Source organism: Mesoplodon mirus (assembly GCF_964341445.2).
Source record: "Mesoplodon mirus genome assembly, chromosome: 3".
Classification (NCBI taxonomy): domain Eukaryota; kingdom Metazoa; phylum Chordata; class Mammalia; order Artiodactyla; family Ziphiidae; genus Mesoplodon; species Mesoplodon mirus.
Window position 1 is genome coordinate 102840006 of NC_138978.1, and position 144179 is coordinate 102984184.

At 42.7% G+C, this 144179-nt stretch overlaps 3 protein-coding genes and 1 long non-coding RNA gene across 8 annotated transcripts; 2 read left to right on the forward strand and 2 right to left on the reverse strand.

Moving 5' to 3' along the window:
• Window positions 1-782: 782 nt before the first annotated feature.
• SORT1 (sortilin 1) lies at window positions 783-71620 on the reverse strand. Of its 4 annotated transcripts, none has more exons than XM_082614091.1 (21): window positions 71245-71620; window positions 41720-41779; window positions 40224-40297; window positions 33992-34094; window positions 33298-33462; window positions 30181-30254; window positions 27012-27061; window positions 25988-26118; window positions 22269-22413; window positions 21252-21407; window positions 19522-19628; window positions 16770-16872; window positions 16270-16438; window positions 15262-15452; window positions 11961-12150; window positions 8459-8575; window positions 7735-7843; window positions 6827-6925; window positions 6175-6281; window positions 5786-5909; window positions 783-5329 (listed from the first exon to the last, which is right to left on the reverse strand). In XM_082614091.1, exons 1-21 carry the CDS (start codon window positions 71548-71550, stop codon window positions 5315-5317), a joined length of 2595 nt encoding a protein of 864 aa, XP_082470217.1. In that variant the 5' UTR covers window positions 71551-71620; the 3' UTR covers window positions 783-5314. The 4 variants fall into 4 exon arrangements, with proteins under 4 accessions (XP_082470217.1, XP_082470218.1, XP_082470220.1 ...); XM_082614092.1 differs by having other exon boundaries at window positions 25988-26115; window positions 71245-71599; XM_082614094.1 differs by lacking the exon at window positions 6827-6925 and having other exon boundaries at window positions 25988-26115; window positions 71245-71599.
• A 4350-nt stretch (window positions 71621-75970) lies between these two features.
• On the reverse strand, window positions 75971-99760 carry PSMA5 (proteasome 20S subunit alpha 5). 2 transcript variants are annotated; one of them, XM_082614931.1, is made up of 9 exons: window positions 99631-99760; window positions 95107-95173; window positions 88169-88295; window positions 85862-85929; window positions 84817-84924; window positions 84617-84675; window positions 83923-84025; window positions 82619-82705; window positions 75971-76214 (listed from the first exon to the last, which is right to left on the reverse strand). In XM_082614931.1, exons 1-9 carry the CDS (start codon window positions 99657-99659, stop codon window positions 76137-76139), a joined length of 726 nt encoding a protein of 241 aa, XP_082471057.1. In that variant the 5' UTR covers window positions 99660-99760; the 3' UTR covers window positions 75971-76136. The 2 variants fall into 2 exon arrangements, with proteins under 2 accessions (XP_082471057.1, XP_082471058.1); XM_082614932.1 differs by having other exon boundaries at window positions 99737-99755.
• Window positions 99761-99941: 181 nt separating this feature from the next.
• LOC309800455 lies at window positions 99942-118560 on the forward strand. The gene is made up of 3 exons (XR_014293461.1): window positions 99942-100372; window positions 106398-106584; window positions 118200-118560. It is a non-coding gene; the product is annotated as an uncharacterized lncRNA (long non-coding RNA).
• Window positions 118561-129421: 10861 nt separating this feature from the next.
• Window positions 129422-140904, forward strand: SYPL2 (synaptophysin like 2; the record flags this gene model as incomplete). Its single annotated transcript, XM_082614363.1, has 6 exons — window positions 129422-129475; window positions 129636-129710; window positions 136880-137004; window positions 138066-138267; window positions 139200-139391; window positions 140758-140904. 6 exons carry the CDS (start codon window positions 129422-129424, stop codon window positions 140902-140904), a joined length of 795 nt encoding a protein of 264 aa, XP_082470489.1.
• Between the last annotated feature and the right edge of the window lie 3275 nt (window positions 140905-144179).

Sequence of the window (144179 nt, forward strand, 5' to 3'; positions counted from 1 at the left end):
ATAGGTCTAGGTGGGATATGCATTTAAAAAAAACCTACTGATTCTGTTGCAGGAAGTCTTAGAACACTATGTTAGATAGAATTCCCAAAAATAAACCACCTTGGATAACCTCCTGGGGGAGGACTCTTCCAGCAGACATGGGCTCCTCAAGAGCAAGGTCTCTGCCTGGTCATCTTTAGACCATGACGCCAGAGTAAGCACTAAATGGAAATACCCACCAGGACGGAAGGCTGAGCAGTCGTCAGGCTTGGCTAAAGGCTCAGTGGGGGTGGGCAGGAGCCTCCCCTAAAAGAAATATTTTGGAGGAGAGGAAAGTTGCAATTCTTTGAAGGTCCTTAAATGAAATGGGTCAGGAAGGACTACGAGTAAGAGCAGCAGGAGAAACGTTAAGAGGGGCAGATGGAAAGGTGTGGAAGGTAAACTCCTTGGTGTTACTCATCAACCTGCTAGAAGATCATGGAATTCAAGAGAGTAATGACATGCTGCTGTGTGCAGAAGGAAGAGTGTAGCGGTTGAAACTGAGAAGCTGTACGGGGTGGCTCAGCTACTTTCGCGGAGTAAGAACAAGAAAGCTGCTTTTACAAATACCCATGGGAGGTAGATCTTTGTGAGCATAAAGCAGAAAAAGGTGAGTAGCTTTTCCCATAAATTATCTAATACCTTACATGCTATAAATGAATAGTTCTGGCTCTTTAACTGACTTATTCTCTGGTTGCTGGAGTTTGATTTTTGAAGCTAGAAAACTGGAAAAGCTTTCATATTAACAAACTGTAGCTTAGTCATTTTAGTAGGTCAGGTAACAAAGTCCAGTCTGTTTTATTTCTAACCCAAATATTGCAAATATACAGAAAATTACCAGTACAAAGTTAAACACACCCAGATTTATTTACACAATGCTAAAGAAATTTGAGTTTTATTTCCATTTTGTGGAATTTTATTCTAGGGTCTGGCTTGTGTAACCGACATTGGTCATTGAAACTTGATTATCCCACCTCACATGCAATTTTCTGTCCCAAGGGAACAGAAAACTTGGGTTTTTAGCATACATGCAGTAATGATCTTAATACTGCTTTACACTTTTGTACCGACAGCTTGGGGTGTAGGCAGAGAAGTTACAGAGCAAGGAGGGACCACATGCTGATAGGGAACAGAGACAAGAGAGGGTTGGACAACAGGCACACGGGGACCCTGAGCATTTCTGTGCACGAGGATAAGGAGGGTGCCATCAAACCCCTCCTCCCTAGACGTCCAAACACAGGAGGTGGGCAGAATCATCAGGAACATTTAAGTCACCCGACCACAACCTGAGGGCATGCGGAGGATGAGAACTGCATTAAAGACTTGGGACATATCAATAAATCATTAACATGTACACTATACAGTTTATACATGTATATATGTACACACACACACATATATATAGAAAGGTACAGATTAGTTTAAGTTATCCTATATAAACAAGGACGCTTAAAAATGTACCAGTGTGAAAAAATGCTAAGTTGTTGAAGACAATTTCTAATTAATGTTCTGATTCTTATTGTTATAATGCAAAGCAGCCAAGAAATCAACATGTTCCTATTTTAATCATCCTCCATGAGGGTGAGGCCTGGGCTCTGCTAGGGCAGGACAGCACTCCCAGAGCTGCCTGAGCTGGGCGAATCAGTGGCAGATGGAACAGTCTGGCACCTGCTGAGTGCCAGTGTTGAAAGTCTGGCCCTCCCTATCACTCCATCATGTGGCAAATCTTAAACTTTGGTTTTTGTTCAAAGGACATTAAGTCCATGTTAATCTTCCTGCTTGAGGGAAGGTAGTAGCAAAGTTGAAAAGCTGAATCTCTTCCTATTTTAGCAGTTCCAAGTATCTGGGCTTCATGTGAGGCAAGGGGGCGGTACCAAAAATGAGCAGGGCAAGCTCTAAGCCATTGTATACAGGAGCGGGGCTCTTTAAAGCTCTCTGAGAAGGAAAGAGAGAATCTCTCTACCTGAATCATTTGCGTAGAAAATAAAGAAATGGCTCAAGTCAAGCCAGTCCTGCCACCTGGGGTGGATGTGAACTGCCCTGCACTCCTCTATCCTTGTACCGTGATGCAGGCCATGGGAGAACCAGCAATGGTTTACAGAGCCAGCGGTGGCCAGCTCATTACTTATCTTGTCAGGGTTGAAAGGCCAGCTTGGGCATGTAGAGGCCCAGAGGCAAACCTAAGAATTAGAGAGACACACACTGGAAGGCCTATTCAGAGGCAGACGGCAAATTCTAAGTTTTACTTACAGCTAATCTGTTGAATCTCTTAAGCCCAGCCTAGAACTGCCACAATCCTCCAAACACTTTCATTCTTCTAAAGGGGCATTCCCATTCGATGAACAGCCTAGGTGTATGCATCCCTGTCTCTGGTCTCACTAAAACCCAAGAGCCCCCTTACGTCCAAGACACCTGTCCACAGAGCACAAAGGATGATGAGTTCTCCGCCTGGATTTTAGAGCTCAGATCACTTTGGATGGTCTAATATGTCTAACCTACCTTACAGTGCTAACTTCTATTGCTGAAATAATCTTTTGCTATCAAGCCTGAGACTTTACACAACTTTACTTTCAAAGATAATTCTCCTAACCTAACATCGATAGGACAAATTGGAAATCTTCTTTTCTTAGAAGCTGTCACGGATTTAGGCCGTTTTCCTCTCTGGCTGAGGGCATACACTTGTGTGAGAGCAGGCTGACACAGGCGGCTAACTAGCCAGGCTTGTTAGCAGTCCTCAAACCAACTGAGCTCGCTAGCCAGCCAGGGGTGGGAGGACAAGAAGAATGAAGAGGGTGACTTGTCAATGGAGATTCCATTCCTGCACTCTTGAACAGTGACCCTCAACAAGGTGAGGGGCGGTTTCTAAACACATATTCAAAATTACCATTACTTTTGTTTTCAGCCATGAAAAACAGGAGAATAAACTCTTCTGTTTACGAAGGTGGCAAAAAAGAGCTAAATATTGCTTTGAAAGAAATGTCACTGATCCGCGTCCTAAAGAATAGCAAGTCATCTATAAGAAAGCAGCCCTGCTCCAGGTGCTCAGCACTGGCGCGCATCAAAATGTACACAAGATCTGAAGACAACCACTGGCGGTGCTCGTAACACACAGGGACCCTGGCGACTTGCTCCATTTTTGTACCTCAGCTCCATCTCTAATGGGGAATACAACCCCTGCCTTTTTTTTTTTTTTTTTAATCTCACGAGAATGTTGTAAGGTTCAAATTACATAATGCAAGAGAAAAAGTGCTGTGAAAACTGCCAGGTCCTACAGAAATATCATTATAGGCAAAGAGCCCTAATCTTATACGGTTAGAGAAGAAGATTAACTTTCCTACATCTTAAAACTAATCAGAGAATTACCATATATCGGCACACCTACCCCAGCGGGTATATGTGGGGAGAAGAGGTGTATGATGTAAGTAGGTCTTTTCTGGACATCAAATTCATTTTGGGCAGGTGGTGAAGGCGACCGGGACAAAAGCCGATACTTAATCATTTGTGAGCTGGTATATCTTTGGAATTACTTTTAATTTAAAAACCTTGTAAAAGGAATGAGCTTTTCCTAAAAGACTAGTGTTCTCTGGCTCTAACAAGTATTAACTCTCTTTACAAAAACTGCCCTAACTTTATAGCTCCCTGACTCATTTAAGTTTACTGCAGTTTCAAAGTCTCTAGAATTCTCCATCCAGTCCCTCCCCCACTTTCCCTGCGGCTGTGAATCCATTCTGGTGAGGAGAGAACTCAGCCATCTGCTCACGCATTCTGACAACAGTTAATTTGGCACATTTACTTCTTCCTGACTTTCTAGCCATAAAGTGAACTAGCAGCAAAACGGCAGTTTACCAAAGAATGTCCCAATCATAATTATTGGGAGAAACTGTGACCAGCACAGTAGGTATGCTAAGACTGAAAACATACTACCATATTCCTGTATTGCAAATAGTCAAGCTGTACTAAAACTAACGATTGCAGCTTTCCATCACTATATGGCCACCCCAAAATCCATCTTGCTACATTTTCTAATTTATTTCATTTTTTAAAATGTCAAAAGGAAATTTTTTAAATATTTAAAATACGAACTTAATGTATCACACGAAACATCTACACTAGAAGTGTGTTTTTCAGTTGGTTCAGCCAAAAGTTTCATGCCAACAAATTACTTGGCAGAGCTGGGGAAAAGGGCAGAGGAGGAGAGTCTGGTAATAAAATTCTGTTTTAAAAAAGCCTAAATCTGAAAACATGTCTAGTCATGGCTCCATGCAGAGCAGCAACCTAAGAGGAAGCAAATAAGCAGCCATTCTAGTGATTCACCAAGGAGCCAGCACAGCAGGCAAGAGGGGACACAGAAGACTGTGACGTGCCATCCTCAGGGGCTGCACGGCCCATGCCACCAGCCACTCCAGCGAAGAGCTCGCTCAGCCTGGGCACACAGCTCAGGCAAGCCTGAACCCAGACCTTGAGCAAGTCCACTGGCACACACACAAAGCATGGCTTGAAAGATCTCGGAAGAAGCAAGAGTTTCTCCTTTAATAGGTGCTAAATCTAGTCAATTCTCTGCTGCTCCCTTTTTCCTGCCCCAAGTTAAAAATATTGCCCTTTAAGTTTTCCTGATTTAGTGTCTTGGAAGCACATGTAAGTTAGTTGCCAAAGGGCAATTAATGAGGGTATTGCCTAATTAAACAGGGGAAAAGAAAAATCACTGTGGCCTATGGTCCCTGAAACAACAACAACAAAAAGCAGGGATCTGTGTGAGGAGCTGGTGTGCAATGTTCTTGGAGCGGGGCCGTCCCCAGATGGAGAAAGGCTGCCCAGGCTGTGCCAGTCATCGCAGCCTCTGTGCTCATCTCTGCGGCTGCTTCGTGTTGCCAGCACAGCCCAGGGACGGCACCAAGTGCTTTGTGAGAGTTGATGCTGAAGCTAGCAGGTGCCCTGGGGCAGGCGCCATGCAAAACATGCAACAGTGGGGTTAGTGAAAAGTTCCCTTCAATTCCATTTCATTTCCCTTAAAAAAACCAAAACAAAACCGAAAAGGGCCCGTACCTTGCAAAAAGACAGAACTTGAAATGAAAAGTTAAAGAATTAAAAAATTTCCCTCTCTTTTCAGGGCCAATTGTGAGAGTGTTTAGGGTCCCCACCCCCCATTTCTTTAGTGTAGGTCCTTTTGGCTTTGATGGAAGCAGCAGAAATAGGGTCCCTCGCAACGGGAAATTTATTTCCCCAAGTCGGAGCCACAGGGAGTGTAAGAGGTACTGCGGTTCCATCATCTGTGCTCAGTCCCAGCTCCTTTGAGGGGCTATTCCAGGAGGTCCTGAAAAGAAAGACATAGGTCATATTATTTACAGACCAAAAAAATCCCTATTTTGAAAGCCATTACCTAGTTTCTGGGCTGGCCAAGTCTTACAGTCATTAAATTGCTGCTTCTAGCTTATACCCTCCTTTGCTTCAATCATTATCTTGATCATGAGTAAGAAAAGATCACCCTTTTTCTTTTTGTTTCTCTCTTTTTTTTTTTTTTTGCGGTACGCGGGCCTCTCACTGTTGTGGCCTCTCCCGTTGTGGAGCACAGGCTCCGGACGCGCAGGCTCAGCGGCCACGGCTCACGGGCTCAGCCGCTCCGCGGCATGGGAGATCTTCCCGGACCGGGGCACAAACTCGTGTCCCCTGCATCGGCAGGCGGACTCCCAACCACTGCGCCACCAGGGAAGCCCAAAGATCACCCTTTTAAAAAATTTCTGGACCACCCCTCAAGAAGAAATAGTCTCACCTCATCTGAGTCATCATGATAACCACTTTTATGAGCGTGGGAGGTTGTGTCCAAAGCATCCACACCATCCACACCATTGGCCTCCGCATGTTGCTGGAGCACAGAGTATCGATGCACCAGGAACCTGTGGGTGGAAACCACCGTCAACTCTCACTTGGTGAGGAGGGGTGCATTTCTTATAGGACGGTGGATTTTCCAAGTTTTACACACTTGCAGAATGAGTCACACATATAGGAAGCACAGCCCATAGCTGGCATATGGAAAATGTAAGGAAAGATTTGGGCCTGATGTTTCAGGAACATCACTTCAACTAGTTAGTTTTTGCCAGGGGCACACTCAACCGTCTGCCCTCGGTGGACTTTCTGATTTGATTGATTTCCGTTCCTTACCTTCCCCCACAGACGTATTTCTTCACGATGAGCACTCCTGCTACGACTGTGACCAGCATCAATCCCACAGTAGCCAGGATAATCGGAACAGAATTTGACTTGGAATTCTTGATAAATTAAAACACAAACAAACAATTTTGGGTGTGCATATTCTAGGACTGAATTCAAAGAGGCTGCTCATTCCCCTATTTCTCTGTTGAATGATCTGCAGTCTCTAGGCACCTAATGATGATACTTTCCCAACCCCCGCCCCCAAGAAGAACCATCTCAGTGCTCCCAGGAGAATATCACAGCTGGCAGAGGGTAACCAGAACTTCAACTGCCTTAAAGCTGTCAGAATGGTGCAAACTCAGTGGCTTCCATGTCAAAGTTACACTGGAAGTCGTAGCAACTACCTAGATCAAATGGTAATTGTGACTGTTCCCCACTACCACTGTTTATAAGTCTTGGAGCTTTTAAGGGTGAAGCAGGAAAGGGAGACTATGATAATAAGTGGGCTGAATGAATCTAAAACAGGGCCATTACCTGGGAAGGAGCTGTGCCAATGTTACATTAGCCAAGCCATCCTATGACACCAAGATTTATTTTTTACTTAAGTTGTGGTATGTTTTTACAAATAAGCTTTCCGTATCATTGTTTGAGTGTGACCTACCTGCTTTTGGGTGGGAGATAGGGAGTGTGTGTTTTCAATGTATCCAAGAGGAGGCGGAGCTGGATTCTGGGACAAGTTGTGTCCCTGTGGGCGGGAGTCCTGTGCAATCACACACACAAACACTCTGAGGACAGCCACCAGGAGTGCAGGGCGGGGATGCAGAGAAGGAGGAACTTGCCCCCGACAAGTACACACACCCACACATTTTTCTCCCACTGCCTTCTTAATCCCACCCCTTGTCAGGCCCTCATCCCTTAGAAGGTTAAATAGGAAGGAACTGCAGATTGTCCACCTCTCAATTTCCAGATTAGGAACCTGGGGCCCACAGTTTACTGCCCCAAGTCTCACTGCTGGGCCAGTGCTTCTTTATCAAGAGGTTTCCTCTTTACCATATCCCCATATTACAGCCAGATAGTTCACTGCTACAGAATTGTAATCAGCCCTAAAACTTGCTTCTAAATCAAAACCAGCCCCTTATTACCATAGTTCAGTTTTTCATTCTGAACACACTTGACATGACTCGGCACAGAGATCCACCCTACCTATGGTCCAGTACCCTTCCCTTCCACATGCGTAAAACTCCAGCCCTTTACAGCCGAACTTCTTGAGTCGTTTTCCTAAATGACTCTGAGCCTCAGAAATTTCCTCAACCGTATGCATCTAAGACTTGGAAAAACTTTACTGAATACCGTATTTTTTTCCCCAACAAAAATGTTTTCAGTAGATGAGCTTAGCATTGGGTTATGTGACCATCCCTCATCCTGACAGTTTCCTGTATGAAGGGAAGCCTGACAGAAGTAGTCTGGCCACTTGTACTCAGTAATAGAGTTCTTGACGCTGTAACTTTGACTATTCCTGGCAGAACTTGAAACCCCACTTGTATCTAAACCAGATCTACTTTAACATACCTGCTTTTCTGGACTCAGAAAGTTGCTTGTGCACTTCTTTTTCAAGTCTTTCACTTCTCGAACAGGATTCACTCCGCCCTGGCATCTGTCTCCTGGAATTTTCCGGTACCTGAGAGGCAGAGAAAATTTGTTAACAGAATACAAGGATGTACTTCTGGATTCTTGCTTACTTCCTGAAAACAAGATTTTAAAAGTTGCAGAAAAACTTCTGGTCATTACACCATCTTTCAGGCCTTGGGGGAGATCTGCAGGGATGTTTTGGGGATATTCTGTGTAGTTTCAGTCCTTGGACAGACCACACATCCCTTGCCTTGCTGCAGGGACATGCCACCTTTCTGCCTTAAGAGACTGTGTCAAAGAACTGTGACCAGGGAAAGCACGTCAACACGCGGTACATAAACCACAGGGGAGGGGAGTGTTTATCAGGGAACGAGGCAGTGAGCCTCCTCTAGAGCAGCACTCTCTACTGTGGTGGCTATTTACACTTAAATTAATTAAAATTACTTCAGTTCCTCACTCACACTAGTGTCAACAGCCACACAGGGCTAGTGGCGACCGCATCAGACACAGCAGATTATAGAACATTTCCCCCTCACAGACAGTTTTAGTAGACAGTATTTTTCTAGAGTGCTCTCAAATACTGCTCAGAACTGTGCGGAGGGACGCAGCTTTCACTCTGCACAGTGGAGGCTCAGTCCCGATACGGGAGAAGCAGCCATCTCACCCATTGGTCGTCAGGTGCTCTTCTCTCCCGTACAAACAAAACTCTAGGTCGTGGCCCTTCAGTTCTGGCTGTTCCACACACTTGGAGTCATTTTCTGGACGGAAGTAGCCAAAATCACTGTAAGAATCAGCAAATAAGGTATCTTTCAAAGTTGCTGAAAGACAGGAAGCGACTAGCAATGAAGGCTTTATATGGGGCAGTGGATGGTCAATATTCCTGTCTTGGGTTGCCAGAAAGAAGCTAAGGAAGCCTGTGACATATAAAGAGGTCTGTTTAGGGAAAAAAAGCACATGTGGAGGGCTGAACTGAGGGAAAACAGCTTATGGATTGGGCCTGGTGGACTTCAAACTCAGTAGCTAGAGTCCCACACAGACAGCTCAGGCTCCGGGAAGGGAAGGAGGGCAGCCTGCAGGGGGTGGGGACTCACGTGACTAAGACACAGGGAAACAGTACATCAGCAACAGATCTAAACTCTGGGACACTTGGCAACTCTTTTTTTTCTCTCCAAATTACTCATTTACCCATGTTCTACCCATGGCGGGTATGTTAAACCTTTCCTGCCTTCCCCACTTCCATGTCCCTCTTAGTTTCTTAGATGGTCCCTGCCGCCAATGTGAATGCCTGTTCCTGCCCTCCATTCCATCCCATCTCTCCATAGCGCCACCCATCTGCTCTTTCTCTGCTCTCCCCAAAGAAATGACATGAGCGGCCTCGGCCCCATCCTTCCTACTGCCCCTGGGCGGGGGCTCGCTTCATGGACAGTGTAGCAGTGACCACTAGTCCCACTTACCTGCAGGCTTCTCCTTAGCCTGAACCTGTCCTCTTCCTTCACCATCCTCTCCTTTACTGGCCAGATTTCTTAAAAAATATTTTTTCCTTGTTCTGTTTTACTCATTTACTTTTTATTCTATGCATTTGGGCTTCGACCCCCCTCTGCAACCTTGAAAATGAGTGTCTGTGGCCCCCCAGGGCTCACCAGTCATCCAACCTAGGGGGCTCTCTCTGTCTCGCTCACTCTGACCACCTATTCTGGGGCAGCTGCCACACTGCTGGGCCCCATCCGCCAAGGCCCCGAGAGCTGCACTCGTCTGTTTCTTTGGTCACTGCTTGCTCTGCTCTCTTCCTAACCCATAAGTGCGGATGTTTCCCAAGATGCTATAATTCATTCTCTTACTCCCCCTTCATGAGCTTAACTATGTGTTGCAACTAAAACTTCTAGGTTTTACCTCTCTTGAGCTCTAATCCTACATTTCCAAATACCTGCTGGACACTGCCACCTAAATCTGCTGACAGAACCTCAAATAAACAAAACATGCAAAATACATCACGTTTCCTCCTTCGTGCCAGTCCCTCTGGTCCTTTCCTCCGTTTGTCCAGGACACTACCTTCCTTCCCACCATCTAAGTTGGAAACAGCCTGAGCACCCCCATCTGGACCCACTCACTACTTTATCGTGACTATTGTAACTTCCCCTCATGGCCTATCTTCCAGCACACCCTTCCTGATCACGCTGTTGGGGTGGTCTAAGCCCACATCAGTCCACGGGCTTTAATGACCTGCTTCTTCCCAGACGTGCATGGTCAAATCCTACGGCTCGTCAGGGCTCAGCCCAAATGCCACCTCCTCTACAAAGCCTTCTTTGACCCACCTACCTCCTTTCAGCTCTGGATGGAATAGTCTCTCCCTTTTCTAAATCCTCAAGGATCCCACCTTCTGTTTCAAACATAATTATGTGCATCTTACCAGGAGGGTCTATAATAAACTTCCTGTTATCACTTTGCACTGCCCTGTGCATAGAAAACATTCAATGAATATTTGGTGAATATATAGATGTTGCTTGTACTTCAAGGCTTTCTGACAAATATTTAAGGGAGAGGATAGAGAAAACAAAAGATACAGAGACACCACACCTCCAATAGCAAGGAGAAATTTCTGGCAAAAATTTTATGTGTTCAATCGAAAATTTCAGGGACCATACCCTTCCCACTCACAAAGTACACATTCCTCAAGCACGTGGGGTACAGTGTGCAGGCTCTGGAGCTGAACAGCCAGGTTCACATCGCAGCTCTGTCCCATGATGGCAAATTAGCTATAACCTCTCTGTACCTTCATTTCTCCCTTTGTGAAATGGAAATAACCAGAGTACCTCTCTCACAGGGCTGCTGAGGGGAAGTGTAAACAGACGTACTGCTAAAAAACGCCAGCTGCTATCATTATGACTGCGACTATCAAATACAATATGCGCTCAAAGAGTCTGGAGTTTAATGGTGGAAGCAAATCTACACACAATAATTAAAATACGGTAAGTGCTGTATTAGGAGCCTCGATGAGGAAAATCTGGGGAAGCCTTTAAGAAGGCGGTATCTGAGCCAAGTATTAAAGGCCAAGTAGGAATTCACCAGGCTTGGGGGACAAGCAGGGAAAGACTTCCAGGAAGCAGCAGCAGCATGCACAGTGGCATGAAGCTCTACAGAAGCACAACATGTTTGGAAAACAGCAGAAGCTCAGGTGACCGAGAGACACCCTGTGTGCACTTAAGGATGGGAGACAGCCCTTCATAGTTTGACAGTATGAATAAGCTCTAGCCCTATTACAACATCAAAGTGATCTGAGTGATATTTTCCCCTGCGGAAATAGAGAAGGGAGGACCCCTGGCCATTCCACAGATATGAGCCACGCAGGAGGAAACACACTGGGTCAGACTGCAGTTTGCTCAGTCCTGCATTCTCTGTCACCTGAGGAGAATACATTGTGGGAGGACAGGACTGCTATCTGCCTGCCTTCTTTTCCAAATCCACTTCTACCTCCTGTCAGTATCTTTTGCAGGTAACAAGTTCCATAAGATTAGTACCTGTGATGTGAAGCAGTTCCTCTTATTTGCCCTAAGTTACCTTGCTTAGGCTACCCAGGGACTCCCTCGCCCTTGTATAATCAACTAACCCTGTGCCAGCCAAGTAACTAATCCTTAAGCCTGGATGGTCCTGAACTCTAGGGAGTCCACCTTGATGGCTTCTAAGCCTTGATGGGACATACAGACCATACATACTGATGTCACCTCCTCTCTCAGGACAGATCCACACTCTTTCCGCCTTCAGTCCTGCAGACCACCCCAAACCTACTACCCTACCTGCTACACCCAGGCTGTCAGTCCGGTTTCCTCTTAGCTCCTGTACCACTTTTCTTGGTGTTTCTGTCCTATCATCTCTCTCTCTCCTTTTTAATTCTCATCCTCCTTATGTATCTCTCTCCTTCCCACCACTGCCAAGTCAGGATGTCCAGGGGTTGTTGCTGGTTCCGGCCAATAAGTAACTGATACGATGTTATCTGTCCAATTATTAACAACTCTGGTTCCCTTTCTCTGTGCCTCAATTTCCTTAATAAGAAGCAACAGTTCTCCACTCTTGAGGAAGAAGGGAAAGAAAAGGATTTAAATATTTTTGAACTGTCTTTTGCCTCCTCCAGCATGGGAAATGGCTGATAGGGATCTGAGGGATGCTGATACCAGAGGAAGTCCTCCAGGGAGCAGGGACAGACGGACGGCTGCTTGGTCACAACATAGTCCCGACCATTCTGACAGACGGATGACTTGCGTAGTCGTAGGTACTGTTCTTTATAGCCTAAAATGCAGCCATCTCCATAATCTCCAGGGTCTGTGGAGTGAGCCAGCCATACGGTATAGTCCTTCTCTTCACCTAAAAGAAAGACAGGCTGTTCAGGAAACTGCATGGGACAGAACCCACCCATGTGAGGCAGCTGCCAGGCAACAGGAAGAACGAGGAGAGGAAAAGTAGGGATGTCTGACTCAACCTATTGCTTCACTTTGGAGTTGCAAATGAAAGCTAACATTAGTGGGAGCCTATCAGCAACTGGCTTTTCTTCATGCCAAGGGAGGAGTCTTTGCATCTCATGACCCATTTGAGTTCTAGGAAGAACCTTATTTTTGAAGTGGGGAGCTGGATGGAGAACCTCTAAGATTCCTTCCAGACTGAGAAGCTTCTGTCTTTAAGTCTTGCACACCTGAGCCCTTGGTCAGCAGGAGCTGTCAGGTAAGCAACCAGATGCTTGCCTTTAGGACAAGATACCAATTAGCCAAAAGCATGGGTTTAATTTCACTATGGGTTAGTTTGCGTCAAACAGAAGGGGAAACATACTTTCTAGACTTTTAACTCTTGTTGACTGGCTTTCAAATGAAGACTGATGACAGTCAACCTGGCTTAGTGTGTCATATCATCCACTCCTGGAAAAATGACTCAAAGGCTGTGGCCTAAAGACTGTGGATTAGGTTTTTATCTTTTGGGATGTGAAGACCAGAACAGGGCCTGTTAAAGAGCAGGGGCTGGGGCTTCCCTGGTGGCGCAGTGGTTAAGAATCAGCCTGCCAATGCAGGGGACACGGGTTCGTGCCCCGGTCCGGGAAGATCCCACATGCTGCGGAGTGGCTAGGCCCGTGAGCCACAACTACTGAGCCTGCGCGTCTGGAGCCTGTGCTCCGCAACGGGAGAGGCCGTGACAGTGAGAGGCCCGCGCACCGCAATGAAGGGTGGCCCCCGCTCACCGCAACTGGAGAAAGCCCTTGCACAGAAACGAAGACCCAACACAGCCAAAAATGAATATAAAATAAATAAATTAATTAATTAAAAAAAAGAGCAGGGGCTTAACAAATCTTTTAATGATGTTAAACTTCAGGGATAACTGTAGAGCTGCCTGCTGAGGGGAAAACTCATAAGCCAGCTCCTTTACAGCCTATTTAGTGAATTTAGATTATAATGACTCTCCGATTTTAAATCACTGAAACATCTTGTAGAAAAGTAAGGTCCAAACTGAGTGCTTCTGCTTCCTGCAGGACTCACTAAATTAACATGCTGAGGAAACGGGCCCCCAACACAGCCTAATAACAGTCAGGACCAAATTTAACCAGAGCTTCTCGAAACTTAAGTCTTCTATCATATTATGCCAGAAAGCAACTACGGGTCACAGGGAGTCACTTTTTCTCCAGTTTTTTTTTTTTTATCCTCCATGTTTTCAGTACAATGTCAGCATCTTTGGTACTGGGGGCATGGGTTTGCTTGTGATTCTTTAGGAACACCTTGCAATGAATATTTTAACTTCTCCGAAGCCATTTTCTGGGCCTTTAATATGCCTTCCAGTTTGAAGTCACAGCATTCTGAAATGGTCAAGCCAAACTCTTTGCATGAAAACTTCCTCACTTCAACATTTTGATAAGTGACACAGTCAGTTAGATGCTCTTTGTAACACACTTTCCTCTAGAGTTTCCTCTACAGTTCTGCTGTAATCAAGTGTGAAAAACCCTGAAGTGTTATGAAATAACTTTAGACAAACATAAACATGCATTATCCTTACAAGCAGAAAAAACTCAGAAAATGCTACGGAGATCTAAAGTACAAAACTATACTCTCCTAGATGTCCACATGTGACTAGTCTGAATTGAGATTTACCGTAAAATAAGGGTGAGTGTAGAATATGCACTGGATTTTGAGGCCCTAGTTAGAAGAAAAAGAATGTAACAGATGGCCAAAAAGCACATGAAAAGATGCTCAACATCACAAATTATCAGAGAAATGCAAATCAAAACTACAATGAGGTATCGCCTCACACCAGTCAGACTGGCCATCGCCAAAAAGTCTACAAATAATAAATGCTGGAGAGGGTGTGGAGAAAAGGGAACCCTCCTACACTGTTGGTGGGAATGTAAATTGGTATAGCCACTATGGAGAACAGTATGGAGGTTCCTTAAAAAACTAAAAATAGAACTACCATATGACCCAGCAATCCCACTCCTGGGCATATATCCAGAGAAAACCATAATCCAAAAGGATACATGCACCCCAATGTTCACTGCAGCACTGTTTACAATAGCCAAGACATGGAAGCAACCTAAATGTCCATCGACAGAGGAATGGGTAAAGAAGATGTGGTACATATATACAATGGAGTATTATTCAGCCATAAAAAGAATGAAATAATGCCATTTGAAGCAACATGGATGGACCTAGAGATTATCGTACTAAGTGAAGTCAGACAGAGAAAAACAAATATCATATGATACTGCTTGTATGTGGAATCTAAAAAAAAGGTACAAATGAACTTATTTACAAAACAGAAATAGAGTCACAGATGTAGAAAACAAACTTATGGTTACAAGGGCAGAAAGGGGGGAGAGGGATAAACTGGGAGATTGGGAATGACATATACACACTACTATATATACAATAGATAAATTAGTTAAAGGACCTACGGTATAGCACAGGGAACTCTACTCAATACTCTGTATTGACCTATATGGGAAAAGAATCTAAAAAAGAGTGGACATATGTATATGTATAACTGATTCACTTTGCTGTACAGCAGAAACTAACACAACATTGTAAATCAACTATACTCCAATAAAAAATTTAAAATATCTTAAAAAAAGAATGTAAAATATTTCATTAATAATTTAAAAACATTGCTTACATGTTAAAATGATAACATTTTGGACATACTGAAATAACTATATTATTAAAATAAATTTTGCCTCTTTTACTTTTATAATGTAGCTAGCTGACAGAATAATTTAAATTATGTATGTGGCTCTCATTTTATTTCTCTTGGACAGTGCTAATCCAAAGAGGGAAGTGCTTTTCTGGTACCATCCCTTTGCCTGCTAACCCACATGGAACATCCTTCAGTCCTCTTTCACACACATGATTTTCTTATTCCAGCTAGAAGAAATTAAACTGAATCGGTTATTTAGGAAAATGGGCTTACAAGTTTCTGGTAGAAAAGTTCAAAGGAGACACTCACAGTTCCTTTCAAGGATATCTTTAAAATCGATGGTGTAGGAGACCCACTGGCGAGTCAGGAAAGATTCTGTGAAACCCCAGATGCTTATGTTCATGGACCTAGCTCCGGGTTCTGAAGCCAGGCCAGTAAAGTAGATAGGCTCCCTGGTAAATATGTAGGTTTGCCAGCACTGACCCTCGTCTGTGGAGAACCTGAAACCACAATTAGAGAAAGATCATGAGAGAGGATCAACATTTATGGGAATATCAGGAAACCACCGGCTGTTTGATAACAAATCAGAGAAAAACTCATATTTAGGTGATGGCTTACTGACTATTATATTAATTTTTAATGCCTATAGTTAACGGGGAAAAGGGATTCACCCAAATATTATGGAAGAAAATGCCTTTATAAAAATTCTTCCAGGGCTTCCCTGGTGGCACAGTGGTTGAGAGTCCGCCTGCTGATGCGGGGGACATGGGTTCGTGCCCTGGTCCGGGAAGATCCCACATGCCGCAGAGCGGCTGGGACCGTGAGCCATGGCCGCTGAGCCTGAGCATCCAGAGCCTGTGCTCCGCAACGGGAGAGGCCACAACAGTGAGAGGCCCGTGTACCACAAAAAAAAAAAAAAAAAAAAAAAAAAAAAAAAATTCTTCCAAAGGAAAGAAAGGATAGTGACCCATGTAAGAATGGGCTTCCAAATCAACAAACAGAAATTATATAATAAGAACTTGTACTTAAGGAGTCATTTCCCCCCCAGAGTGCTTAAATGCTCCCATAATATTCTTGTTGGGAGGGAGAAGAGTATTTTTTAAAAGTGACGAAAAGTGTTAGCTAGAGAGTCAGAGGAAAAAACAAAGCCATTTAATTTGAGTTGCTCTAAATGCAATCCTTTCAAGCACCTTCCCTACAGCTCTGTAGAATGCACAAATCTGAATCAGGGACTGTAACTTCCCCCCAGCAAACTGACAAACATCCCACAGTTGCTCTCTATGCAGATAGTGTGGGTGGAGCTGAGCTCATGCATACTTAATCACATTGATAGGACGGCTGCTGTGCTCGATGGCTACAATGATGCCTCCGGAATCCAGGATGGTGTAATAGTGAGGTCCTTCCAGCATCTTCAGCCAGGAGTAACCCCCATCATCTGAGATGTACACATCTGGGATCATCACTGAGATGGCATCCCCCACGCTACCTACAACACAATCCACCATCTCATCAGCACATATCAGCAATGAAACAGGATTTACTGTCAAGAGAATAATTCTGAATGAGTTTATTCTGATTATTTCCCATCATGCCTCTTGTAATTGAAAAAAAGGCCACTGACAATTTGGTAAAGGGAGAAGTCATGTTGCTCTCTGATGAGAGTCTATGAAAAACCCACAGTATCATTATCTTGCAAGAAATTCTGCAAAGGATGGTAAAAGCCACGTATGGTGGTTTTCTCACAGGGTTCCACGCTGTGACTGTGTTTCAGTGTGCTCAGCCACTTCTTCCTGCGGAAGTGAGGGTGGGCTGCTTACCGTGGGCGATGACTATGCCAACAGCATTAGGCTCTGAGAGTGGGGCCATTGGAACGTTTAGTTTCTGGGAGATGCTGTAGGAAGCGTGAATATGAAGGCTGCACTGTGGAAAGAAAGCAAAGCGTAGATTAAAACCAAAGGTGCAATTTTTTTTCTCATCTCACAGAGTCTTCTAATAAGGCTTTGAATGTATTAACCCAGACTTCCGTGGGATACTCTTTTTAAAAAAAATTATGGTAAAAATCACATACCATAAAATTTATCATCTTAACCATTTTTAAGTGTGCAGTTCAGCAGTGTTAAGTACATTCACACTGTTGTGCAGCCATCACCACCATCCATCTCTGGAACTTCTGTGTCCTGCAAAACTGAAACTCTGTGCCTGTTAAACATAACTCCCCACTCCCCCTTCCCCCGACACTGGCAACTATTATTCTACTTTCTGTCTCTATAAATTTGACTAGTCTAGGTACTTCATATATGTGAAACCATACGGTATTTGTCCTTCTGTGACTGGCTTATCTCACTTGGCATAATGTCCTTACAGTCCACCCATGTTGCAGCATGTGCCAGAATACCCTGCCTTTATAAGACTGAATATTATTCCATTGTATTTATACACCACATTTTGCTTATTCATTCATCTGTCAATGGACACTTAGATTGCTTCCATCTTTCAGCTACTGTGAATAATGCTGCTTATAAACATGCATGTTCAAATATCTCTTGAGACACTGCTTTCAATTCTTTGGGATATATACCCAGAAGTGGAGTTGCTGGATCATATGGTAGTTCTACATTTAAGTTTTTGAGGAACCCTCGTATTGTTTTCCATAGCAGCTACACAATTTTCATTCCCACCAGCAGTGCACAAGGGTTCCAATTTCTCCACATCCAAGTCAACACTTATTATTTTTTATTTTTTGGATAGTAGCCATCCTAATGGATCTGAGGTGCTCTCTCGCAAATCAAAAATTTTGATTTGCATTTCCCTAATAATTTCCCTAATAACTGGTGATATTGAGCATCTTTTCATGTGCTTACTGGCCATTTGTATATTTTCTTTAGAGAAATGTTTATTCAAGTCCTTTGCCCATTTTTAATGTGGGTTATTTGTTTTTTTGTTATTGAGTTATAGGCTCAGTGGGATATTCTTGATTCTGAAATGCATTAGTATATTTGGGAAAAAACTATGCAATTATTTTTGCATGTATAATCTTAGTTTACTTTATTCCTGCACTACACCAAAGCCTCTGATCAATATTTAAAGTATGATTCCACACAAATAAACTTGATGAACGCCTGACATACTTCAGATGCTGTACAAGATGTGGCGGTGATTTGAATAAGACCCAGTCCTGTCTTTAAGAAATATTTCTCAGAAACTAGTTGAGGTATAAAGCAGGATGAAAATTAGTGCTCTACAAGAGGTTCAAATTGGTTAAAATGTTAGTATTATGCCATGTATATTTTACTGCAATAAAAAAAAAAGCTTCAAGCAAACTGCTAATGAAATGAAGAGCAATGATTAGTTCTAACTGAAGACGGGCACTAAGGATGGCTAGGATTTCCACTAACCCTAATGAACTGGGGGTAGGGGAGGCAGGTACAACTTCCCCAGGAATAATGTGGGCAAGAGGCAGCTACGTGCAGGGTGCTCCGGGAGCAGCAGAAGTTACAAGGGGCGTGCCAGTGATAAAATGGGCAATGACAATGAAAAGGCAGAAGATAGCCTGACAGGGGAGGAGGGGACCTTCATTCGCCAGATCACAGGCAAAGGGGAACCACAAAGAGTGTTGGGGAGGAGAGACACAGCAGCGTGAGGGTGTCAAGGTAAGTAAAGAGGCCACTGTACCTGCCCAGGCTTAAGGTGAGAAGGGCAGGTGCAGGGCAAGGCCAGGGCGGAGGGATGGAAAAAGGGGAGCAGGATAGGGAGAGACACTCCACAGCACTCATGAATACAGAGAAGAGAGAGGGTGTGACGGGGGTGGTGTACCAGAAAGCCCAGGTGGGACAGCAGAGTGCATAGCAGCCACAGGTACTCTGAGGAGGGCCTGGAATTACCAACACTGTCACTTTTGAAGAAAACTCCCAGGGTTCCACTAAGCTCCTCTCAAAATTCTGTAAAAGTCAGACATAAAGCTTGTTTTTTTTTTGTTTTTTTCTTGGCTATCAAGACCTGTCAATCATGAAACCTGGGATCTCCTGGAGCAATGCGTTTGTATTTCTAGTTCTTGGTCTCTCCTCAGAGGGCTCATCTCCTCCTTCCACATGCCACACCGAGTCACCACCCATACACACCGGCCACGTGGAGCTTTGGCAGAGGGGGAGAGAGGCCAAGTTCTCCTTCATTTGTCTCTGGCCAGTACGGCTTTGCACTGCTCACGAATAGACTGGTCTATGGCTTTCTGTAGAATTCCTGAAGTTTCATAGCTTCCATCATGACTCCTAACTAATCACCAGCCCATCTGTCCACTCTGTTTTCATTCAGCAGTTTAGTACAACACAAATTGTTAGCCTTCAATTTTGTTTTTCTTTAAAGACAAATAAGCCATAATATTTTGGTCTTTCTTCACCCTTCCTATTTCCTACATCCTAGTTAATTTCAACCCCTCACTTCCAAATTTTCCACCTTTATCTGTAGACCCTCATCAAGTACAAAACTTCATTATTCAAAAGCCTGGCACTAATAAGAGCAGAACAGAATGGCTGCTTTGCTCCAAATACATATGACAGTTGGAGTAAAACAAACCTCATTCTTATTTTTTGCAGTAGCATCGCATTCACTGTTCTCAGGCTTCCTCAGGTGCTTCCACCTTCCTCCTTGGTCAAAAGTGATCATAGTCTGGATAGAATTATCTGAATAGGAAAAGAATGATATTAAGCCTGATACACTGGAAGCACCCTATTAAATTCAGTTTATCATTGCATAACTCTCTCCTAACAGAGACTATATAACACTGTTAGAACCCTGGAGTCCCACAAGCTTGTTACATCCAGTGAAATGGCTCAGTGCTGGTGAGTATGATATTTGAAAGAGGCTTCCCACCTGAACAGGATCCAACTGATCCCAGAAATCATCTACACTGATACTCTTGTAAAAAGATACCTTTATCTCCTTACCAGCACTAACAGGCTGATGATGTCTATTCTTCCACCTTGTTTGCTTGCCTTGGAAGTAAAATCTACAGTGGGAAGGCATTCTAATCGTGACTCAGACAAGACCATGATACGGGGCTTGTTTTAGTGAATCTCAAGATTTGAATGTATCTGTGTAAGTCTCAGTTAATAATTCCTAATTTCTGTCTCTCTGCCACTCCATATCCTATCCCTCTTTTACCTTTTCCTTTTTTTTCTTCATGTGTCTTCCCCATTCTCTATTCTTAACGATATAAACTGTTGCAGGTTTAAATTCAAAGATATTATGCTTTGAGTTTCTCAAGGAAAACCAAAAAAGAAAGCAAATAAGGTAAATTTCATTTATTCAATAGATGTTTTATTGCCTGTTCACTATGTGAAAATTGCTGTAAGGCTTTGGGAATATATCAGTGAACAAATCAGGAAAAAAAACTTTGTGAAATATATATTCTAGTAGGGTGAGGCAGATAAACACTAGACATTGTACATAGGTAAATTAGATAGTATGTTAGAAAATAAGTGCTATGGAAAAGACTTGCACAGCTAGAGGGGGACTGAGAGTGTACGTGTGTAGGGGCAGGCAGACTAACATTTAAAATAGGATAGTCAGGGCAGGTCTCATCAGAAAGTAACACGACCAAAGGCTGGGAGGAGGAAAGTGTCAGCCTTCCAGATATCTGGGGAAAGACAGAGAACAGTCAGTGCAAATCTCTCAGCCACGAGTGTGCGATTCTGGTGTGTTTAAGGACTGGCAGAGGGCTGGAGTGACTACAGGAGAGTGAGTAAAGCAGAAGGGAGCCAGAAGTGAGGTCAGGGAGGAACTAGGGTGTCAATATCACTTGGACTTTGCAAGGTCTTTACAAAGTGAAAACAAACATCCCCCACCTCCTTCCAAAAAGTGAATACATAAATAAACAAAACCTAAACAAATCTTTGTACTTTAAAATAATGTGTTTACTTGTACAACTGGGCCATAGTAAAGGTAAGGTCTGAGAACCACTGAAGAGAACGCAAGACGAATCTCGGCTGGCTATCACTCCGCCCTCCACAAGGCGAAAAGCAGTAAGTGGTCTAAACTCCTTCCTGTAGGCCTGAACCTCCCAACACAGAAGACTTATTTTATAAACAACGTAGAACCCGCCAAATATTTCTTTCTGCCTGCTGCCGTTTTGTTCTTTCTTAGTTCTATTTACCATAACTTATTTGAAATAGAGAGCCAGAATTTACATGGATAGCCTTGTTGACTAGGTAAGCAACATTACAGGGGAGGATAGGATCCTCACTTTCCCCAAAAGCCTCCACTCCCAACATGTTCAGCTGAAGGAGAGCTGTGCCGAGACCCACCTTCTGAGAGCACACTTGTCATGTAGACCCCACGGAGGGAGGTCACGTTGGTAAAGTCTGTCTCGCCACCTGTGGTTGTGTAGAGATGTCGGTCCAAGGACTTGGAATAGACAATGCCTCGATCGTCCGAGGTAAATATAGTGCCAAATCCGGTATCTGGAATAGGCAAACAAACAAAAACACTAAGTCTTGGGAGGGAACAGAGAGAAAACAATAGTCTAGTCATACACATGACACATGACTGACTGACTGCACACATCAGCCAACTGTCTCTCTTCATGATGTACACGCAGACCTGAGAGTCAATCAAGGTTTGATACTCAAGATCTTCATGGCCATCTTTAATTCTAGTACCCAGCTTAGTGCCTGAAATATAGCAGATGCTGAATTTGTTGAATAAATTAATCAGATGTTACAGAAAAGCTCTTCTCAGTTATACTCTGGTGGCAGAGGCACTGTATTTAGCTTCATATCTTACACATCTTTAAATCTTTACACTCTAAAATAATGCTTCTCAAACTGTGGTGAAGGATCAATTTTAAAATTTCAATTATGTCACAAACTGATGCTTTTGTAAATATAACAAAAATTTATCACTAGAAAAATGAAATACAAAGAAAAAATATAATCCTTAAAATTTTTTTTACTATTAGAGTCAACAGATACAAAATTTCTTTGTCAAAGGGCTGTAAGAGTTTCTAAATGCTCACTCACTCTTGCTTTCCATACATATTTGGTAATAAAGAATTTGCAAATCAGTACCAGTCCTCTGACCATTCTTCGAGCAGCACTGCTCTAGAACACCTGGACATACTATACAAACCGCCTTAGAGGGTCAAAGCAAGTGGCCTTTTTAACAGAGGCTACATATCATCTCTAAGACAGAGTATTCAGTAGGCCACTAATAAATTCCTAGGAGTAAAAGCAAAAATTGACACATAAGAAGGAAAGCTACTAAAATAGGGTTCGGAGCTTAAATCTCTGTGCTTCAAGGGTGAGCCGCTGCACAGCTCTTACCTCCAGGCTCGTCTACATGCATGAACACCATGTCATCATTAGCTGCTAGAATAGAATAGAATTGTTCCTGCCCCACAGAGGGGAGCTGGGCCATGCTCCATGTGTCCCCTTGATCTGTTGACACATGAATCCTTCTTGTTGTATCCTGGAACAAATGCCAATATTTATCTGTTAAATTTTCTACCAAGATGCCATGTGCAGTGACACGAATAGGTACATTATTATTAATAATTATATGTATCATTATCCATTTCCTCACTGGGTACAACTGTTAAAAATGAAGGGTCCTAGTACCAATTACCAAAGCTATTTCTAACCTCTTGCAAGATCCAGGCACTGGAACAATCCATCTTATTGTAAGTAAGGTTATCCTGGTTTCCTCTTTGGCTTCTTCATTCTGGTGTGGCCCCCTAAGATATTAACCTCCCAACTTCTGACATGCCAATTTCCTCCAATAGAGATTAGGGTTTGTCGGGACCATCATTAGTTTGGCTCTATAGCCATTTGCATATGCTTGCTCAGATAATTCTTTTTATTTTTTAATTGATTAATTAATTTATTTATTTATTTATTTTTGGCTGCATTGGGTCCTCGTTGCTGTGCGCGGGCTTTCTTTAGTTGCGGCGAGCGGGGGCTACTCTTCGTTGTGGTGCGCAGGCTTCTCATTGCAGTGGCTTCTCTTGTTGTGGAGCACGGGCTCTAGGCGCGTGGACTTCAGTAGTTGTGGCACGCAGGCTCAGTAATTGTGGCTCGCGGGCTCTAGAGCGCAGGCTCAGTAGTTGTGGCGCGTGGGCTTAGTTGCTCCGCGGCATGTGGGATCTTCCTGGACAAGGGCTTGAACCGGTGTCCCCTGCATTGGCAGGCGGATTCTTAACCACTGCACCGGCAGGGAAGCCCTCAGATAATTCTTAAAATGATGACTGCTGCATAGAAGTTTGGTCCCTTTGAGACAGTCCTGGCATAATCCAAAGAATTAGATAATTAAGGGTCTAGAAAATGGAGATGAAACACAGGCTTGGGAGATCATGAGGGAAGTCAAAATGTGACATGTCTCCTCTTTTTTTTTTTTTTAACATCTTTATTGGAGTATAATTGCTTTACAATGGTGTGTTCGTTTCTGCTGTATAACAAAGTGAATAATCAGCTATACATGACATGTCTCCTCTTTAAGGAAGGCTCTCAGAACAGCCATGATGGAGGGAACATGCCAGGCCAGGAAGAGGCCAAGGAGAGTCGGAAATTAATATAATGAAGCTGATCAGGGAGTATTTAGCTGTTAAAAGGAGTCTGTTGAGGAGGCAATTAACACGTACTGTCTGATAAATAGTTTAAAATAGCTTCTAGACACAGTTTAGCCAGGGCACAAGAATTAGTCCCAGAGCCTCCTTATGTTAAATACTCTTCAGTGACAAGTACATTTAACTTATTTTTCTAACTTACATCTTAGATGTTTACTGTGAATCTTACTGTCACTGTTATAGGTAGAAACTAGAGTTCTAAAGCACACAGCAGAATTTTAATTTTGTAGCAGTATAGTGTATAGGCGACTACCTCTGGAATTAGACAGTCTGGTTTCCACCAGGGTTCCACCTCTGGGTGACCCTAGACAAGTTACTCAATTTCCTCAAATAAAAACCGAGATAACAGTATGAACTTATAGGGTTGTTGGGAGAGTTATTACAAAACTGCTCCAGGGCGTGATCTGTAGTTACTATGTCTACTTCCCCATCTCCAATTCCCTCTGAACCCACTCCAATCAGCCTTTTAACTTCAGTACTCCAAGGAAACTGCTTTCATCGAGGTCACCAACAACCTATACTTTTCCAACTCCAGTGGATAATTCTCAGAACTCATCTAACTACACATTTCAGCTGAGTGTAACACAGCTGACCACTTCTTCCTCCTTGAAACATTTATTTCACTTGGCTTTCATGACATCACATGTCTTACTTCCCCCACCTCACTGGTCCCTCCCTCGAAGTCCTCTTTGCTGACTTGAACAGTCTCTTTCCAACCTTTCCCTGCTGGGGTGATTCAGGGCACCAGGTGCTCAGCCCTCCCATCTCTTCTCGACTGACTCATTCCTCCACAAGATACCATCTAGTCACATGGCCAGATGAGATTATACCATATGATTACACCATATAATTTTGGGAGATTCATATACCCAAGTGTTTACCTGACATTTCCACCTAGATATCTAATAGGCATCTCGCATCCAAAGCTGATTTCTTGATTTTCTTCCCACAAACTTGCTTCTCGTGCAGTCTTTGCCGTCTCAGTAAATGGCACCACCATTCACCCAGTTGCTCAAGCCAAAGACTCTAAAGTTATCCTTGGTTCATCTTATTCTGTCACAATCCGCATCTAATCCATCAGCAAACACTATTGGCGATACACTTAAAAATATATCCACAATCTTACCATGTCTCCCCTCATCCACTGTTAACAGCCTGGTCCAACGTACCATCTCTCTCACTACTGCTCCTGCTGCTTCCATTCCTGCCCCATGAGGCTACTCTACGTACACCTATTCTGTCAGAAGAGAAGGCCAGTTACACCACTCCCCTGCTTGCAACCTTTACAAAGCTTCGCAACACGTGAAGAATGGAAGCCAAGGTCTTAATCACAACCTACAAAGGCCCTGTGTGATCTGGCCACTGGCTGCCCATCTCTGGACCACCCTTCCCTATGCTCCAGCCATGCTGCTCTTCTCACTTTTCTTCAGTATTCAAGCATACTCCAGCCTGAGGGTCTTTGCACTCACTGCTTCCTCAGCCTAGATGTCCACGCGGCTGTGCTCTCACTTCAGTCAGGTCTCAGAGAGCCCATCCAAACCACCCTATCTAAAACAGTGCTGCTCCAGGACTTCCCTGGTGGTCCAGTGGTTAAGAATCCACCTTCTAATGCAGGGGATGCGGGTTCGACCCCTGGTCAGGGAACTAAGATCCCACAGGCCGCGGGTCAACTAAGCCTGTGTGCTGCAACTACTGAGCCCGTGTGCTGCAAACTACAGAGCCCACATGCACTAGAGCCCGCGTGCCACAACTAGAGAGAAGCCTGTGCACCACAGTGTAGATCCCACGTAGCTAAATAAGTAAATAAGTAAGTAAATAAAACAGCGCTGCTCCAATTCCTGCCTCTTTCTATGTATTCACTCTGCTTTAGGTTTCTTCACAGCTTTAATTATTACCTGATTTTATATCATATTTATCAGTTTAGTATCTATCTCCCTACTTGAATAGAAACTCTGAGAGCAGGACATATATCTGTTTTGTTCACTGCTATATTCCCAGAACCTATATACCTAGTATATAGCAGGTACTCAATTAATGTTACATATTTCCATTATCTTTATTGAATAATAAGCAAGTAGATTGCTTTTTTCAGAATCCGTGTCTGAGTAAAGCCCAAACACTGGATCTACATATCCCAAAACAGACACCAGAATTGTTGGTGACATAGGCCAAAGTACAGAGGAGCCCAGAAGAGTCAATCAGCCTCTATAAAAAGAATCACCCCCAAATCTTACAGTGATATTAAATATGCAAAGGGCAAGTAACTCCATCAGTACATGTAGCAAAAGCTACCTATTTGAGGCATAATTTATTAAATATTGCAAGAGGCAAGAAACTCCATCAGTACATATAGTAAAAGCTATCGATTTGAGTCATATTTACAGAAATATCAGGACCCATAGAGAAGAGGCAAACACCCACCTTATCAGCCATCACAGAGGCAAAAAGGAAACGTCCCCCAAGACCAAATGAGTAGATTTTCACACCAATGGTTTTGAAGCTTCTTCCCAAGTCTGAAGTTCTCCGTAATTCCAGTGCCCCAAGGTCAGCTTCTTAAACAAGACAAAATATTAATTAAAAATTTCACTTACTTGTGAGCCTCTAGTTCAAAACAATTGTTTTAGAATTGTTCTTAGTTTTATAGCAAAAGAATTTTTAATCCTATGCATGTTAATCAGGTAACAGTATAAAAGGATATAGAATTAGACATAGGAAATTCACAGTTGGGTTTTATCTTTATACACGTGAGGTTTTATATTGGACAGAAAGACAGAGTTTACTTAATTCCAATACAGTGTTGCATAAAAACACCACAGCATCCTGCTTTACTTTCTTCATGAGACAGTTTGCAATTATCTTATTGTATTTTAAGTTGTCTTGTTTGAGTTTCGGTTTTCCTGTTGATCATCCAACATCCCTACTTGAACTGAGGCTCCATAAGAGCAGGCCTTGGGTGTCTCACTCTCGCCGTCCTGAGAATGGTGTTTAGCATACTATTGCAGGTGCTCAAATGAATGGATAAATGAAATGAGTCTGCTGAATGAATAAATGAAAGATTATGCTTTCAGCTTCGAAACTGTGCCACCGATTGGAAAGCCAGCGGCTTCCACCAACACAAACACAATCCATGTTCTTTGGCAGAAATCACTATGCATTTCAATTTGTTATTGTTTGTAGCCTCATATTTACTTTATGTAAATACACTGCTAAAATTAAGTATACTGTCTCTGTGTATAGGCTGCATTTTTTATTTGATCGAGGTAGAGTACAGTACTTGGTTGTTTGTACTTTCAAGATTTTAAAAATCACTAACAGCTACCTATCTTTAGCTATTAAAATAACAAGAGAATGGAAACATCTTTGATGCTTCTACCTCTTACAACCCAGAATATTCTACCATGAATGGACACCAGGACACTCTTTTCTGGGACTAAAATATACTTACTGCAGGAGCCATTCACATAGGTGGTAAAGAAGATGGTGTTTTCTGATCCCCTACAATGAGGCAAAGACAGAGAAAAGACACAGTTCAAGACTGCTAACAGACTGCATCAACCTTAGTCACTTAGTTCCAAGCAGGTCTAATAAGGGTCACCTATGGGTACTAGCCAAAACAGCCTTCTTGGATGCTGTACACCGATTCTTTCACAGCCTCACATCAAGGTTCCCACAGTCTGGCCCCAGGCATTTTCCACACGCCACTACTTCTTTATGTGAACTCTTCCAGCCGGTCAAACTGGTCTCCTTACACTCTCCAAACCTGCCTCTTGCATTTGCTCATATTATTTCCTTCTTAAAACACTTTTCTCTTGTGTGACCAAATCTTACCCTCACAATCTTCAGGCTCCAGGTTAAAATCTAACTCTTCCATGAAGCGTCCCCTGTCACTCTAACTGGAAGCCTTCTCTGGTGCAAACTTCTAGAGCAGTGGTTCTCAACCACGGGCGATTTTGCTCCCAAGGGACATTCTTGGTTGTCACAACTGGGGGAGGGGGATTGTTACAACTGTTTAGTGGGGAAAGGCCAGGGATGCTGCTAAACATCCTGCAATGCTCAGGCTTTTCCCCCCGCAACAAAGAACTGTCCAGTCCAAACATCATTAGTGCTGAGGTTGAGAAACCCTGTGCGAGAGCCCTGTGCTACTCTGTGTCAGCCACTTGGCACTCCTTTGTCTCCTGTTTGGTTATTTTAATTGCATAGTGTTTGCCTTATCTCTCCTACTACACTACTGAGTTCTTCAGGGCAGGTACTAAGTTTTATGCTTTGTTGTCTCCCCTTAGAACCTAGTTTAATGCTTTGCATGAACTAAATAATTTAGTTCTTTCACCTCAAATAGACAACTAGGTCAGAGGTTGAATTATTTAAATTCTAACTTAGAAAGGGAGTTTCCAAGGAACTAGATTCAGACCTTGATAGTACTTATACATTAGCACCAGCAAAAGGTGCTGGGTCTCAGACACAGAGGACAAACTAGTGGTTACCAACGGGGAGAGAGAGGAGGGGAGGGGCAAGATAGGGGTGGGAGATTAAGAGGCACAAACTACTATGTATGAAATAAATAAGCTACAAGGATATGTTGTACAGCACAGAGAATACAGCCAATGTTTTTTAACTATAAATGGAATATAATCTATAAAAATTTTGAATCACTATGGTATACACCTGAAACTAATATAATATTGTAAATCAACTGTAACTCAATTAAAAAAGGGTGCTGGGTCTGAGCATGTTCTTTCAGAACTTTAGATTGTAACTTCCTAGAAACCAAAGATCTAAAAGGTGAGTAAATAGTTACCAGCAGCCCAGATCTTATATTTAGACACCATGCAGAGAAACAAGTTACAAAAGTAAAAAATCTTGTATAGGATACAAAATAAAATACCACTTTAAAATAACTTTTTAGTTTTAAAGATGAGTTTTCTATTTATTTCTTTTAGCTTTACTGAGGTATAATTGACAAATAAAATTGTAAGATATTTAAAGTGTACACTGTGCTGATTTGATATACAGATGTAAAGGTGAGTTTTAATGATCAAAATTATTATAGTCTTATTTGAACACACCTTACATATTTTAGGTCTATCAGGAGCGAAATAATTTGTTAACTTAGTTTAAAAATTCCTTCCTGATAAGACCATATAAGATATAAACACAATTAATTAAAATACATAAAATGAAAGCAGATGTGGCATGTGTACCATAGTGGTGTTGTAAAAACCTAATTTAACCAGCATTTTCTTAAAAAGGATGCTTTACTTAAGCACCATTTTTTTTTTTTTTTTTTTTTTTTTTTTTTGTGGTACGTGGGCCTCTCACTGTTGTGGCCCCTCCCGTTGCGGAGCGCAGGCTCCGGACGCACAGGCTCAGCGGCCATGGCTCACGGGCCCAGCCGCTCCGCGGCATGTGGGATCTTCCCAGACCGGGGCACGAACCCGCGTCCCCTGCATCGGCAGGCGGATTCTCAACCACTGCGCCACCAGGGAAGCCCTTAAGCACCATTTTTAATAGTTTATTTTGGTAGACATACTTGGCAATGTCTATATTACACATTTCCCTATCTCCCTAAGTAGAGGACATTAAATAGTGAACTCTTCCTTGGGATTATGGACCATATTCATCAACATCAACCATATGAAACGGTAACACAGTGTTCCTATTGGAAGTTACTGAGACCTGTGTGCTCTCTTGACACAGCACTAAATCCTTTCATCCCGTTGTGTTCTCTGTCTCTGCCTACTCTGAGAGTTCTCCTGCCTCCATGTGGCTCCCAGGCAGTGGACTCTCAGGCTGGCCTGTGCCTGCTGTTCACACTCACATGCCCCACCTCTGGCAGCAACCTGCTATCAACTGGGAAACCAGATCAACAAACTTGCTGAAATTAGTCAAAGAGAAAGAAGAAAGAGGCTCTAAACAAGGGTCTGAGCCTAATCAGAGTTTTGGAGGTATGAAGGCTCATAATTCTTGCTCAACCGTCCCCCAAATTCCCCAAACAATTCTCCTTTCACAGAAGGAACAAACTAAAGCCCAGAGAGGTTAAATCTCGACTAGCAGCCAATCCAGGTGAGAACAAAGGTGACATGACTCCCAAGTAGGAGCCTCCTCCGCTCCATCGTCTGTAAGCCGGGGTTGGGGAGGGGCACCGAGAGAAGTGAATGGATTTTGGTGCACGGACAGTGTGACTCTGGCAGTCGGGAAGCTCTTTGAGCTTTCTTCCTGATGCCTCACTACATTCCACATAACTGAAATGGATCTCTAGAGGAGATCTCTGTGTGCAGAGAAGTCTGTAAGTCCCCAAATCAACGCTGTACTTTATGCTCTTGCAACTGATGTCACCATTTACATAAAATCAACTGTTTGCAGGCAGCAGCTACTCAGTAATGTGCCTTGTTTTACACTTTACATTCTAAAACTTAGTGAGACTAAGTCTTCTTTTCCAGAAGAATCAGAAGCTCCTCCAGGTCAAGGTCTGTGGCATACCCCTCTCTCATATCCCTCATGGCACCCTGAAGAGTACTCGGCACATAGTAAGTGCTCAATATTTATTCCTGTGACTTCTGGCAGCACCATAAGGAAAGGTTTAGGGCCCTGCACAGATGGAATGTTCTGTTACTCACCATTTGGCCAAACATACTGCTTTGTGGATTTCTTCCCATTTTCCCCCAAAATTCTTGGACACCCACAGGCCATTCTGAAAGATTATAAATGACTTATCAAAATTCCAGCTTTATCCTGTGCAGCTGCTTGTATGACCTTTAATAACTCATATCCAATCATTCAGGACAGTAAAAACACACACTGAAATTCCATCCAAGCTTCCTGAGCTCCACAGACACATACACGGTTTATGGGGGACCCTTTGGGGTCTTGCAAGTTCAGAATAACAAATGCTTATGAAGTGCCTACTGTGTGCCAGGCACCATACCAGACGTTGCACTGGGGATACAAAGATGAATACGACACACTCCCTGTTCTCAAGGAGCTCACAGTTTAACAAGGGGTGCACATAAGAAAGTTCAATACATGTGGTAAGTGTTACGGAAATATGGTCTCTGGGGTAAGAGCAGGGAAAGGAGGGACACTGCATCAGAGATGGTTTGTGAAGAAGATAGCTGAGTCTTAAATGATGAGCAGTGTAGCCAAAAGAAGGCAAATGGGAGATGAGATATCACTGCACAAAGACAGACTAGCACAAGCAAAGGCAGAGAGGTGATGAAACATCTCAGTGTATGCAGGGAGCTAAAGCCTTCAGACACAGGTGGAGCACACATTCCAAGGTGAAGACAGGAGAAGCCAGTGCTGGGTTGGGGGTGCACTCCTTCTATGCCATGCTGAGGAATCTGGTCTTTCTTTTAAATGAGGTACTTGAAGTAGGTGAATGACACAACTAGTTTTACTTTTTTAAGAGGAATACTTGGACGACAGTGGGAAAGATGGATTTCAGAGGGTTCATACTAGAAGCAGGAAAAGCAGTGACTAACTGCCACATTAATTCATTAAGAGTTAGTGAGTCCTGACACCACGGCTGGGAGGAGGAGGCTCAGGAAGAATTTAGATGCTGGAGTCCGTAGAACTGGATGGCTTTTCCTGTAGGGCAGGGCGGAGTGTGTGTGTGTGTGTGTGTATGTGAGAGAGAGAGAGCGAGAGATAGAGAAAGGGAGAGAGAGAGAGGGAGAAAGCTGAACACTCTGGGATTCTGTGTGAGGGGAAAGCAGCACCGTGGAATCTTTAGCCAGCATAAGGATGAAGGGAAGAACAACATGTCTGAGACACAGCAAGGAAGACGTCAGCTTTAGATTGAGTTTGAGGGACCTGGGGGACATCTAGCTAGAGATACCCAGGGGACAGCAAGATAGGCATCTGCAGCCCTAGGAAGAAGCCAGGACCAGAGACAGGGATTTGAGACTCTTACGCATTACAGTGGTAGTAAAATGGTTAAGAGTGGAAGAGACTGTTCAGAGTAAAATGAGCAGGGATTTAAGGGGAGGTTGAAAGGAGTTTAAAAAAGAGACTAAGAAGCAACCATTAGAAGGTAGGAAAAAACCAAAGGGAATGATGTCACAGAAGCCAAGCAAGTGGAAGGATTGGTCAATACTTTCAAGTGCAGCAGAGACTGACAATTTGTTACACTGGCAACACGAGCCTAGTGGGCCCAGATTCAGTGGAGGTGGGACGGAGGTGTCCCGGTACAGCTGAAATTAAATGGTGCTGATCTAGGCAGAATTACCTTCAGTGCTCCTCCACTCTCACCCACCATTCTTCTTTAACTTTTCCTCTTCTAGTAATGTTCACCTCCCAGCATTTCTAATCTACCTAATTCTGCTCAGAAACAGGAAAGGGTCTGGTATCACCTATTTGCACTTTAGTACAAATTGGCCCATCTTCTCCACCCTGATTATGTGTACTTCAAACTTACCCTTAATGGGAAGCAATTTCAGGTATAAAGGCAGATTGTGCCTGCCTCTTCCTGAGGACAGCCTGGTTTTTAATAAGCTTAAGATACTTGATAATTGCAATGGGGTGGGCAAAGGCAGATCAATGGTTCTGTCCATTCCTATGGGAGTCTCTTTGTTCCCTTGAAGGGCCTTCAGCTCAAGCTGCTGAAAGCCAATTCCCAGGAATTGTTGCTTTAAGATCTAAAGCCTACCCAGAAGGTGAGTTTCCTTCCTCTGGCCTCCTTTGACTAAGCTTAACTCTGACTTTCCTTGAGTCCTCCAGCCTCACCTCAACTCAAAGATCTGCCCACAAAAGGCCCAGAACCCAGACCTCTCTTCCAAGTGCCCTTCTCCTCCTCTTCATGCCATCTGTTTGTTCAGCCCAACTTGTCTATATTCGATAATCCTATTTCTGTCCCCACAACGGTCATTACGGCAACAGCTCTCAAATTTTAGTGTGCAGGCTCAGCTGGGGAGCTTGTTAAAAACACTAGCAACCTCGCAACCAGAAGTCACCAACATACTATATCTGGATTGGGGCCGAGGAATCTGTATCTTAAACCAGCCTCCCAAGGGTTTCTATCTGATGTTGCTGGTCATTAGACCACACTCTAAGCGGTAAGATGAGAGACAGCCACATAAATATAGAATGCAATTATGACTATCATAGTCTAGCAACTCAGCCACTCTGGGCCCTTAACATTCATGACACAGGAGACTGATCCTCCAGGAAAGGAAAAGCTGAGCTGCTCCTCAGGGAACTTTCAGAAGAGACGTAGGAGGGACAGGGAGGGACACTGGTTTCTGGGGAGAGTATAGGAACGTGGTAGGGGGTGCAGGGATTTAAGACTCTGGATATTTAATACATGGGTGTCAAAGACAGAAATCAATAGGCTTTTATACCAAGGACCTAAACAAAAAAATTATAAAGATGTGGTTTGGCCACAGGAAAGGAACAATAACAACATTAGGAGTTTGACAATTTATGCTTGTCCCCTGTAGAACAAGAAGGATTACATTAAACTGTTTTCTAGTTCATTACTCCAACAGCACATATCTGTTCAATTTTTAAAAACTGTAATGACAACTAGACATCATACTTATCTGGAATAGATAGCACATGAAAATTGTGCCCTTTACGATATAGGAAAAAATGCAAAAAATACATACTTCATACCATAAGAAGTCACTAGAAAACAGTCCAACATAAAAAGCATTACCTACAGGGTCGTTTTAAGACAGTATATTTTGAGACTATAAAAATGCAAAAGGCAAGACAAGCTCTTCAACTAAACTTACTTCAGTGCTGAGAGCTAAAAGATAATCAGAATTCTGAGGACTATACATCATCTGAGTCAGAGGATGAAAAGGGAGATTGGTCTGAACAAAGTTCTTTGCAAAATCTGATGATCTGAAGATTCTTCCTCCATGACTTCCTCCCGAAACCTCCGCTGTTAAAATCACCTGATTAGGGAGAAGAAAGTTCAGCATCAGGGTATAATACTATGAAAGTACAGGAAGTTCTTGCACCATTTTCACCAGACATTTGTTAAGAAAATTTTAGTTCCAAAAGTAAGAAGAGTTATAAAAACAGATTAATTGGTACACTCTGCTCCTCAAGTATTAGTCTTATCAAAAAATACTGTCCTGAATTGAGCCAGTACATTATATCTATGAAGTTGAGCCTGGTCAGTTTGAGATTAGCCCGTTTCCCCAGAGACTAAAATGTTGTCTTAAGATGTATACCTTATAATGCTAAATAACCATCACATAATTATGAAGAGTTTTGGTGCCTCTTGGACACGGTCCAAAATAAGCTGTGTGCTAAATTCCATTCTTTTGTGATCAGTATTAAATCATGTTTAATTTTTAAAACACGGTAATAGTAAACTAAATATATTGCTGTGTATCACTGGATCATTCAAATATCAACATATGACAGCCCTGCATATGGTTTCATGCACAGCTTTGTATATGTATGAATGAGTCTCACCTTCCCAGAGTTCTCAGGACCAATAGCCATGCCAAATTCAGTCCGAATGAAGGTGTTATTGATGAGATTTGTAATATCCTTAAAGTTCTTTCCATAGTCCTCACTGAGAGGAAGAAAAAAAAGACAAATTTAGAATGCAGAGGTCACGGGCACTGTTGGGTTCCCACCCAGCTTCCATCACTCACGCCGACTTTACTGAAGCACTCACCCTCCTCAAGAGGTCACAGCTTCAGGGAAGTTGATTCTAACCGTACCTCCAGTGGTGGGCCTGATTAGTGGAAAGAAGTTCCAACCCCTCATGGGTGATGGGGTCAGGAATGAGGGGGTGATCCAGGCTGAGCCAGTAAGGCAAAAGCGGGGAATTGGGGTCTATTAGGAAACACATTTAAGACAACCACCTAATGAAATGATCTGTCTTCCTTTAGATCAGTGGTTCTTAACCAGGGTATTTTTGCCCCATCCCCCAACCCCACCAAGTAAACATTTGGTAACGTCTGGAGACATTTTTCATGATCATAACTCAGGGTTGAGGTGCTACTGGCATCTAGGAGGTAGAGGCCTGGGGTGTGGCTAAACATCCTACAATGCACAGGACAGTCCCATAAACAAAGAATTATCTGGCCCCAAATGTCAACAGCACAAGGTTGAGAAACCCCCATGTTGTAATATGTGAATGCAAAACAAAAAAGTGCTGTAAGCATTCTGATACAATGAGAACACAACTTGAAGATGAAGCCAACATAAGTGGATAGTACTGCTGAGGTAATTCTGGAATTCCAGAGAAGCAGAACCTATGACCCTGGATTGAATCGACCCTGAAACCCATCCTTCCTCTGTATTTAGTTATGAGCCATGAATTCCCTTATTATTTAAGCTAGTTTGAGTTGGGATCTCTGGTAAATGTAGCCAAAGGCTTTCTAACTAATCTACCAATGCATAGTACTCACAATAAAGCTGTAAGTTAAGTCCCCCACCAAAGTTACCATCCCTAAGCACAAGTCTCTTAATGCATGCAGCACTCAGCTAGGGAAGACAAAGATAATCTCAACTCCTGGGTTGGTAAAGCTTTTCCCAAAAGTTCATTCCAACAATATCTTTGAGAGGTATTAAATTCCATGTTTAGATTTCAAAAAATAAAAGAAAAAAAAGTCAGTAGCTGTTTAATTCTGACAGGTTTAATACTATACACAGTTCTGTTACGATATATAATGCTACATCTTAATATTCATTAAGTTTCAATGTCCACGAGTGATGACCACTATGTACTGCAAGTTAGCTGCCCAGTGATAAATGCAGTATACAGTGGTCTTCACTGATAGTATATATGACTTAAAAGATGGTACAATTTTGGCAGCAGCCTCAACAAAGAAAGAATCACAGAACCACAGAACATGAGAGATACAAGGGACTGAAGAGAACACCTTGTCCAACTCCCTCATTTCACACATGAGGAGGTTCAAGGGGAAGCAATTCATCAAAAGTCAGCCAGTTAATGAAGGGCAAAATTGAAACTACAGTCCAGTTCTCTTAACTCTCAGCCCCAAACCTGAGACAATTTTTTTTTTTTTTTTTTTTTTTTTTTTGCGGTATGCGGGCCTCTCACTGTGTGGCCTCTACTGTTGTGGAGCACAGGCTCTGGACGCGCAGGCTCAGCGGCCATGGCTCACGGGCCCAGCCGCTCCGCGGCATGTGGGATCTTCCCAGACCAGGGCACGAACCCGTGTCCCCTGCATCGGCAGGCGGACTCTCAACCACTGCGCCACCAGGGAAGCCCAAGTTATCCTTCTTTTTAAAACCTCAAGTAACATCCTGAAAAACTTACATTGACTATGGAATAAACTTTAATGTGCAATCTCTCAGAGATTCCCTTATTAATTTCCAAAATTTGAACAACTCTCAACAGGAAATAGAAATCACAATAGCCCAGCCGTTTTCTGGTAATTTGGTACAGAATTTTGCGTACATAATGCTTACATGTGCTTTACTAAGTAGCTAATCTTACAATGAAAGGTTAGACTCAAGGCGCCATAAAAAAAGGTGCAAAACATCTTTTAGTTGCCAAAAATCAAATTATCATCTTAACTGTAGTTATTTCCTTTTTAACTTCATATTTGCAAGTGAGAGGCAAATGTACTTTATAATCTATTATATGAATTAATATTCCCTAACAGAGAATCAAAATTTATACTATTCAAATGATTCCTTTTAATTGAAGATATTAATATATTATTCAATTCTACCCAAACACTAATGCCTAGGGACTTTACTTCCCAAATCTTTCAACAATCCTCTTTCACAACCTGACGAATGAAGTATGCTCCAACTCGGCACAGGTAACAGAGACAACTTCCTTCTCCTTGTGTGTGCCTCCATGCAGTACTACTCACGGCAGGTGGCATGTGATTAGCTGCCTTCTACTTGAATCCCAAATGAACCTTTGACTACATAAGATGTAGCAGAGAAGGATAATCCAATAAATAATACAATCATTAAAGCTGTGAAAAACAGAAGAATCTTCAGAGTAGTTTCAACAGGCTTTTATTTTATTCCTCAGTTAGGCAAGCTCAGCATATTCAGGACTCATTTCGATCAAACTGCTCCCTCCCTTTCCCATTTCTGAAGCAACATGTGCCTCTTGGCTGGTGTGTCCAACAACATGAGTCACTTCAGACCAGGCCAGGACAGGCCAGCCCAACTGGAGAGGCAACAAGGCATATTTACAGTTTCCACCTAAACTCTGGAAGAGTTTTCACTTCACAGCAGGGAGGAAGTAATTAATATTCAAAATGACCTTTGTAAAACCAACCAACCAAGCAAACAACCCGCTGTGCAAAATGAAGAAAAAGAACCTTAGTAACATGATAGTATACCAGAAACAAATAGGATTACTCTCTGGTAAACTGTATGTTAGTGGTTTCTCACAAGACTAGACAAATATAGGATGGAAAAGGGCTGAGTCAGATGGTGGTAGGTATTTAAACAGTAACATAGTGATACCATTTTGTTTTGCTTGGGTTTGTCTCAAAGTAAGCAGGACACTGAAAAGCAAAAGAATAGGAAAAGAAGTCGTGAAAACACATTTCACTCCCCACGGGTATGACGCAGGTCTGCCAGGTCCAGTTCTAGCCACATGATTAAAGAGCACTATAGAGACTAAAAAGTGAATTCAGAAGGCAAGCAAAAAAATGGCTTAAGCAACAGATTTAGGAGATAATTCAACCAAGAGAAGGAGTTTAGTAAAGGCTTCAAAACATGTAGAGATCAATCAGAGAGGAGGTTTTCATTTGCTACCAAAAAATAAACTGGAAATAGGCATCTTCTGTGACATATATGTGATATTGATTACAGCGGTATTAACAATAGTTGAAAAAATTAGCTACGACCTAATTGTCCAAGAGAATAATGATTAAATGAATTCTTTCAATCTAACAAAAATGATGGGTTACTAGCAGAGGAAATATGACAAGTATCATGGTACGAGCACTGACCAATCAGAATGGTTATAGTTTGCAATGCCAAGTGTTACTAACACCTGCATGTTGGCAGGGGTGGGGGGCGGTGTGTATCTGTAGAAGCCATGGAGGCACCTGGTGTCAGGCACTTTTTATCAACTGGTTTGGAAGGCTTTCAATTCATTTAAAAAACTGTACCACAGTGCCAGTACATGCTGGCTACATGCCATATCTGGCCGTTGGCACAGTAGCAGCTAAGAGCACCAAGTTCTTACTCCGTGCCAGGCACTGCAAAGTGTAACTCGCAGCAGCTCTAAGGTGGCCGCTATTATCATCTTTCTTTTACAGACGTCCAAAAAGACTCAGGGAGGTTAAATGACTGGCCCAAGTTCATTCTGCTCACAAATGACAATGCTGAGATCCAATCCCAGGCCTATATGCCAATAAAATTTGGCAACTTTACACTATACCATGTTGCTTCCTAAGACTATCTAGCCATATGGTATAACATTATAGGGGAAAAATCAAGATAATAAACTGTAAATAAGATTACTTAACTTTAGGGTGAATTTTTTCTTTCTTTTAAAATTTCCAAATGTTTTATAATATGGTTATATTGCTTTTAAAAAAATTTATTTATTTTCTTTATTTTATTTTTGGCTGTGTTGGGTCTTCATTGCGGTGTGCAGGCTTCTCGTTGCGGTGGCTTCTCTTGTTGCAGAGCACGGGCTCTAGGAGCACGGGCTTCAGTAGTTGTGGCACGTGGGCTCAGTAGTTGTGGCACAGGGGCTTAGTTGCTCTGCGGCATGTGGGATCTTCCCCGACCAGGGCTGGAACCCGTGTCCCCTGCATTAGCAGGTGGATTCTCAACCACTGCGCCACCAGGGAAGCCCTGCTTTTTTTTAATGAAAGGTGCATTGGTAAGAAAAACTGTATCATAAAGAAAGGTTTTACAACAGCAAATTTTTTTAAAAAATGGAAAGTTATTAATGTTACAAAAATTTTAATGCATTTTTTCCCTTCTAAAACAGGGTACTTTTCATATGTCTGAAATGGTTCAACTACTGTTCTAACTTAATAAACAAAGTCACCTATAAATTATAGCCCTTCTAGAACTAGGATTCTATAATACATTGTCAATCTTTATCAAACAAATCAAAAATATTATTAGTCTAAGAATTATTAGAGAAGGCAAGCCATTCATTCATTCAATTAATATGTACTGCCTGCTTGCTATGTGTCAGACATTTGGCTAGTTGCTAGAGAACCCCAAGTTAGTCAAGAACCTGCCTTCATGGAGCGTACAACAATTCCAAGATGGCAATTCCTTCTTGGCCTATTTTTAAGCTAAAGTCACTGTGTTAAAGGGCAGAGAGCACCATCTCCAGGCTCAGGAGCAGCAGTCATGGGTCACCTATTGGGGAAGGGAGGTTGGGCTGATCTATCTCAGAGTTTCACTCCCACCTTGGCCAAGACCAACAATCAAAAAAGAACCCTGAGAAAGTATGATGGCTCCTGGGAGATCCTTCGGCCCTGAGGGTAATTTCTATGTCATCTGCTGAAATGTCAAATTTCTTTAGGTTTCTAGGGGAAAAATGGGATAGAAACAAATGATTGGGAAGACAATCAACAACTTCTGGATATTAGCTGGTTTTGAATCTTTTGGGTAAGGAAAAGAACCCTACTCTTTAACCAAACTATACTTTTTAAAAACTAATTAATTAATTATCTTTGGCTGTGTTGGGTCTTCATTGCTGCGTGTGGCCTTTCTCTAGTTGCGGCAAGCAGGGGCTACTCTTCATTGCAGTGCGTGGGCTTCTCATTGCGGTGGCTTCTCTTGTTGCGGAGCACAGACTCCAGGAGCACGGGCTTCAGTAGTTGCAGCGTGCAGGCTCAGTAGTTGTGGCTCATGGGCTCTAGAGCGCAGGCTCAGTAGTTGTGGCGCACAGGCTTAGCTGCTCCGCTGCATGTGAGATCTTCCCAGACCAGGGCTTGAACCCGTGTCCCCGGCACTGGCAGGTAGATCCTTAACCACTGCACCACCAGGGAAGCCCCCAAGCTGTACCTTTGAGAAGATAACTCTAAAGCTTTGTGAATGTCACAGTACAGACTATGGTTCCAGAACATACATTACCACAATCATTACCAGGCACTTTGGTAGTTCTGACCTGAGAACCTCCTCCTCATCTAAAAACAATCTGTTTGGGGCTTAAAATGTTAGATAAAAAAAAATATTCACTTGGGGGAATTCCCTGGAAGTCCAATGGTTAGGATTCCACGCTCTCACTGTGGCGGCCTGGGCTTGATCCCTGGTCGGGGAACTAAGATTCTGCAAGCTGCGCGGCATGGCCAAAAAAAAAAAAAAAAAAAAATTCACTTGGAAGATACAGTAAGTATTGTAACTTCAGGAGTATAAAAACCAATTTTGCTCATAATAAATAGAAAGATGGTTAAATGATATGCTACCTCCCCACAAATATCCGTTTAAATTAATATGCATACACCCCTATAGATACTTCCTTCATCTTCCTTTACTGTTCTGCCACTCAGTCAGGTCAACCTAATTTCCTTGGAACTATATCCCTTTTCATACTTCTTCAGGTTGCTAAGTAGTTAGACATTAAAAAGTGTGCTGACTGTGACAGTCTGGTGAAAATTTAAGATGGCCAGAAGATCTTTTAAATCAACTGTTGGATCCCATCATGTCTAGAAAAGCAGAGAACTTACATTCACAATGCATTACTCAGTCAAATGCCCCAATCATATGCTAGGCATCTCACCTTCGATATAGCTTGGACTGTCCGAAAGTCATAATTACCAGTGGTACATGGAATGTAGTCAAGACGAGAATGATCTGGAGAGACAAAGCATGTGGTCAGTAAGAAACACAGTCCAATTACATGCTTGCAACAACTGACCATCTGAACGATTGCCAGTAGCCGTGCTTCGTAGTAGCCTACATTGTAATACTATATCTGAAAACCAAGAAGGACCAAGTGATTAGGGCTTACAATGATTCAAAATCTCAACTCATTTTGTTGAGATGGTCTCATCGCCTACACTTGAAGCAGTGAGACAGAGCTAATCAACTCCACATTACAGTAAAGGAAGGATTTAACTATTCTGTATTCACATTATTGTAAGATATTCTCAAGCAAGAATCATCTCTCTGCTTACAGAGGCTAGAATAGGGTGGATGCTCTAATAGAAGTCACTATGTCACATCTGTCCTTTTCTTCTTCTCCCGGCTGTTAGTTCTCCATGAAATCAACTTTTTAAATAAGCATTTTTCTAGAGAAAAATATGCACGAAGGTAAGATGGTGACAGATTAGAACAATAGGCTAGGGAGTCTCAGATAGCCATATAACAAATCCTGGAGACAGCAACTGTCTTAGATAAATGGATAAATCATGGAAAATAGGGAACAACTCAAATTTTAGAAGAAAATGAGACATGCTTAAAGAAATTCTACCAGGAATTAATTAAAAATTAATTAATTTATAACTTACTCTTCAGTGCCAAAATTATATTTCTTTCAGCTCTTGATACAGCCATCACGTGCCTCAGTGCTCTGATACACACATTACTGGAATACTAGCGGGGCATGAGCTATGGTCCCTGATGTTGTCAGGCAGGGTAATAACCGACACAGGTAATGCCAAGCCCTGATTCAAGACTTGAGGCCAATGAATCCTCAGCATCCCTCCTACTAGGAGATGGGCTACATACTAGGATGGATAAGGGGGAGCTTATTGACTCTCCCATTCCCCCAATCCTGGCAGTACCTCCTCTGTGGTAGGGGAAGGGACATAAGATGGAGCTAACAGCGATAAGCCCATGGGCGCTACAATCCTTCAACATTAACTGTGGGAAAGGACACCGGAACAATACAGTTTGGAGGACAAATGCCAAGATGTATAATGTGCAGTTTTCCACTTCCACACAGAAGTTTCCTCAAGTACTGTAAGTCTCCCTTTTCACACATAGCACTCTCTTTCCTCTTTCTTCTTCTTGCTCATCTTGATGCCAAGCAGCCACCAAGGACTAAAAAGGTGTTTATCTTCCTATTATGGAAGAAGGTGGTCACAAGATGTTCCTAGTTCTAAAGCAAAACAAAATCGACCACAGCTTTCTGAAAGTCTGTCCAGCAAACATGCATTTTCCACAATTGAGGTTGGAGACAATTTCAGAAGGTAAAACATTTAGCACTTAAACTCCCCAAATCTACACCATCTTCTTGTTAGGTTGAATCAACAGACTCAAAACATTACTTACCCCAGTGGTATCTCCAACCCAGGACAAGGATACTGAGCCACTGAGATCATCAAACACGTGCTATAAGGGAAAAAAAACCTCAATTTAGAAATGACATCTCCTCTTCAATCTTTGACTTCTTTAAATAATACAGAACACTATTACTTTCAAAGTAATTATGTTTATAATTATAAGGGGATATGAATTCCTGGAACAAAATTTGGACAAGATAGTATTTAACCACTTAACCTGAATTACAAATAAGTTGGAAATTTTAATTCTCTCTCATACAAAGTAAGCCAAGCAGATGAGTTTTCTTCACTGCACCAGATGGGAAGATGGGATAATCTACTTGCTTTCTCCAACAGAACTAAATATAAAGATATAGAAAGTATTCTTAGGATATTTTAAAACAAGAGATCACAGCCCACAATGACAGATATAACTGTAACCCAATCAGCACAGTTAAAATTTTTCTAAGCAGCCTTCACAGTACAGCTGAATAGCTAATAGCTGGATTCCTTCTGTTTCTAGGCTAACTCACACAAAATGACAAGGGACAGAAGCAAGAGTAAATGCTCTTGTTTCGCCTTTTTAGTTAATAATAACAACAATAATAATAGTATTAATAATAATAGAACAACCTTAATAGAGATGTGGTGAGTGAGGAGACAAAAATGGGAAAGCTGGTATATTATATCCAAAATATGGTAATCATATTGAAATGCAGCTATAATAATTATTGTAGGTGCTTTTGAGTTTTGGCTTTCAACTTTCTTCTCTATTTTTAAAATAATATACATCCATTATAGAAAATGTGTACAATAATAGATACAATAAAGAAAATATAAATCATTCATAATTCTATCACACAGAGATATTCAAGGCTAACATTATGTGTATAATCTACTAGTCTCTATCACTTTTTTAACCGATAAAGAAATAACACCAAAAAGGCAGCATTAGCGCTTGGTAAAAATTTCTTACTATATATATAGAAATGTATATAGTAAGAAGTGAAGATCCTTCCTCTTTCCCGCCACAGCCCCACCACCCAGAGGGGTTAGTAGTTTAGTATATATTTCTACTAAATGTTGATGACTATACTTTTCTTTTATGAAGACTTATATATTATTAAGATTTTAAAAATCTTAAATATGTCCTGCCTTTCCAAATATGAGCAGTTCCTTAGGAGGTGAGGATATAATTTTATAGTCACGGTATGCCCTGTGCCTACCATGATACTCTGCATGCTCAATGAGCATTTGTTGAAAATGATTATACATCCTTCCCAAACCACACAGCTGATCTCAAAATAGAACATGTCCATAAGCAGCTGGTGGGATTCCAGCTGCTTGGTCACTCAAGCCACCATTCCCAACAGACAAGTCTGAAGAAACAGAACTCAAAACACTAACTGTTTTGCTTATCCTTTAATTTTCTTTTGTGGTCCTCCTAAATGGGCCACTGACTTCACCTATACTATTTCCCCCTGTACTGTAAGTACCTTTGAGGTCGACAGAATCTCTTGTATAATCTCTGTAAATAATCAGTGCCACACAGACGGCTTGCTCAGTAAGTGCTGGTTAACTCTCAAACGCTCAGAGCTTCTCACAGCCACTGCAGGACAGAAAGGCTATTCATACATGTAAGCCGGCCAAGCATCTGAGAAAAAGTAGGTCTGCTAGAGACATCTGGAACCAGAAGCTTAAAAACTGACACAGCAGCACGTCTTGTAAGATGCCACACAGAGCAAGACAGCATGTTCTCTTGAGTGAGGATACAGTGCCTGAAATTACATCAATGAGCTCCTTGAGGAGAGCAGGAATATCCAGAGCTTCCACAAACACCAGATAGATCACATGGGCTAACAGTTATCTAAACAGAGGCTATCTTTCCAAGAAAGGTTCTGGGCACAACAGCTGACTAGGATAAAAGAAAAATCCCATCCCTGGAGCTCTGGCTAGCTTGATCAAGCTTTCACTTTTCAGGCAATGCTCTACACACCTGAACCAATCAGCAGACACTGGAATTACTCATATCTTCCTACTGCTCAGTCACAGAAGGAGGAGGATTATTAGATGACACTAGCAACCCTCAACTTAACCCAAACAAATCAAAGGATAGCTGACCTCATTCATCATCCAGAGTTCCTGTGGGAAAACGCAGGTGAAATTCATGAATTACAATTGTGGTCTTCTGCTACCCTTAACCTTCCCTTCCCAACAACCAACTAAATTTTACTTTTGAAAACACACAAACTCACTGAAAAACTCATCCACCTAGAGAAAAAAGCCATTAATTTTTTATATTTCAGTTTTTACCACTCTTATACTAGAGAACTTACTAAAAGAGAAAAATGAAATCAGATCTAACAACAGACCAGAGCTCAGGTAGAAAGAAAAGGTCATATGGAAAGGAGACAAATCCAGGAGAATGGGGAACCAAGACCCCAGATACAATCCTACCCCTTTAACGGGAGAATTACAGATGTCCAGGAAAAGGGTGGACAACCTGGTCATAGTTAGGAGACAGAATTTACAAATGTCAGCAAATGGCCATTAATTCTAATGCTTGATTATTTATCATGTTTACCACAATGTACGTCACTCTACATTATGGTAGTATCTTAGATATTTCAAAACGTGTGTTACTTTTAATTATAGCAACAAGAATCTTGTCTGCCTCCCTCACTAGACATGAAGCCTATCTGGTGCAGCGACCAAGCCTATTCATTCTGGCAACTAATATATAGCAAGAGCACATGGAAGACAATAAATATTGAATTCATTTCCTAGAAGAACTACTTGCAAAGCTCTGAAAAGGAGGATAATGAAGTGAAAAAATAAGGCCAGATCCACTTAATTTCCCCAAGGCAGAAATGAGTATGAAATGTAGAAGTTTTATTCTGAGAGGACTTCTGCTTCTGGCCAAGATGGAGTAACATGGATCATATTTACCTTCCCACCTGAAACAACTAAAACAGCACAGAATATATAAAACAACAGTCTTCAAGACATTGGACTTCTGGCAATGAAGGACAATGATCCCTGAGAGAGAAGAAGCAAACGAGGGCCTACATCTGCCCTAGTTTACTGTCCGGAGATAATTTTCAGGCCACGGTACAAAGAAGAGGAGCTCAGGCAGAGCCCAGAGTTCTTCCTCACTTGAAGAGATGAGCTGATAGTCTGAGGAGGCCAAAGAGGCTGGAGTTCATAGTTTAGTGTATGAAAGAGGAAGGAGCTACAAAGAAAGAGAACAGTGGAGATCTATATATGGGGGCTCCCTAACCACCCTGCCAAGGGTTCATCTGAGTACTAATCATCACATGAATGTGAGGAAACTACCTGAGGCCAGGGAAAAACATACCTGAAAAAATTGAAGGAAACAATATCTGTGTATCACACAGGACCAGAAACAATTCCTGTTCCCAAAAATCATAGGAGAAAACCACATATTTCACAAGGATTTGGACAGAATATTCAGAAAAGTTTTACCTTGGTAATGAAGAAAAATTAATCCTAGACTAAATGCTATACCAGCCTTGCCTAGAAAGCTTAAAAGCAAGACCAAAAAGGATCAAACTATTGTCAAGTAACCTAACTACGTCCCAAAACAAAGTTCAAGAATATTTACAGGCATATTAAAATATGCAGTACCCAAGAGGATAAAATTCACCACATCCAACAGTCAATAAAAAATAACCAGGCACGCAAAGAAGAAAACAGGACCCATAATGAAGAGAAAAATCAATCAAACTGACCCGGAAATAATACAGATAACAAGATTAAGGACATTAAATGTTATAATTATACTCCATATGTTCATTCAAGAAGTTAGAGAATAAACTAACACAACAGTGTAAAGCAATTATACTCCAATATAAAAGAAAAGAAGTTAGAGAACAGACTGAGCAAAGATAAGCATTAAATAAGGATACAGAAGATATTTTTAAAAGACTCAAATTGGACTTCTAGAGATGAGAAATACAACAACTGAGATGAAAATTACACTGGATAGGATTAACAGGAAATTAGACATTGTAGAAGAGAAGATTAACAAACTGGAAGACACTCCCAGTGGAAACTATCCAAACAGAAACACACAAAAAAAGACACACACAAAAAATTAAGAGAGCATCACTGAACTACAGAACTTCAAGCAACTATACATATATACATATATATATATGTATATGTACACACACAAACACACACATATAACTGGAGTCTCTGGAAGATGTGGAGGGTGGAAATAGAAAAAAAAAATTTGAAGAAACAATAGCCACAGTTTTCCCAAATTTCATGAAAAATACAAACCCAGAGATCCAAGAAGCTCACAAACCCCAAGCTCAAGAAACACAATGAAAACTACACCAGGGCACATCATATTCAAATTGTTTAAAATCAGTGATAGATAAAAATCTTAAAAGAATCCAGAAGAAAAAATGATTATTACATACAGAGGAACAAAAAATCATAGTAGACTTCTCTACAGAAACAATGCAAGCCAGTGTATCAACATCTTTAAAGAATAGGGAAAAAAACTGTAAAGGCAGAATTCTATACCCAGTGAAAATACCTTTTAAAAATGCAGGTTCTGGAGGAGCTTCAAGAGGGTGGAAGAGTAAGACACGGAGATCACCTTCCTCCCAACAAATACATCAGAAATACATCTACATGTGGAACAACTCCTACAGAACACCTACTGAACGCTGGCAGAAGACCTCAGACCTCCCAAAAGGTAAGAAACTCCCCATGTACCTCGGTAGGGTAAAAGAAAAAAGAAAAAACAGAGACAAAGGATTGGGACGGGACCTGCACCAGTGGGAGGGAGCTGTGAAGGAGGAAAGGTTTCCACACACCAGGAAGACCCTTCGTGGGCGGAGACTGCCGGTGGCGGATGGGGGAAGCTCTGTAGCCATGGAGGAGAGCTCAGCAACAGGGGTGCAGAGGGCAAAGCGGAGAGATTCCCGTACAGAGGATCGGTGCCGACCAGCACTCACCAGCCCCAGAGGCTTCTCTGCTCACCCGCCTGGATGGGTAGGGGTTGGGAGCTGAGGCTCGGGCTTCGGTCAGACCCCAGGGAGAGGACTGGGGTTGGCTGCGTGAACACAGCCTGAAGGGGCCTAGTGCGCCACAGCTAGCCGGGAGGGAGTCCAGGAAAAAGTCTGCAGCTGCCAAAGAGAGAAGAGACCTTTTCTTGCCTCTTTGTTTCCTGGTGCGAGAGGAGAGGGGATTAAGAGCGCCGCTTAAAGGAGCTCCAGAGACAGGCGCGAGTCGCGGGTATCAGCGCGGACCCCACAGACGGGCATGAGACGCTAAGGCTGCTGCTGCTGCTGCCACCAAGAGGCTTGTGTGCGAGCACAGGTCACTACCCATACCTCCCCTCCCGGGAGGCCGTGCAGCCTGCCAATGCTAGGGTCCCGTGATCCAGGGACAACTTCCCCAGGAGAACGCACGGCGTGCCTCAGGCTGGTGCAACGTCATGCTGGCCTCTGCCGCCGCAGGCTCGCCCTGCATCCGTACCCCTCCCTACCCCTGGCCTGAGTGAGCCAGAGCCTCCGAATCAGCTGCTCCTTTAACCCCATCCTGTCTGACCAAAGAACAGATGCCCTCAGGCAACCTACACGCAGAGGCGGGTCCAAATCCAAAGCTGAACTCCGGGAGCTGTGCGAATAAAGAAGAGAAAGGAAAATTTCTCCCAGCAGCCTCAGGAGCAGTGGATTAAAGCTCCACAATCAACTTGATGTACCCTGCATCTGTGCAATGCCTGAATAGACAACGAATCATCGCAAATTGAGGAGGTGGACTTTGGAAGCAAAGATATATATGTATTTTTCCCTTTTTCTCTCTTTGTGAGTGTGTATGTGTATGCTTCTGTGTATGATTTTTGTCTGTATAGCTTTGCATTTACCATTTGTCCTAGGGTTCTGTCAGTCCGGGGTTTTTTTTGTTTTTTTTTTTAATTACTTAAAAAAATTTTTTTCTTAATAATGATAATAATAATTATTATTCTTTTTGTGTGTGTGGTACACGGGCCCCTCACTGTTGTGGCCTCTCCCGTTGCGGAGCACAGGCTCCAGACACGCAGGCTCAGCGGCCATGGCTCACGGGCCCAGCCACTCCGTGGCATGTGGGATCTTCCCTGACCGGGGCACGAACCCGTGTCCCCTGCATCAGCAGGCGGACTCTCAACCACTGCGCCACCAGGAAAGCCCAATAATTATCTTTATTTTAATAACTTTATTTTATTTTATCTTCTTCTTTCTTTCTTTTGTTTCTCCATTTTATTCTGAGCCGTGTGGAAGACAGGCTTTTGGTGCTCCAGCCAGGCGTCAGGGCTATGCCACTGAGGTGGGAGAGCCAAGTTCAGGACAGTGGTCCACAAGAGACCTCCCAGCTCCACATAATATCAAACGGTGAAAATCTCTCAGAGATCTCCATCTCAACGCCAAGACCCAGCTCCACTCAACGAGCAGCAAGCTCCAGTGCTGGACAACCTATGCCAAACAACTAGCAAGATGGGAACACAACCCCATCCATTAGCACAGAGGCTGCATAAAATCACAATAAGGCCACAGACACCCCAGAACACACCACCAGACGTGGATCTGCCCACCAGAAAGACAAGATCCAGCCTCATCCACCAGAACATAGGCACTAGTCCCTTCCACCAGGAAGCCTACACAAGCCACTGAACCAACCTTAGCCACTGGGGACAGACACCAAAAACAATGGAAACTATGAACCTGCAGCCTGCGAAAAGGAGACCCCAAATACAGTAAGTTAAGCAAATGAGAAGACAGAGAAACACAGAGCAGATGAAGGAGCAAGATAAAAACCCACCAGACCTAACAAATGAAGAGGAAATAGGCAGTTTACCTGAAAAAGAATTCAGAATAATGATAGTAAAGATGATCTAAAATCTTGGAAATAAAATGGAGAAAATACAAGAAACGTTTAACAAGGAACCATAAGAATTAAAGAGCAAAAAAACAGAGATGAACAATACAATAAATGAAATTAAAAATTATCTAGAAGGGATCAATAGCAGAATAACTGAGGCAGAAGAACGGATAAGTGACCTGCATGATAAAATAGTGGAAATAACTACTGCAGAGCAGAATAAAGAAAAAAGAATGAAAAGAATTGAGGACAGTCTCAGAGACCTCTGGGACAACATTAAATGCACCAACATTAGAATTACAGGGGTCCCAGAAGAAGAAGAGAAAAAGAATGGGACTGAGAAAATATTTGAAGAGATTATAGTTGAAAACTTCCCTAATATGGGAAATGAAATAGTTAATCAAGTCCAGGAAGCACAGAGAGTCCCATACAGGATAAATCCAAGGAGAAACACGCCAAGACACATATTAATCAAACTATCAAAAATTACATACAAACAACAAATATTAAAAGCAGCAAAGGAAAAACAACAAGTAACTCATAAGGGAATCCACATAAGGTTAACAGCTGATCTTTCAGCAGAAACTCTGCAAGCCAGAAGAGAGTGGCAGGACATATTTAAAGTGTTGAAAGAGAAAAACCTACAACCAAGATTACTCTACCCAGCAAGGATCTCATTCACATTTGACAGAGAAATTAAAAGCTTTACAGACAAGCAAAAGCTAAGAGAATTCAGCACCACCAAACCAGCTTTACAACAAATGCTAAAGGAACTTCTCTAGGCAGGAAACACAAGAGAAGGAAAAGACCTACAATAATAAACCCAAAACAATTAAGAAAATGGTAATAGGAACATACATATTGATATTTACCTTAAATGTAAATGGTTTAAATGCTCCAATGAAAAGATATAGACTGGCTGAATGGATACAAAAACAAGACCCGAATATATGCTGTCTACAAGAGACCCACTTCAGACCCAGGGACACATACAGACTGAAAGTGAGGGGACAGAAAAAGATATTCCATGCAAATGGAAATCAAAAGAAAGCTGGAGTAGCAATTCTCATATCAGACAAAATAAGACTTTAAAACAAAGACTATTACAAGAGACAAAGAAGGACACTACATAATGATCAAGGGATCAATCCAAGAAGAAGATATAACAATTGTAAATATTTATGCACCCAACATAGGAGCACCTCAATACATAAGGCAAATACTAACAGCCATAAAAGGAGAAATGGACAGTAACACAATCATAGTAGGGGACTTTAACACCCCACTTTTACCAATGGAGAGATCATCCAAAATGAAAATAAATAAGGAAACACAGCTTTCAATGATACATTAAAGAAGATGGACTTAATTGATATTTATAGGACATTCCATCCAAAAACAACAGAATACACATTCTTCTCAAGTGCTCATGGAACATTCTCCAGGACAGATCATATCTTGGGGGTCAAGCCTTGGTTAAATTTAAGAAAACTGAAATCTATCAAGTATCTTTTCCAACCACAACACTATAAGACTAGATATCAATTACAGGAAAAACTCTGTAAGAAATACAAACACGTGGAGGCTAAACAACACACTACTTAATAACCAAGAGATCACTGAAGAAATCGAAGAGGAAATCAAAAAATACCTAGAAACAAATGACAATGAAAACACGACGACCCAAAACCTATGGGATGCAGCAAAAGCAGTTCTAAGAGGGAAGTTTACAGCTATACAAGCCTACCTTAAGAAACAAGAAACATCTGAAATAAACAACCTAACCTTACACCTAAAGCAATTAGAAAAAGAACAAAAAAACCCCAAAGTTAGCAGAAAGAAAGAAATCATAAAGATCAGATCACAAATAAATGAAAAAGAAATGAAGGAAATGATAGCAAAGATCAATAAAACTAAAACCTGGTTCTTTGAGAAGATAAACAAAATTGATAAACCATTAGCCAGACTCACAAGAAAAAGAGGAAGAAGACTCAAATCAACAGAATCAGAAATGAAAAAGGAAAAGTAACAACTGACACTGCAGAAATACAAAGGATCATGAGAGATTACTACAAGAAACTCTATGCCAATAAAATGGACAACCTGGAAGAAATGGACAAATTCTTAGAAATGCACAACCTGCGAAGACTCAATCAGGAAGAAATAGAAAATATGAACAGACCAATCACAAGCACTGAAATTGAAAATGTGATTAAAAATCTTCCAAGAAACAAAAGCCCAGGACCAGATGGTTTCACAGGCAAATTCTATCAAACATGTAGAGAAGAGCTAACACCTATCCTTCTCAAACTCTTCCAAAATATAGCAGAGGAAGGAACACTCCCAAACTCATTCTACGAGGCCACCATCGCTCTGATACCAAAACCAGACAAAGATGTCACAAAGAAAGAAAACTACAGGCCAACATCACTGATGAACACAGATGCAAAGATCCTCAACAAAATACTAGCAAACAGAATCCAACAGTACATTAAAAGGATCATACACTATGATAAAGTGGGGTTTATCCCAGGAATGCAAGGATTCTTCAATATACGCAAATCAATCAACGTGATACACCATATTAACAACTTGAAGGAGAAAAACCATATGATCATCTCTCAATAGATGCAAAGAAAGCTTTCGACAAAATTCAACACCGATTTATGATAAAAACCCTCCATAAAGTAGGCATAGAAGGAACTTTCCTCAACATAATAAAGGCCATATATGACAAATCCACAGCCAACATCGTCCTCAAGGGTGAAAAACTGAAACCATTTCCACTAAGATCAGGAACAAGACAAGGTTGCCCACTCTCACCACTCTTATTCAACATAGTTTTGGAAGTCCTAGCCATGGCAATCGGAGAAGAAAAAGAAATAAAAGGAATCCAAACTGGAAAAGAAGAAGTAAAGCTGTCACTGTTTGCAGATGACATGATACTATACATAGAGAATCCTAAAGATGCTACCAGAAAACTACTAGAGCTAATCAATGAATTTGGTAAACTAGCAGGATACAAAATTAATGCACAGAAATCTCTCGCATTCCTATACACTAATGATGCAAAATCTGAAAGTGAAATTAAGAAAACACTCCCATTTACCATTGCAACAAAAAGAATAAAATATCTAGGAATAAACCTACCTAAGGAGACAAAAGACATGTATGCAGAAACTTATAAGACACTGATGAAAGAAATTAAAGATGATACAAACAGATGGAGAGATATACCATGTTCTTGGATTGGAAGAATCAACATTGTGAAAATGACTCTACTACCTAAAGCAATTTACAGATTCAATGCAATCCCTATCAAACTACCAATGGCATTTTTCACAGAACTAGAACAAAAAATTTCACAATTTGTATGGAAACACAAAAGACCCCAAATAGCCAAAGCAATCTTGAGAAAGAAAAACGGAGCTGGAGGAATCAGGCTCCCTGACTTCAGACTATACTACAAAGCTACTGTAATCAAGACAGTATGGTACTGGCATAATAACAGAAATATAGATCAATGGAAGAGGATAGAAAGCCCGGAGATAAACCCGCGCACATATGGTCACGTTATCTTTGATAAAGGAGGCAAGAATATACAGTGGAGAAAAGACAGCCTCTTCAATAAGTGGTGCTGGGAAAACTGGACAGCTACATGTAAAAGAATGAAATTAGAACACTCCCTAACACCACACACAAAAATAAACTCAAAATATATTAAAGACCTAAATGTAAGTCCAGACACCATCAAACTCTTAGAGGAAAACATAGGCAGAACACTCTATGACATAAATCACAGCAAGATCCTTTTTGATCCCCCTCTTAGAGAAATGGAAATAAAAACAAAAATAAACAAATGGCACCTAATGAAACTTAAAAGCTTTTGCACAGCAAAGGAAACCATAAACAAGATGAAAAGACAAACCTCAGAATAGGAGAAAATATTTGCAAATGAAGCAACTGACAAAGGATTAATCTCCAAAACATACAAGCAACTCATGCAACTCAATATCAAAAAAACAAACAACCCAATCCAAAAATGGGCAGAAGACCTAAACAGACATTTCTCCAAAGAAGATATAAAGATTGCCAACAAACACATGAACGAATGCTCAACATCATTAATCATTAGAGAAATGCAAATCAAAACTACAATGAGATATCATCTCACACCAGTCAGAATGGCCATCATCAAAAAATCTACAAACAATAAATGCTGGAGAGGGTGTGGAGAAAAGGGAACCCTCTTGCACTGTTGGTGGGAATGTAAATTGATACAGCCACTATGGAGAACAGTACGGAGGTTCCTTAAAAAACTAAAAATTGAACTACCATATGACCCAGCAATCCCACTACTGGGCATATACCCTGAGAAAACCATAATTTAAAAAGAGTCATGTACCAAAATGTTAATTGCAGCTCTATTTACAATAGCCAGGACATGGAAGCAACCTAAGTGTCCATCAACAGATGAATGGATAAAGAAGATGTGGCATATATATACAATGGAATATTACTCAGCCATAAAAAGGAATGAAACTGAGTTATTTGTAGTGAGGTGGATAGACCTAGAGACTGTTATTCAGAGTGAAGTAAGTCAGGAAGAGAAAAACAAATACCGTATGCTAACACATATATATGGAATCTAAAAAAAAAAAAAATGGTCAGAAGAACCTAGGGGCAAGACGGGAATAAAGATGCAGACCTACTAGAGAATGGACTTGAGGATACAGGGAGGGGGAAGGGTAAGCTGGGACAAAGTGAGAGAGTGGCATGGACATATATACACTACCACACGTAAAATAGATACCTAGTGGGAAGCAGCTGCATAGCACAGGGAGATCAGCTCAGTGCTTTGTGATCACCTAGAGGGGTGGGATAGGGAGGGTGGGAGGGAGGGAGATGCTAGAGGGGAGAGATATGGGGACATATGTATATGTATAACTGATTCACTTTGTTATAAAGCAGAAACTGACACACCATTGTAAAGCAATTATACTCTAATAAAGATGTTAAAAAAATAAAAATAAAAAATGATTGTAGTTGACAATTGCATAACTCTCTGAATGTATGAAAAATCACTAAATTTTACACATTAAGAAAAATGCAGGTTTTAAGAAGAAAGGTTCTGTTCTCAACTTGTCCATCACTCCTCAGCATTATATGGTGGGTTTTTCTTTTCTTTTTAAAATTTTATTGAAGTATAGTAGATTTACAATGTTGTGTTTAATTTCTGTTGTACAGCAAAGTGACTCAGTTATACATATTGGGTTGGTCAAAAAGTTAGTTTGGGTTTTTCCTTAACATCTGTTTTTTTTTTTTTTTTTTCGGTACGTGGGCCTCTCACTGTTGTGGCCTCTCCCATTGCGAAGCACAGGCTCCGGACGCGCAGGCTCAGTGGCCATGGCTCAGGGGCCCAGCCGCTCCGCGGCATGTGGGATCTTCCCGGACTGGGGCATGAACCTGTGTCCCCTGCATCGGCAAGCGGACCCTCAACCACTGCACCACCAGGGAAGCCCTTTCCTTAACATCATATGGAAAAAACCCAAATGAACTTTTTGGCTAACCCAATATACATATTCTTTTCCATTATGGTTTATCACAGGATGTTGAACATAATTCCCTGTGCTATACAGGAAAACCTTGTTGTTTATCCATTCTATATACAATAGTTTGCATCTGCTAATCCCAAAATCCCAATCCTTCTCTCACACACATACACCCCACCACTGGGAATCACAAGTCTGTTCTCTGTACCTGAGTCTGTTTTTGTTTTGTACTTATGTTCATTTGTGTCCTATTTTAGATTCCACATATAAGTAATATCGTATGATATTTCTTTCTCTTTCTGACTTACTTCTCTCAGTATGATAATCTCTAGGTCCATCCATGTCATTGCAAATGGCATTACAGTATTTCATTATTTTTTATGGCTGAGTAATATTCCATTGTGTACATACATCTTCTTTATCTATTCACCTGTCGATGGACATTTAGGTTGTTTCTATGTCTTGGCTATTGTAAATAGTGCTGCCATGAACATAGGAGTGCATGTATCTTTTAGAATTATAGTTTTGTCTGTGTATATGTCCAGGAGTGGGATTGCTGGACCATATGGCAAAGTCTATTTTTAGTTTTCTGGGGAATCTCCATACTGTTTTCCATAGTGGCTGCACCAATTTACATTTCCACATTGTGGGTGTTTCTTTTTGATAGCCACAACAGAGGGACTACACCAATGCAAAAGATCTGAAAGATAGCTGAAATCCCATTTTTCCATGTAAAACCAACCACTCTAGTTCCTAATTATCGGAGCTTGAATAACCTCTTCTTATGTATTATTCTCACAGCACTTATTGATGTTGCTTGTAGTATAACTATTTACATATTTGGCTACCTCGCAAATCATGTTAGGAATTCTTAGATGGCAAACAGTATGATCTGGTATTTCCTGTCAGGCCTAGCACAAGGTCTTATAGATAGTAAGTTCTCCACTAACATCTCCGTAAAAGTGTATTCCCAAACCCCTGCTACCAAAATTGATCTGTGTGTAATCTCCCCTCTACCATGATTACCACCATTTCAGTAAATACTAGCTAAGTAGGGTTTCTTCCTATGCCCTTACTGCCAGCCACATTATTAAACACTAGTATGTGTTCTTGGGTATTCACACATACAATAGTGACCTTACTCCTCTCCTTCACTGTAGTTACCATCAATTCCATATAGTCAAAAATTGATAAACAAATCAAAGTGTTTAGAGGCAATGGCCAGGAGTAGATATACAGAAGAGAAATTCAAATATTTGAGTATGAAGAAATAAAAGTCTGTCCACTAAGATTTAAGTGGGGCTGACAGAGCTGGGAGCAGCTGGGAGCAATAGCAAGGTATGGTAGAAGGGGGCTGTGCAGGCAGAACAAACGCGAAGATATAGGCAAGTATTTTGAAAAATTTCAAAGGGTAACACAAATAAAATATATTAATTTCACCAACTAGTAAAGTGCTGCGTATACGGTATATGCTATTAAGTACTTGTTAAATAAGAATTTCAAGATCAGGATAAACACAGTTACAGTGGGAATAAAAGGAAAATAAAAATAGAGAAAAGGAAATGTGTGTGAAAAGAAAAAGTACTTCTTGAAATACCCAAAGAAAGCTGAGACGAGGCCACAGGATCACTCACTCAAACAAGGAAGGTTTCCCAGGGCAGCCTGGTTCTTACTTTCTTTTACCCCACAAGAGTAGATCTATTCTTGGAAGAAACTAAACCCAAAAGACTCCACAGTATGTTGTGTTCATTCTGGATTGAAAATATATGGTGCTTCTCTGCTGCCTTTCTGAGCATCACAATGTACACATTCCTGGTCCTAAGCAAAAGCAAATGATACGCCTTGGCGATGGGATAAATGGAAGGGGGGTTATGTTCTACCTATGTAATGGTCAACTGTCTAGTTGGCTGCCTCCATATTCTTTTCTAGGATTTCATTTGTTTTGGTCCTTTGGAAGTAAAACTTGGAACTCTTTCTGCCTATCATACCATTATTAGATAAAGAATCCAAAACCGCATTTTCCTGCATTAACCTATTTTATTCTCCCCATTATCACTTTGGTCCTTCTATTTAAGGTAGCCTTTTCTTTTCCAGAATGACATAAAGTTTTTTGAACAGTTGTACTGTGTGATACAAATAAAAACAAATCGTAAAAAGAAAAAAAAATGAGGTAGGTTTCCAACGGTACATACAGCTGAATATAATCAACTAATAAGTTATGGTTCAACTGCTCTAATCAAGGCAAAGTTAGATGAATAAAAAAAATAAGAGCAGAGGACAAAGCTCTGTGGATAGAAAGAACTGAAAGGCAGAATAAGCCCTTTAGGAAGAGAAAACCCCAAACCTCCAACACAATATTTCCAATGAATATCCTAGAATATTAAAATACTAAACATATAAAAACATTTAGGAGTTGAGGAGTCCAGCCAATAGAAGGTAAAGTGTCTACTTCAAGCATTGTTACAAAAAAGATGTTATGTATTAGCTGTATGCATGACAAATGAAATGGAGAAGGTGGCAGAGAGCTGAAGCCTGTTTTATTTCTGGTAAACAATAGTTGTGCTGCTCCAATGTAGTATGCTTAAGAGGTAGATTATTTAGCACTAAGAGAACACGATCTGGCCACTACATATTGCTAAGCAGTCAGTCAAATGCAGGATCTAGAAGCAGGTCAAAATTAAGGGAGACCACGTAAATATACTGTTTGTGTGATTAGCAATCCAAAACCAGCATCTAGAGGGGCCACAGAGTAAATACAGTAATTCAGATTACATAATCATACCCTATTGCAGAAAGCTCAGAAACCAAGAACTTTCAGATGAGCTATGTCAAATGTCAGCCTGATTCTGTCAGGAGCAGATGAGCGTAAACCTTGCCCCATCTAGGGAGAGGTTTACGAATCCCCCAGCACAGTCACTGGCACAGGAATAGGTAAGACAGATCAATGGAACAAAACAAAGTCCAAGACTGGACAAAGTTTCTTTTAGGGTACGATAAAGCAAGCACTTCAAATCAGTGGTAAAAGAGTTTTGGAAAAACCAGCTATTTGGGAAAAATAAAAAGCTGGATTCCTAATTCCCTTCTTACACACCCCCCCCACCTCGACTCCACATTAAATTCCACATATGACAAAGATTTAAATACAGAAAGTTAAACCATAAAAATCCCAGAAGTATGAGTGAATATTTTTATAATCTTAGAAATGAGAAAAACATTACAAAAAATGATACAAAACCCAGAACAATTACTTTGACTATTAAAAAAAATTAATGGCAAAATACTGAACATAAAGTTTAAAAAAACTGGAAAAAATTATTTGTAACACAATAAAGGGTTAATACAGAGTTTTCAGATCAATAAGAAAAAGATAAAGATCTCAAAAGAAAATAGGCAGGGACTTTCCTGGTGGCGCAGTGGTTAAGAATCCACCTGCCAATGCAGGGGACATGGGTCCGAGCCCTGGTCCGGGAAGATCCCACATTCTGCAGAGCAACTAAGCCCGTGCGCCACAACTACTGAGCCTGCGCTCTAGAGCCCACGAGCCACAACTACTGAGCCCATGTGTCACAACTACGTGCTCTAGGGCCCGCGTGCTGCAACTACTGAGCCTGTGTGCTGCAACTACTGAAGCCAGCACCTAGAGCCCATGCTCGCAACATGAGAAGCCACCGCGATGAGAAGACTGCGCACTGCAACGAAGCGTAGGCTCCCGTGTGCAGCAACTAAGACCCAATGCAACCAAAAATAAATAAAATTTAAAAGAAAAGAAAATAGGCAAAGGACACAAACAAGTAATTCACAAAAGGACACAGAAATGACCAATAATGTTTGAAAAGCTATTCAATCTCACTAGTAATCAAAAGAAAATCAAAGAAAAATAATGTGTTAACATTTTCCACCTGTTGGAAGCGCTTGACAAAATGTATCCAGTGAGGGGTGGAGACCAGAGCACCTGTGTGCACTGTGGGTGGGAGTATATAAACTGCTGTAACTTTTCTGGAGAGCTATTTGGTGATGTGAATCAGAACTGAAAATGTCCACACCACATGACCCAAGCAATCCCACTCAGGAATTTATTATCAGGGGATAATTACACAACTTTACAAAATATGTTATACACCTGAAGGTTTATTGCATCCTGCAGGCCATCTACTGTGTTAAACATCTTACACACATTATCATTTAATCCACATAACAACCCCATATTACTATATCTGTATATTCTAGACAAGAACTGAAGCTTTGTTAAATGCATTATGTTATGCAATGAAACAATATACCAGGTGCTAATGAAAATGTTTCAGGTATTTACTGACATTGAAAGATATTCATAACATGTTGAGTAAAAAGCAGGTTTACAGAATAGCATGTAAAATCGTGTGTGTGTGCATTTATGGTTAAAAACATAGTCTTCCAAATACTAAGAGCGACGATCTCTAAGTGGCAGAATTTATGGTGGTGTTTCTTCTTTATAGTTTTTCCATGGTGACCGAATTACTCCCCACCCCATCATCTGTTGAATAGGGATTTCTAGTGTCCCAGGTGGCACTGATAGCCATATACTTACCTCTGGTAGGGGAGCTCTGGGCAGCAGGGAGTCACTGACTGGCATTTATAACCAAATTGGTTTTCAGGGACCCATTACGTTAGAAAGTAGGTGACAGCTTGTACTACCTTCTCTGAAATACAACCATCTTGACAGAGGATAATGCAAGACTCATCCACACATTTAATGCCCACCATTTAAAGCCTGAGGTCCACGCATTTTAGAGATCATGAATTAACAAAAATGTCCATTTCTGTGGTCATTTGGCTAATCCCTAGTTCCATCTGGAAAAGAGAAAGGCCATAAAACACAACATTCTTTACGGAAATAACTTTGTCTTCACATCTAATCAAACAAGAAGTCTAATTAAGTTACTGTTACTATAGCTGGGAGAACTTAAAGTTGGATCCGAGAGTCACCGTAGCTTGGAAAAAAAATTTTGGTAATGAGAAACCTCTGCCTATCTTTAGTTACACACCTGATCAAAAGTAAAACACTGAAAGAATTAACACCAGCACAACTGAGCCTGGATCAGTTTCACATGGCGCGCCCCAGTTTAAAAGCCACTTGCAGATGACCCGACAGTCTGGCCATCAGGAGCAACCTCTCTGGCAAGTAAACGGAGAGTGAATTCAATGATGCCATCCTTCACACATGTTCCTTCTTTCAACAAATACATCTGCTTGCCTACCATGTGCCGGACCCTCTTTGGGGCACTGCGGACACAGCAGTGATAACACATACACTGTGCTCAGGGAGCTTATACTCTATGAACACACGTCTTAACAGAAGCCTAAGAATGAAGACTAAACATGCTAGATACGCAACCTACAGAAGACAACCTGTCATTGTGAAAATAAAACTGCAGAAGGGTGTTAAAGCCTGGTCTAGTAACTAACCGGTTGGGAAAGTGGGCACAAATCATTTTCTCTCTTGGGAATCTACTTCCTCAGGAGTAAAACTGAATTATGCTCCTTCACTCACGGAATAATAAGAATCAAATGAAATAACAAGGCACTGGTGATCCCATAGAGGCTGGGAATTTAAGATTTAGGCTTCCAAACCCCAAACAGGGAACACAGGGACAGACAGGACATAGTGATGGTGTAAGAGAGGTTTGGGGGCTTCCCTGGTGGTGCAGTGGTTGAGAATCTACCTGCCAATGCAGGGGACATGGGTTCGAGCCCTGGTCTGGGAAGATCCCACATGCCGCGGAGCAGCTAGCCCCGTGAGCCACAATTACTGAGCCTGCGCGTCTGGAGCCTGTGCTCCGCAACAAGAGAGGCCACGATAGTGAGAGGCCCGAGCACCGCGATGAGGAGTGGCCCCCCACTTGCCGCAACTAGAGAAAGCCCTCGCACAGAAACGAAGACCCAACACAGCCATAAATAAATAAATAAAAATTAAAAAAAAAAAAAAAAAAAAGAGAGGTTTGGGACAAAACCTGGGCGAAGCTCTTGTGGGCAGGAATAAAATCTTAACAGAATACAGTTCTGTTAAATAAGGCACTGCTAGGATCATAAAACATGAGCCAAAAATAAAATCACAAATGTTCCAGTCCTCCCAGAGACTACCCTTAGAAATAAAAAGGCTAAACATAAAACAGTATGCAAGTTTGCAAACCTATTCAATTATTCAGAGTTTTCTGTGAGGCAGGATGATACAGAGGAGAGCACTGGGCTAATACCTGGTCAATGTGAATTTCATTTCCGGCTCTGCCAACAGCTCTGTGAACTTGGGCAGTAAAACTTAACTTCACCACCAAGGCGAGGAAGCTGGAATGACATTTCCAGTCCCTATAAGCTTTAAAATTCTATGACTCATCAATAATTTCACAACTCAGTTTGCTTTTCCACTGCTCTGCCTTCATTTGGGAAAAAAACAACAACAAAAATCAGCCCGTTGCTCCACAATACTCTAGTGTCAACAGAAAAGGGCAACAGCAACTCCATTATCTAGAAACCTCAACAACCTGGACACTCACTGAAAGGAAGCAAGGGAGAGAGACCTCTGATGACACTGTCCATGCAATAAAACCCTACGCACCTGACCACAAGAGAAACCTGCAGACCGTCACTCTAAATCAATCTGCTAAACCTGTCAGACTGCCTAAAATTAGAAATCTTTTTCTTACAGAAGCATCTTACAGAAGTAAAATTAAGCTAAGTAAAATTTCTTAGCTTACAGAAGTTAAATTTGGGGGACACTGTATCTAGAGACGGGGACAGCAGCAAGAAGGAACAGGATATTGCAAGGGGACTATCATTTCTGCAGGAAAAAAAGAGTAAACTTCAACAGGCAGACAATGGCACTAAGCTTATAAATCTGGGCCATTCAAAATGGGAGAAAATAGCCCCACAAATCTCAACAGACCTTGAGGGCATTAATGCCATACCACTTTAAAATAATGTGAGTCGTGATACAGCATAATTTAAACTCCTTAATGATCTAAGGTCATACTGCTGACAAAGAAGGCAGAGACATATTTTAGAAAGATGTCCATTAAAAACAACAAAAACAACAAACTTTGGCATTCAAAAGGGTAGGCTTAAATGCCTACCCTAGGCTTAGTTTTCGAAAAACTCATCTTCATGGGATAACTCATTTCTAATCATGCCTAATAAATGAGTTAAATTTCAAACTGTTAGCATTTAATTTTTACATCTTTATCTTATTTCAAAGAAAAGAAAGTGATGAAAGGATATGCACCAGTGGCCAGCTGACTGGACCATAAAAGCTCACCGGTCCCCACTGGGTGTGGGGACCAGCCCGGCCTCCCTCTGCTGCAGCCACACTGGCCTTCTCCCAGACCTCTGGGTGCACCACGCTCTTTCTAGCCCCAGGCCTGTGAACATGCTTTTCTCTCTGTCTGGCACACTCCTACAGGGAAAATTCTATTCATCTTCCAGTACCAGTTTAAGTAATTTCTCAGCAAGTGCTTCCTAGTGCCCCAGGCTAAAAGGACCTCTGTCAATTATTCTCCTGTAGTTGCTTTTTTCCTTCTTGGTACTTATTGTATTTGTAATTACATATGTGTTTAATGTCCATTTTCTCTACTGGTCCATAAAGGCAGGGATCTTGTCTGTTGTGTTCCAAATCAGTTCCCAGTACCCAGTACAAGGCCCAACACATAGTAGGTGCTCAATAAAAGGTTGCTGAATAATAATAATATTGACCTTTACTGAGCACTCATGATATATAAAGCACCACTGCTACTTTACAGATGAAGAAGGAGGGTCAGAGAGGCTAAGTAATTCTCCCAAAGTTACACAGCTGGTAAGTGGTAGAGCAAGGATTCAAGCTTCTGTCTGTCTGACTCCAGACTACACATTTAACGACTACGCTTTCTCCAGCACTATGTGAGGCAAAAGGGTGAAGTTAAGGGGCCATGCTTGTACTACCTTTAAGGTGTTTATAATCTGGAGAATACCAATTGAATAAATGAAAGTGAATACAAAATAGAATACTATAGTAAAGTGCTGGATTACATGGCATTGTTAAATGTTGTAGGCTAGAACAGAAAAAAAAAACAAGCAGAGCAAGAAAGGCATTCAGACAGGAGGAATGCCATGAAAACAAAAATGGAGAAGCAACAGAGCACATGGCAAGCTAAAGGGACTGGTGAGAAGGGAACTTCAACTAGAGCAGAGTTAACGTAGGCCAGGAAGTGGTGAGATACTACCTTAAAGATATACGTGCATTATAAAAAATAATTCCATTAACATTCTGGTCTGCCACGCTCTCAAGCTAAGTTCTTGAGGAGTACCTATCACATCTCACTAATATTTCTTAAAACGTTACAGAGGTCAATAGAGTACAAAGCTAATAGTGATTGCTCAGTTAATGAATCAAGGTGAAACAAGCAAAGTGCCATTTTAGAGCTGTCAACTTAAAACCACATATTTAAAGCTTAATGAATGAGAAGAGAAATAGTTATTGAATTATAAGTAGCCTTATTTTTTTTAATTGTAAGCTCTTTAACACTATAAGTAAATAACTATATATACTTGAAAATATTATAACCAGATGACCAGGTATCTGATGATGGTGGGGTTATTTTCTCCTCCATCTCCCATAGCTTCAAGAAAGACACTTTGAATAGATGGTCTCTCCTTCACCATACCCAATTTTTTTTTAGCTCCAAGTCCAAGGACATAACTAGTACATAATTCTTAACACAGATTTGGTTCCTGTGAGTACCCATACTAATTTTCCTGGAATATTTCAGCTGTGGAAAAAAAATTTAAGTGCATACACAAATATCTGAGCATCTAACTGGTAATGCATTAGAAGCTTTGTGTAGATAATCATTATAAAAAACATCCAATAAAGGATGAATACACACCAAATTCTACACTGTCTCATTTAATCTTCACAAGGACCCTAAAAGGTACGTATTAGTATATCCATTTTATAGATGAAAAAACTAAGGTTCACTAAGAGTCATCTGTCCCTGGTTACCACTGAAGTTTGAATCCAGGTCTAACCTGTGATCACATTCCTTCCTAACCACGGCCTCAAAGAACTCCAATTAATACCACTTGTTAGTATCACTCATATTAACCAGTTAAAATTTTGATGTAATCATGAAGGTTAAAAAAAAAGAAAAGAACACATATGCTTCTTACATTTCTGCCAATCTTGACTCACTCTCATTCTTGCCACCTCCGCCCAAGCCTGTCACCCAACCCTGCCAAGTGATAAAACCAAATACATTTATGCCTCATCTGTCTCCTTTTATGCACATGTTCCTCTGGAGTTGGTATTTATCAGGATCATTTGGCTGACAACTGGACTCTATGGACACAGTAATATATCAACAGGCTTATTAAGAAATGACATAGGGCTTCCTTGGTGGCGCAGTGGTTACGAATCCGCCTGCCAATGCAGAGGACACGGGTTTGAGCCCTGTTCCGGGAAGATCCCACATGCCGCGGAGCAACTAAGCTGTGCGCCACAACTACTGAGCCTGTGCTCTAGAGCCTGAGAGCCACAACTACTGAGCCCATGTGCCACAACTACTGAAGCCCGCACACCTAGAGCCCGTGCTCTGCAACAAGAGATGCCACTGCAATGAGAAGCCCACGCACCACAGCGAAGAGTAGCCCTGCTCGCCGCAACTAGAGAAAGCCCACGCACAGCAACGAAGTCCCAGTGCAGCCAAAAATAAATTAAATAAATTTAAAAAAAAAAGAAATGACATAAACCCTACATATGTGGTAGGATTCAAGGTTTTCAAAACATTCTCTCTTTGAAGCCTTATGATAACACTTCATTTTACATGATGGGGAGCTGAGGCTTAGAAGGGCTAATTGAGCTCTGTTGAGGGAACTATGACCTCAAGGAGCAGAGAGGAATTCACAACTACATGACTTACAACTGGGGTCTATAACCTTGCCTTATCCCTAAAGCAAATGCATTGACTTAAAATATCTCTATGAAACACTTCCAAATGCAGCACCATGTTGGGACATAAGTGTTCTATGCCCAGCTCTTGGCCTGTAAGCAAGTCATTTAGCCTTCTTGGTAAGAGATCTGACCAGTTAATCAGCTTAACAATCTATGATGCAAACTGTTAAGCACATTATCAGCAAGAGTTCAATCTTACCCTTGTTCACAAATGTTCAGAAAAATCTGTTCCCGGGCTTCACTGTCTTATAGCTCCTGGGTTCCTCATGCCTGGGCTCACAACCTCCTTCAATAAGGTCCAGGAGTCCTGGATTGTTTCTTGGAATCTTGAGCACTTCAAGTATAAAAGATGGTCGGCCCTGCCCTCTATTCTGCTCTCCTGTTGGACATACTCTTCCAAGAGCACAGTAACGGTCAACCTCCAAAAGGATAACTCTTCTTGGCTCCCCATTTCCACCTCTGGTTTATCCAGCTCTAGCCTCATGTCAGCCACTACCTGTTAAAACACTTTCCCCAGTAAGTCCTAATGGCAGACTCCCTCCCCATACCTCCCCTCTTTTTCCATCCCCCACAAAGAGCTATCTTTTTTTTTTTTTGCGGTATGCGGGCCTCCCACTGCTGCGGCCTCTCCCGTTGTGGAGCACAGGCTCCAGACGCGCAGGCTCAGTGGCCATGGCTCATGGGTCCAGCCGCTCCACGGCACGTGGGATCCTCCCGGACCAGGGCACGAACCCGTGTCTCCTGCATCGGCAGGAAGAGCTATCTTTTTTTACTTCTCTATATGTTTTCCTGGAAACCTTAGTCTTTCATACTCCTCATCAACTACTTCTCCCCAACAGAAAGTCCCCACTGATCATCCCCTGAGCATGTCTTGGACTTCCCTACCTCCATGCTTTTACAGGTCTCCCTAAGAATTCCCTCCACACCTTGATTCTCTCTTCATCCATGAGGCCTTCCCAGACCACTGCACTGCAGTGGTCATGCCTTCTTCAAAATTTCTTCCAAACTCTCAGCAAGCCGTCTCTGAACAGCTAAATCCTTAAGATGACATCAATGTGGATGTTTTTAATGTTTAACTTTTCTTACGTACAGGCCAGAACTCCAGAAGTGTGTGAGTGAAAGATATCTACACAATACATTTAACAAAACATTTTGATAAAACTTCTCGTTTGACCCTCCAAATAATCCTAAAACTGATTCTCCAGTTTAAAATAAATAAATAAATAAAGGTCAGAGAAGTTAAGTGATTGTCTATGATCACACCATACAACTATGAAGCAGCAGAGCCAGGATTCAAATCTGAGTATTAAGAAGTCTTTTTTGAATTTTGCATATAGCATATTTATGATGTGAATCTCTTTGACAAAGAGCAGGTACCAGATAAACATTGATCTGAACTATCCTGTCTGGGAAGTACTAACGTCAGTTAAAAATTTCCTTCCCAGTTCAATTTCTCTTGGTACTTCAGGGTGATCTTACTGTTGAATCAGATTTGCAAACAGGCTCAACTACAATATTAGAACTTAGTTTTTTAGAACATACAGGAAAAAAAAGAGCAAAACTCTTAACAAAATCAAACGTAAGAGAGATACTACTCATAAGCCCTAGAAGGAAAAAACCATACATTTTCTTCTAATGAAAATAAATCAAGCCAATTAATCACATGTAAGTTTCTAACGTGCATAGGGCTGAGTATATTAATGGGAAGCTGACCATCTATTTTCAAGCACACAGGCAGCCAAGACAAAAAGAAAAAATAAAAGCCCCAGTTTTGGCAGAGTACTGTAGGGAAGGAAAAGAAAAAACAAATTTACTGCTAGATATCTATTTGGTTTGCTTTTGGAATATCCAAGCTAGTAGCTTTGATTTGCATTAGATTTTTTTCAGCCAACAAGGAACAATAAAGTATTTCCCAAAAAATAAAAGTCAAATGTCTTTCACAATTATATGAAAAAAAGAAATACTCCTGTTATTTTTAAGAACACTCATATTTCACCGAAGCAAGCTCTGGAGGTGGTAACAAATTACCCCCAGATGTGAAATCCAGGCTATGTTCAAGTTCAACTGGGAAATGGAACAGCCACAATTTGCTTCTAAACTTGGAAACAACCAGTAAACATTTGTGATCACAACCTTTGGCCTCCTCTTCTTCCATATTAATCACAGAGTTTTTTAGACATTTTAAATCTAGTCCAAAACTTCTCATGCTGTAGATGAGGAGTTGAGGGCCAGATACTGAAATGCAAAACAGAAAATAAATTACATTCACAGAAAACTTTCTCAGGAAAACACCACAGGCTCTGAATGGAAGATTTTGTTTTTGTTGTGGTTTCCTGAGACTGGGGTTGAGGACAGAGAAGGAAAAAATAGCCCCAATCTTAAAAAACAAAACCAAACCAAACAAAAAAAAACCACATGTCCAGCATTCACCTAACAACCTCTAAAGGTATGAAGCGTCTATCATGAAGATTCATTCAACTCAGCTAGCTCAAAGCCACATATTACTAACCCAATTTTGACTGCAGTCACCATTACAGTGTCAGTAAAAAAAACCCTGCCTAGAACAGACTGAAATTGACCAGTTTGTTCCGAGCCCCATTACTCCTCAAAACCACCTACGTACAGATCAGTGAGGCCACGTAGACAGTGGGAAGAACAAGTTTTCACCAAGCATTTAAGTAGAAGAGTACAAGATGCAACAGAAACACTGGTTAGAAAAAGATAAAAAGGTAACTGAGGGCTTCCCTGGTGGCGCAGTGGTTAAGAGTCCGCCTGCCGATGCAGGGGACATGGGTTCGTGCCCCGGTCCGGGAGGATCCCACGTGCCGTGGAGCGGCTAGGCTCGTAAGCCATGGCCGCTGAGCCTGCCCGTCCGGAGCCTGTGCTCCTCAATGGGAGAGGCCACAACAGTGAGAGGCCTGCGTACCGAAAAGTAACTGAAAAAAAAAATTTTTTTTTTTTTTTTAGAAATTTACAAATGCAGTATCTTTTTTTGGAGCCATTGCCACACAGCCCTCTGCTAGAAAAGCTGTATTTTTAATTACACGTCAAATTTGATATCTGGTCTACCTTAACATTAGCTTCTCATCATATAAAACGTCTGCACTTCATTTCTCCAGTCTCAAAGCACAGTTCACTTTCTGCAAAGACAGCTTGAGGGGTAGAAAGGGAGGAAGAAGAGGAAATGTGACTCCTGATCTGACCACTGCCCTCAAGCACTGCCCTTTCTGTGAGGATCACATGAGTAACAGGCCAACTAGGACAAAGTTGGGGGGCATGGTTTCTGCAGTCACCCACTGAGAACCCAACGTTTATTGGCAAGAGTTGATTTGAAATTGGCAGAGTGCAAAAGCAGCTGTTAATAGCCTATGTGAACCTAACACAAAATATCAGATCAAAACAGCAGGATGAGGAGCCTATTATTATTATCATTACAGAAAGAAAATAGTCATTAGAAATTGACCAGGAGACTCATCATAGTGATTTTTAATTTTCTAATTAAAAATCACTATGCGCAGAACCAAAAATTTGAGTCAGCAGAGAACTTACCTACTTGTTACCCTGCTTTCCCTTCGAGCCACGTGTCCTACCTGGCTAGCCCTCTACCCTCACCTCAACCAAACCTCAGATGAAAACTAACATTTCCCCAGATAAATATACTTCATCAACTTTGCTGATACTTCTAACTGAAATCCCCAATACAGAATTCATTTTAACATCCTGTAGGGATTAAAAGTCTGATGAGTATACTGTATGGGCACAGAGTCCTCATGAGGACTTTGCTCATTCTGCTCAACCAGGACCAGGAAGGAGATCCTATGGAATTCCTATTCCTTGACCCCAACACTAACGGATGAAACAGGACTCAAGAAAGATTAACTAGAGGGTGACGGTGGGAGTGGCGGGGAAGGCAGTATGAAGAGAGGCTGGGTACTGGGATAAATGAGGCAGTTAGAAAGTTCCGGGGCAGTTAAATGCACTGACCTTCAGATTTCCGGGTGTGACAAAGATCCACAACTGGCTAAGAGCGGCAGCTCCCCGAAGCCTCCAACAGGCACATTCAGTCCTGTCAGCCTGGACTCAGCCCTGCCAGCACCAGCAAACAAATACATGCATTCTTCTCAGAGCTGACACCCCATACAACACAACCTCACTACAGGGCCTGTTTATATAAGAAACCAGATGCTTTGATGTTGGGGTAGAAGTTGGGAAGTTATGTGTAAAGAAGTAGTTAATGACAGGAACAGAAGGAGGACAGAGAATGAACAACATTCCTGGCTTTCTAATCCTAAATTTTAAAAGCTTTAAGGAAATTGTCAAATAGTCTGAGCTCAGGAATGAGAAGTAAGGAAATTATGTCAGCCACCACCATAACTCTGACCAAGGCATTTCATCTGTTTCTTTAAGACAGAGCTTCATGCCTAACCTCAAAGGGGTGCTTATAGGAGGAATGTTTGGAAGCAATCCAACTTAGCAACCAACATTAATAAAATCTAGGCTTGCTCAACTTCTCTCATGCACAAAGGTTATACATGTCATGAACATTCCAAGCACTTAAAGGAAAGAATCAGTTAACAGTGTGGCATGAAAAGAGTTTGCGGTTAAAGGCAAAAGGAAGGTTATTCTTTAGTCTAAGAAAAAATCATTTATAAATACGCACACACACATACTTGCTGGATTTCATGAGTGAAGAGACTGAGTTATATAGGTCATTAGGGCACAGGTCTCCTAAAACCAGAAGACTATAAAAGCACTATCATGCTTTAGTTCTACTTTGCTTTCTTAGGAAGATTAGTTAAACACCAACATATTCTCACAAAGCCAAATAAGCCACAGAAACAGGTCTAGGAGATTTGCTAAAACTTTCCGAGGCTTTTCGTTCTCCAGTCTGAATTATCTCTTCTTTGTATCTTGGCACCCCCAGTATCTAGCACATCTTGGACTTTTGGAGGACATTCATGTACACTGACTACATGAAGCAATGTGGCTTGACATGAACAGCAAGTTATAACAAATAAGAGAACAACAAACTTTTCATTTTTCTTGGGAATTGGATCCTGTCATCTCATGAAAAACTACTCTAAATGGCACTTTCCCAGCTGTACAAAAGTATACAATATTTCTAATAAAAAGTTGTTCTGTTATGCTTATACTTTTATTTCACACTGTTTATAAAGGCTCCCCCAACACCAGATCTCTTCAGCAGAATTCAGGATGACTTATTATGACTTCTAAAAATATAGAATTGAAAAGCAGAACAGACCACTAGATAACAGTTCTTGGTTAAGGGGGTGCACCACTAAGAACTGCTTTATTCAACCATTTCTAAGGTGAAGATTATTAACAGTGGTTCCACTTTTACCACATACACATGCTACAAAAAGGATGGGATCTCTGAAGAAACCATGGATGATTAAGAAATGCAAAAACAGTTCGTTTAAATGAGGTCAATGAAAGAAGACAAAAAAATAAGTTTAAAAAATCACTGGAAACAATAACTAAATAAAATGAAAGAAAAAGAGGGAAGATTTTTTTATTAACATGTGGACTTCAAAGAATGAGGTTTCAGATCTGCTCTTGAGTAGATCTGGCCTAAGAACCCCCTGAGCCAGTTTTTTCAACCTCTTGCTTTAGAAATCAATATATCGCAAATGACATATAAATTCAAACCAACCAGGGAAGGTTCTGACTAAAGGAATAAATCCAGGAGTAGCCCCAGGTCCTAAAGGTAGGTCAATCAGCAAGAGAATAATCCAAATATGGAGTAAGAATGCTGTGTCTGGCTGGCTCAAGGAAGGAAGTGCTCCCGTTATAAATCAGGCACTGGTGTTGTAAAGCCTTTCTCAACTCTCCACCGTGAGATGGAAGTCTACACATTTTTTCCCCTTCATCAAACGGGAAGACTTCCCAGTTCTCATTCTGCCCTATCTGCACCCAACCCATCCCACACGTCAGCGCTAGCTTGGCCACTTTTATGCAGCTGCTGCTTGGACTGCGTTTAGCAAGAGTTCTCCCTGACTGCTTATGCTTTGACTGCAATTGCCCTGGGTCCCCAGATCAGAGAATTCTGCACAGGTAACAAGTCCAGGCAGAGGGAGAAAGATCAAGGGGAGATTGAGATTCGGCTGATACAGAATGTGGTATAACGAAGACAAGTGCAGTTAGCCACTCACCTCTGTCCCCATGTGCAACTCTCTTTGAATGAGGAAGAGATATAAGAGAGAAAATGCATTAAACTGAAAATACATTATGCAACAATTAAACCGGTAGTTCTAGAAAAAACACGAGGAAGATGCCCGAGCTGATCTAGAGCAAGTAAGTAGCCAGGATGTTGCCAACAACTGGCTTTGTCAACACAGTAGTGTGCAGAGGTTGGGTTGCTTGTCCCCAGAAACAGAACTGCCACAATTTTTAAAGTGTCCGACTAGGACCTAGCTCAAAGCAGAGTATCTGCAATGTGTTTCTTAACCACTGTAAACCTTGTTACAACAGGATCTAGACATCCTGGTCAGAGTCCAATGCCATGATAGAAGGTCAAGTTGAAGGCGTAAGAGAGAGCACACATACGCTGTCACCCCATTGCCAAGCTTGTTCCTTTAACTATTAAAACACACAGGAACCTAATCATTGCTTTGGGATTTCTGAACACCCGCCTACCCACCCTGAAAGTACTGACCCCGCGAGGACACACGTTTGTTTCTGCTTAGCCCCAACTTCTCCAACCACTTAAGAGGTAATTACTCCTCCAGCTTCCTGTTGGGGTATAGCGTTGTTGGATCCAAATTATTTATACAGACGCAAAACAACAACGCTCGAGAGATGCTGACAACTTAAAAAAAGAATGTCGTGAAAGTCTAAGCCGGCTTCCCCTGTGACGAAACACAGCTGCCCGGGCGGCGGCGTCCGGGGGCCGCTCTCCGGGCCCGACGCGGCCCGCCCGACCGCCGTAGTTTCGGGGCCGCGGCCCAGGTGGCGCGGGCGCCGCGCGGCGGGCGAGCGGCCGGGGTCTCCTCCGCTGGGACGCGAGGCGCGCGGACAGAGAAAGAGGAGCCGGGTGCGCGGGCCGGCCGCTAGAGGCCCGCGGGTGGCACCTCGTAGTCCGGGCGGTGCCCGGGCCCGGCGCCCGCTCACCTGGTGCGTGTTGTTCGCTAGCCTGACGACGAAGTCCCGGACCCCGCCGCAGTCCTCATCCTCGTCGAGCGCGCTGCGGCGCCAACGGCCGCCGCGGGGAGCCGGGCCCCCGGGCGCGGCCGCGCGCAGCCCCCAGCTCACCCCGACGGGGCCGGACCAGCGCGACAGCGGCGCAGCAGGCGGTGGCGGCGCGTCCAGCCGGTCCTGGCCGAGGATCGCCGGCGGCAGCAGCTGGAGGAGGAGGAGGAGGCTGAGACCGTGGGGCCAGCGCGAGAGGTCGCCAGCAGCTCCCCGGGGCCGCTCCATCGCCGCCGAATGCCTACGCTGCCGACACCTGCCGCCCGGCGCGCCCGCCCACCCCCGCCGGCGCCGCGCCACACCCCCGATCCCGAGCCCGGCGCTCCTTGGATATGCGCAGCCGGGCCTCTCCGCCCCCATAGGCTGGCCGCCTGTCCTTCTTCCCCGGCCCACTGCTCATTGGCTCGCGTCGCCTCCGGCTTCGGGGGTCCTGGATTAGGATGCCAAGTTGCGGGACTGATTGGCTGGAACGTGGCAGAGACGGCTGAGGTCATCCCCCCCTCGCCGGCGTATCCGAGGCCGGGCTTCTAGAGTTAGCGCAGGAGCTTCCCTCCTTCACAGGAACGCCCCCGCTTCGTGGCGCCCCGACCCCTCGTTGCTCCCTCTGGCACCCTCAAGTTGGGGCTGGGTTGGTCCCCTCTTCTCCCCCAGAGACACCCCTAAAATTCCTTGGGTTGTGGGAGCGCCTGGAAAATCTCGGGGGATCCCTGAGTTTGCTCAGCTGGAAAAGGGGGCTCCGTCATGAACCGGTGCTTCTGGTTTTTAAACCCCCGCACGCTGCAGCGCCCATTGTCTGCTGAAGCAGCCGCCTTGCTGACACAAGGTGAAGGAGAACTGTGTGGGCTAAGTCTCATGGAGGCAGACATCAGAACATCCATGACTCACGCAAGCCTGGAGAAAAGTCTCTCCTCACTCACCTTCCTCTTATGCAAGGGGTTAAGCCAAAGAAGGAGTTGCTTATTGATTTTCCTGGAGTTAGAAAGTAGCTTAGGGGCAGGTAAAAGGGGGCAAGAGAATTGCCCCGTTTTATAAAGTCGGCTCAGTGCCGACTTTAGACATGATCATTGCATAGATGCATATTTATCAGGGTGCCTTAACCCTGCAGTGAGCACACTGCACAAGTTTGGTTTTCAATATATAATATCCCCTAAATTAACATCCCGCCTCCAATAAATAAAACAAAACCCCTACGCTGTTCCCTTTATCGCAGAAACTACACCCATAACTTTATTCTGGAACATGCAGTGCAGGTAAAACCAGTTCTGGATGTTCTCTTTATTGACTCCATCTCTTCAGAAGGCCAGTTGTTCAGAAGAAAAGGGAACAAATAGAAAGACACAAAGTATACAACACGTTATACCCAAATAAAGAAAGCAACTAAAAATTACTTTTAACTATTAACTGCAGGTAAACCCGAATGAGAATATATTTATTGGAGAGGAAAATGAATGGTGCAGTGCACCGAACCCAAGGTTTACATTAAAATCCTCTAGTCACATTAATTTGCAAACAAAAATTTACAAATTTACATTCTGCCAGAACAACCATAGTAAGACATGACAAGTGAAAAATATTTTTGAATGGCATCTGACCAGGATGGTAAAATCACTAAAATAGTATTCCAAGTTCTCAGCTACTGAACTGACGAGATAAAGCTCCATGAAAACTGGTGAACAATTTGTTCCTTTCCATTAACTACAATGTGTCAGATAATTTTTTTAAGAGATTATTTTTTAATCTGTGCCAACTGTGGAGTAGATCACAAGACAGTCAGTTCCAGTAGCATGTGATTAGCCGGGGAGAGAAGAGGGGCTATACAGGAATATTTCTTTGTTTGGGTGACACAAAGATGAATGGTCTATTGTCTTACTGTCCGAAAAGTAAAAAGCCAACTCAACAGTGCCATCTCCTGGAGAAATTACTAAATACACTTTTAAACTCTTAAAATTGTTGGAATTACCTGTACATTCATTTTTTAATATATTGCTTTTAGTTATCATTGTATGTTTACAGAATATGTTTCCTTCTTCAAACTGTATTAGCTTCTGGGGACACGGTACCTTGCATATGGAACTGAGAAAATGTTTGAGTGAATGAATTATTTTAGTATTTCACTTTTGTCAATGACACTGGCACTAAATACAAAAGTTGCACTGTGATATCCTTTGTGAAATACCACACCTAAGGCCTTACCTTACTTGCAGAACTAAAATATGTAAATTTATCTTATTACTAAAAACGATACATTCCTCCAAGATAAATTCTGTGACAGAAAGATGAATTGAAAGCCGTTACATATCACAAAACCATTGCTTTTGCTAATAAGATTATTTCTGATTCTATTTAAACGGACACAAAAAGAAACTTCGTAGGAAATTTTAAAACTCTACAGAAAACCAAAGTCCATCTCTTTCAAGAATTCTATAATTGGAATTATAGAAGGTATGAAATTTTTTGTTTCACCAGTACAGTGTAAGCTGAAGCTAAGAGCTACTTTATTCCTTGGTGTATGTTTTTTCCCTGCATAATACACATGATTCAGAGACACAACTTCACCTTGCCCTAAAGCAGCATGTTTAGTCCATTTCTGCATTAATCTACATTGAGTTAAATGGGGTATTTATTGTCTAGTTCTCCCCCACTAGAAGCTTCATGAGAGCACAGACCATACCTAGACCACAGCTCTATCCCCAATGCCTAATACATTACTTGGCATATAGTACATAGGTACTCAAATTTGTTAAATCTGAACAAATATTAGTTGAGATAGGATTTTTCAATGGCATTTTCTATTAGGATTTGATAAGAGGTGAACACGAGGGAAACTAATCTCATGATCACGTTATATTTAATAACAGGGTTAAAATCACTAGGACAGTCTCCAGAACATTGGTGACAATATAACTTTAGTTCCCTACCTCATGTGTGTGTGTGTCTAGAGCAAAATTCTGTTTTCCCAAATGTTTCCCATCATTGCACTTTCCAAATGTATATAAGCACATATTTTGCTGGAAATTTGGTATAAATTTAATATGAATTCAGCCTATTCAAATAATCAGAATTTGAAATCATAGAGTACAACTTCCTACAAATGTTAATGAAGACAATACACAATCAATTCTGCATTATTCACACGTGGATTAGCCATGTTGTGGATAGTACATTTCAAATCTCAATGAGATTTCCCTGTTACTCAGTAGGTATCTGGGCTTCTCATGCCTGGCATTGTAAAACCAAGAGTTGATGATTTAAAACCAGAAAAACCTGAGTTCAAGTCTCAACAGCTTAATTTTCTGAGTCCATGGTCACACAGCCTTACATTCTTCATCTGTTAAGAATATGATAAGTAACAATATCTACTTCATATGGCCATTCCTTTTAATAGATATTTATTGGAGTATAATTGCTTCACAATACTGTGTCAGTTGCTGTTGCACAACAAATCAGCCATATGCATACACATGTCCCCATATCCCATCCCTCTTGAGCCACCCTCCCACCCTCCCTACCCCACCCCTCTAGGTCATCGCAAAGCACCGAGCCGATCTCCCTGTGCTATGCTGCTGCTTCCCACCAGCCAACTATTTTACATTCGGTAGTGTATATACGTCGATGCTACTCTCTTTGCCCCAGCTTCGCCCTCTCACCCCACGTCAAGTCCATTCTCTATGCCTCTTTATTCCTGCCCTGCAACTAGGTTCATCAGTGCCATTATTTTTAGATTCCATATATACGCGTTAGCATACGGTATTTTTCTTTCTGACTTACTTCACTCTGTATGACGGACTCTAGGTCCATCCACCTCACTACAAATAACTCAATTTCGTTTCTTTTTATGGCTGAGTAGTATTCCATTGTGTATATGTGCCACTTCTTCTTTATCCATTCATCTGTCGATGGACATTTAGGTTGGTTCTGTGTCCTGGCTATTGTAAATAGTGCTGCAGCGAACATTGTGGTACGTCTATTTCTGAATTATGGTTTTCTCAGGGTATATGCCCAGTAGTGGGATTCTTGGGTCCATATGGCCATTTTTGAGGCTCCAATAGATTGATTCTTTAAATCATCTCAGCCAGTCATATGCTGGCAGCTCTAACGGGGGAGTTCATAGTATACTCCAAAGTCTAATGTAAACTACTTCTGAATTACCCAGTTCTCTCTTACTGATTTGTAATTGATTGCCAGTGAGGCCAAGATCATGAATTTGATTCTTTTATAGTCCTTGACTTCATAAAAAAAAGAAAATCTCATTCCAAATTGTCTCTTAAGGCACAAGAAATAGTACAACGTTGTAGCTGGCTTATTCCAACCCATCAGTTTTGGGGAGGGCCTCAAAACATGTTCTTTTGATGGTCAATTAGTAGCATCTCCTTCGTATAAGCAGCAAAAACAACTATTTACTCAAGAAAAACTACAGAACTGAAGTTTACAGTGGTATTAGTACCTATAACACATGAGGAGGAGTTGGACTAGTTGGGAGTTCATCTGTCAACACCAAGGAATTCATAATATAGTTGATTCTGTTGTAGAGCCACTAAAACAACTTTAGGATACTGATAGGATAGGGATATTAATACCACTATTCTTTTTGCCCCCAACACAAGTATTTTATACACAAGACTGCATTAGAAGAGAATAGTCTATTAACAAATATTCAAAATTTTTCTTTATTTCAGAACTGCCTTTATGTACAGACATCATAAAAAAATGCACATACACTGGAGATTTTCCAAGGAATTGGAGCTGGAAATAAAAGTTAAGGGCAACTAGGAGAACTGAAACTGTCCCCAAGAAATTCTGAGGATCACGCTTCCTTAAATGTCCTTGATAACCTCTTCAAGTTCTTCCTTTGTGAACATGTGGAAATTCTGGCCAGGCTGCACTGTGGCTAGCTGGAAAGAAAACAGAGAAGGGTTAATAAGCTCGGCTCGATCACCCTGCTTATAGCCCCAGCACGGTCAGGAGAAGTTGTTGGTGACGCAGCTGTTCATTAGGAACTAAGGGATCTGCTGTCCCAGGGATATCCTTTCCAGCAGCAGGTCCTAAAATAGCTGTCTGACTCCAAAATAAAAATCTTCTTGACCAAATTTTCTATTTTGAGGTTAACCCACCACATAATAGTTAAGTAAATGCCTGGCATCACTGTCCCTTCTTGAGGTTACTTCAACAAGGATCACAAAAGCAGCAGCAAATTGGGGTCAGTAGTTTTTTCTGTTAGGGATTCCTTTAGAAATATATTAAAAGCATATTCACACACTTGCAAGTTGAGCTTGTGTATGTGACCTTGGTATACCTGCCCACTCTGTGCCTCAATTTCCATCAGTAAAATGGGGATAAAAGCACCTAACTCATAGGGTAGTTGTGAGGATTAAATGTGTCAATCCATGTAAAGTGCTTAGAACAGTGTCTAGAACATTGTAATAAGCACCACATAATTAACTATTATTGCTGGGTATTATTTTCTCTAAAACTGCCCATATGGTAACTTAATAAGAAAAACATTTGTTTTGTTTTTTTAAAAGGACTGGCGATGAAAACATCTCATTAACACTGACCATAGGAAATCAGTTGCGAGTAAAGATATTAGTAATAACCAGCAGTCCAGATTATAATGTATTTAAGCAATAAAAGACTAGGGTCAGAAGATGGTTAGTTTCAAATTTAACCAAACCACCAGGTTTTCCATCATCTCTGCTGACAACATAGTCCCATGTTTTAGGGTAATACTGAGGAATAGGTGCCACTTCACTTTTCCCTTTAGCTTTTGTGTTTAATTTGTTTGAAATGTCATTTCCTTATATTATCTTTTTTTAACTTTAAAATTAAACATAGTAGGGCATTTTTTGAGTAATATTCACCACTGATATTTAGTATAATTTGAAAACTGCCAAAATTAGCATAGCCCAGTTACATGATGTTTATTATTCTCTGCCTCAACTACAGGTAAAATTTAGAAGAAGACTACTACTGCACATCTTAAAACACCTGAAGATCTGGTCTGGGGACAGACTAAAAAAAATGTTCTCTCAAAGCCTGAAGTCTCCATTAGATTCTCCTAAAAGATCTATCCAATTACACGAAATATCAGAAGAGTCCCAAACATATTTGTAAAATATATGTAAAATAATTTAGTGATGTCCATATAGACCATGAGTTCTATTCCAAGGAAATTAAAATATATAAATGCTTTTCTTAAGGACATGAGGACAGAGAGATACAAAGTCAATAAACCAGAGAAGAGTGAGAGCCTACAGAGTTTTTTGTCAAGTCACCCATGGCTCACAGGCTAGTCCTCCCAAACCACTACAGGGGCTAAAAACCAGAAACTGGGCAACTCTGAATTAGAACAGTCCTATAGAACCAGGCTGCAAATCAATACTAATAGGACTTAAACCAAATACTGCCTTCAGGAAGGTACCCATCACTAGATGAGTAAAAATAACCCCTTGCCATTTACTTACATAATGAATATGAAAGCTACTTTTCCATTTATCTCATTTTACTTTCTTTTTTTAAATATACATTTATTTATTTATTATTATTATTTTTGGCTGTGTTGGGTCTTCCTTGTTGCGCGCGGGCTTTCTCTAGTTGCGGTGAGCGGGGGCTACTCTTCATTGCGGTGCACGGGCTTCTCATTGTGGTGGCTTCTCTTGCTGCAGAGCACGGGCTCTAGGCGCGCGGGCTTCAGTAGTTGTGGCACTCAGGCTCAGTAGTTGTGGCTTGCGGGCTCTAGAGCACAGGACCAGTAGTTGTGGCACACGGGCTTAGTTGCTCCGTGGCATACAGGATCTTCCTGGACCAGGGACCTAACCTGTGTCCCCTGCATTGGCAGGCGGATTCTTAACCACTGCGACACCAGGGAAGTCCTCACTTTACTTTCAAAAAACCTCTGTGAGGCAGGTAAAACAGATATTTTCTTTTATTGATTTGATCAATAATTAATTGCTAAGCACCTGTGTACTAGTTACAGTTGTACGAGGCACTAAAGATCCAAAGGTGAAGAAAGTCTGTCTTATTTACTAAGAGCGCTAGACACCAAATGCTTTTAATGTCAGGTAAGTGTTACAACAGAGCCAAGCATACATAAAGGCACAAAGGAGTAATCTAGGGGGAGTCCAGGAAGGCTTCAAGGAGAAGCAATCTTTGAGTTGTGTCTTAAAGCACTACAAGAATGTGTCAGTCAAGGAGCAGAGGGCAGACTGAATATGCAAATGCATAAATGCACAAAACAAGATGATGTATTTGCAAAACTGAAAGTAATTCCGAATGACTAGAGCAGAGGTTGCATATGTGATGAGATGAAATGGAGAGGTAGCAGGAGTTCAGAGCTCAGAGAGAGATAGTGTATTAAAGTGGTAAAAAGTACAGGACCCCAAATCAGACCTAGTTTCAAACTGTGACTCCACCATTTACCAATGCTGTTACTTTGGGCAAGGTCTTGCCTTCTCAAAGCCTCAGTTTCCTCCTCTGTAAAATGGAAGTAGGAATACCTATCTCATAAGGCTATTGTGAGGATTAAAAGATAATTACATGTAAAATTAGCAAGGTACCTAACGGGTTAAACATATGCCTTAAGAAGTAGTGAATTACTGTGACATGAAAAGAAGTTTGGAATTTATCTTGCAGACAGTTAAGAGTCAGAAAAGACTTTTTACAAATGGAGGACAATTGAGATTAGATATGCAATTTAGAAAATCCACTTCAGTAGCACAATGGAAGGGGAAATGGAATGAAAAGGAGGAGGGCAAGGCTAGAGGCAGGAAGACTAGCTAGGATATCTGAAAACATACAAGGCAGGAGAAAAATGAGGGCCTGAACAAGAGAAGGCCCTGGGAATAGGCATGAAGAAGAGGCACTGATATGAGTTATTTAAGGAGGCAAAGACACAAATAGGTGAAGGCAAAGGGAGGCCAGAGTCTTCCAGGTTTCTGCTGTGAATGACAGGTTCACTGAAGGTGTCATCAACCAGAATTAGAAATAAGGGAAGAGGAAATGGTTTTCAGGAAAAATGATGAGTTTAGTTTTACAACTGTCAAAAATTTGTGGTGTCTGCTTCAGAAAAGGTCATATAAGAAGTCTTGGGCTTCCCTGGTGGCGCAGTGGTTGAGAGTCCGCCTGCCGATGCAGGGGACGCGGGTTCGTGCCCCAGTCCGGGAAGGTCCCACGTGCCGCGGAGCGGCTGGGCCCGTGAGCCATGGCCGCTGAGCCTGTGCGTCCGGAGCCTGTGCTCCGCAACGGGAGAGGCCACAACAGTGAGAGGCCCGCGTACCGCAAAAGAAAAAAAAAGAAGTCTTAAAAATGACCATGAAATCTGATAAAGAGGAGTTATCTTTGAAAGGGGCAGTCTCAGGGAAATAATAACAGAAACCAATGGCAGTGATTGAGAAATAAATGAGAGGCGAGGCAGTGAAGACAATGAATACAGATTCATCATCTAGCAATTAAAGGTTAAAAGAGACGATAAATGGAATAGCAATAAAATGTAACAAACTCCTGAATTTCAAAATTATTAAGTGAAAGAAGTGAGACACAAAAAGAATACACACTGTAAGATCCATTTATAAGAAATTCTAGAACATGCAAAACAAATCTATAGTGACAAAAAGCAGATTGGTGGAAGGAAGTGACTAAAAAGGGGCATGAGGGGGGCTTCCCTGGTGGCGCAGTGGTTGAGAGTCCACCTGCCAATGCAGGGGACACGGGTTCGTGCCCCGGTCCGGGAAGATCCCACGTGCCACGTTGCGGCTGGGCCCGTGAGCCATGGCCGCTGAGCCTGTGCGTTCGGAGCCTGTGCTCCACAGCGGGAGAGGCCACAACAGTGAGAGGCCCACGTACGGCAAAAGAAAAAAAAAAAAAAAAAGGGCGGGGGCATGAGGGAACTTTTGGGGACGACAGAAACGTTCTGTATCTTGTGGTTGCGGATACAAGGGTTATACCTTTGTCAAAATTCACTGAACTGTAAACTTAAAACAGGCGCACACTACAGTATGTACATTATGCCTCAATGAAGTTGATCTTTAAAAAAAAGGATACTGGGTAGAGAGAGGGGTTGACAAAGGTGGGTTTTGTTTTTTTGTTTCTCTAAAGAAAGATGCAACTTGGAGATTTTCCCTTTTTGAGGGGAAGTGGCTGTTGAGGAGAGGCTGGTGACGCAAGGGACAACTGGCGGAGCAGGGACCTCAAAGAGACAGAGGAGGATGGGCTCTAGAGCAGTGGCTCCCAAATGCCTGACCTTCTTAGACTGACCATCAGAGTCACCCAAGGAGATTTCGAAAATAGAGATTTCTGATGGACAGCCAAAGACTGATGGACAGCCAGGTTTGGAAACCATGAGTTAGAGCTTGGAAAAGTGGAAGTGCCCCTGTTTTAAAGGAAAGAAAACTCTAGTCAGGGATTAATGATACAGTGTGGATGAGACACACACCTGATGCTCTCTTCAAAGCAACACTGTAGTTGCACTGAAACTGAATGAGCTAAAAAATACCTTGAAGTTTTAGTTGAACCAAGCAGGCCTTAGAACCTTCACTGTGAAATCAAAAGAGCTACATGTGAATTACTCTGAGGTAGCAAGGAGATAGTCTTAGTGGAAATGCCAAGACCCTATCTCATTCAGTACCATAGAAAACAAAAGGAACTGACAAAATCCCTCCTAAGGGTCAATATGGGCTATCGTTGCATTTTTTGTGCCTCATCATCTCAGAGACTGGCATGAAGGGGAAGCATTTTCAAATCTTTGCTGAGAAGGTGAAAAAACAACTATTTATGAAGTAAGTTTTCCATTTCCATTCCATAACCCCCTCTCCCCATGACTGCTAAAGAAGCAAGACAAACACCCCTCCCACAGCCCCAACCTCTCTCCAACTCTTCTCAGACCTTCCCACCATTAGGCCAGCCCCTTGTTCTGGCGCCCAGTTTTGCCCATTTCACTGCAGCCTATGGAACCGGGCTCTATTGGTGACAGATTGACAAACAATACTCTCCAGTACTCTCTCCATTCTTCTGCCCATAAACAGTCAATCCTCTGCCAGAGATTTATCCAAATATACATTTTCTCAATCTATGCTGAGCATAGCTGAAAAGTATCCTGGTAAGTGCTGATTGGTTTAACTACTCATTTGTGATTCCAGCTTCAGTTGGCCTTTAAAATTTTTTTAATTAAAATATAATATACATACATACCATGCCTCCAAGGGTAACCAGTATCCTGACTTTTTACAACTTGTTTTGTGATTTCAGCTTCAGCTAGCATATTTTAATGTGACCCAGAAATCCTTTTACTCATCCCTGTCTTCCCTTTTCCCTATCCATAATGACTTTTCCAAATATTTCCCATTCTTCTTAATTTCACTGTTGCATTCACCCACCCTCAGCAGATGATCTAACAATCACCAGGGAAATATAACACCTCTCTCCCAATTCACCTCCAAACCTGCCTTAACTTTACTCATCATTACCTCCCATCCTCCTGTCTACTCTTAGGATCCTAAATAAGGGCATTCAGAATCTGGTCCACGTCTCCCCAGTGTCATCTCCCTATCTTACATACGTCTCACACTCCAGCATTCAGATAAATCCCTCAGAGTTCCCTTTTACGCACAATGTTATTTTACATGTCCTGTTCCCTCTTCCTGGAATACCATTCTCTTCCCTTCTCCAAACTTCACCTCTTCCAGTAAGCTTTCCTAACGCCCCAGTATAAGTTATATGTTCCTGTGTCAATCCATTCATATTGCTATTACAGAAGTATCAACCTAAGCTGTTATTATCTGTATGTCCTCTATACTACTTAATGGGAACTGGATTTTCTGTGTCTGTATCCCTGGCATCTACATAGTACCTGGCATGTAATGGGTATTCAATATAATGCTGAATCAATTCTACTTTTCAAAACCAACTCCTTCATTTGTACCATGCCTTCTCTCTTCTAGAACTTTTCCATTATTATCTAACTTCCACTTTTAATTCTTTTAACATTTTTCTATCCACTACTTGCTTCTCAGACTATAAAAGTATTTTCAAGTCTTTCCCCATCCTTAAAAAGACAAAAATCCTTTTCTTTAATGCTGCCTGCTGCTGACATTAATTACTTCTTGAGAAGGCAGCATATTCTTGTTTTGTCCACTTCATCACTCCCTTTTATTCTTTAACTCACCAAATTCTGGCTTCTGCCATTACCACATTACTAAATTTGCTTATTCACAGGATAATAACTTCTTAAGAACTGAGCATACAAAAATGTTACTATCTTGATCTTCAGCAATGAGAGCTATATCTGAATAAAACAGAAAAATACCTCTATGTTAGTTGCATTCAGCTTCTCCTCCATTACTTGTTTGAGGATTATGAGTGAAGATTTGATGGCTTCTTTCAGTGTCATAGACTTGAAACAAAGAGGGTAAGAAGAGTAGCCATTAATTGTACATAATGCCTCCTTCCTTCAAAGATTCCCCCTGTATCTCCCTGAAGAAATGATTTAGCAAATATTAATAAATCAAACATCTCAATAAGTACAGTGCATTACAAGTATCTCCAGAATTCAGGTAAATGATAAATAAGAAGAGTACCTTTATTCAGAGAAAAAAAAAGTCTTATTTTGAACCAGAACAAAGTTACCAACTTTAATATGGTAAGTGATCTTTGAAGAAGGGGAAAGAGTTAGACTTCTCTAGTTATTGTCTTTTGATTTAGAAGCAAGATAATATTGATGATATCCTGTGAATAATTCCCAAATGATCTAGAAGGTAGCCCAATGGTTTAGAAAATCTGCTCTTTGCTTACCCCATTTTGTACCTAATTTTCTGCACACGTAAAAGCAATACTAGGAGAGGTAGATGTAAGCAGGCATCCCTGTATGAACCACCTGAATGACAAGCAGGGCAGCCTTCAGCCACTACAATGAGTTACCCCAAACCAAGTCTTCCCATCCCACAAAGATAAAAAGTACCAAATGCCCACTTGTTTGGAGAGCCAGACTAGGAAATATAAACTGCTAAGTAAAGCTGTGAAGATAAAGGATAAACAAATTGTGGTACATCTATACCATGGTATACCACTCATCAATAAAAAGAAACTATTGAAATGTGCAAAAATACGAACATATCTCAAAAACAGTACGTTGAACAAAAAAAGGCAGACATGAAAATACAAACTGTATGATTCTATTCATAGAAAGACCAGACAAAACTAATCTACAACGGTAAATGTGCCTGAAAGGGGGGAAGAGACTGACTGGAGAGGAGGCAAGCATTTTGGGGCAGGGTGATGGAAGTTTGCTATATATATATATGTATCTATTTTAAAGTATTTATTTATTTGGCCACGTCGGGTCTTAGCTGTGGCATGCAGGATCTTTTAGCTGCGGCCTGTAGGATCTAGTTCCCTGACCACAGCTCGAACCGGGGCCCCCTGCATTGGGACCATGGAGTCTTAACTGCTGGACCACCAGGTAAGTCCCTATATTTTAAGTGCTGGTTACAAGGGTGTATACAATTGTCAAAACTCATAGAAATGAACTCTTAGGTCTGTGCATTTTATTGTATATAAATTATACCCTGATTTAAAAAAAAGATAATAGAAGTAGTGAGAGTGCTTAATTACCTTGTGGTAAACTTCTTGCAAGGAGCTCTGGGCACCCTCTGAAGCAGAGCCAATTGCTCGAGCATCACACTGTACAAAGGTTCCAGATGGGTCCATATGAAACCTGCAAAACCACCAAAAAGAAGAGGATTAAAATGCTTAAGAATGGTGGCATTTTATGTAACAAACATCTCACTAAAAAATATAAATGCTTGGCCCTGCAGCCAGGAAATACCGAGGCACAGATCCAAAAGATGTTCTATGGCTGGAGAAACCAGATCTTTTAAAAAGTGTTTAAGAAAACTAATAATAATTTCTTCAGGGATTTAGAAGGGAAGTATATATAAGAATACTTTATATATAGAGTATATATAAATATGACACTTATGTATGCCTATCTAAATACTATTTGAGGATAGGGATCAAATCAATATTCCAAAGCAAGGCTCTAAAACACATTTTGACTACAGCAACAAAGTTACTTCTAATTTCTTTCCAGAAATAGCACAGATTCCAATAGAGGAGTTCTTCATAAAATCCCCAAATTTGTTTTGTGTAAGCAGCACAGAATCAATGAACTTTATAGAATTAGAAGCCCTTCATTTTTACAACTCTACAATAATCTTCTCACTTGATTTAAACAACCAGTCCCATCCCAAATGAAAATAATTCTCCCAAAAAGGAAGCAGGAAAAAAATGGCCAAATGGTACTTACAGCTGGGGTCCTTTTTCATCAACTCCTCCAAATAACAGTGCTACTCCAAAGGGACGAGACTAGAACCAAAAAGCAGGAGGTATTAAGATAAATAGCTACGAAGTAGGGGGGCGAGAAGAGACAGGAAAGACATGTTCCAAGGACAAATGTCATCAGTTCCACAGGACAGCAAGAAAGCTTGGCACAAGCATCAAACTCACCATGGCACCTGGATCTGCATCTTCTTCTCCAAACTGTAGAGCCAGATTTGACACAGCCTGAGTCACACTCTCCACTGTCATGGTCTCATTGTAGGTGAACCAGTGGTTCTAAAAGAAGAGCAAAGCATGGTCTACCTTTCGTAAGAATGGCATTAAAAGTAGTCCACCATCTCACCACACACATCCCTTTGAACTGTGGTTAGAAACTGAATGCTCAAGCTCTGGTGTGTTTTCCTTAACACTAAACTCAAATGCTCGGGACTGCATGAGAGGAAGAGAAATAGCTCTGGAAATAAAGTTATACCAAAAGGACTCTAAGCAATGACGACTTTTCAAGGGAGAGGATTGCTCCCTTGAAAAACAGAGTTAACCCTTCAGAGCACCAAATCTAGTCTTTTCACAAAGTGAAGGCTAATAGCTGAGTGCTGCTTTCCCTCAAAGGCCCTATCTTATCACTCTGCTGGAGTTTAAATTAAATGACTTATTCTTACATAAGTACTGACAGCAAACCTGCAAATAAGCACAAAAATTTTTTTTACCAATCAGATATTTTTTTCCTACCAGTCTACTACTCTGCAGGCAGCAGAAGCTCAGTTTTAAAAAAAAAAAAATCAGTATTCCTAACCAGCATTTATCACCTGGTACATATCATTACTCACTACAGGAGAGCTGTCATTTGCAAGCCTAGCTGCAAAGGCAGTTGGGGTGAGAATTCCTTTAGCTATTTCTACCTCTTGCTATGGTGCTCCCACAGAAAGTCAATTAGGGAACAGAATGCAGTGCAATGCTTGCTTTATATAAGGCAAGTCAAAAAGAAGCAAGAGACTGTCAGCACTATTTACCAGGGCTTCCTCAAAGCTGCAATGGTTGGATGGCTAGACTCCAAGCCTCAGAAAGTTGTAACTAGGGATTCTACCCAAAATCACTCCCAAGAGCTACATCTGATATTAACACAGATACCTGCAGTGCAGCCCAGGCAGTTACATCATCACTAAACAAAGAACACAAGCATCATGGTAAAAAGGAGAGATGATGCTAATTTTACCTGTGTCTCCACTCTGGCTTTATCAATTAAAGTCTTAGCATCAGCAATTAGCCCACTCATGGCACAACCTGCAATGTAAAAGCAACAGTGACCCGGTAGCCAAATCCTTGTAGAACTCTTTCATCCACTCAGGAAATACTGAAATTCTGGAGTGAAACCATGGCAGCCATTCAGCAATCCCATAGCAATATACCTAAGAGATTAGATGGGAAATTATCTGCACTGAACACAAGTATAATTATATCACTAACAAATAAAAACCATTCATAATGACACAGAAGTCCAGCTATTAAGGTAGGAGACAGAGAAGAGCAGCTAATCAAACATGAATTTCCACACTTTATATCCTCAAGCATTCCTTCAGCACTCTTTGGTAGCCTGTGATGCACTTTCAAACTAAGCAAGCACTAACAGTCCAACAGGAGAAACAAGGGAAAAAAAATAACTATCTCACTATGAGCTACAATGGAAGACCCTAGAAGAAAATCAAGTCTTTTCACTTTCTGACCCAACACAAACTAGTTATATGAGAGATGGCCCAAGATGCCAAGATTATGGCTGTGACTTTACACGTCATGACCCAAATCTAAATTTCCAGCCTGGGTCTCACTCCCACATTTCAGACCTATAAAGCCAAATGACTCCCTTAATATATCTACTTGGATAGAACACAGACTCAACTCATTTCCCTTCTAGGCTCCATCTTTTTCCCTGGTCCTCACAACCAACTGAATCCCAAATTCTATCAATCGCTGTCTGATTAGCCTGTCTGGCATTAGTCCTTACCTCTCCATTTTCTGGCCACCACCTTGGTTAAGCCTTCATCATCTCTTTATTTGGACTATTAAAAAATTTCTGACCTGGTCTCCCTGCCTCCAGTCTCAGCCCCCTTCACTGTACCTTCAACACTACTATCAGAATGGTCTTTCTCAAATCCTAATCTGATCATATTTCCTCAGTGCTTAAAACCTTGGCAATGCAAAAGGATCAAGTTCAAGCTCTTTAGTTTGGTAAAAAGGACTTCCACTGTTTGATCCCAGACTCATTTCTTGCCACATTCCACCTGCCAGTCATGCCAAACTGCGTGTGCCAGGGTATTTTATATTTTACACCACCACAGCTTTGCTCTTTTCTATTCCCTCTGACTAGAAAGCTCTCCCCTGCTACACCCAGGCACTTATTCACTTGGTAAACACTTCCTTATCTTTTAGAATTCAGTTCAGCTCAAGCATCACCTTTATGGAATCCTTTTCTGAAAACCTCACTACCACTGGCCCCAGGGAAAACTAATTGTTTCCTCCGTTGTACCCCTACTAAGCATATACTACAGCCTTTCTTAATACCCACTTCACTTAATTGCATTGACTTATTTACATATCTACCTCTGTTATTAAACTGTATGCTCCTGGAACACAAGGGGACTATGTCTCATTCCTTTCTGTGCCCCTGGTGTCTAGCGCAAAGTCTGGCACATAATAGGTTCTCAATTTGTTGAACGAAGTGACACTGACCTACCTCCAAAAGGTAGATGGCTTCAGATAAAGTAGATACAATGTTCTAATCTTAAAAGACTAAATCTCAGTTTCTATATCTATGAAAGAGATAATGTCAAGTTCCCTGAGTCACTATGGCATTTGATTCTGACGCCCTCAAGCAATTATTTTACCAATGTTTCAGTAATTAGATGACTAGATAGGTTAAGTAAATGTGGGCAGTCAACTAAAATGCCATGCTATAAATAGGTAGAACTACTCATCATGCTACAATGATGCCAGAAGCCACGGCAGGGGAATTTAACAGGGACCCAAAAAAAAGGGAGGAAGGGAAGGTGAGGGGAGATAGATTGAAATGAAAAATCTGAAAACAGAGGAAGAGTACCGAACTGGGTCAAAGTCTATCATCCTTATACTCTCTGCACCTTAGTTACTCTGAAGATCTTTAAGAACTTCTCTTTCCTTAGTGGACACCCCTACCTTCCCACACAATCCTCTGCTCCAGGTAGCCCCCTAATGTTATGCATCGATGAAGACCCAGCCATCAAAGGGAACTGGCCTATGGTTCAACCTTCACATATTTCAATAACCATCACATTTGCTAAGTATAAATGTGAGGGAGAAAGGAACGTCTGGGAGTAGGTGAATCCTATAACTGCTTCCTACTGCCTATATTATGCACAGTGGCCTACTACCTGGAAAATGATAACTAACAAGGGATAAGATGTTCACATAATGAACCTCCCTTGAAACATCAAAGAAGACTAATTAACCCAGGCAAGATCCTACAGAACAGCCTTCTCCTACTCCTTACCTATGTGAGCATCAATCTCTACAATTTTCTCAATGCTGCTGGGCTCCATGAGTGGAGAGGTAATTCTCTTCTCCACAGCTAGACACACACCCTCTGATGTCTGGATCCCAATGGCTGTAGAACCAAGCTAAAGAGAAACAGGTTATGGTTATCATATAGAAGTCAAAGAACAGTCTCACATACTCACCAGGAATCTCTCTGTATATCTTCACATGATAGACGCTTCAATCAGCCATATCTAGTACACAGAGAAAATAAGGAGCACCCTAATAATGTACTATTCCTGTCAATGGCAAGAGCACTGATTTACAGAATTTTGTGCTTCTAAAGGGGAAGTTCAATAAAGGTCTTGAAAATGTCTGGAAAATGATCAACTCTAATGCCAGTTTTTTGGAGAGGGGCAGATTCTAAAGTTCTAAACATAGTGGGCAAGAAGTAATACAACTCTAATGTTTTTTTCTGGACTTGGTATCTTTTTACCTCTGCTACCTTGATCTATCCCAAAAGGTGATATCCCTCAAATCTATGTGAACTCCAGAAAAGTAATTTACTTAAAAAAAAAAAAAAAAGAAAGAAAGAAAAAAGAAAAGAAAAAGAAACACCACCACCAACATAAAAATATCTTTCAAGGTCACTAACAGTCTACAATATAGCTTCATTTCATCTCTCCATCTCCATGTCACCATCCTCATCACCCACCCCTTTGTCTCAGTTTCCTTATCTACAAAAGGGGGATAATAATAACAATACCTACGCATCAAGAGGGGTAAACACACATACATAAAATGCTTAAAATGGTAACTTGCACATAATAAATGAGCAACAAATGTTAGCTATTTTTTTATATGCCAAGATTACTTCCATAGCCTCCTACTTAGTCTCCCCATCTTTAATCTCTCTCTCCCAATGTATCTTTCATGTTATGGCCCGACTGATACAATAAAATGCTATTTTCATTATACTTCTCCTTCTCTAAAGAACTAATACCTCTCTATACTGCCTGTAACATAAAATCCAAGTAAGCTCCCAGAGTCCTCAAAACCTAATCCTACTTTACTCTTCCAACTTTATTATTTATCACTCTCCAGCAAAATCCCTCAGGTAGAGCCAAATCCATTTTCTCATGCCATAGTATCTGCTACCCTCGTTCTGCCCATGCCGTCACACCTAGAATACGCTCCTCCCTTTGCCTATCCAAACTCCACCCATCATTCATAAAGCCTTCCATGACTATATGTGCTCTCTCCTCTAAATAATCACTATATTTACTTACAGTAAATCACTGTACTTACTTAGTTCTACAAAGCAATGACTATCAGTGTGAGCATCATATTCCTGGAGTCTGTTATGGCAAAGTAGTCCAAAGAATTTCATCAATCACTGTGCATAACATGCTTAAAACGCATGCAGACTGAATGATCATGTCTCATACGTATACATATTATTTTTCAAATGTGTAAAGTTGTGACTTTATTTAGAAGTGTTGTTAAATATATATACCTGCTTTTCACTGTATATTTTCTTAATGGTACATGCATAACTACAGGAGCTAAAATGTCGAAGAATTTTATGTCAACAATGAGTGCTCTTACTTCTACGTAAAGGTGTAGACTGAATGCATACATTAGCTCTACTCCTTCTCCAAGCCTGAGAACAGGAGATTAAAAGGCTTAAGCGGGGACTGGATAAGTCCACTAGGACAAAGAGAATGGACAAAGACACAGACACAAAATTTTAAAGAAAGAAGATGGGTTAGTGATTACTCACTTAGCAAACCTGAGAAATCCAAATCCTAAGCCAGTAGTAAAGAAAGTCAAGAAACAACCTGACTTCTATCATAGGACCCCCCCAAAAAGGGAATGGTGGCAACAAGGACCTCTGGAAATAGAAACAGAACAGCTAAAAATTATAAAATTGTTCAACGTTTGCTTAAGAGACAGATTTCCAGATCTCTTACCCTATGTTGTAAAGCTAGATGATGGCCCCCACTCCCACTCCTGTAGAAGACTCTGGAGAGAGTAAAACAGAGGGTCTCTAGATTGGGGGATGCCACCATCGAAGGCAGAGTACTACAGGAAAACAGGGGAATTAAGTAGAAATTGACAAGTTTAATGTTAAGAACCCCAGCCTTCTTTCCCTGCTCAGCTCTCAGAAGCGAGCAGGCAGAAGCACCTTCCAGGCATGAAATGAGAAGAGACAGTTTTCTCTAGAGCAGTAGTTTTCAAATTTTCTGACCCAAATCTACATTAAGAAATATACTTTAGGGCTTCCCTGGTGGCGTAGTGGTTGCGAGTCCACCTGCCGATGCAGGGGACACGGGTTCGTGCCCCGGTCCGGGAGGATCCCACATGCCACGGAGCGGCTGGGCCCGTGAGCCATGGCCGCTGGGCCTGTGCGTCCGGAGCCTGTGCTCCGCAACGGGAGGGGCCACAACAGTAAGAGGCCCGTGTACCGCAAAAAAAAAAAAAAAAAAAGAAATATACTTTATATCATGACCAAAATACACAAACAGATACAAAGAAATAAATGTAATAGAAACAAAGTTTCATGAAGAAAAGAAAACACTCACCAATACTATGAGCAAGGCATTCTGAGATCTACTGCTCCAGTCTACGTCAAAAAGAAATGCTCCCATGACCTACTAAATTGATTCAGTGCCCACTAATGGGTCAAGATCTGTAGTTTAAAAATATATATCTCTAAAGAAACTAGCTTGTTCAAGGGGAAAAAGAAATCTAAAGAAAAAAATTTTTTTTAGTCCTTGAGAAAGGTATTTTCATCCATAAAACAAGAGCAGGACACTAATAAGAAAAAGGAAAAAAACAAAAAAGCTTGGAAATTGAAAATACTTTCTTATGAAATCATTGGAGAACGGGTTCTACCAAATTGAAGGAATACATCAAAAAAGAAAATGACTTGCGATCTAACGCAAGAGGGAGTTAAACAGAGTTCCTAGGATGACGATGGTAGAAGAGCCTAAGTGTACAGCTGCGCAGCAGGCCCAGAGAACCAGTCCAGATTAGAGCTGGTCAAAGGCTCAAAGATTTCTTTAATAATCTTTTACAGGATACTTAATGTGCCTGAGTGTTTTGAGAGGATATACATAACTTGGAGAGACCCTGGGGATGAATTATTGATATTTACATACTAAATTAGGCAAATTTTTTAAAGAGAATTATAAACTCCCAGGAAAACACTATTGTGCAGAAACAGAAAAATGGCTCAGGTATGAAAAGCATTTACGTAGTCTTACCAATAGAAATGTTGACTAATGATCTAACAAGATTATGATAGATATGATATACATTGAGAGGGTTGCCCTATCTCTACCCCAGTAGGAAACTGTATCTGTGTGTCACTGGGGGCAGAAATCGTCATCCTTCATAATGAAAAGTCTGTGGATAATACCTAGGTGAAAAAAATGTAAGTCTGTGTTCCCATCTTAGAGATATGGAAGTAAATGCCAAGAAAATTAGCTAAAAGACTTTAAAATGTTGCATCTGAGAAGCTGAAGATAAAGAGGGGCAGGCTCAGGGATTTCTGCTTTCGTTACAAGGTTTATAAAACGATTTTACCTTCTGACTAAAACTACATGCACGTATGCCTTAAAAATACAGTTGACCCTTGAACAATACAAGTTTGAACTGTGCAGGTCCACTTACATGTGGATTTTTTTCTTCAATAGTAATACAACAGTACTGATCTGTGGTTGGTTGAATGGGTGAATGAGGAACCACAGATATGGAGGGCCAACTATATCAGTATATTATAGGGCAATTTTAGGCTGCTTGGAGGATCGGTGTCCTTAACCCTTGCCCTGTTCAAGGGTCAATTGTAAAATAAAAAAGTCAGAAACCATTGTCAGAGAATTTAATTTGGCACTTAGTTGTCCTCTAATTGTTTTATGTATAGTGTATTGATCTTGAATCTCCAACTGAACAGAGAAGAACAGAATTCATACCTACTTTTAAAATTTATTTATTTATTTATTTGCTTATTTATTTATTGCTGCATTGGGTCTTCGTTGCTGCGCGCGGGCTTTCTCTAGTTGCGGCGAACGGGGGCTACTCTTCGTTGCAGTGTGTGGGCTTCTCATTGCGGTGGCTTCTCTTGCCATGGATCATGGGCTCTAGGTTCATGGGCTTCAGTAGTTGTGGCACATGGGCTTCAATACTTGTGACTCACAGGTTCCAGAGCACAGGCTCAGTAGTTGTGGCTCACGGGCTTAGTTGCTCTGTGGCATGTGGGATCTTCCTGGACCAGGGCTCGAACCCAAGTCCCCTGCATTGGCAGGCGGATTCTTAACCACTGCACCACCAGGGAAGTCCCCATACCTACCTTAAAACTTTATCTAGCAGGGTTATTCTCAACCGGGGGCCATTTTACCACCTAGGGGACAACTGACAAAGTCTGGAGACATTTCTGGCTGTCACAACTGGAGGAGTGAGTGCTACTGGCATCTAATGGGTAGAGGCCAGGGATGCTGCTCAACAGTCTGCAATGCACAGGTCTGTCCCCCACAACAAAGAATTATCCATTCTAAAATGTCAATAGTCCCTGTAATTATTTTGTGGAGGAAGTTCTCATAGCACAAGAAAAAATTTTCAACTTGTTCAATTTGGCCTCCAACTTAAATAGCTTTCTAGGACTTCCCTGGAGGCGCAGTAGTTAAGAATCTGCCTGTCAGTGCAGGGGACACGGGTTCGAGCCCTGGTCCGGGAAGATCCCACATGCCGCGGAGCAACTAAGCCCGTGCGCCACACTGAGCCTGCACTCTAGAGCCCGCAAGCCACAACTACTGAGCCCACATGCCACAACTACTGAAACCCGTGCACCTAGAGACTGAGCACCACAACGAAGAGTAGCCCCCGCTCACCGCAACTAGAGAAAGCCCGCGCGCAGCAACGAAGACCCAATGCAGTCAAAAATCAATCAATCAATCAATTAATTAAAAAATAGATTTCTATGCTTCTACTCCAAAAAAGTGTCAATATTTTGAGACAGGCTATTTTACAAAATATATCAAAATCAAGATAATTTTCTCTTGTACATTACATTTATCCCCAGACATTTCAATATTATGATTCTGACTAAACTCCATCCCCACCCTGGGTTGGGACCGGGGAGACGGAGAAGGGAAGAAAGGGAACATCTGAACTGACTATGTATTATTTATTTAATATAATTCACTAGCATAGTAACCAATATCCAGATGCTCAGAATAATACAATAATTTTGACACTGTCACAGATTTCCATTTCTTCCCCCAAACCTACTCTAAAAGGCATTCTGCCCCCACCTCAGCTGGCTATATCTCACCCATGCCATCCATACAGCACCTCTACGTGATAATTTCTATTTGCCAGTCATTTTTAGAAATTTCTCCAGCTCCTTTCATACTACTAAATCCTTATAGTTATCAAATTGCTTTCACATTGGCTAAGTTGCCAAGACAACAACAAGGTTGTTTCAACACCCAAGAGTATGAATTTTTACACAGGTTAAGCAGCATACATTAATGGCACTACTCCATCCTAGCTCAAACTAGGGCTACAGAGATCAGATAACATCTCGTTATCTCTAAGCAACATGGAAATTACTAGCACTAAGGGGCTTAAGGAGAACCCAAAAAACTGAGAATTACTCTTCGCTTGCACATCTGGATAGAACTATTATCTTAGCTGAGCCTCAAAATAAATGCTACAGCTTGGAATTGTGATAATCTCAGACTTCATAGTAACATATGGTTTAAATATAGGGCACACATGATGAGAAATAAAAAACAGGCACTTTTTGTAGCTGGCCCATCGTTTTCTGCCGACTATCTACAACAATGCTTCCACCTTCACTCCTATGTCTTCAACTAAGAATCTTCTTTGCCCTTTCCAGATTCTCACACAACGATTTCCCCCAATACACTCTTTCTAGAAGAGGTAACTTAGAGGGAAACACAATAGTTCTCTTCAAATATGTGAGGAATTGCCTTATGAAAGAGGTTTAAACATCCTGTATGGTTCAAGGGCAAAACTAGGGCCAACTGAAGGAAACTTCAGGAAGCTAGACTTTCAATTCAATATAAGGATAAATTTCTAAACCATTATGAACTATTTCCAAATAGAATGAGCTATCTAGTGAGAAAATATTCTGTCACTAGATCTATAAAAACAGAAGCTGTTTGGGGATGTAGAGGTGATTGAAACAGAGTGAAGAGTTGGACTAGATCAGTGATTCTCAACCCTTGCTAGACACTAAGAATCACTGAGGTAGTCCTTAAAAATACTGATGCCTGGACCTTATCCTAAATGACCTAATTTAGATCTAAAGCAGAATTTAGATTATCCATAATCCAGCAAATAGAAGATCCCACATAACTAACTTTAGTATAAATAGCTTATTTTCTAACTAATTTTTTGAATACTGGTTTGAACTATTCGATTTTGTTGTTAGATTACAGGACACATCTCTTATTCAGACCCAAAAATGTCTAGTACAAATTGACAAATTTACCAACAAGAATACAGGTGATCAGTTAAATGATTTGTTCAAGATGATAAAATATCTCCCAGGTGCTAACTCAGGAATTCTAGACCCCTTTCTTTATAGCCAAGAAGATTATAAACACAAACATGTCCTTCCAACCCCACTAAGAAAAAGCTACTTACATAACTATGAAGCAGTTATTTGTTTAAAAAGTTCCAAAGTAGTTGTTAGGAATGGGATTGAAATTGTTATACAAATGGTTAATTGTGCCCAACAGTGTAAATCAACTATACTTCAATAAAAAAATAAAATTAAAAAGAAGGTTAACTGTGGTTGATTAAAGGGAGATAAAGAACATTTTCTAAAGGAACAGGTAAAACACATTTACTCCAAATGTTCCGCCAGCGAAGTACTAAGTTGCCATGAAACTTCAAAAACTACCCCACTTGATACTATACCTTGATAGCCTCAATGGCATATTCCACTTGAAATAATCTTCCCTCAGGAGAAAAAGTATTCACACCCCTATAATTAAAAAAAAGAAAAAGGTATTAAAATTGTCAAAAAATAAGCATAGAGACACTAAAGTCAAGTTCCTTGACATCTAGCTCAGATGGCTACATGATGTGCACACTGCCTTTATGCTCCTTTACCCACAACAATCTGTAGCTATTTTTTGGTACATTAACAGTTTTTCAAGAGAATGGAACCTATACATAGAACACCTCTGCCCCACTCCCATAATATCTTCAAACTGATCAAATGAAACCAGGTGACTTTCTGCCTCAATCCTGAATCAATTTGGAATCCCTCTGGTAAATTCATGCCCCCAAACTATCAGGCAATTCCTAAGAAAATGTGCATTTATCCTTATCCTCTTCCCATTATGTGAATTTGATGTTAATATCTTACTTTTTAGTAAAAGTCAGCCACAGGGACATTTCTCTATTTATTTGTATGAATTAGTATTGTTATCTGAACAACAGACTGAGATCTGCTGCAGTTCCTAAAGCCTAACCTAGTTAATTCATTCAATACATTATACAGGCCAGACTGCTCTTCTCCCTTAAACAATTCCCAACCTTTCCTTGCTCATCTGTTAGAAATCCCTTTGGAGAAGAGGCATCACGGTCTTAGCTATAAAAGCTTTCCGCACACAGTGGACACTTTAAGAATATTTGAACAAATGAATGAAAATAGTTGTGCTCCTTGGTTTATGAAGTCTGGAGTTTATAACGTGTAAGATGATACAGAGCAGTGTTTTCAAATTTGTTTTATCAAAACCTCTTTTTTGTTTGTTTGTTTTTTTGTTTTTGCGGTACGCGGGCCTCTCACTGTTGTGGCCTCTCCTGCCGCGGAGCACAGGCTCCGGACACGCAGCCTCAGCGGCCATGGCTCACGGGCCCAGCCGCTCCGCGGCATGTGGGATCCTCCCTGACCCGGGCACGAACCCGTGTCCCCTGCATCGGCAGGCGGACTCCCAACCACTGCGCCACCTGGGAAGCCCCAAAACCTCTTCTTTTTTAAAAGAAATATTATATATATATATCCCAAATATAAAACAGATAATAATACAAGTTGACATTTACTGAATATGTACTATATGCCTGGCACTGTTACAAACCTTTAAATGACAACACACTTAATTCTCAAAACGATCCCATGAAATAGTATTCTAAAGCGATACTATTTTAGAGATGAGGAAGTTGAGACACAAAGAGGTTGAGTAATTTGCCCAAAGTCACTCAGCATATAAGAGGCAGAACTGGAATGAGAATTTAGGCAATCTAAGACCAAGCTTTCAACCATCAGGAGTCAAAAGAGAATCTCACCATTCCAGCCTCCTACTTTCCCCAGAGGTACTATCACTAATGTCATTTAAAAGGAAATTTAGGACTCTAAGAAACAGCTTTTAAAAATCACTGAGAGGAAAGTCCGAGGGCAGAAGACCTGGGATTAAATTCTAGTTCTGCCACTTACTAACTTTAATTCGCTCAAATGAAAAAAAAAAATCTATCCTGCCTCTGTCATAATACAATTGGTATTGAATTGCACAGATTATGAAAGCACTTTGTAAAGTGTAAAGTACTATGTGAACACGAATACAGTATTTTCACCCTAATTCAGGAACTTCATCCTGTTGAGGTATTACTAAGTCTTCCCTAATGTGGGCTCTGCTCTTGGCCCTGTTTTCAAACTTTCTCTGGGTTATTTCATTTATGTCAAGCACTAACTACTTCCAAATCTCTATTACCAGTTTGACCTCTTTCCTGATTAATCTGAAAGCCTCCTGAGCATTTCCATTTGGATATCCCATTAGTACCAAACACTTGACATTTTCCAGTCTGAAATATCCAGTCACCCTTGCAAAATCAGCTACATCTCCTGCCATTCCTACTTCATTTTTATTTTAAAACACCTGGCATCTCCCAGTTCCCCAAAGTATAAAGTTCTGAATGATCTGACTCACTCCTCCCCTTTTCCCATAATTAACCATATGCCAAGTCATATCAATTCAAATCAGTCCCCCCCCACGCCTCCCCCCCACAGTAACTCAACACTCCCTTCCATTCTCAATGCCCTCATTACCTTTCACCTAAGTATTTTAACAGCCTCCTAACTGGTATTGATTCTCTTTCCTCTAATCCAGTCAATTAATCTCTATACAACACAATTATGATTATGTAACTTCTTAAAATGATAATTTATGCCACACAGATGCCTACAAAATAAGACCCAAACTTCTCAACCTCATATTAAAAACCATCCAGTATCTAGCACCATAGTGTTTTCCCAGATCTCCCCCCATTCCCATATGTGTATCATATGTGCCAGCAGACTAGAATTTTCACAAACACCAACTATGTATGCTTTCCCACTGCCCCTCCTTTGTTCATCCTATATTCTCTGCCTCAAAACTATTCACTCTCGGGCTTCCCTGGTGGCGCAGTGGTTGAGAGTCCGCCTGCCGATGCAGGGGACACAGGTTCGTGCCCCAGTCCGGGAAGATCCCACATGCTGTGGAGCGGCTGGGCCCGTGAGCCATGGCCTCTGAGCCTGCGTGTCCGGAGCCTGTGCTCCGCAACGGGAGAGGCCACAACAGTGAGAGGCCCGCGTAACGCAAATAAATAAATAAATAAATAAATAAAACTATTCACTCTCACTCTCCATATTTATTAAAACCTTACATCTAAGACTCAGTTTATTTATGTTTTTTTAAATTTATTTATTTATTTAGGCTGTGCTTGGTCTTATTTGCAGCAAGTGGGATCTTCATTGCCGAATGCGGGCTCTTGGTTGCGGCATGCATGTGGGATCTAGTTCCCTGATCAGGAATCGAACCCGGGCCCCCTGCATTGGGAGCACGGAGTCTTAGCCACTGAAACACCAGGGAAGTCCCTAAGGCTCAGTTTAAATATCAGCTCCTTTTGAAGTTTTCCATAATACCCTAATATTGAATGCAATCTCTCTCATCAAACTCCCATAGTGTTGATCTGAGCTTCTCTAATGACATGAACACATTTCTGAATTATACTATAGTTACTTTAGTAAATAGTTCTTTAAAAGACAGTCTCCCATATGAGAAAAAGGATCATGACATTGTTCACTGCCATATGACAAGCATTCAAGTACCTTAGCTAAGTGAATAAAAAAGGACTGTTTTAGGCATTCTTTAGGAAGATACAAAAATGAGTAACACAAAGCAGTTAATAAAGATGTTAAGTAAATGATCACAAAAACCTTAATAAAGGCTTTCTGATAAGAATAACAATTTCCATCATACACACCCCTTACTCAAAATTATATCACCCACAGATGATTCTCTTCAATGCTCTGGAAGCTAAATATTGACTAACAAAGTCATTTTATAGGACAGTAGGAAAAGGAGTCCTTTTTTTTTTTTTTTTTAAGGAGTCAGTCTTAAAACCTCACATACATTTTCTATGAGTCAGTAAAAGGATCTTTTTCTTAAAGTGGTAGTTCTAACTGATAAAACTTTTGACAGGTTCAACATATACTTGACAAGAAATGCAGCTTCTCAAGCCATCTAGTACAAAGAAAACATCTGCCTTTCCTGGTTTTAAAATTAAAAAAAACAATAGCTATGTGAAACGTAACTGATCAAAAGAGAAACTGAAAGTAAAAATGTCTACAGCATAAGTATGTACAATTTAATATTACTTAACTTTTCCAAGCTCTGAAAGATTTTTTGTTTTATACAAATACAACAATCTCACAGCTTTGATTTCAAAAACAGATCTGGCTTCAACACACATTTAAAGTAACTTGCTTTAAACTGTTCAAAAAGTCAGAAAAGCCTGGGTCTAGTTGAATCAGCATGATGACAAAACTCTTGAGAACACTCTAAACTCCAGTTCCCATAAAATCAGACTCCATACACTATATCTGGGCAAAGCTGAGACTTCCTTCGCGCTTCTGCAGAAACTATACATCACATCACGCCCCATTACACCGCAATCAAAGGAATGGCTGCTCTATTCCCACAGCTAAGAAACGGAAAACGAGGTTGTCCTCCTAGAAGGAAAAAGGAGCTGATATGATCAAACCCATTAAGTGATCTCTAATTGCTTTTTCTTCCAGGCACACGTTTACATTTTTAAAAAGGCAGTCACACTCAGCACAAAAAGATGAAGGGGAGAAGGGGTGACTCCTGGCCTTTCCCAGGTTAAAGGTCGGAGTCGCGGCGCACCAGCCTTCTTTCCCCAAGCACAAAGCGGAGCTTCACGCTTCCGCACCGACTTCGGACACAGCAGTGACTCAGCGGTAGGACAAGTGCGGCCGACAGGCGCAACTCTAGCCTGGGGAATCACAGCGGGCGGCTGGGGAAGGCGAGAGATCCCCGGGCCGGGCCAGACTCGGGATCCTGGGGCGCCCCCATGACACGGCAGAACCCAGGCCCAGACCGGGCCCCGGGCCCGCCGACCCGTAACTTCCACCCCATTTCCCCCAGCCACACAGACCTGTCGTACTCAGACCGGGTGAGAAACATGGTAAGGGCAGGAGAAAACGGCAGCGGCCACTCGGGGATTCTGAGGGCCAAGACGAGTCCACCTGCACCCAACTCACCCACACCGCCACACAGCCAAGTCTCCGTTACCAACTGCGCGTGCGCTCGCAACCCCTTCAGCCCGCCCTCCTGTACCTGCCTTCTATTGGTCGGTCGGAGTTCCCGCCGAGGTGACTGGGCCAACGCGCTTCCCCCGCCCGGCCTCGGTAGTTCCAGAGAGGGCGGGACAAAGGTCGTTCTTCCGCTTTTAATCGCTGGTGGTTGCTAGGGGCGCTCGGAATGGAAGGTGTGTGGTGAGAGTTCACGTTTTAGAGACGTTGTGAAGCCATCCCAAGATTGGCAACTGGGGAACTTGTATGGAGAGTCGGTCTGTCTGAACCCTGGTTTGATAGGTCCCTCGCCGACTCCCGCAATCCCCGCCAGATCACGTTGGTCCCAGTCTCTCCTCGCTCTCCACCTGCCCGGCCTTTGGCGGGACTTCCCGCTTTTCCGGCTCCGGCGCGGACTTCCTCCAGGTGCTGTGTGACGGCCTCCAGGACTCGACTTGGGAGGTGATGAGGTGCGCTCCGGTGCGTCTGAGCGGGCGCCGGGGGCGAGTCCAGTCGCTTCAGCACACCCCTCCCATGGCTCGTTTGTTGAGAAAAGTTGGTGAGTTCTAGTCGGTAGGAAAGTCTTCAAGTTTCCGCACGGTCAAGGTAATTTTACTAGCATTTCCTTCCATTCCTCCCCGCTGCCCCCAGTACAGGCTTTCGACCTGGTGACCCATAGCTCTGGATGTGGGATTCAAATTGTTCACTGTTTTTCTTTTATTCATGGATTAGCTGACGGTGCCGTCTTTTTTGTGCTTGATGCTTCCATTCCCTAAGCGTAGGAGAGCAACTTCACAGCTTCCTAGAAAGACTGTAAATGAATTATGTGCTCAAGAAAGATAGCCAGTTAGGAAGTCATTTAGTGGGCAGTGTATGACTGAAAGGGAAACGCCAGGGTTCCGATTCCGGTTAAAGATATATACCACTGGTCAAGGCCTTAACCTCTCCAGGCCTGTCTCTCTCAAGTTAAGTTCATAACTTGGCCTTAGATTAGGTTTGTAAATGACCAAGGCAATTCAGTGGTAGGGGAAATGTAGAAATAAGCCTTTTGGGTATTGACATCTGTTTCTCCCATCATTTATTTCTTTCCCTCGTGAATTCAACAGGAATTTCGTTTTGTGGTCCCTAGCCAATAAGAAGTTTGGCACCAATAAAACTGAGGAGAAATTCCAAGTGGCAATCCTCAGGGACCTTTTAGATTTCTGAGAAAAGAATGGTATCCTTTAGGTTTCTGGTCAGCTTAATGTGTCCTTTCTATTTAAAAATTTTAGTTAATTTCAGTATGCTCTCTCTTTTGAAGTTCTCTTGAAATTAATATATAGTAACTACCTATATACCTACATAAATATTACCTATGTACCTATATAGGTACTTGAGCATAATAGTATTTCCTGAACACCCAGGGATGCAAGGTGCTCTGCAGCCCTTACTCATATCAGATGTGGTGGTGAATGTCTCACAAGATTATTTGAATGTAGACTCCTCTGGGTAAATGTGTTTGTGCCCTATATATCATAAGTGAAAGGGAGCCACAGGTAGCTCTGATTGTGGATAAGAAGGGAAATCTTGGTTTCTCCCAAGAAAGTGGACCATTATGGAATAAAAATCCAACACCTACGGACTTCCCTGGTGGCGCAGTGGTTAAGAATCTGGCTGCCAATGCAGGGGATACGGGTTCGATCCCTGGTCCGGGAAGATCCCAGAAGATGCCGCGGAGCAACTAAGCCCGTGCTCCACAACTACTGAGCCTGAGCTCTAGAGCCCGCAAGCCATAACTAGTGAGCCCGCGCGCCACAACTACTGAAGCCCGCATGCCTTAGAGCCCTTGCACTGCAACTACTGAGCCTGCGTGCTGCAACTACTGAAGGCTGCGTGCCTGGAGCCTGTGCTCCACAACAAGAGAAGCCATCACAATGAGAAGCTCATGAACTGCAACGAAGAGTAGCCCCCGCTTGCCACAAGTAGAGAAAGCCTGCGCGCAGCAACAAAGAACCAACGCAGAAAAAAAATAAATTCAAAAAATTTTTAAATCCAGCACCTAGTATAGTTTCTTGCCTATAATCAATTCCATTCAATAAATGCTTCATTAAAAGTTGAACCAGGTGTCCCTCTGAAAAAATGAGCCACAGAAGACAGAAAGGAAAGGAATGGAGTAAAGCATGAGAGAATGAGCTAGATTCAGAAACTGAGAAAGGTGTATAAACATCTCGGAGAGCTAGGCACATGGCTCCTGGAGCAAAATAAAGTGTGGCAGAATGGTCAGGGTGGACTGGAGACACTACTGGAGAAACCAGTAAGAACTGATCCCCACACTGAATTCTTTATGTTCCTCTAACTGTTTAACTTATAAATGACTGCACATGGCTAACATGCTTCATTGCTGTAATGTTTGGGTCTCTGATGGGCAGTTTTGGCTGGAGAACCCATCAGCCTAGCTTGAACTTTCTTCAAACTGTGCTGTGGTCTGAGACCCTGCCTACTCTCAATCCTTTCTTTTCCCTCTCCTTCATAGGTGTCAGGCCTGAGTCACAGTTTGCAGACTCTCCCACCTTCCCTTGCTCCCTTCCCTTTTATCTTTCACAGATAGTTCCCCTAAAAATATCTTGCATGTTGTTATGAATTGTATCCTTCCCAAAATCCATATGTTGAAGCCCTAAACCCACAATACCTCAGAATGTGACTGTGTTTGGAGAAGAGTCCTTTAAAGATGTGATTAAGTTAAAATGAAGGTGTTAGGTAGGGAGAACCCTAATCCAGTTCGGCTGATTGCTTATAAGAAGAGGAAATTTGGACACGTAAGGAGACACCAGGGGCATGTTTGCAGAGGAAGGGCCATGTGAGGACACTGTGAGAAGGTGGCCATCTGCAAGCCAAGGACAGAGGCCTCAGAAGAAACCAAGCCTGTTGACACCTTGATCTTGGACCTCTAGCCTCCAGAACTGTGAGACATAAATTTCTATTGTCTAAGCCACCCAGTCTGTGGTATTTTGTTATGGCAGCCCTGGCTAATACATATGTCAAATCCCACCTTGGCAACTGCCTCTCAGAGGGCCCAAACTAGCACAAGTGGTGCCAGGAGAGGTCCAAGAAAACATAATAAGTTGTAGTTTCGGGACTGGCACACTCATTACCTCATAAGCAAAGACGATGCTATCCTGAGTAGTATAGGGGCATGGGTAGTTCCTAGCACAAGGTGGTGACCCAGTTGCTAAAGATTTAATCAGTAGTGACCTGGGAAAACATCCCAGTGGAGGAGAAAGCCCTTGCGGATAGAATTTCAGGCATGTGAAATATATGAGTGGGAACATGCCTACAAGGCCAGTGGAGTTGGCTGGTTACTGCTAAGTTGTATTGACACTCTGAAAAGGAATAAGAAGAAAGCAAGGGTTCTCCCTGGGTTAATGGCTAAGTGTGAGAGACAGAAAACCTCTTTAGTAGCTTACAAAGAGGCTTTTATGTCCTATAGTGGAAGAGCTGACACAGTTAAGCCACAGACTCAGGTCGTGATAGAGGCAACAGAGTTCCAGAGACATTTAAATGTGCAACCAAAGCAGGTCAGGGCCCTGGTTGCAAAAACCTGAAACCCTGAAACAAGGGATAGGACTTCTGGATGGACATCTGTAAGGATGTTAGTTCTGCAAACCCACATGAACTTTCAAAGTTTGCAGAGGTGGTTCACCTCTTCGTATTATTCTCTGCATGCTGAAAGACACTGCAGAGCCACTGCCCCACGAGGCAACATAGAAGTTGCCCCTACTTCCTGTCCTGGCTGCCAGGCCAGTAACTAGAGTTAAATCCTAATAAAACCCAGCTGAGGGACTTCCCTGGTGGTGCAGTGGTTAAGAATCCACCTGCCGGGCTTCCCTGGTGGCACAGTGGTTGAGAGTCCACCTGCCAATGCAGGGGACATGGGTTCGTGCCCTTGTCCGGGAAGATCCCACATGCCGCAGAGTGGCTAGGCCCGTGAGCCATGGCCGCTGAGCCTGCGCATCCAGAGCCTGTGCTCCACAGCGGGAGAGGCCACAACAGTGAGAGGCCCGCATACCGCAAAAAAAAAAACAAAACAAACAAACAAAAAAACCTGCCTGCCAATGCAGGGGACGTGGGTTTGAGCCCTAGTCCGGAAAGATCCCACATGCCACGGAGCAACTAAGTCCATGCACCACAACTACTGAGCCTGCACTCTAGAGCCCACGAGCCACAACTACTGAGCCTATGTGCCACAACTACTGAGGCCAGTGCGCCTAGAGCCCGTGCTCCACAACAAGAGAAGCCACTGCTATGAGAAACCTGTGCACTGCAAGGAAGAGTAGCCCCTGCTCGCCGCAACTAGAGAAAGCCTGTACGCAGCAGCAAAGACCCAACGTAGCCAAAAATAAATAAATAAATTTATATTAAAAAAAAAACCCCAGCTGAGAACATACTGGGCCTGATAACGGAGGAAAGAGATTAAATACAAAGAGCTGTAAGAATTAGCTCGCATATATAGACAGAAGCCAGGGGGAGTACCCTGCAATTGAATTTTGAGGTTGCTTGATCAAAGTGGCTGGAATATAAGACTAGACAATCAGGAATTCATTGAATTGGGAGCACTTTCTTGAGGCACAGGATTTAACACCCTGGCAAGAGCTCTTGGGGATGAAACAAACTCACTGCCGGGAGGCTTTTAGAAACCTAGAGAAAGTGATGGCCAATGCTGAGTAAAGTAGAAATGCCCCAGTTGCCCTGGCATATGGTACAAGAATGAATAAAAAGACAGGAAAGTGGGCATGCAGGAATAGGTGTGTGAAGCCAGAAGACCCATCAGAAGATTATGTTCAACAGGAAGGCCCAGAAAACACACCATTCACTGAGGCCATCAGAAATCTGGTGAGGGGCAAGAGCATCACCAAGAAGTTCTCTGCTGCCTGGGCTGACAGTAGAAACAGTCACAGAGCTGGGGCTCATTAATAACTATGGGAATGATATTCCCCTTCCCCCAAGTAAGAGAGACCAGATGGTGGCACTTAGTCACCAGAAGCCAGGAGGCTATAATTATGACAAAGACCAACAACATCTGACAAGAGTGGCAACCAAGGGGGCCTGACCCACAGCAAATTGTGGAGATGGATATAGAACTTGGCATCTCTAGGGGCAAAGTTAACATCTACAACCAAAAAAAGGCCAAAATGGAGAAGCAAGAGCCTGAGTATGGTTCCCCCCAACCACACCAAAGGTCATTATCCCTTGTTCAGTGTCTGGATTTGAGCCACTCTTCAGATCTGAAACCCATTGACTTAAGAGGTGGCAGATCCTGCAGCACTGCAGCAAGTATACATGTAATGATTCCTCAGTCCTTCCCCAAAGAGACCTGTGGCCATTTACTTTGGTGACTGTACACACTGGGGAAGAGGGATAACCAGAAAATTTACTCAGGGTCTGAGTTGACATCAGCACCCTGAGACCCAAAGCATTGTCGTGGCCTCTGTTAGAGTGGGGGCTTATGGGGGCCTTGTAGTAAATGGGGTCCTGGCTAAAGTCCAGCTTACAGTGGGTCCATTGTGGCTATGCACCCACCCGATGGTCATTTCTCCAGTTCCTGTGTGTGTAATTGGAATTGATATATTTGGCGGTTGGAGTGATACCTACATTAAATCCTTGACCTGTGTGAAGTAAGAGCTATCATAGTGGGGAAGGCCAAGTGGAAACACCCACCCCTGGCCGACATAGTGAATTAAAAAAACAAATATCACATACCAGGGGCATAATGGAAATTAGTGCCACCATTAAAGACCTAAAGAACATGGGTGGAGGGAGGATGGTCCCTATCATGTCTCCACTTAATTAGCCAGTCTGGCCCCTGCAGAAACTAGATGGATCCTGGAGAATGACTGTAGACTACTGCAGGCTTCAGTAGTTGACCCATTACATAAATAATAATATGCTGGTCAGACAAGCACAAGCAAGAGGTGGCTAGTATGCTGTAGGTATTGATAAGGCCAGTGCTCCAGAGAGTAGAAAAATGCTACAAAGATTCAAGGACTTGCCACTTTGGTGAATTTTTAAGGGTCCCCTGGTTAGAGGTGTGCCAGTATATCCTTCCAAGTAAAAAACAAATTGTTGCATCTTGCATCCCCTACCACAAAGAAGAATTCACAGGGCTTGGTAGTTCTCTTTATGTTCTGGAGCAATACATTCCATACCTGGGAATACTGCTCCAGCCCATATACCAGGTAGTATTGAAGATTTCCAGCTTTGTGGCCCAGAACAGGAGAAGGGCTCTTCAGAAGGTCCAGGCTCCTGTACAAGCATCTCTGCCATTTGGCCATATATTCCAGTAGACCCTTTTGTATTAGAGGTGTCAAGAGTGGGAAAAGATGCATTTTGGAACTTGTGATAGTTAATTTTATGTCAACTTGACTGGGACATGGAGTACCCAAATAATTTGGTCAAACATTATCTGGGTGTGTTGGGGTGGGGGGTGTTTCTGGATGAGATTAACGTTGGACTGGTAGAATGAGTAAAGCAGATTGCCCTCCCTAATGTGGGTGGGCCTCATTCAATCAATTGAAGACCTGAATAGAACAAAAAAGCTGAGTAAAAGGGAATTCCTCCTGCCTGACTGCATAGCTAGGACGTTGGTCTTTTCTAGCCTTCAGACTTGGACCGAAACATCAGCTCTTCTTGGATCTTGAGCCTGCCAACTTCTAGACTGGAACTTATACCATCGGTGTCCTGGTTCTCAGGCCTTTGAACTCAGACTGGAACTAAACATTGGTTCTCCTAAGTCATCAGCTTGCTGACTGCAGCTCTTGGGACTTCTCAGCCTCTCTAATCATGTGAGCCAATTCCTTATAATAAATCTACATCTGTATCTATATCTAACTTGTATTGGTTCTGTTTCTCTGGAGAACCCTGACTAATAGAGATACTATCAGTGGAGTGCAGCTGTAACAAATAACTAAAAATGTGGAAGCAGCTTTGGAACCGGGTAATGGGTAGAGGCTGGAATAATTTTAAGTTACATGCTAGAAATATGGACATTACGGGCAAATCTAGTGAAATCTCAAACAGAAATGAGGAATATGTTATTGGAAACTGGAGGAAAGGTGATCCCTGTTACAAAATGGTAAAGAACTTGGCTGAACTGTGTCCTAGTGTTTTGTGGAAGGTAGAATTTGAGTGATAAAATTGGATATTTAGCTGAGGAGATTTCTAAGCAAAGTATTGAAGGAGGGGCTTGGTTTCACCTGATTGCTAGCAGTAAAATGTGAAAGGAGAGAGATGAATTAAAGAAATAATTGTTAAGCAAAGAGGAACCAGAACTTGATTTAGAAGATTCTCAGCCTATCCATATTGCAAAAAATGAGAAAGCATGTTCAAATACCAATGGTGTGATGAGATTATCACTTGATAAGGAGTTTACAGGATTACATGAGCAGAAGCACTGCCAGTTTGAACTGAAGGGGACAGAGATGGGGCAAAATGAAGGATGGCTGTTAGATTTATTGAATTGGACAGGACAGAGTGATAGATGATCACCAGGGCCACTGCCTCAGTTTTGACAGGCAGGCGGCTTCTGCCTGAAGCCTTGGGAGTGGGACTACCCAGCAAAGCCTTGGGGGTGATGCTGCCACCCCACTGGACCTGGATGGCTGAGCATTGAGCCAGAGGATTATTCTCAAACCTTAAGATCTAATGGAATTTTCTTCTAAATTTTGAACTTGCTTAGGACGCATCCCCCCTTCCTTCTTTCCTGTTTCTCCCTTTTAGAATGGGAATGTCTATCCTGTGCCTCTCCCACCATTGTATTTTGGAAGCACATAACTTGTCTGATTTTACAGATTCACAGCTGGAGAGGAATTTTGCCTCAGGATGAATCATACCTTGAGTCTCACTATATCTGATTCAGATGATATTTAGATGAGACTTAAAGTTGATACTGGAGTGAGTTAAGACTTTGGGGGCTATTGGGATGGAATGACTGTGTTTTGCATTTAAGAATGACATGAATTTTAGGGGGCCAGGGGTGGAATGTTATGGACTGAATTTGTCCTCCTGCCCAATTCTTTTTTTTTTTTTTTTTTTTTTTTTTTTGCGGTACGCGGGCCTCTCGCTGTTGTGGCCTCTCCCGTTGTGGAGCACAGGCTCTGGATGCACAGGCTCAGCGGCCATGGCTCACGGGCCCAGCTGCTCCGCGGCATGTGGGATCCTCCCGGACCGGGGCACGAACCCGTGTCCCCTGCATCGGCCGGCAGACTCTCAACTACTGCGCCACCAGGGAAGCCCCTCCTGCCCAATTCTTATGTTGAAGCCTTAACCCCCAATGTGATGGTGAAGAAGAGATACCAGAGAGCACTTTCCACCCACCCCGCGAGGACAGAGTGAGAATGAGAAGGTGGCTGTCTCCAAATCAGGAAAAGGGATTGCCAGAGCCTGAACATGCTGGCACCCTGATCTCAGACTTCCAGCCTCTAGAACTGTGAAAAAATGAGTGTCTGTTGTTTAAGCCACCAAGTCTATGGTATTTCATTATAACAGCCCAAACTGACTTAAGACAGAACTTATGGTAAGCCTCAGTGGAAAAATCACAATGCAGTCCCTGGAACTTGAGCAAGGCCATGCCATCTGCAGCAGAGAATTATATACATTTTAAGAAACAGCTACTAATGTGATACTAGGCCTTGGTAGAAACCGAACACTTAACTGTGGGACTCCAAGTAGCCATGTGCCGAAAACTGCCTGTTACGGCCTGGGTTCTTTTGGTGTTCAGATGGACCCAGCAGCATTTATTGTAAGATGGAAATGGTGCATCTGAGATGGAGCTCAAGCACAACTGAGGTACTTGTAAGCTGCATGACCAGGTAGTCCAGACCCCCATGTCACCCACCACAACTGCACGAATACCGTGACCAGCTGAAGGAGGGGTAAAGCCTGAGTTTGGTTTATGGGTGAGTCAGCTTAAGATGTGGGTGTAAGCCAAAGTTAGATAATGGCTACATTATAGTCACATACTTGAGAAGCTTTGAAAAATAGTGGAGAGGAAAAATCTTCCTAATGGGTAGAGTTAGAAGCATTGTCCCTGGTCATCTGGTTTGTGTGTAAGGAGAAGCAGACTGAAGTAAGAATATATATAGATTCTTGGGCATGTGTCAATGGCCTGGCCCACTGGTAAGGGGCCGAGAAGAAAAAAGACTGGAAGACCAAAGACAAGAAGGTCTAGGGTAGAGTCTTGTGGGTGAATATACATGAGTGGGCATGAAGTGTGAAGATTTTTGTATCATATTTTGCACCCACTAAGGAAGAGGTACTAAACAATGAAGTAGAGAAAATAACTCATGCAATTGTCATTACCAGCCTTAATCATTGGCTACCTTGGAACCAGCCTGATGGGCACTATTGTGGGTTATATTGTATCCCCCCCAAATTCATACGTTAAAGTTCTAATCCCCAATACCTCAAAATATGACATTTGGAAATAGGGTTCTTGCTGTTTTAATTAGTTAAAATGACATCATACTGGAGTAGGATGGGCCCCTAATTCAATGTGACTGGTATCCTTATAAACAGAAGGCCATATGAAGACAGAAATGTGCAGAGGGAATGCCATGTGAGGATAAAAACAGAGATTAGGGTGATGCAGGAGAAGCCAAGGAACACCAAAGATTGCCAGCAAACCACCAGAAGCTAGGGGAGAAGCATGGAAGAGATTTTCCCTCACAGCCCTCAGAAGGAACCAAGCCTACTGACGCCTTGGTCTCAGACTTCTAGCTTCCAGAATTGTGAGACAATAAATTTCTGTTGTTTAAATCACCAAATTTGTGGTACTTAGTTAACGCAGCCCTAAGAAACTAATACAGGCACATAAATGGTGTGGCTTCAGTGGTAGAGATAGAAGCTATATATGGGCCCAGAAAGTATGGACTCCAACTTTTTAAGGCTGATCTAGCTACTAATGCCTAAATGTCCAACGTGTCAGCAATAGAGACCAATGCTGAGCCCCCAGTATGGAACTATTACTCATGGAGACAGTTGGCTACTTGGTGACAAGTTGACTACTTTGAGTCCATTCCATTCTGGGGGGGCCAGTGCTTCATTCTCACAGTGATAGATAGCTATTCTGGATATGGGTTTTCCTTTCCAACAACAGATCCTTAGCCAACATTACTGAATTGGGGTTTGTGGAATGTCTGATCCATAGGCACAGACTCCTGCATAACGTAGCATCCAACCAGGGCAACTGCTTCATGATAAAAGAAGTGCAAGAGTGGACCCATGACCTAGTACCGCACCAGCCAGAAAAAGCTGACCTGATAAGGAGCTGGAATGGCTTTCTAAAGTCTCAAGTGAAATGCCATTCAGAGGCAACTCTGAAAAAACAAGATGCTATCATTCAGGATATGTTATACACATTAAATCCCAGGCCTTTATGAACCCAATAGGAAAAATACATGGGTCCACTAACCAAGGAGTGGATGCAGGAATAGCTCCATTTACCTTTACTACCATGACCCACTAGAGGATTTTGTGCTTCCCATACCCACAAATCTGGGATATATAGGGCTAGAGGTACTGGTCCCCAATGGGATTGCACTCCTGTTAAGGGACACAGCAAAGGTCCCATTGAACTGTAAGCTATGACTGCTGCTGGGGCACTTTGGACTCATTATTCCAGGGACCAGTAGGTGAAAAGAGAAGTCACCATCATGACAAGGATAACTGACCCTGATCAGTAGGAGAAGGTATCATGGCTTTTTACAGAATCCATGTGATCCACTTGGGCATCTCCTGATATTCCCTTGCCCCACTGTAACTGTGAACACATGCAGCAACTCTGGACTAAGAAGGGTATGGTTACTAGGAGCTCAGTCCCCTCGGGAATAAAGGTTTAGATTATACCACCACATAAGCCACCAAGACCTGCTAAGATGATAACTGAGGGTGAGGGGAATTTAGAGTAGATAGTGGAAAAGGGAGAGAAGGAGTATCAACTGTGGCCCCAGACCAATTTCTATAGTTCATTCCACTAACCTTCCTCTTGCAAGTTTCTCATCAGGAAGAGAGGCCCATGGAAACCATGGAGGAGCTTCTCCCCAAACCAACAAGAAGAAGTGTATAGATCAGTGGGGCAAAGGAGTGGACTGGTGTTTCTGAAAATGTGCCACTGGATTTCCTGTTGTGCATAGCATAGTTAACTGATGAACCCAGATACTGATCTGGATCCACCAGTGTGTTCACAACTGAGGCCACATTTCCCACATCCTACTCCTAACTAACCACTGAGCATGGTGGAGTAATAATGCAGGCTCATTCCTTCCAGACTTGGGACTCCTCTAACGGGACACTTTGGCTTGAGAACTACTGTTAGGATTCAGAGCTCAGAGGGAAATTGAGAGAAAGGAAATTTTTGCAAACACAGTTTAAAAAGAAAATAAAGGGACTTCCCTGGTGGTGCAGTGGTTAAGAATCTGCCTGCCGGGCTTCCCTGGTGGTGCAGTGGTTGAGAGTCCGCCTGCCGATACAGTGGACACGGGTTCGTGCCCCGGTCCGGGAAGATCCCACATGCTGCGGAGCGGCTGGGCCCGTGAGCCATGGCCGCTGAGCCTGCGCATCCGGAGCCTGTGCTCCGCAACGGGAGAGGCCACAACAGTGAGAGGCCCGCGAACCGCAAAAAAAAAAAAAAAAAAAAAAAAGAATCTGCCTGCCAATGCAGGGGACATGGGTTCGAGCCCTGGTCCGGGAAGATCCCACATGCTGCAGAGCAACTAAGCCTGTGTGCCACAACTGCTGAGCCTGCGCTCTAGAGCCCGTGAGCCACAACTACTGAGCCCATGAGCCACAACTACTGAAGCCCGTGCGCCTAGAGCCCATTCTCCACAACAAGAGAAGCCACTGCAATGAGAAGCCCACGCACTGCAACGAAGAGTAGCCCCCGCTCACCGCAACTAGAGAAAGCCCGCATGTAGCAACAAAGACCCAACACAGCCAAAAATAAATAACTTAATAAATTAATTTTAAAAAGATAAATCAGAAATTGATAAAATAGAAAGCAAAAAAAAAAGAGAAAATCAACAAGGGCAAAACTTATTAATCTCCAAAAAGACAAAAAATTAATCACCTCCTAGCAAGACTAATCAAGGAAAAGTTTAAGAGGACACATTACTAATATCAGCAATAAAAGGGCATAGGGCTTCCCTGGTGGTGCAGTGGTTGAGAGTCCGTCTGCCGAAACAGGGGACGCGGGTTTGTGCCCCAGTCCGGGAAGATCCCACATGCCGCGGAGCGGCTAGGCCCGTGAGCCATGGCCGCTGAGCCTGCGTGTCCAGAGCCTGTGCTCCACAATGGGAGAGGCCACAACAGTGAGAGGCCCGCGTACCACAAAAAAAAAAAAAAAAAAGGCATCACCACAAGTCCTATAGACATTAAAAATATAAGAGGGTACAACTTTATACCAATAAATTTGGCAATTCAGATGAAGTGGAAAATTTTATTGAAAAATAAAGCTTATCAAAACTGAAACAATAACAAACAGGAAATTCTATATTTTATATTTTAAAGGAATTGAATTAATCATTTAAAACCTCTCTACAAAGAAAACTCCAGATAGCTTCACTGATGAATTCCTTCCAACATGTATATTTCTTTCAGAAAGGCATAAAAGGCATATTCACACTTCCTGATGCTTATATATCACACAGTCTATTTGTGGATTAACTTCCCCCTGCTCCATGTCTCATTCATTTAGCACCTACTATGCATTATGTTAAGAGTTGTAGAAGAGAAGATGGATAAAGTTTTTGGCAGAGGGAGCCTTCAGGTTGGTGGAAGAAGCAGATATATAATGTAAATGCAATGAAATAATTGCTAATGAAGATTTTTGTAAAGTACTATGAGAGATGGGTGTGAATCCAGGGAAGGAAAGGCTTTAACAGGCATGAGAAGTGAAACAATATGCCATGTGTTGTGGTCATAAAAATGACTGGAAAATAGGGGACATTCTTTCTCAGAATTCCTTACTGGATGTTCTCCCCTTATTCCCTCTAATTTTTCATACCTTGGGACTATTCCTTGGCTTCTGCTTTTCATTCTTCCTAATTTCATCCACCCTCATATTTGTCCCTTTCATATATAATTTAATCATTCCCAAACTTGTATCTCTAGCCTCTACCCTCTCTTGAGCTCCAGGCCTAAATATTCAAATATCCAGAGAACTCACCTACTCAAAGACTTTGCTTCCACACTTATTCTGCTCTCTCTCCTGCATCACCAGTCCTCCCTCCCTTCTTGAAGAAACCCTCCCTTGATGGCATATGTCTCTTCAGCTACTACACTACTTTTCTGCTCCCCTTTATATAGAGAATCTTCTCACTTTCTTTCTACTGCATCTTAACCTTTTATGATACTTAAAAACTTTTTTTGATAAATTTATTTATTATTTTTATTTATTTATTTTTGGCTGTGTTGGGTCTTCGTTGCTGCGCATGGGCTTTCTCTAGTTGCAGCAAGCAGGGGCCACTCCTCATTGCAGTGCGCGGGCCTCTCACTGCAGTGGCTTCTCTCACTGTGGAGCATGGGCTACAGGCACGTGGGCTTCAGTAGTTGCAGCACATGGGCTCAGTCGTTGTGGCTCATGGGCTCCAGAGCACAGGCTCAGCAGTTGTGGCACACAGGCTTAGCTGCTCCACGGCATGTGGGATCCTCCCGGACCAGGGATTGAACCCCTGTCTGCTGCATTGGCAGGCAGACTCTCAACCACTGCGCCACCAGGGAAGCCCGATACTTAAAAGCTTTTATGAGTCTTTTATCCCCGCTACTCTTCTGAGACTACCTTTACCTGGCTTCTACCCTCTTGATCACTACCACTCTAGTCTAAACCACCATCATCTCTCACCTAGACTTATCAAGGTCACCAATAACCTTCGTGTTGCCAAATCCAATTCTCAACTTACTTGACCTAACAGCAGCATTTAAGCAGTTGATCATTTCCTCTTTCCTGAAAGGCTATCTTTACCTGGCTTCTACCTTCTACTGATTTTCTTTTCACTTCACTGGACACTTCTCAGTCTCTTTCTTGGATCTTCTTTCTCTTCTCAACCCTTAAGTATTAGAGTATTCTAGTGTTCCATCCTTGGACTTCTACTTAGTTTTAGCTTACACTCATCTTAGAAAATCTTAACCAATTCCATCATCTTAAATGTCACCTATAAGCCAATAAATCCAAAAATGTGTATCTATAGATTTAACCTCTCCCCTGAACTCCAGACTCATATCTCCAATAACTACTTAGAAGTCTAACAGTATTCCAAACTAAACATGTCTAAAATCAAACTCTTGAGTCCCTGTTTATCAAACCTAATTCCCTTCAGTCTTCTCCATCTCAGTAAATGGCTCTGTGATTTAGCCTGTTGCTCAGGCCAGAAATATTGGGGTCATTGTTGACTCCTCTCTTTTTCTACTACTCTCATTCAATCCATCATCACATTGCATCAGCTCGGCCTTCAGAGTATATCCCAGGGCTTCCCTGGTGGCGCAATGGTTAAGAATCTGCCTGCCAGTGCAGGGGACATGGGTTCAAACCCTGGTCCGGGAAGATCCCACATGCTGTGGAGAAACTAAGTCTGTGTGCCACAACTACTGAAGCTGTCATGCCTAGAGGCTGTGCTCCACAACAAGAGAAGCCACTGCAATGAGGAGCCTGTGTACCTCAATCAAGAGTAGCACCTGCTCACCGCAACTAGAGAAAGCCCACATGCAGCAATGAAGACCCAACACAGCCATAAATAAATAAATAAATAAGTTTAAAAAATGTATATATATATATATATCCCAAGTCTGATAAGTTCTCACTAACTTGATCACTACTACTCTAGTCCAAACCGCCATCATCTCTCACACAGATCCCTTCCTTGTAACTGGCTACCCAGCTTCCACACTTCCCCCACTATAGTCTTTTGGGAGTGATCCTTTTACAGGATAAGTTAGGATATGGTACTCCCCTATTCAAAAACCCTCCAACGATTCACATCACACTTAAAATAAAACCCAAGGTTTTTTCCATGATCTACGAGGTCTCTTGCTATATTCTGACATTATCTTCTCCCATTCTCCCCTTCATTTTTTTTGTGCTTCAGTCACACTAGTCTCATTGTTATTCCTCAAACATATGACAAGCACATTCCCATCTCTGGACATTTGCACTTGCTGTTCACTCTGCCTAAAATACTCTTTCTCCAGATATTCACATGGCTCATTTCTCTGTTCAAATGTCACCCCCTCACAGGGACTACGTCATCTAAAATAACTCCTTCATATGCTGGGATTTCACTCTGCTCTATTTTCTTTCATAGCTTGTAACATTAAAGGGATGATATCATGTATGCATTTGGTTTTTTTTAAATTATTTATTTTTTAACATCTTCACTGGAGTATAATTGCTTTACAATGGTGTGTTAGTTTCTGCTTTATAACAAAGTGAATCAGCTATACATATACATATATCCCCATATCCCCTCCCTCTTGTGTCTCCCTCCCACCCACCCTATCCCACCCCTCTAGGTGGTCACAAAGTGCCAAGCTGGTCTCCCTGTGCTATGTGGCTGCTTCCCACTAGCTATCTATTTTATGTTTGGTAGTGTATATATGTCCATGCCACTCTCTCACTTTGTCACAGCTTACCCTTCCCCCTCCCCATGTCCTCAAGTCCATTCTCTAGTAAGTCTGTCTTTATTCCCATCCTGCCCCTAGGTTCTTCATGACCCCTCCTTTTTTTTTTTTAGATTCCATATATATGTGTTAAAATACGGTATTTGGGGCTTCCCTGGTGGCGCAGTGGTTGAGAGTCCGCCTGCCGATGCAGGGGACACGGGTTCGTGCCCCGGTCCGGGAAGATCCCACATGCCGGGGAGCGGCTGGGCCCGTGAGCCATGGCCACTGAGCCTGCGCGTCCAGAGCCTGTGCTCCACAACGGGAGAGGCCACAGCAGTGAGAGGCCCGCGTACCGAAAAAAAAAAAAATATACGGTATTTGTTTTTCTCTTTTTGACTTACTTCACTCTGTATGACAGATTCTAGGTCCATCCACCTCACTACAAATAACTCAATTTTGTTTCTTTTTATGGCTGAGTAATATTCCATTGTATATATGTGCCACATCTTCTTTATCCATTCATCTGTCGATGGATACTTAGGTTGCTTCCATGTCCTGGCTATTGTAAATAGAGCTGCAGTGAACATTGTGGTACATGACTCATTTTGAATTATGGTTTTCTCAGGGTATATGCCCAGTAGTGGGATTGCTGGGTCGTATGGTAGTTCTATTTTTAGTTTTTTAAGGACCCTCCATACTGTTCTCCATAGTGGCTATATCAATTTACATTCCCACCAACAGTACAAGAGGGTTCCCTTTTCTCCACACCCTCTCCAGCATTTATTGTTTGTAGATTTTTTGATGATGGCCATTCTGACTGGTGTGAGATGATATCTCATTGTAGTTTTGATTTGCATTTCTCTAATGATTAATGATGTTGAGCATTCTTTCATGTGTTTGTTGGCAATCTGTATACCTTCTTTGGAGAAATGTCTGTTTAGGTCTTCTGCCCATTTTTGGATTAGGTTTTTTGTTTTTTTGATATTGAGCTGCTTGTAAATTTTGGAGATTAATCCTTTGTCAGTTGCTTTGCATTTGTTTATTGGATGTATTATCTGCCTTCCACACTAGAATGCAAGCTCCATAAGGGCAAGGATTCATGTTTTGTTCAGTCACCAAGTCCTATCAATTCTACCCCTTAGAAATATCTTCATTCCATCTTCTTCTCCATTATCACTACCTTCGCCTTAATTCAATTGCCATCACCACTGGCTAGGACTATTACAGTATTCTCCTACTTGACTTTCTGCCTTCACCTTCTTTTGATGTCTTTCTCTCCCATTACTTACCAGTTTGGTAGCACTGTAGTTGATATGTATTCATGTCTCTCCTACGTAGAATCCTTTCTAGGGGACACCCTCTTTGCGTACTGGATAAAATTCAAGCCCCTCAACACAGTATCCACGTCATCTCCTGCAACCTCCTCACCTTTACCAGCAGCACCAAACAGCTTATATCTCCTCATGTCCTTACCTGTGTCCTTGGGACATACTGGTTCTTCTACTTAAATGTCCTTTCCTAACTCTCAGAGATAGATAAATATTTCTTCCTTTGGCCATACTTCTATTGCATTTATTATAATGTGGTGGAATTTTTTTCTTTTTTTGCTTACATGTAGGTCTCTTATTAAACTATGAGCTCTTAAGGGAAGAGAGTTGTGTTTTATTCAGGCCACAGCTTCTGTCACACAATAAGAGGTAGATGAAGATTGGAGTAGGGCATGGAGAACGTTCAAAGTAGAAGGGACTATGTGTATAAATACTCTGAGGCATGAGGGGGCTTCGCGTCTTCAGAAAAGAGAGAAAGGCTGTGTGACTGACCCAGTGAATAAAGGGGAGAGCGGCAGGAGGCAAGCTAGAAAGACTTTGGGAACCAGATCACGCAAGGCCCTTGTTGAACATGCAAAAGATCTTGAACATCATCCTATGAAGCCTCTAAAAGATTTTAAGGAGAATAAAGGTAAAAATTGCAATTAAAAAAAAAACCCTCATGAAGCTTGCTATGTAAAGAATGGATTGAATGAGTACAAGAACAAACAGAGAGAGACCTGATGGACACTAGTGCAGTCGTCCAGGCGAAAAGGGATGATACATTGGCCTGGGTTGGCAGCAGTGGGGATAGTGAAAAGTAAACAGATTCAAGATATATCTTGGAGGTAAAATGAACAGGACTTGATAGGATAAAAGGGGGTGAGGAAGATAGATTGCACAACTGAATGGCTGATGATATCATTTGCTGAAATGCAGTAGATTTGTCCTAGGAAGTTCAAAGGAGCAATAGCTAAGTTTTGAGAAGTTGAGTTTGAGATGCCCGAGTATGAGACATATAAAGGGATATGCTGAAAAGGCAGCTGAATATGGAGGTATGAATTTCAAAGAGAGGTCTGAGCTGGAAGAATAGCTAGGAGTCATGAGCACACAGACTGTGTCTAAAGCCATAAGAGCTGATACGAGAGCCAAGGAGACATGGTAGCATGAAAACAGAAGAGGATTATGGATGATGCAGAGTTGAGAAGAAATTCATTGGATTGGAGATAATGAGGACAGGAAGCTCAGAGGCCACATGGACTTTATAATTGCCCAGGAGAGTGGCAGAAGTTAAGGGGACAGGAAGGCCATGAGCCAGGTGCTTGCAGGTCTTCAGAGAATGAGAAAAGTGGCCAAGAGTTTGGAAGATCATTGCATTCAGAAGGGAGAAAAGATGAATGGATAGATGACATGAACCTTAAAAAGGCAGATTTTGCAAGAGGGAGAGAGAATAGTGAGGAGAAACAACCTAAATTTCCCCTTAATTATATTCTCTGTTTCAGATAATGAGGATCTTCAAGAATGTCTTCGAACTTGGCAGGTTAAATAGGCTCAAAGAAATCCCACCCCTATTGTTCCAGACTAAGCCCATCCCCTGGGGCTTAATCAAGGCAGAGAAGCTGCCAGAGTAAGGAGGCCAAACCTGTGGGAAAATGGCATGGAATAAGAATGGCAACTAAAAAGCTATACTAAGAGTTCAGGTGAGAGCGGGTGAGAGATTGAATTAATGCAGAGGCAGAGGGGACAACAGGGAGGGAGAGCTTGAGGAAACATCTCTAACATAGCTGGAGACTGAGTTCAATCATGTGACCAATGATCCAATCAGTCATGCCTTCCCAGTGAAATCCCAATCAAATGTCTTGATGCTGAGGTTCAGAGGAGTTCCTGGTTGGTGAACACGTGTGTGCTGGGAAGGTGACACGTCCTGGCTCCCCAGGGAGAAGATATGGGAGGTCCATGTTGAAGACCCTCCCAGACCTCACCCTATGTGTCCCTTCATTTGGCTGGCCCTGGTTGTATCCTTTAAATAAAACTGTAATTGTTAAGTGCAGTGCTTTCCTGAGTCATTCGGTTCTGTGATTTATTCTTGTGAATTATTGAACCTGATAGGATAATGGGAACCCCTGAATTTCTGCCAGTTGGTCAGAAGTGTGGGTGACCTGGGGACTCTCAAAGTGTGGATGGCATCTGAAGTAAGGGCAGTCTTGCTGAGGCCCGTGCCCTTAAACCTGCGTAGTCTTACACTACCTCCAGGTGGTTAGCATCAGAATTGTATTCAGTTGGGGTTTGTGTTAGAATAACAGGTAACAAACAGAATTCTACTCAAACTTACTTTAAAAAGTGAAGGGAATTTATTGGTGCACATTACCAAAAAAGTCCACAAGTAACATGGCTTCAAGTATGGCTTGACCGAGCAACTCAAATAATGTGACCAGGACCTGGTTTTTCTCTCCTAGTTTTTCCTGAGACTGGCTTCATCCTCAGCAAACTCTCCCCTCCTGGTGCAGGTTGGCTGCCAATAGTTCCTGAAGCTATGTGCATGTGGATTTACATCCAATTAAGAGAGAGATTTTTATTCATTCAAATAGATGTTCAAGAATTGAGTATAACTGGCCTAAATTGGGTCATATTCCCATCCTTGAATGAATTATTATGACCAGAAATGGTGCCATAAGTCAATCAGAACCTACTTCTAAAACCAGAGGTGGGATTTATCTTACTTAAACCATTTGGCCATAAGTGGCTTGCCTTATACAAAATCTGGGTACTACTGTTGGAAAAATGGGGAAATAAATACTGTGGAAGCAATCAGTAATGGAACAGTATTCAGTTGATATTTATTTAATTGCATCTCATTTTGAAAATTAGCTGCATTCTGGAAAACAATCCCAGATTCCTTTAGTTCTTAAATTCTACACTTAAGGGTTGTTCTGTCTGTACTCCAGGTGGCTTAGATACCCTGTGAGTTTCTCTTTACAACCTAATGATTTGCTGGTACAATCCCAAATGAGAGAAATACAGCTTGTCAGATTACGGTACAATTCATCTTCTCCAGAGATCATTTATGTGACAACTTAATTATTCAGAGAATAAAACCCTAAGAGGTGCCCACACTTAAAGAGCTGGCAGAAGATGATTCTGCAGAAGAACATCTCCATGCCCTCAGCTCTGAAAAATCACTTGAAACTACTGAAAGAGATGTCACAAAGTTTACATACCAGAGTTCATGGACTTTATTTATGGGAAACATTCTTCTCTCTTCTCTTAGAGCCAATTTGCCATGATTCTAGGTGCAGTACTAACAGGTTTGTTATCTGATATAATGATCATCTTTGTTTTTGCTTGTTCACTATTCTTTCTTATTTAGGCAAAAGCACCCTGATTTTCCTTTGGGGAAACTAGTTCTCTCTAACTTTCAGTTTTGTGGTTTTGATAGGACTGATACTACCCACAAGGTCCAAGAATGAGTACAAGGATCTGGCCAGTCCCTTGGCCACACCGTGACTGATTTTGAAATGGGAATGTGGGCCAACCTGGGCTATTGAGAGCCCGACCCAGAACTTCGCCTGCAACTCTTATGGGGTTGCTAGGTTGTCACGATGTTAAGACGAGACATGTTGGGCTATCAAGGGGGAGAATCCAGCTGGAAAATGAAACCAACATAGAGAGGAAAGCAGAGGAGAGATAGACAGAGACAGAGGCAGAGAAAGAATCCAGTTCTGATGTTATCATTTGGGCCCCTGGAATGAGTCATGACTAAAACTCTTGGATGTTTCAGTTACAGGAGGCAACAAATTTCCTTTTCTGCTTAAGCCTGTTTGAGTCAGGTGTCTGCACTAAAGTAGTTTTAACTAATTCATCTGGTTTTCTGCAACAAGCAAATTGGAAGCAACAACAGAGGAGGGTTTTTGCTTGGAGGCATGTGAATTAGCCGCAGTTTCACTAATTTTTAAAAAATGTTAAGAATTCTGCACACTTAATGAAATAAAATCCAATATTTTGGTACTTGGTGCTGACACCAAAGGAAAGCAAAGGAAAACTACAAAATCTCTTTCTCTAATTAGAGAAAGAAAGAAAGAAAGAAAGAAAAAGAAAGAAATCAGTTTGGGATCCAGATCATGACATCATATCTTACAGTACAGGACAATGTTTGATAGTCCTGATGTGACATTCCCTATTTTTATACCTGTCATCAATGGTCTTTCACACTTAAAACCATCTTTGATTCCTCTCTTAGTGAGTAGTTACAATACTGGAGCAAAATTATATTTTTAATCTTTCTGCTTTAATTTCCTGCAAAGCCAAAATACTGGATTTTTTTACATGTTTAGAATTTATAAAGCTTTAAAAATATTAATGTAACTAAATATTATTTAACACATTTAAAAACAAAAATTGTAAACAAATTACAAAATATCCTCTGGCCACTACTGGCTCTGCTGCTTTCTGCAACTTCACTGCTCCTACCCAACACATATCCATACACATCATCTATGATGTAGCTGGTTAGGAAGAGCTTCTAGACTTTCCTGCCCAGTTTAGCAACCCATAGGGTTTTCAGGACTACTTCCTCTGATTGAAAATGATTTCTCTCCTGTGAGCCCAAAAGAGATGGCCCTAGGTGGGTCTGACTCTTCTCCATCCCCTATGGGGAGCTTTCCTATTTCAAAGGCACCTCCGTTTTAGTCCTCGCTCAGCATTTTTGCTGAGAGAGCGTAGTGGAGGATGAAGAAGTTTGGAAGAGGTAGGGAGTTACTGGAACTGGGTGGTAAGGAGGGGATTGGAGGGTTTATGGTGATAAATGGTAATGGTTTATGGTTAGTGATGAGGAGGAGGTTAGAGCAGGAAAAGGAAGGAGGGTTTGAAGAAGACCTAAGAAGAGTAAATAAAGCTGCTGACCGAGGTCTAAAATAATGGTATTACACCAATAAAAATACCTTAATTTCAGTGCTTAAAAATACCACAGTATACGGGTACACTGGAATATAGAAAACAGTAATGCAGTCATGATTCCCTCTTCCCTGACTTTCAGTCAGCGTAGCCTCTAAATCTTGTTAATTCAGTTTCAGAGACATGCCATTCCACCTAGAGATTCAACTTCCTGAAGTATTCTTGGCACAAACCTTGGAAGGCTCTGGTTCTGTTTTAAGAAGGAAAGCCGGGCTTCCCCGGTGGCGCAGTGGTTGAGAGTCCGCCTGCCGATGCAAGGGACATGGGTTCGTGCCCTGGTCCGGGAAGATCCCACATGCTGCGGAACGGCTGGGCCCGTGAGCCATGGCCGCTGAGCCTGCGCGTCCAGGGCCTGTGCTCCGCAACGGGAGAGGCCACAACAGTGAGAGGCCCGCGTACCAAAAAAAAAAAAAAGGAAAGCCATGTACTTACATCACTTATACACACTGCTGCCAGATTAATAGTTCTGAAACACAGTTCTATCACATAGCAACGAATATTTATTGAATATTTGGTATGTGGCAGGCACCAGGCTCTCTTTATATTACCTTATTTAACCTTCATAACAGCCCTTCATAGTAGATACTGTCATTAACCCCATTCTGTAGATAAGAAAATAGAAGCTTAGGAAAATTAAGTCTCTTGAAAAGGAAACATAGCTACTAAGTGGCAGAACTAGGTTTGGAACTCAGATCTGTCTCACTCCACTTGGGTCCTTAACCTCTATTCTTTATCACCTCTTCTGCTCAAAATCTGAGTGAGTAGTCAATAAAGTCTAAGGGCTTATCACTTAAGGCCCTTACCCCCAACTGCCATTCCAATTTTATTTTCTACTATGGCCCTTCATACATCTGATTTTCAGGGCAAATAGAAGTATTTTGCTGATCACCAATATCCCTCAGCAATACACACTTCCATGTCTTTGTTTATGGAGGAATGTTTTCTCTGTGTCACTGGTTCCAGAAAAAAATAGAAATATTTAAATCACTGTTTCACACAATAATTGTCATTGGTATTTTCCATTACAATAACAGCCATTGATTTTTACATATATACATATATACACATACATATATATATTTCTTCCCTTAAAATAAACTATTTTCTTCTGAAGTATGTACAAAGATTAAGTGGTTTGGAAATGTATTAGGCCTTTACAAATTGTTTATAAATCCAAATCCAACAGAATTAGGATTACAAATAGTAGAAGTCATTTTACCAGAAGTCCAAAAAGTCTTCAGGGTCTCCCAAGATTATCTAAAATAAACACAGAAACAAAAAACTATTCAGGACAGAAATTTGGCAAGTGGTCAGTCTCCTTTTGTAGGGTGCCTCTACTCCTAACAGGCATAATTTTCCCCCAAAAACAAAAAAAACCCGCTGTGGAATAAATTTCATGGATTAAAATGCTGAGTGATGTTACCTTGAATGTACAGTCGATTTGGCCACAGTACAGCTTCAGCTTTTTAAAAAGCAGTAGCTCTCCAGAAAACAAAAAGAGAAGGGAACATTTTCCAACTCATTTTAGGAGGCTACCATTACCTTGATAACAAAACCAAAGAGAGTCCAAAAAAGAAAACTACAAACCAATAGCCCTCATGAACATAGGTGAAAAAAATCCTCAACAGGGGAGTTCCCTGGTGGTCCAGTGGTTAGGACTCGGTGCTTCCGCTGCACGGAGCCAGGTTCGATCCCTAATCAGGGAACTAAGATCTTGCATGCCGTGCACTGGCATGGCCAAAAGAAAAAAAAAAAAATTCTCAACAGAATTTAAAAATTGAATTCAACAATATATAATATAAACACATATATATGTAAAGAATAACACATCATGACCAAAAATTCAAGGCTGACTGATTCAGTATTCAAAAATCAGTCAAGAGACCCACAAAAATATAGTCATTTGATCTTTGACAAAGAAGCAAAGGCAATTCAATGGAGAAAAAATAGGCTGTTCAACAAATGGTGCTGGAACAACTGGACATCCACGTGCAAAAAAAATGAATCTAGACACAGACTTTATACTCTGCACAAAAACTAACTCGAGATTATAGACCTAAATGTAAAATGCAAAACTATGAGATTTAGAAGATAACATAGGAGAAAACCTAAATGACTTTGGGTTTAGTGAGGTCATTTTAGATGCAACACCGAAGGCATGACTCATGAAAGGAAAAATTGATGTCAGAATTCATTAAAATTTAAAACTTTAAAAAAAGTTTAAAACTTTTTTAAAAAGCTATGCAAAAAACACTGTCAAGAGGATGAGAAGACAAACCAAACACTGGGAGAAAAAATTTGCAAAAGACATATCTGATAAAGTATTGTTATCCAAAATATACAAGGAACACTTAAAAGCCAACAATAAGAAAATGAACAACCTGATTTAAAAACAGGGAAAAGATCTGAATAGACACTTCACCAAAGAAGATATACAGATGGCAAGTAAGCATATGAATAGAGGCTCAACATAACATGTCATTAGGAAATTGCAAATTAAAACAACAATGGGATAGCACTATACACCTATTAGAATGGCTAAAATCCAAAACACTGACAACACCAAATGCTGACAACGATGTGGAGCAACAGGAGCTCTCATTCATGTTGATGGGGCTGCAAAATGGTACAACCACTTTGGAAGATAGTTTGGCAGTTTCTTATAAAAGCAAACATACTATACAGCAATTGAACTGTATTTGCCCAAAGGAGTTGAAAACTTACATCCACACAAAAACCTGCACGTGGACATTTATCGTAGCTTGATTCATAGCTGCCAAAACTTGGAAGCAATCAAGATATTCTTCAGTAGGTGAATGGATACACAAACTGTGACAATGGACTTATTATTTAGCGCTAAAAAGAAATGAGCTATCAAGTCATGAAAAGACATAGAGGAAACTTATGTATTATTATATATATTTCACTTATATTACTAAGTGAGAGAAGCCAATCTGAAAAGGCTACATAATGAATGATTCCAACTGTATGATATTCTGGATAAAGCAAAAATAGGGAGGCAGGAAGATCAGTGATTGGTTGTGGGGGGGGAGGGATAAACAGGTAAAACAGGATATCTTTAGGGTAGTGAAATTATTCTGCATGATACTATAAGAGTGAATACATGTCATTATACATTTGTCAAAATCCATAGACTATATAATACAAAGAGTAAACCCTAATGTAAACTATGGACTTTGGTTGATAATGATATGTCAGTGTTGACTTATTGATTGTTACAAATAAATGTACCATACTGATTTGGGATGTTGATGGGAGAGGCTGCGTAAACGTACCATACTGATTCGGAATGTTGATGATGGGAGAGGCTGCGTGCAGGGAGGGGATAGGGAGGCGGGAATTCTCTGAAGTTTCTGCTCAATTTTACTGTGAACCTAAAACTGCTCTAAAAATAAATGTATGTATGTATGTATGTATGTGTGTATATATATATATATATATATATATATGTACGTATGTGTGTGTATACATACACTTTATTTTAAAATTATATATTTCTATATATGTATTTATATATCCTTTTAATATTCTAAAAAAAATCAGTGTAATCTACCATACTTGTCATAATTGTCCAAAGAAGAAAAAATACATTATCATTATCAATTGATGCAGAAAAAGCATTTGACAAAATTCAACATCCATCCATGATTAAAAATTCTCAGCAGGGCTTCCCTGGTGGCGCAGTGGTTGAGAGTCCTCCTGCCGATGCAGGGGACACGGGTTCGTGCCCCGCTCTGGGAGGATCCCACGTGCCGCAGAGCGGCTGGGCCCGTGAGCCATGGCCGCTGAGCCTGTGCGTCCGGGGCCTGTGCTCCGCAACGGGAGAGGCCACAACAGTGAGAGGCCCGCGTACCAAAAAAAAAAAAAAAAACCTCTCAGCAAACTAGAAATAGAAGGGAACTTCGGACTTCCCTCGTGGCACAGTGGTTAAGAATCCGCCTGCCAACGCAGGGGACATGGGTTCAATCCCTGATCCAGGAAGATCCCACATGCTATGGAGCAACTAAGCCCGTGCGCCACAACTACTGAGCCTGCACTCTAGAGCCCTCAAGCCACAACTACTGAGCCCACGTGCCACAACTACTGAATCCCGTGTGCCTAGAGCCCGTGCTCCACAACAAGAGAAGCAACCACAATTAGAAGCCCATGCACCACAACGAAGAGTAGCCCCCGCTCCCTGCAACTAGAGAAAGCCCGTGCTCAGCAACGAAGACCCAACACAGCCAAAAATAAATGAATAAATTAATTAATTTTAAAAAAGAAAAGAAGAAAGGAACTTCCACAAGCTGATAAAGGGCATCTATAAAAAACCTAGAGCTAATATCATACGAAATGGTGAAAAGCTGAATACTTTCCCCTAAGATCAGGAACAATGCAATGATGTCCACTGTCACCACTCCTATTCAACATCATACTGAAAGTCCTAGCCAGTGCAATAAGGCAAGGAAAATAAATAAAAGGCATACAGGTTATAAAGGTAGAAGTAAAACCTCCCCTATTTGCAGACAATGTAATTGTCTACATAGAAAATCCTAAGGAACCTACAAAAAACTCATGGAACTAAAATGTGAGTTTAGAAAGGTCACAGGATACAAGGTCAACAGAAAAAATCATATTTCTACATACTAACAATTGTCAAAAGGAAACTTAAATTTAAAATTATATAATTTATAATGGCTCCCCCTGCCAATTAAATTCTCAGGAATAAATCTACCAAAACATGTACATGATCTGTATGCTTAAAACTTCAAATGCTGATGAAAGAAATCAAAGACCTAAATTAATGGAGAGGCATGCCATGTTTATGGATTGGAAAATGCAACATGGAAATGATGTCAGTTTTGCCTAAATTGATCTGTAGATTTAATGCAATTCTAATCAAAATCCCAGAAGAATTTTTTGAAGATATGGACAACCTGATCTTAAAATTTATTTTGAAAGGCAAAGGAACTAGAATAGCTAAAACAATTTTGAAGAAGATGACTAAAGTTGGAGGAATTATATCAACCTATTTTAAGATTTACTTTAAAGCTACAGTTTCCAACACAGTGTGGTATTGGCAAAGGCATAGATATATAGATTAGACCGACAGTCCAGAAATAGACTCACACAAATATGGCCAACTGATTTTTTTACAAAAGTGCAAAAGCAATTAAATGGAGAATGAATAGTCTTTTCAAAAAATGTTGTTAGAACATTTGGATGTCTACATGCCAAGAAAGAGAGAGGGGAGAAGGAGGGAGGGAGGAAGGAAGGAAGAAAGAAAGAACCTTGACCTAAATTCATTCCTTATACAAAAAATAACTCAAAAATATATAAATGGAAAGCATAAACTATAAACATTTAAGATAGAACATAGGAGAAAATACATGTGACCTAGGGTTAGGCAAAGAGTTCTCAGACATGATGCCAAAATCATGATCTGTTTTTAAAAAAAGATGAATTAGACTTCACAAAAATGTAAAATTTTGCTCTGCAAAAGACACTTAAAAGAACGAAAAGACAAACTACAGACTGGAGAAAATATTAGCAAATCACATATCTAACAAAGGACTTGCATTCAGAATATACAAAGAATTCTCAGAACTCAATTGTAAGAAACAACCCAGCTAAAAAATGGGCAAAGTATTTGAACAGCCACTTCACCAAAGAAGATACACAGATGGCAAATAAGCACATACACAATGTTCAACATCGTTAGCTATTGGTGATGCAAATTAAAATGGCAATAAGGCACCACCACGTACCTTTTAGAATGGCTAAAAAAACTCTGACAATACCAAGTTCTGGAGAAGATGCAAAGCACCTGGAATACATTGTTGGTGAGAAAACAAAACGATAAGCCCACTCTGGAAAACAGTTTGGTAGTTTCACATAAAGTTAGACATATAATCTAGAAATCCTACTTCTTGGTATTTATCCTAGAAATAAAGACTTACTTCACTCAAAAACCTGTACAAAAAATGTTTTTTTAACAGCTCTACTCATAGTAGTAAAAAAATAAAATGGAAATAACCCAAATGTATTTTGGCAGGTGAATAAACAGTGATGGATCATATTTTGTAATAGGATGGAATACTACACACACAGGGCCTCAATTTTATATGCCATTTTAATTTTGTTTTTAAGGAATAGATCTGAGACAAATGAGGAAGAATTAAAATTTAACAAGGCTGGTTGGTGGATGTGTGGATTTTGCTGTGTTATTCTGATTCTTTTCTGCTTGTGTTGTATTCTGTATGCATATTGTTGTCGACACCGGTAATGAGTAGATTATTTCATATTTGTGTAGTGTGAGCATTTACATACCTCACACCACTTAAGCCTCATGATCACTTTATGAAATAGGGACAGAAATTATTATCCCTATTCCATAAAAAAGGAATCTGAAGTGGACTGGGGACTCAGTAGTTCCTTGTTTAGCCTAGATTTGCATGGAAGTCCACTGGAGAAGTTCCCTTCAAGCCCAGGTGACTTGACCCCAGTCACTCCCCCCACCCCAACCTTGGAAGGCACTTATTTAGTGGGGGAACGAATTGTATTAATAATAGCTAAATGTTCAAAAAACAATCATTCTGAAGTACCAGAAGGGGCCTCCAGGAATGATTTCCAGGCGATGGATACACATTTACAAGTCAATTCTTAGGAGGTGAAGGCAGGTTCTTTGGCTACCTCCCACTGGCTCACTCAGGGACCTTGGGCAAATCACTTAACCTTTCACTACTTACATTTACACTCTGGTAAACCGAATGTGTAATATTCATCATTACTCATTCAGGCTCCTGCGGAACACATCTTGAAAATTAGGGACCGATTTACGGTGGATCATATGCAACAACGTCAACTTTTCAACACAAAGTACATCTTCTTAGCCAACCACCCCCCTTCCCCGCCATTCCTCAAAGAATATTTTCACTCTCATTTAAATGGCGAGGGCTATTTTAAAGGAGATTGAGTTTATACTTTTAAATGATCCATAACTTTTAAATCACTAACGTAAGAATGCTTTTGGTGTCAACAAATTAAAGCAACGCCTAACTAGGCAGAACAATAAGTTACATTCTATTGCCCATTTCGTTTGTACTGGCTCTTGAAGATTTTGGAAGCAAGCAGTTTGTTAACTGTAAGTTTTAGAACTTTATTTCAGCCCTGATAATGCCTTTATGAAAATCCTTTAGGTTCTGAGTATTATGGTGTGAAAGAAGAAAAAACGGCACAGAGCAGTTCCAAATCCAGGAAAATTAGTAAAGATAAACTAGGAGCCGATGATTGCCAGCGCGCCAGGCTGGTTCCCGACTTTGGCTATGGGTCAGGGCAGTTGTGATGTCTCGCTTGGGACTGGCCCTGGAGGCTCCTGGCAAGGAACCTGAGCCCCCTCGCGGCCGAACTGCCCGCAGAGGCCACAGGTCCCTTTAAGGCGTCCTGCGGGCAGGGACCCGGGAGCTAAGGGGGCGGGAGGAGGGTTCTCAAGCGCACGCCACGTGACTCTATTGCCAAGTTCGTTCACGAGTTTGACAGAAGTTTGAATTGGACTCGGGGGTTTTCTGCAGCCGGCGGGGCAGAGCGGCGGCCGCGGCCTCGGCGAGCGCGAGCAGCAGCGCCCCTGTGACCCACCCAGCCAGACTGGATCCCGGGCCGCCGACGGCCGCTCGCGCATCGGTACAGCTCGCTTACCCCGCCGCGGGTCAGCAGCCCCGAGCCCCACCGCGGTCCCCGCCGACCGCGCGCCGCGCCCCGGCCCCGCCGCGCCAGCATGTCCTCGACGGAGAGCTCCAGTCGCACGGCGGACAAGTCGCCGCGCCAGCAGGTACTCCCTGCACGCCCCTGGGGCTCTCTCGCCGCCCCTTCTCCACCTGGGTGTCGGGCCGACCCTTATTCTGCCCTCTTTCCCGGGTGTGAGTGGGAGGAAGAGGGCCAGCGCTTTCCTGGGTCCCCCACCACCCTGACCCCGGGCCCTGTCTCCGCAGGTGGACCGCCTGCTCGTGGGGGTGCGCTGGAGGCGGCTGGAGGAGCCGCTGGGCTTCATCAAAGTTCTCCAGTGGGTGAGTCGCTGCCCCAGACGAGGGCTATTTCGGGAGCCTGGGCTGTGACTCTGACCCGAGCAATGTGGCCGAAGTGGGGGGCGGGGAGGTGCTGAGGCCGGTCCCGGAGGAAGGGTGGGGGGCGGCGACAGGTGGGCGGGGGAGGGGCGGGCTGGAGCTCCTTCTCCAGCACTTGGTGGCAGGAGGGTGAGGAGCGAAGCATGCGGAGCCCCGGATTCGGTCCTTCTATGTGCAAGGAGTCTTTGCCCAGGGCGCTCACATTTCACCCGGGCGAGAGGACTCGGGTGTAACCTTTCCAGAACTCTGATCCTGCACATACCACTCCTCGGTGGCGGGAGGGGCGAAGAGGACAAGTGGGAATGAGGAAAGCTGCAGAGGGCAGAGGACGGAAGGAGGCAGGCGATGGAAACCATCCTGTCCCCAAACCCACCAGGACCTGACTGATCCTGGAGGTGGATTCATGGGACAGGGTCTTGGCTTGGTGGCTGTCCTGTTGAGGTCACTAGAGTAATCTGCGTTCCTGTAACTGCGTGAGGGAGTGGATGAATGAATGAATGGAGTTCATGGCTCTAGGATTACATAAAAGAAAAAATAGTAAGACAGAATAAAAATCAGCCAAAATGTGGCTTGTAGAATAAGATAGAATATTGAGCTGGAAAGCTGGGGCCCTGGGTTCTAGACCTGGACCTGCCTTTTCTACTTACTTGACCCTGGACAAATCTCTTCTTTTGACTTCAGTTTACATATTAATCAAATGTTCAGACCATCCCTAGGGTCCCTTTCTGCTCTAAATGGGTTGGCATGCTAGAACATTGCCCTTGGGTTAGACTTATCCTGTGACCTTGAAGAAATCACTTGCCCAGGGCCTCAGTTTCCCCTGTAGTGGTATAGGGGAAATGCCATCTTCTCCTGCCTCACTGGTACTTTGAGACATTAGCATGTTCTCTGTCCTTCGCGGTGCCCAAGGCCTCCTGGGTATAAATTAGGAATGTGGACAGGTGCAGTCACTCTTTCAAATCATAAAGACTTTTCGGGAGCAGTTATTGCACTATCACAGAAGAGATTTAAGTTAGACAATCCACACACCAAATGGTGTGTGAATAACTTAATTAATGTGCTTTCAGCACAGAATTCAGCTAGGGAATAAGTTACCATTAATACTGAGGAGGATTGAGTTCTAAAGGGCTTTTAACTCACTGGAGACAGGAATTAGCACTGTGTCGCTGATTCTTAAATCATCCTTTGGATGAGAATCATCAGATCTGGAATTCGGGGGCAATAGTGCATTTGGGGTTACCTCTGGACATCTGAGACCCTGACTGGGGCTACAGGCCAGCATGCGGAGCTCCCAAGTGCAAACTCTGGGACCTGTTGGGGACTTTCCACTCTCTCTACTGCCTCAAGAGCGGTTGGAACAACTGCTGACTGAGCTCTTTCACCTCTCCCCCCACTTCCACTTCCCTGCCATGAGCCACCACTTGAGTACTTGAGGGGGCCGTAGAAGAATGATATTAAGGCTCCGTGTGTCTACCATCCAGAACTAGGGATCCATTATGAGTGGTCCAGAGGAGCAGAACCAGAAATGTAAGGGTACAATTTTATCATTAAACTAGACAAATGGATCTAAGGGAAATTTGAGAAAGGCTGTCAAGGGATGAGGGAAACAATGAGGTTATTAGACCATGGAATCATCCTCCATGGGAGGGATTCTGAAAAGCTTCCTTCTTCAACCTTTCTATCCTTTTCCCAACCCTCCCCCAACCAATACCCACAACATTTCTATAAGGCTGCACAAAGCAATGCCTAGTCTCCCACAGTCAGTTCTGATCCCTAAGAATAAGACCTGTTTGACTTTTTTTTTTTTTTTTTTTTTTTTTGCGGTACGCGGGCCTCTCACTGTCGTGGCCTCTCTCGTTGCGGAGCACAGGCCCCGGACGCGCAGGCTCAGCGGCCATGGCTCACGGGCCCAGCCGCTCCGCGGCACATGGGATCTTCCCGGACCGGGGCACGAACCCGTGTCCCCTGCATCGGCAGGAGGACTCTCAACCACTGCGCCACCAGGGAAGCCCCCTGTTTGACTTTTAAGATCCTCAACTTCTTAGAGAGGAAGTTATGCCTTTCTCTCATAATACTCAATCCAAGAGTCCAGGGCTAGGCTCTGCACTCAGCCCTCATTCGAAGGGTAGCATCATAAAGAGACATGATTTGCTTTTACTGCCATCCTGGTAGCCTGAATTCAGAGTGAGTTTCACTTGCCCTGAGTCTCTGCAGGTGAACACAGGAACCAGCACCAGGAACCAGCACCAAAATGACAGTGAAAATGTCGTTTGGGACTTTTTGTATATTTCCTGCTTGGAGGGATCAAATACATCGGTCTGGAAAAGGGGGAAAAAACCACAGACGAACCTGCAGTTTTTGTAATGATAATTGAAAACTTTGTTGTCACTATTACAAAAAGCAAAGGTTTTACTGGAATCCTGGTGAGATAAAAGTAATGTTATTCTTTTATTAGTGAGTAGCTTAGCTTAGGGTACCTCTTTAAAATTTAAAGATTAACTAATCTCACCTCAATTGCAGTTCTGGAGTCTCACTAAGTAAGTCTACACTAAGCTAGGAAAATAACATGGGCATGTACCAATTATTGGAGAACTAGTTTTTCTCTGCTTTCTAGCTATGGAGCCTAGGGTAAGTGATGAAGTCTTCATGGGTCTCAGTTTCTTATCTGTAGATGAGGGTAAGATCTGTCTCATGAGCTCACTGGGAGGACAACAGGAGCTAATATCTGTAAAGCATTGGAGCATTCAGGAAGACCATGGTGAGCCTGGCAGTCCAGGAGGTATTCAGCAAGTGTTTGTTCCCAAACCTCTCCTTCTCCCTAACTTTCCCCCTTATGCAGACTGTCAGCTGGACTTGTCCTTTGGTGAGATTATTCAGATGTCACTGCCAAATCCTCACTTTGAGGGTAAGGTACGAATCTCCTGGATTACTCAGTTACTGTATCGATAATGTCACGTTACCTTTAACTTGGTGTGCCCTTGATCAGTAATTCACCTTTGAGGTGCCAAAGTCACTTATTTGGTCCTGGGGTCTCTGTAATGAAAATAAGGTATTTCCATAAATGTGGGGAATTCGAAAGTACACCATCAGAGTCCATGAAAACCAGTGAGATGATTGTGGGAATAGGATTTGGGCGAGAACTTGTCTTCCTTGTGCCCTGCACTAAGTGAAAATGTTAGTGTTCTCAGGACTGACAAAGGATTATCACCAAAAAGCAAGTCAGCACTAAAGTGGAGCCTCATCCTTAAAGTAGCAAGCTTATTCTGACATTTTTCCAAAAGAGATGCAGAGGGCTTCCCTGGTGGCGCAGTGGTTAAGAATCCGCCTGCCAATGCAGGGGACACGGGTTCGAGCCCTGGTCCGGGAAGATCCCATGTGCCGTGGAGCAACTAAGCCCGTGCGCCACAACTACTGAGCTTTCTCTCTAGAGCCCACGTACCACAGCTGCTGAAGCCCGCGTGCCTAGAGCCTGTGCTCCACAACAAGAGAAGCCACTGCAATGAGAAGCCCGTGCGCCGCAACAAAGAGTAGTCCTGCAACTAGAGAAAGCCCGGGCACAGCAACAAAGACCCAACACAGCCAAAAATAAAATAAATAAATTTATGGAAAAAAAAAAAAAGAGATGCAGAGGGAGGTGGGGGAGGGGAAGAGGAGGAGGAGGAGGAGGAAGAGGGGGAGGAGGGTGGCAGTGTATGACCACTGCTGTTCCCAGCAATGCAGGTCCATGAGGAGGAAGGCTGGTTGGTACCAGAGCTCTGGAGTTGCCCCTTGTCTTAGGGTCTCCATGTCTTCTTGGCTCCTGTTCTTTATGACCAGCTTGTTTGGCTCAGAGCCTTGTGCTTGGTGACAGGGGTGGTTTCTGTTCTTCCTCACTCTTCCCTGTGGCTCAGTCACCTGGCACAATTAAGGAAGAAAGCATATCTGATACAGAAAGTAGAGGGGGCTGGGAAAGCGTGTCTTTCTCTGCTCCTACATCCCAGCTGCAGAGCTACTTCTTCTCTCTTTGCAATCCTCCCTGCACACGGTAGAGATCTTTTTCAGCCTTTATAACTCTGTGTTGCAGGGTTCTGTTTTGGTTTTTATCTGAGCATGACTCTCTCCTTTATGGATGCAAACTCTTGAGAGCAGGCACCAGGTCTGAATAAGTTGAATAAACTTAGATTCTGCAGCACCTGGCACAAAGTAGATGCTCGATAACTCTTTGTTGATTAATGAATGGGTGACGTAGAAAGAGCACTGAACCGGGAATCAGAAGTTGTGAATTCTCAGCCTGGCTCTCACATTGGCTAAATGTGACCTTGGGAAAGTCACTTAATCTTTTGGGACTTCAGTTTCCACCTCTATGAAATGAGACTATTGTGCTTGATAATCTCTGAGATCCTTTTTGCTCTGCTGCTCTGTGAACCTGTGAGATTTTGCTGAGATTCCTCCATCCGTTCACTTGCATAGCCAACTGTCATCTGTTATCTGACACCATCTGACTGTGTTATGTTCAGATTTAATCATATATTCTGGTTAATAAAGTTATATAAGGTGTTTAGAGGCTCCTGACTTTCAAAGAATCAGAATAGAAGGGAATACAGTTAATACTAAAGTTACTATGGGTATATTTTGCCCAGAGAGGAATCGTAAAGAAAGGTTCAGGATTTTCAGAACCTCAAGGTTGTCATCTGGACATAGCAGAACTTTCCGCAATGATGGAAAAGCTCTATAATCTGTGTTGTCCAGTATGGAACCTGCTAGTCACATGTGCCTAGGGAGCACTTGAAATGTGGCCAGTGTGTCTGAGCAACTGAATTTTAAGTGTTATTAAATTTTAATTAATTTAAATGTAAATAGCCACACTTGGCTAGTGGCTACCATTGTGGATAGTGCAGCTCTATAGTAGGAGCTCCATGAAGACAGAGGTTTTTTTTTCTCTTTTGTTCACTAATAAATCATATCGCCTAGAACAATGCCTGGTACATAGTAGATGCTCAGTAAATGACATCTTTCTGTAGATGGTCAGGAGTGCCAGTCAAGAGAATGCTGGTAAAAAGCAGGCTCCATAACTGACTGTTCATTGCCCCAAGTTAGGAGTACCTACTTTTGGGGGGAACCTATTACAGAGCCATTCACTGGCTAACTGCCAACAGTAAAAATATATCCAACTGTCTGCCCTTCCCAGAATGTAACGCCTTAATTGTGTCCAGTTCTGGGCACCAGAAGCTAAGAGGAACAAAGAAACTTCCAAGAGGAATCAGAGAACTGACAAGAAACAGAGCTGACAAGATTGGAGAATTCTTACGAGGACGAGCTAGAGAAGTTCCACTGTTATGCCAGGGAGGCAACTTGGAGTATGTAAAGGATAATAATGCAGAGGCTTTGAGTAACTTCTCTCCAGGCCTGTCAAGAAGATGAGCAAACAGGGCTCTGCTGCAGCCTCTGTAATTTAAGTCAGATCAGGAGGTTAAGCAGGCATTGGAGAGAGGTTTTACTGTCTCCTTTCTTGGATGATTTTTAAGATGGAGACAATTGTCATTTGTTTGAACTAAACCTCCTAGAAACAGAGAGGTACCCATTATGACCTTTAGAGAGGGGTCAGTGGCTCCAGCATGAAGAAGATCTGCCAGGCCAGGCGACGCAAGGTGGGGCAGTGGCACTGGACACCACCCAGGGACAGAGCACAGCTGCTGGCGAGCCCAGCCAAGAGCACACTGATAGCGTTACCCTTGGAGAGTGACAGAATCATAGAGTTGGAAAAGGCCTTTGGATTACCTGCTCCAAACCCCCCATTTTACAGAGGAGGAAACGGAGACTCAGAGAGCAGAATGACTTATTAGAGGTCACCCTGCCAGTTAGTGACAGGGCCAGGAGACTAGGACCTGGATTTCCAGACTCCTGATCCAGGTCTCTTCACTCCACAATACTATCAAGCATTAGCAAAATTATGTGAACACAACTCTATTCTATAAACACTGGTTGCAGGACTGGGATGTGAATTAGCTGTCTTCTAGGTGCTTAATATCCAAGATACCAAATCGCAAAGAAACGTACAAAAAGTGAACAATTAACAGAATAAACTCACTGCTTAATACAAATGATTATATCGCGCACAAGCCAATGGTAAGTTCACGGGAAACGAGGCCTGAACAGATGATGTGGGAGGATCAGAGACTCCAATTTCTCACCTCCTTCTAACCAAAGTGTGTATCCTCAGAAAGAAATTAGAAAATCATAGGATGAGGGAATTTCATGTCACTCAAGGAAGGAGGTTTAGTAAAATGTGATGAAAGGTGACGAGGAAAACAATTCACGTGATCTGAAACGCCTCTGGTTCTTAACACTGAGAAATGGCAGCAGCAACGGATTGTAAAGGGAAGTACCCCTGGGGAAAAAGCAGAGGCTGATAAGGCAAGTTGAGGATACTTGTCTCTGGGCTTGAGCCAGGACTGCCAGCATCAACCCAGCCAGCACAGTTGCCAAAGGAAAGGTGCCTTTGGGAGACAGGAGTTAGCTGGCAGTACCATGGGACAGCAGCCAGGCCCCTGCCCCCTTGGCCCCTAGGAAGACTTGGCAGAGGTTGTCCCCTCTAGCTATACCTCCACTGAGGCAGGAAGCCATTGGAAGTTAGCAGGAAGGTAATGGTAAGATTCAGTGATGGCTTCAAAGGAGAAATGGAAAGAATTCCATACACTCCGGATCTAGATTGGTTCAGGGAAATCTATTTCTAGGGTGCCTCTCCCTTGGGGAGGAAATTCAAGTCCAACTTTGAGATAGAAGTTTCCAAAGCCTAAATTGCTTTGTGTTAGTCATCATCTTAAGGAGGCTACCTGTGGTCTCCAGTGTCACATCCAATGGGGAGACCTGGAAACTGCCCATTTCTCCCTCTTCATCTCCCTCCCCGGTACCAGTCAAAGTCAACCTTATTCATTTGGCTGTTTGGTCCAACACACTGTGCAGTGAACACAGCACCCTGAGGCTGGGAGACCAAAGGAAGCCATGGGTCCCTGGGACTCCTGGCCCTCCCCCCCCCCATATCTGCACCGGCTGAGAGTCAGAGGGTGGTTCTGAAGGGATAGACCTTGGCCAGCTGACCTTCTGACTCTCAGAGGGTCTTCACTCTCCCTCAGCTCTTTGCTATTTTCGCCTTCGGGTCCTGCGGCTCCTACAGTGGGGAAACAGGAGCAACGATTCGCTGCAACAACGAAGCCAAGGACGTGAGCACCATCATTGTTTCGTTCGGCTATCCCTTCAGGTGAGCAGGAGTTGATTCTGACCCCGCATAGCCTCTCTCACTGGATTGGCAGGACCTGCTTAGTCTCTTTCTCCTCCAGAAACCTAAAGACCTTTTGTTGTGTGCCACTCCAGTTTCAGATAGAATTACAAGTCTCAGGTCCTTCCTGCCCTTTAGGAATTTCAGACACACTGGCCAGAGAAAAATATAAGGGAAACTCAAATAAATCCTTGTTATAATAATGTTGCAGTCCATGAATAACCAATAGCAGGTAACAACAGCCCCTACAGAAAGAACCCATGCAGTGTGGGGTGGAGGCTTCTCGACCCTCAGCAGCCTCCTCCCTGCCTTGAAGGTAAGGAAGCTTGTCAGTACTCAGATCATAAAGAGCTGATGGGGGATGCTCACCAGAACCATCAGAATACAAGGAGGTATACCTTGACCAGGAGGTAGAAGACAATACTCTTTCCTGAGTGTTTGGGAGCTTAGAGAAGGGAGAGCCCAAGTGTTCAGAGGGGAATGGGGACAGGGCTCAGCTTTTCAGAAATTTCTAGTAGCAGCAGCCAAGTTAGATTAGCTGTCTCTTGTTCATAATAGGGTATTTGTTTTTCTCTCTTGATTTTGTCCAGTGTAGTCTCATTGGGGGACCTAAATAAAGCCTGAGAATGGGTGATTCCAATCTTAACTTGGCCACTGTGGACCTGTGCTTTCCCAGGGACAGAATGAAGCTGATTTCCCTGGTGGTTTGGCTACCAGAAATAGATGAACTATATATACTGTGGTTACAATCTAAAGGGTTGTGGAGATACTTGGAAATACAGGGTCACCGTATCTGGGCAGGGTGGATGAGTGTGAGGTGGTGGCTGAGAGGGAGGTAGAGTTTGACCAGAATTCCAGGGAAATTCCCGTCCTGACTGCAAGGTTCCCTCCAGAAACTTTCCTCCCTACCTGCCACTTTCTTGGTTCTGTAAGAGTCCTTGGGTGACAACTAGTGCAGGACTGCTCCTGGGGCAGGGGAAGCCCACTGCCTCCACAGAGAGAGGATCGCCCTGAGCTCAGGGTGGGCTCCGTGCCACCTGCAGGTTGAACCGGGTCCAGTATGAGATGCCCCTCTGCGACGATGAATCCACCTCCAAGACCATGCATCTCATGGGGGACTTCTCTGCCCCCGCCGAGTTCTTCGTGACCCTGGGCATCTTTTCCTTCTTCTACACCATAGCTGCACTCATCCTCTACCTGCGTTTCCACAACATCTACACGGAGAACAGGCGCTTCCCCCTGGTGGTGAGTGGGCACAGGCAGGAGGGATGGGGTGGAGGCACTGAGGAGACACGTTCCCCGGCTGAGGACAAACATGGTGGCTTTCCTGGGTCCCTGACACTCGGATGTGAACCTCCTCAATCTCCCTGCCAGCTCTTTGCTGTTGGTCCCTTCGGGTGCTGGGGCTGCCACGGGTCCTCGGGCCAGTGGAGGCCCATGTCCCAGGACTCTGCATCTACCAACCTCCCATCGCTTGCTCTACTCAAAGTAGGCACAATAGCTTCAAGAAGCAGGCGCTGAAGTCTGATTGCTTGGGTTCAAATTCCAGCACTGTCCCTTACTAGCTGTGTGCTCTTGACAATTTCCTTAACCTCTCTAACTCTCAGTTTCCTCAACTATAAAATTGGAATAAAATAATAACTATCTAATAGTGTTTTGGAAGGATAAAGTGAACATGCATGTAAAATACCTGGTGTATAGTTAGCCTCCATAAGTGCTAGCTATTATCAATATTATTTCCCCTTTACTTTCTCCTTATCCCAGGCATGCAAGGTGGAAAGGGTGCCTTAGGAGACCCCATTTATCTCCTGCAGTCTGCCCTCACTCTGCCACCAGTTGTAACTGAGCAGTGGTGATCAAAGGAAAGGCTGGGCGTGGGGAGAGTGTCAAGTTTAGGCCACGTGGGTTTGGGGATGACACCAACAGATGCCTGGGCACATTGTTACCTGACCTCAGTTCTGAGGGCATGGGCAGGGGTAGCCCTGGCTGGCGGGATTCTCTTGGTGGCAGATTCCCTAGGATGATCTGAGTTCCCTGAAGCTCTAGGTGTTGGGTAGGATGGGAAGAGGCAGCTGTCCTGGGACCCCAGGATCCCAGTGCCTTATGGCAAGAGGAAAAGAAGTACAGAATCATGGAGGCCTTTCTGATTGTATTTCCTGTCCCTCTGCTCCTCCCAGGACTTCTGTGTGACTGTCTCCTTCACCTTTTTCTGGCTGGTAGCTGCAGCTGCCTGGGGCAAGGGCCTGACTGACATCAAGGGGGCCACACGACCATCCAGCCTGATAGCAGCCATGTCTGTGTGCAATGGAGAGGAGGCGGTGTGCAGTGCCGGGGCCACGCCCTCCATGGGACTGGCCAACATCTCCGTGGTGAGACCTGTGGCCACTGAAGGGGTCTGGGGAAGGCAGCACACTCCCAGCTGCCCAGGCCTGTCACAGCAGGGTCTGAGAGGGATAGAGAGGGTGTCTCCACAGCTGCCCTCTCCGGCACTGGCAGCCAGTGCTTCCCCTGCACCTAATGCTGGCTGCTGGCCCCTGGCTGACCCTGAGGGACATTTGGGCAGAGGGAACCCAAGAGCCACTCAGCCTCCTGTGCCTTCCTCCTTCTGCCCTCTGCCTCCCATTTCCCTCTCTTCTCCCCACCTCCAGGCGTGCTCTTTGTGACTGCCTCTCCCTCCTCCTGCCTCTTTATATTCTGTGTGAATGTACACACAGGAGCAGGTGGAGGGGGAGCCTAGGGCTGTGACTGGGCTCAAAGCGGTGGGGCAGACCCAGAGTGGGTGAGAAGGGACTTATTGTCACTCAGGCCTCCAGGCTGGAAAAGGTCTTTGGGCAGTGGTGGCTCTAGCTGGTATGCATGTATTTGGCCACCCCAGCTGTTAGAACATTGAAACATCTCCATATCAGTTGGTAAGTAGCTGAGCTTTGCAAATGCCCTCCTGTCAGCCCAGCCGCCTCAGCCCTGCCCTGAAAATGGCCTGAACCTTCCCCAGGCCCAGCAACTGAAAGGTTTAATGGCTGGCACACCAGGGAGCCTTCTAGACCTTGCTGGAACCCTGCTGATAGGTGTTAGCCTCACAGCCTTTTACTGTAAAAATGTTCACACATTCGGCGAAGTTGAAAGACTTTTACAATGAACAGCCACGCACTCATCAGCTAGACAGTACCATTAACACTACTAGACTTGCTTTGTCCCGTATCTATCTGCCTCTCTTCACCTATCGATCCATCTTATTTTTAATGCATTTCAAAGTTGATTGCAGACATCAGTACACTTCCCCCTAAATACTCCCTGCTGATAGGTTTTTAAATATTTTGCATAAATATTTGGATAGAGCTGGCTGGGTCGCTACCCTAGGGAAGGAGCACCTTGGACAGCTCTGGCCCCACCCACCCCGACAAGGCCTTCGGAAAACAGCCTGTGGACGCTGTGGGAAGCGCCACTAGAGCCCTTGCTCCTTGCTATGCTTTGCACGGTGCTCCACTCCAGGAGCCAGGTTCTCCTAGCGACCAAGCCACAACTTGGGTGCATGCTGTGGAGAGAGTTAGACACTTTCACCAGAGAATCCCTTAGTGGGTGATGGCCTTAAACCCTGACTCTACATCCAGTTCTCTTTTAGTCTTTCTAGCCCTCTGCACCTCCCCCTCCCCCCAACACACAGGTACTCCTCCTCCCTGTTCCCAGGATGCCCTCCTTCTATTCTCATAAGCCCCCCTCCCACTGATGTCTTTGCAGCTCTTCGGCTTTATCAGCTTCTTCCTGTGGGCCGGGAACTGTTGGTTTGTGTTCAAGGAGACCCCGTGGCATGGGAAGGGCCAGGACCAGGGCCAGGGCGCCGGCCAGGAGAGCGCAGCTGAGCAGGGAGCGGTGGAGAAGCAGTAAGCGGCCCCCACCCGGCTACTCCCGAACAGGACAGCGCCTCTTCAACCGCCTCTGGCTTCCAGGACCTCCCTCTTCTTCCTCCCCCAACTCCCCTCCCCCATTATTCTGGGCTCTGAGCTTTGAGACGTCTTCACTGGATGGGCAGGCATGGAAACCTGGGCAACCCTCCCAGTGGCTTCCTATCCCTCCTCTTGCTGGAGCCCCGGATGGCAGGAGCTCAGTGCTTCTTATCTACTGCCTGGACCCAGGCATCTTACTTGGGGTCTTACATGTACCCTCATGGCCTTTGAGAACCAGCCTCTGCTACAGGCAAAGGTTGGGGTCAGGAGACCTGAGACTGGTTCCTAGCTGCCACTTCTATCAGTCTGTCCAGCGTCAATAAAAGTGGGGGGAGGGGAAATTAGCTGGCAGCCTTCTCCCTGCCCCCTTGCATGGAGGGCCCACCAGTGGTTTAGTGACCCCTCTTCAATGGCTGTCATCAAGGCCCCGTGTATGCGCTGACCTCCAATCCGCCTGAGCTCAGTATGCCCCCCACCCTCTCCTCTGGCCTCTGTTTGCCCACAGAGCCCATCATGTGGGAACCCAGGAGGCTGACTAGCCTAGAAAACAGTCTTTCAGAGGGTCCCAAGTAGGCTGAGACTTGGTGGGGAGCAGATAAATTGCAACTGAGTTGCAACTTCAAGAAACAGAAGCCAGGAAACTTGCTGGGGAATCAGTTTTTTTTTAATTCCCTTAGTCCTCCCACCCCTCCAGGCTGGGGCACTTCCACCAACACTCTAAACTCATACTTGCCCTAGAAACTCCTTACCTCCCTCCCTGTCCTCCTTCTTGGGCTTGGTCTCACACTTGGGACACAAGATGAGGGGTCTAGGAGCATCTCCATTTCAGCCCTCCCCGCCTCCCACCTCTCTGTCCCTCTCCCTTCCCCAGCCTCTTGGGTCTGAGGCATTCAAGATCCTTTTCAAAGTCTGTCCAGGCCTTCCTTTCATTCCTGTAGGGCCAGATAGGGGCTTTGAAAGGGTAAGAAAGGACCATCATGAGTCTAAGTTGCCCCAGAGCCCCAGGACATGGACGGATGGGCCCATTTCTTCCTCACTCTCTGCTCGTTTTTTTCCCGCCCTGCTCCTTCTCTGGCCCGTTTCATACTTCCCCTTCTCACCTTTACGAAAGAACACGCCCTCTCCCTTTGCTCGCCATTCCTGCCCTGCTTCCGCATCTGTTCCAAGCTCTATCCCCCCTACACACCCACCCCGGTCCAGGGCAGGCTGATGCTCTTGGTACTTCTTCACTTCGGGACCCAGTTCCATATTTGTCTTTGGTGTGTCTCCCCTTCCTGACACCTCCTCAGTCCCTCTGCGGACCCCAGGGCCCAAGAGTCAGTGCTGACTGGATAAGGGCCATCTGTCTCCCATCCAGCTCAAAACATTTCAGTCTGCCTTGGCCATAGGGCTGCCCAGGGAAGAAGGAAGAAGGCAGAATCCAGCCATTTTCCAATCCAGTGCCAATTAGCCCAGATGTCATCCCAAAGGTAAATGTGCCCTGTGCCAGGCTCTCCTCAGGACTGAGTCAACCCCTCCAACCTCCTCACCTTCCTCAGCACCCTCCATTGTAACGTATGCGTTACTGGGGTACCCAGGCGGCAGGACCTTTGACTTCAGGACAATCATTTCCTCTTTGGGTCAGTTTCCCCACTTGACAGGGGAGTGTGAGGTTTACATCTTCAAATGCTCCAGAGTCCTTCAGTGAAAAATTAGGTGTTTTGTTTTGTTTTTCAGATTTGGGGGAAGGCATTTGAGGAGGGAAGATAGGAGATGGGGATAAGGGTGTTTCTAAGTCTGAACCTCTCTGTCCTGAGCTGTCCCCATGATTACTCAAGGACAAGGGGAGACAGTTTTGCCCACAGCTCCAGAGACACAGAGAACAAAGGGATGACCTTCAGTTTTCTTCAAGCTGGCCCCTGTGAGGGTCTGTGAGCAGCTTCTACTGGAACTTTGTTTGGATTCTGTGTATGTATTTGTAATTTATCTGAAATGTGATGGATAAGGTGTTCTCATTTGGGGGCCTAAGTTACTAATTGGCCCTTCAGCTAGGGAAAGGGGGTGGGTGAGTATGCACTCCTGCCAAGGACTCCTAGCCCAGAACTCTCCCTAGAGCAGAGAAGGCTCTTTCTCCTCTTCAAGAGGCTGGCATATTCTCAGCCTGAAGAGCCTTGATTTAGGCTATGGCCTCTCTCTCCGTAGCCACCCTAAGAGGAAAGGCTACTTCACCTCATTACCTTCAGAGGGCTGGGCTGGGTCAAATGCTGAGTGCGCGGCTGTCCTCATAGGACTCATGTCCCTTCCAACTAGGGCTGGCATCACCACTTTGCCTAGTGGGGCCTGAGGTAGAAGGTGCTGGTTTCTCCAGTTGCCGCAGGAGGCCAACAGGCAGGGCACTTGCCCTTTGCCCTAGTAAACTCTGACCCTGCCAGGGTGCCCACCTAGGACCTTTCCTGAACATGAGTCCCCTCCACTATCATGATCATAGGTGTCCTTCTTCTGGGATTGAAGATCAGGGGTGGGGGAGAATGTTGCATGTTGTTTTCTGGTGCTTGTTATTATACATTTGAATAAACAGTGCTTCAAGCATTTGCCATGAAGGAGCCAAGAACGTAGCCCTTCTGGGGACTTTTTTCCTCCTCCTCTCCTTGCTTTAAGTTCTTGGACAAATATCAGCATTTCCACCAAAACATCATTCCACTCCTCTCCACTCTGCACTCCCAGCGATAGTCTGCAGGCTGAGGAGTTGTTCCTGGCGGACCCCAGTCTGGCAACATCTCTTTTGGTGGCACAAATTAGTCCAAAGTAACTGAGACATTAGTAAATTTAGAGCAAACTCAGAAGGCGAGAGATATTGGCTTCCACAATGCTGTTTCCACTTACTCTCCTACCATCTGTGACCTAGACAAGCTTCCTGTCAGGAGTTGAGGGCCACGTGCTTTGCCCTTTTAACTATAAAGGTTCTTGCTGAACAAACTTGCACCTCTATGCCCCTTCTGACAAACAGTCACAGGCTACATTTACATTCCCTAGAAAAATACACTTGGGCACAATATTACGTTCAATGTCACCAGTTTCCCACTCCCCCTAGGAATCATCCATGGTTCTCAGGTTAAGAATCTCTACCCTCAGAGATTATCCTTGAAGTACTTAAACCTTCCCTGGGTGAACATGAGAAGACAGTCTGAGGTCTTGAAGTCACAGACCTTGACTTATTCGCCTCCAGTTTGGTTTCCC

Excerpts from the sequence above, each read along its gene's own strand:
- PSMA5 (XM_082614931.1), bottom strand. The coding sequence starts at position 99,659 with ATGTTTCTCACCCGGTCTGAGTACGACAG. Across the intron at positions 85,930-88,168 it reads AGAGATTGATGCTCACATAG|GTTGTGCCATGAGTGGGCTA; the intron begins GTAAGGAGTAGG and ends TTTACATTGCAG. Across the intron at positions 84,026-84,616 it reads GATGAAAAAGGACCCCAGCT|GTTTCATATGGACCCATCTG; the intron begins GTAAGTACCATT and ends GTGGTTTTGCAG.
- SORT1 (XM_082614091.1), bottom strand. The coding sequence starts at position 71,550 with ATGGAGCGGCCCCGGGGAGCTGCTGGCGACCTCTCGCGCTGGCCCCAC. Across the intron at positions 30,255-33,297 it reads TTTTAGCTCTCAGCACTGAA|AATGGCCTGTGGGTGTCCAA; the intron begins GTAAGTTTAGTT and ends ATAATCTTTCAG. Across the intron at positions 21,408-22,268 it reads GCATGTAGACGAGCCTGGAG|ATACCGGATTTGGCACTATA; the intron begins GTAAGAGCTGTG and ends TGCCTATTCCAG.